This window comes from Tiliqua scincoides, chromosome 6 (assembly GCF_035046505.1).
Source record: "Tiliqua scincoides isolate rTilSci1 chromosome 6, rTilSci1.hap2, whole genome shotgun sequence".
In the NCBI taxonomy this organism is placed as follows: domain Eukaryota; kingdom Metazoa; phylum Chordata; class Lepidosauria; order Squamata; family Scincidae; genus Tiliqua; species Tiliqua scincoides.
The window spans coordinates 76,461,037-76,603,447 of NC_089826.1; the positions used below are offsets into that span (position 1 = coordinate 76,461,037).

The 142,411-nt window shown below is 43.3% G+C and overlaps 1 protein-coding gene and 1 pseudogene across 1 annotated transcript; one reads left to right on the forward strand and one right to left on the reverse strand.

The window, feature by feature from the left end:
• Positions 1-35,269: 35,269 nt before the first annotated feature.
• STIM2 (stromal interaction molecule 2) lies at positions 35,270-115,204 on the reverse strand. The gene is made up of 12 exons (XM_066631816.1): positions 115,119-115,204; positions 84,002-84,132; positions 67,442-67,556; positions 49,346-49,457; positions 48,323-48,438; positions 45,508-45,685; positions 44,546-44,723; positions 41,107-41,274; positions 39,436-39,536; positions 38,944-39,182; positions 37,368-37,602; positions 35,270-36,690 (listed from the first exon to the last, which is right to left on the reverse strand). The coding sequence occupies exons 2-12, from the start codon at positions 84,047-84,049 to the stop codon at positions 36,210-36,212; spliced, it is 1,971 nt and encodes a 656-aa protein (XP_066487913.1). The 5' UTR covers positions 84,050-84,132; positions 115,119-115,204; the 3' UTR covers positions 35,270-36,209.
• Positions 50,583-50,701, forward strand: LOC136656488 (5S ribosomal RNA; annotated as a pseudogene).
• Positions 115,205-142,411: the final 27,207 nt, after the last annotated feature.

A 142,411-nucleotide genomic window follows, 5' to 3' on the forward strand; every position in this document is an offset into this window, starting at 1 on the left:
TCAGAGCTGCACAGGACCCATCTTTGAACTGGACTATACCCCAGTGGGAACTCTGGGTGCAGTTAGTCCTGCCGGCTAGGGCAACATTGGGGGATAGGGCAGATAGCGGGCATTTGATTGCTCGTTCCAGACTCGAGCAGCCTGCGGCACCTGAGGATGTGCAGGGGGGTCAAACCCCTCGCGCTTGCTTCCAATTTAATGCCACGGACAAATGCAACAGGCCGGGATGTTCGTTTTCCCATGGCTGCCCCATGTGTGGGGCTGGGCATCCTGTGGCAAAATGTCCACGGATCAGTGGACCACGGCAAGGTTTCCGCCCCTTCCATGGGAAAAAGCCGGGTGGTGGACCCTCAACTGGTGTTGGCAAAGGGCCCGACGCCAATTGAGATTCCCTCCTTGGTTTACTGGCTGCAATTTTATACAGATCGTTCTGCAGCCAGAGTATTTGAGGGTTTTCAGCTTGGTTTCAAGATCCTACCCCCGCCTCCAGTTAGCCCCACGTTCGCTCGCAACCTCCGGTCAGTGACTGACATGGAGGAGGTGGTGCGAGGTAAAAATAGCCAAGGAGTTAGAAGCAGGTAGAGTAGCTGGACCGTTTGCAGTTCCTCCGTGGAGGAATTGCAGGTATCCCCCCTGGGTGTGGTGCCTAAAAAAGCCCAGGGCCAATTTAGACTGATTCACCACCTGTCCTTTCCGGAGGGTTCCTCCATAAATGACAGGATACCAACCCACTGGTGTTCAGTCAGATACACTTCTTTAGATGAGGCGGTTGCCTGCCTCAAGAAGTGTGGCCCTGGGGCCTTGATGGCCAAGGCAGATATTCAATCTGCCTTTTGATTGCTTCTAGTGCACCCCCAGGATTTCTGCCAAACAATAGGGCATTGCCAATGGGGTGTTCAATTTCCTGTTCGGATTTTGAGGCGTCCAGTACATTTTGGAATGACTGTGCGTTTCAGAACTGTGTTACGATCCACTGCCCACTACTTTTTATGGGACCATCTGGGTCTGGCGTCTGTGCTCAGCTCCTGGGTGACTTTACAGCACTGTGTGAGCAGCTGGAGGTCCCCCTGGCACACGAGAAGACAGAGGCCCCCCCCCCTTGGCAAGCTCACCTTTTAGGTATCGAGTTGGACTCGGTTACACAGACCAACCGCCTGCCAAGGGACAAATTAGATAATCTGATAGGGATGTTGACTAGCGCCCTAGGGTCCCGGGTTATGAATCTGGTTAGAGTCTTTGTCAAACAGTGTCTTGCTTTCACCACTGTTTTATCAGCCAGACATGAGCCTGGGCTTGAAAATAGCATAGCCGACGCTCTCTCTCGATTTCAGGGGGAACACTTTCGGCTGCTAGCCCTGCGGCCAGGCTGCATCTGGATCCCAGGCCCCCACGGCTGCTTTGGTTAGGTCACGGTTTGCCCCCACTGACAGAGTCCTTCAGTGGGGGGACTGTGTGTCACGGTCTGGGAGTTTATCCCTCCATAACATACCAGTTAGGGCGTGGGCAGTGGATTCAGTTGTAACAGGCTCCGAGCCGGTGTCTTTGTCCAGTATCTGTCAGGGAACAGTGCTGCTTAATGGCTCCTGCAGGAGTGGGCCCGCTATTCCGCCACGAGGATCGTCCCCCCCCCCTTCCCCTTACCAGTTTCAGGCCATTTTTTAAAAGAGCGCAGTCTCAATTAGGCCTGAGGCCTGAATTGTTTGGGCTGCATTCGTTTAGGATTGGGGCAGCATCCATTGCGGCCAGCATTGGTTTCTCCCCCCAGGGCATCAGGCACATCGGTAGATGGTGCTCTGGTGCCTTTAAATCCTACATGCGTAAAGGTGCCGCCAGGGCTCCGTGTGCAACGCCAGTGGGCGCAATGTGTGCACTGCCAGGTTGGCACGATGTGTCAGAGCCATGTAGGCCCTGTTGGCAGTGCTCAGTGAGCGTGTGCCATGCCAGTGTTGGCGAGATGTATCAGAGCCGAGTAGGCTCTGTTGGCAGCGCTCAGCGGGCGTGTGCCGCGCCAGTGTTGGCGAGATGTGTCAGAGCCGAGTAGGCTCTGTTGGCAGCGCTTGGAGGGCGTTTGCCGCGCCAGTGTTGGCGAGATGTGTCAGAGCCGAGTAGGCTCTGTTGGCAGCGCTTGGAGGGCGTTTGCCGCACCAGTGTCGGCGTGATGGGTAGGTGGGGTGTCCTAGTAAGGCAGACCAGGTCACTGACCGTGACTGGCCATGGGAGTGAGTATTAGAGCGGCGGAAGGATTCCTCCTTTTTCTTGGCCTGTCCAGTGAGCTTATCTCACGATGTGCTTCTTTTTCCCACAGGTCCGCGAAGGAGCTGCCCAGCCAGGGTCTTGATCTGCGGACACTCCATAGTTTTTTGGGCTCGGAAGCATGCCATGTCATCCAGTTTCGGCTCTCAGCTGGCGCTGGGTGATGTTGCGCACATTGACTGGTTGGCCAAGAGGGGTATGTGCTGGGGCCAATTTTTCCCTGCCGTTTTGGAGTACATTGCTGTCAACCCCCTGCCGCAGGTAATCGTGCTACACTTGGGCGAAAATGACCTGGGTCAGAGGACGTCCATGTCCTTGAGGCTCCAGGCCCGCAAGGATTTTAACTCGTTAGTCCGTCAGTTTCCCAGGATCACTATCCTGTGGTCTGACATGCTGCCTAGGCGAGTTTGGCGGTGGGCGAGTTGTGTTAAAAGAATAGAGGTAGCATGCAAAAGGGTCAACACTTACCTGGGCAGGGTCGTCACGGAGCTTGGTGGAGCGGCTATCCATCATCCCAGTATTGGTTTTGAGGAGCCTGCTCTTTATCGTGGCGATGGAGTTCACCTTTCTCCTATGGGTTATGGGCGCTTTCTTTCAGAGTTGCAACAAGGCTTGAACCTCTTTTTGGGTGCAGGGAAGGCCAAGCGCTAGGCTGACCTCCCCTTGTGCGGTAGAAGTGCGGGGTGGGTAGACAGAAGACCTTCTCCGGCGTCCAATCTAAGCCGCCAAGGGCAGGCGTGAACCAGAACCGCTCTTTGGATGCTTGACCGGCTCGAGGAGGCAGGCTGGCTAGCCCCTGGTCTGAACTTTGGGGCCTTGCAGGGGTGACCTGAAGGCAGAGTAGTTTGGCTGGCTTACCCTCTTTGGGCGACAGTGAAAGGTGGGCTTAATAACAATTGAGCTACGCCTGGAGTTGGGTGGACGCCCTATGAGACTGGGGGACGTAGACGGCTAGGCTGTTTCCCCCATTTAGAACCCCGCACTTAGTTTGGGTATTGTTTCCTATTTTGCCTTGTTGCGCTTGTTGTAAGTTAATAAAGTGGCCCATTTAATCCCATACCTGTTGTCGGCTGTATTTATTGGGGAATGCATGGTAATAGCTTTCTTAGAGCCCAATCCTGAACCGTATGCGCCGGCTTACCACTGGTGCGCACCGTCGCAAGCATGTCGTAACGTACGTTTGCGAGCCTTACCACCAAGCGAGTGCCCGGCCTCTGCTGCTTGGCAGTCGCGTGGACCACCGAGCCACAGCACAGTAAGCGGGGGTGGGAGGTAGGCAGGGAAGAGGCGCTCTGGGGAGGCAGGCAGAGGGCAGAGAGAGGGCGGAGTGGAGGCATGCCAGGAGGAGGGCGCAGGGAAGGAGGTGGATAGTGGAAATGTGCAAGATCCCTTGAGGAGATATAGGATGGGGTGTCAACAGTGGGCCCTTGCTCTGACAGGTCTGGGTAGCATGGGTTTAACACCAGGGCCTTAGAATACAGTGAGTGTGCTGCACAGCTGCAGCCACTTGAAGGCAACAGGGCCTTCAGGGATAAAAACAGGACCTGGAAGAAGGAGAGGGTGTGGGTGTAGAAGGAAGGACGTTGGAGAGACAGAGAGCAGAAGGAAAGCGTTTGGATGACTGACTGGAGACTGGTGTGGCTGCCATGCCCAGGAGCTGCTGAGAGCTAGGTGCTGCTGTGGCTGGAGAAGCTGCTGTCTGCAGCAGGAAGGAAAGAGGACCTCTACAGTTCAAACAGGCAAGCCACCCTGGTGGAGGGGTCCAGTGGAACTAGGGCCATTGCTGGGAAAAGAAGGGGGGCTAACTAGTCTATAGTGAATATAAGCCCTCTAGAGCAGCGATTTTCAATCTTTTTCGGCTCACTACACACTGACAAATCATTAAAATTGTTAAGTAACTGTTACCATCAGTGTTTTGACAATTGACAAGGCACACCATGCTGCTGGTAGGGGATTCACAACCCTCAATGGCCCTATTAATAAATGCTATTTAATAAATAAATAAATTTGCCAAAATCCCATGGCACACCTGTGGACCGCTCGCGGCACACTGGTTGAAAATCGCGGCTCTAGAGAATGGATTTGATGGGACAAACAGGCATTGATAACAGTTGATGATGATGATGATGATATAAGCCACACTTGCTTTGGCAAGGCTTGCTCTTCTTTTTATTTGCAGAACTAAACCGTTCCCAAGCCCTTCAACAGAGGGTGATAGGATTGTGTATGATGCCACAATTGAATTTGTCCATCTCGGAAGCAGTGAAGCCACAGCAACCTTATAACAGCCGGTGACCCTTCCTTATAGAAACTTCTGTTGATAAAGAAATCAAAGGTTTTAACTGTCACTGTAAATGCTTCTGATGAAGAAGGGTACAGCAGCAAGAGTGCAGCCGGTCGGTTTGTATTTAGCTTGCCCAAGGACTAATCTCCACATTCGGCACACTGCTGTACTTTCACTGAGTCAGCTCTATTCTTTTAAGTGACCTGATTCTGTAATCCCATGATTAATATTATGAGATTGTCTGTCTTTACTGTAGCTTCATGCTATCAATGGAAAACCAGCAACCTCCCCCACCCCCCACCAATAAAAAATGCATTGGGTCTGGTAGGTTTTCACTAAGATTAATTCTGTTTGCATTAGTGCAAATAATCACATACACATTTGAATAATTGTCTGTCACAAGTTCCCATGGAAGTTGCAGCCATAGCTATATTTCACATCTAATGCATTATGCTGTGTTCCATTTTGTTGTACCATTTCATTGTTATCAAATCATGGTAGCCTTAAGGTCACATTAAATGACTCTGTTTTGTACTCTGGCTTGATGCCAGAGTCCCAAAGATAGTATCTGAACTGTGTGTAAGATGTCTGAGCTGTTGAATTGTGAACTCAAGCAGCACAACCCACTGTGCCTCACACAGTGCACTAGAATGCCAACTTACTGCAAGGTGAAGCTTCTGCTGTACTGCAGTGGCGTAGCTAAGAGGGGCTGGAACGTGTCAGGGGTGTACCTTTTCAAGGCCTTTGAGGTTTGGAAAGGCCGGGAAGAACAAGGGAGGGACCAGCCTGGGAGGGTAGAACTGGCAGATGCCTCTTCTGCTGAATCCTATGCCCACTTCAGGTTGCAAAGCCTGACACAAGGCTTCTCAAGTCTGCGTTGGCAAAATAGCTGGCACAGACTCAGTTAGCCCCATTGCGGGACCTAGGACTTTCCTCAGGGGAAAGGGACAAAAGTCCCCTTCCCACAAGGAGATCTCTGGTGGCCTCCCTGACCCCACTAGATACAGTGGTACCCATTTTACCACTGCCGTAACCATAACCTTCCGTACAAGGGAAGATTGAATTGAGTTGCCCGTCTTATTGAACACAATGGGCTCACTTCTGAGTAAAATAAATTACAGGTGGAACTTATTTATGCATGTGAGTTCTAACTATGACCTGTCTCAATTAAGAAAAAATGTGTTATGCTAAATTCCATAGTTACGCAAATACGCTGCAGCTTTACACTTGGGGCTGGAAGGAAACTAAGGCAGCTGTTATAAATCCCTTCCCCTCCCCTCAGCTCCTTCACCTACCCCTCCTCCACTCCATACTCAGCCCTCCCCATTGCCAGCTGTCCCCCGCCTCTTTCACAGGTGGGATGCTGAGCTTTTAAGAGTCCAGTCCTGTGCATTTCTACTCAGAAGTAAGTTCCATTGTAGTCAATGGGGCTTACTCCCAGGAAAGTGTGGAGAGGATTGTAGCCTGAGAGCCCAGTCCTATGCTTGCCTACTCAGAAGTAAGTCCCATTGTAGTCAATGGGGCTTACTCCCACGAAAGTGTGGATCGGATTGTAGCCTAAATCTCATGCTTTGGCTTGCTGGGAAGACTTGCTTGCTGGGCTGTTTTGTTTGTGTCGGCTGGAGCACAGAGAGCCCGCACCATCTTGGTCTGAAGGGGGGGGGATCTGGCAAACACTCCCTGGGTTTTTTAAAGCAATCCCCTCTGTTGCTACCACACCTGCCCCGTGTGTGTGAGTGAGAGAGACAGAGAGAGAAAGCACTCCATCTTGCTGCATGTGTTCTGGCTACAGAGGTTTTTGGTCCCCCCTTCCCCTCTCCAGCCTCTTTGCTGGCTCAGGGGCTCCAGGAGCGTTACTGTTCCTTTGCAAGGGGAACCTCTTCCAGGGCTTCAGGGCTATTCCCTGCCTGTGCCAGGCAGAGCCTTTTTGCAGTGTTTTGGGCAAAGGAGGCAAAGGTGTGTTTGACTTTGAATTTCCCCCACCCAGATGCAGATAAAAAATCAGTGGATAAATAGGTTGCACCTGTACGCCGTTTTCAAACCTCTAGTTTGAACTAGAGGTTATAACTATTATATTATATTATAAACTATTATATTATAACCTCTAGTCATAATTTTTAATATAAGATTAACGTCTATATAATCACATTCATACAAAACAAATCTATCCATATCTATAAAGTTAACCCATTCAGTCTTCAACTGTAGAATTCATAATTCTGAAAACATGCCTTACCTACTATAAAAAATAGAACACTGTGAAAAGTAGACATCACCTTGGAAATTGTTGCTCCACAATTCAATAGACTTCATTGTTCCTCCAATGTATCAGGTGTAATGCTTCCAGCCCTCTTTTGTAATACGAGGGTATTGTAAGTAAATTTCGATAGGGTACCTATATTCCAGATTGTCCCATACCATCCAGAAATGGTTGACGCATATGTGCTTCCTGTTTGGCTACTGTGCGCATCCTGCCCACTACTAGGAGAGAAATCATAAACTCTAACTCTTGACCCAATATTACAGTATTTCCTTAATGTACCTTAAAAAAAACCATGGTCATACTGTGTCCTTAATTTTTCAGATCATCGTTCCAAAACCTTATCAGTCAACGGTCTCAAAACTTTATCATTAAGCAAAACCTTATCAATAAGCAATACCATGCAATAGATAAAATCCTTTCCAACTCTACAAATATCATTATATACACACTGTCTTCCCTAGCTTCATTGTAAAATGCATGCCAAATTTACAATCAGAACCAATAAAAGCAAGAAACAAACTCAACAGAAACAAAATACAATCCATCAATAACAGCACAATCCTATGTATGTTTATTCCGACCTCCAACTGTGTTCAACAAGGCTTATTCCCAGTAAGTGTGGATAGGATTACAGCCTAAGCAGCTCCAGACATCAATCAAAGAAAACACAGAGCCTGTCAAGATAAACATAATTTTTTTTAAAAAATGCAACAGAAGGCATAACAAATCAGCAACAGATAGATATGCTTTAATGATCCTTTTAGGGTTAACTGTAGCTTAGCAAAGCTTTGCCCAAGTAAAATATTGATTAAACTTGTTACACTGTTATTCTACAACCAAATTTTGTCTTTCAGAAATTCATCCCCCTGGTTCTTATTCCATTGACTCAAGTAACCTGGAGGCTTATCTACCATCTTTTGAAAAAAAAAAAAAAAAGGTACCTTGCATCTACAAAGTTAAATAAGTGATGGTTTTGAAAAAAGGCAATAGATACGTGACCCACATGATTGCTCACTTATGTATTTGCTGCTTTGCGTCCCTTTGGGGAGAAAGGCAGGGTAGAAATAACAGTAAGTAAGTAAGGCTACAATCCTATCCACACTTACCAGTGAGTAAGCCCCACTGATCATAATGGGGCTTAGTTCTGAGCAGACATGCATAGGATTGGGCTCTAAGTAAGTAAGTAAGTAAGTAAATTCACTGCAAGTTGACTTTATCATCAAAGAGCTAATGTGATTGAGGTGTTTGGAGTTCAAATCCTGAGTCAGCCAGGACACAAATATAGACCAGTCATATCCTGACTAGACCTTAGACTGTGGTCTCTTGCCTAGCCACAAATTCCATAGCAATTTAGTGTCTTTTGCTTTTCTTCTCCCATGGGATTGTGAATGTTTGCATTGAGTTCACTTTAGGGGCAGCTCTGGTCAATGTCATTTGGTCATGGAAACAGAGACTGCCCAGCTTTTTATTTTCCTTGGATGTGCTTGAAAGGACCTGCAAATTTAATTGTCAAATACAAAATAAGACTTTATGGATTATTGTGGTATACCTTTGTAAACAATAAACAAGCCCCATATATTTAGGTTTGCTACTTAGGAGGTTAACACACTGCATCATAGAAAGGACCAAAGGTTCAGAAACAGCTTTGTTGGTTCTACTGGAATGCTACTGATGACCCATCATTAAGAAGAAGAAATTCAATATTAATTCAATAAGATTATTGAAATACAACTGCAGGGTCATGAGAGAACAGCAAACAATAACTGTGGCCCAGACAACACATAGTATCATCTACAACTAACTCGACATGTGGCCAGGGCCTAGGAGAGGGGGGGGGGGTAAAGGGGGTAATTTGTACCCGGGCCCAGGGTCAGAAAGGGGGCCCAGTAGCCAAAAGAGGGGGCCCAGAAATTTCCTGGGACCACACATTTTCCAATCTCACCTAGACTAACTGCCCATGTGAGATGCTGGGGGCATTACCATGGGCACATGGCAGCGACCACTGCCAGGAGCCATACATACCAGGCCCAGGAATGCATACATTCCTTTACAGAGTCACATCCGGGAGGAAACCGACCTGCTCTTTGGCTTGTGGGTCTGCTGATCATGAAGGAGTGTATAGGAACTCAGGGACACAGCTGACTGCAGCTGCTGCAGAAGTCGGTTTTGGTATACACAAGACACTTTCCACTCTAGTGTGAGCCTGAATGCAATGATACTCATCTCCTGCAATGATTTTCTATATCTGAAAGATTTTTGAGAGGAGTGTGTTTGGTTTTCAGTATTACTGTATCTAGCTGTCAACACCGGGCAGGCAGGTAGACCTGAGCTCTGCATTGGGAAGACTGATAGACCTGGGCTCCAAAGACTATTCTGGCTGTTGTCACTTTCCCCCTGCCTGTTTTGCCCACATTCTGCCCACCCCCATTGCCACCCCCACTCTGTTTCACCCCTTCCATCTTTGGGAAGGCACCCAAAAAAAACTTTGTACCCCCTGATAAAATTCCTCTCAGAGGCCCTGCATGTGGCATCTGTTCATGCCATTCTTACCTTAGCACAACGACAATATGAGAAGAGCAGCATCAAGATTCCTGGTTATGCGGGGAGGATTCGCCAGACCACATTGCCTCTCCCCAACAACCCTGAAGCTGCCTTCTCCCCACTGACACCTGCTTTGATACCTGCAGTGTCAGGAATAGTGAGCTGATCTGGCCCCCAGTTCCACACCGTCCCATGGTTCAGCACTTTATATGACAAAACTTCTCTAATCAGGTGGGTTAATTTATTCAGATGTTGAGCAGGAGGCTTTTGCTCCTGCGCTGCTCTGTCCCAGCTTTGCACTGTAGGTCTTACTGGGAGTCATTTCAAATCCAACCTGAGCCTGAGAGTTTCTGTATCTCAATGTGATGGCATTTTGGTATGCACATTTTAAGACAAAATTATTTGCCTTGTATGAAGTGGCATCACTAAAGTTGGCAGCAGCTGGTGTGGGAGGCCAGCGATTCACCCTCATGATGGACCTCCTCCCAAGTAGGGGGCAGAGCAATGCCCCAGGCAGTGGGTGTGGTGCCATTGCCGTGCGCCCATTGGTTTTTTTGCTATAACTTTTTATATAATGCTGGTATTTCAACACAGTTCATTTCATTGCATTCTGCATGAAATTACGCATGGAATGATATATAACATGATGGTATTATTTGAAAGATTTAAAAAATTTTGGCCAGTAGTGGTGTCACACACACCCCTGAGCATGTCACCCAGTGCAGAGTGCACCCCCTAGTAATGCCACTTCTTGAATGGCCTAAACTGGATTCATCGTAGTTGCTTAATGAAAATAAAGTAGGCCAGTTATTACCAAATCATGCACCGCAAATGTCCTGGGGTGCCACAGAAAACTCACAGGAGTGCCATGGGATGTCCCCAAATGACCTCTTCTTCTCTGATCTCCTGGGCACTGCCATCTTGGGGCTGAGGTTATGCTAATCTCGCAGGATCTCAGAAGAGTGATGGTGTGGAGCCACCAAAACAAGGCACTGTGGAAGAAGGGTGCCACAGGATTAGGTAGTCCATTTTCCTATGCAGTACCTTTAATTATCTGGTCACATATAATCAAGAAACGAAGACTACAAATTGCATCGGTTCTTTAGCCCTTCACTGCATTCCATAGCCATGGGACATTCTTCAGGATGTTACACAACTGACATCCCTTGCCGGGGACAGCTTTAGAGCACTGAACTGAATTTAGCAACTTAAACATGAGTTGCCAATACTCTAGAGATTCCAGCACATTGATTTTTTTTTTTTAAATGCCATCTCAGGCTAAGCATCTCCCCTCTGTCTCTGGAGTTCTACTATCTCTCACAAGCCCCTGAAGTTTCCAGACAAACTCCCACCCACAAAGCCAGCCTGCCACATTTCAACACCAGATGCCAAGTTGCCTACCAGAGGTCTCATGGGAGAGGTAAGCAACATCAAACCTTCTGTAGTCCCTCTTCTTCCTGGCTGACAGAGAAATGAGTGAAGTCTGAAGTTCACTCTGTGTACTTAATTTCCATTTCTTAAGGCTTCATGACACAACGATGTCATACACTGATATTGAATCTATGCAGGAGACCCGGATCTACAACATCATGAATATATTATGTTCAAATATAAAATTAACTCCAAGAATGGAACTCTTGGAGTTCCAAACTTAATTAGGCTGTCCACTATGATTTTTGAATTGGGTATTCATCTCCCCACTATGGTAGCTTGACTTCCACTTTTAAGTTTTGGCTTAGACTCCATCTTAATATCCACTCGAATTCTATTCTCTTAGATCTATTAAAAGACTCTTTTTCATCAAATTGGTTTAAACTCATTGATGCCAAACTATCTTCCTTAGAACTTTCTCCTGAACTTTTAGCTGATCTGGACCTTCAAAAAGTGCATCATCTCATTAAACTCAAACTTTGGGAGCAAGAATACACAATTTTACTGTCTAGCTTAAATCTGACCTGCTCGCCCCTCTTTTTTGGTTTGTCCCCTTCTCTTGGCCGTCCTGCGAATTATTTCACCCAACTTACTAACCCTAGTAAAAGACGGGCTTTTATGTTGGCGAGACTGAATATCTTTCCATCTGCATTACATCAAGGGAGATTCTCTAAAATTCCTCGCCCAAATAGATTATGTCTATTTTGTTCAGTTGAACCAGATACTCTGGATCATATCCTTCTTTGGTGCACTGCTCATCACAACCTTAGGTCTCACTTACTTGACTCTTTTCTTTCTTCTCTTCCTGTTTCCCTTGTTGATCCTTTCCCAATTCTTCTTAGTGATTATTCCCCTCCTATTACCAACCTGGTGGCGGAATTTCTAGCGGTAGTCTCTTAGGCCAAAGTCTGAAGTTAATAATTTTAAAGCTGTTCTATTTTATTATGTTATTTATTCTCTGTTAATTCTTCATATGCCAATAAAGGTATTGAAGTGTGTATATAAAATGATGTCCAGGTACCCAGTTCATTCATAGGCCACCCACTAATTTGAGTGTGTGATTCAGCACTTGCAAATGCTTCTGTATGTACTGAAAGAACTGCACTCTCCAAACGCAACATTCCACCCCAGGCAAAGAACATTAGTTCTGTGATTTGGGATCAAGGATCAGAAGAAACCATGAGAAGTTCTATGAAAGGCCCTGATGGCTCTAAGAAAAATGGCAGCCAAAACTCCATCAAATGTCCAACAGACTATCGCTGGCACACACTTGGAGGGAAAGAAGTGAAGACCAGCTGGACAAACTTACAAGTGAACTCAACACCCAAGGGGTGACCAACCACTCTTGGTGATCCCTGAAAGAAAGGCCTGCCTTGACTCTTCTCTGTCACTTCTTTTCTTCTGTTCTGTTCTTCTGTTCTGTTGTGGAGCTCAATTGTGGTGGGGGCGGAGGGATAATAAGCCCAGCCCACTAGCCACCAACTCATGTACCTGGGTGAAAAGAGCAACCTGTTTTGGATAAAGCACCCAAGGTCCATTCCCACCTTGCTTTCAAAATCACAAGCTGTCCTGCCACATATACATCACCCTAACAACATGGGCAAGGAGATATAGGAGATTTGTGGGGGGGGGGTGTTGTGGGACCAACCCATTAGCATGATTAGCAACCATGCTAATCAATAGCATTATTCCACAGAAGCCCCTCCTTACATGGAGTCAGACTATTGGCCCATCTAGCTAAGTGTTATTCACACTGACAGCCCAATCCTATGCATGTCTACTCAGAAATATGTCCCATTAGAGTCACTGGGGCTTACTCCCAGGAAAGTGTGGATAGAATTGGGCTGTGACTCTCCAGGGTTTCAGACAAAATCTCTCTCTGTCCCAGGGCCAGTTTTAGGAGCTGAGGGGTCCAACTGGAAACATTTTTTTGCAAGGCCCCAGGTTCACAGCCAGTTTCAAAATACAAATAGTATAAACAAGCACTACTGATTTTTTTTAAGAATTCAGAAAAAAATTAAAATTGTTGGTGTTCTCCAAAATGTGTTAGGTTTAGATGTCTGTTGCAATGTTTTGTTGTGTGTATTTGACAAAACTAGAGTAGATTACCCTAGCATGGGGCCCCCTTGGTGTGGGGCTGTGATGGAGACAGCAGGGATAAAGCATGTGCACTACCGTTGAACTAAGACAAGGACTAGAAGGACTCACAGGATTTGTACTGGGGGAAAAAGCCTTCAACAATTGCACCGCACAGTTACAGAAATCTTTAAATCACAGCTACTTTAAATCTTAAACTGCCACCCTATACACATTTATCTGGGAGCAAGTCCCATTGAACTGAGTAGGACTTACTTCTGGGTAGACACATGCCTAGAACTGGGCTGCCAGGGTGGCTTTTTTCCTGAGAAGTACAACGTATGACTTTATTTTGCAACCTTCAACAAATCAAGCCAGCATTTTGTTTCCCCTTTTGTTTTAGACAAGTCATAATTTGCCTTTTCCTGTGGTGATCTCCAAACAAATTTCCATGCCAAAGAACCATTTGCAGGCAGAGCACTGGGTTTCAGCACATCACAAGACTTTATGATCTTTTCTTCCATTTTTCCCAGACTTTCCCGCACTTAGATTCCATGAAAACAATTTCACAAAATGAAATAAAATCTTCCAAGGGAACATGGCTTCAACTCTTGTGTTTAATCATTTATAATTAGCACAATTTAAAAGTAGCAAGGCACGCAGTACTGAAGGGCCAAAATGATCTCTTGCAGTTAGAACAAAAACAAAGATAAAATAAAATAGAATAAGAACAGGAAGGAAGGTCAAGTCAAAGCCAAGAATCTTGGAAGGAAAATTGTTCATTTCTCCTCAGAACCAACCTGGGATGTCAGTTACATGTTTTGTTCTGGGTCAGAACATAAGAACATAAGAACGGCCCCACTGGATCAGGCCATAGGCCCATCTAGTCCAGCTTCCTGTATCTCACAGCAGCCCACCAAATGCCCCAGGGAGCACACCAGATAACAAGAGACCTCATTCTGGTGCCCTCCCTTGCATCTGGCATTCTGACATAGCCCATTTCTAAAATCAGGAGGTTGCACATATACATCATGGCTTGTAACCCATAATGGATTTTTCCTCCAGAAACTTGTCCAATCCCCTTTTAAAGGCATCCAGGTCAGACTCCATCACCACATCCTGTGGCAAGGAGTTCCACAGACCAACCACATGCTGAGTAAAGAAATATTTTCTTTTGTCTGTTCTAACTCTCCCAACACTCAATTTCAGTGGATGTCCCCTGGTTCTGGTGTTATGCGAGAGTGTAAAGAGCATCTCCCTATCCACTCTGTCCATCCCCTGCATAATTTTGTATGTCTCAATCATGTCCCCCCTCAGGCACCTCTTTTCTAGGCTGAAGAGGCCCAAACGCTGTAGCCTTTCCTCATAAGGAAGGTGCCCCAGCCCAGTAATCATCTTAGGCGCTCTCTTTTGCACCTTTTTCCTTTCCACTATGTCCTTTTTGAGATGTGGCAACCAGAACTGGACACAATACTCCAGGTGTGGCCTTACCATAGATTTGTACAACGGTATTATAATACTAGCCGTTTTGTTCTCAATACCCTTCCTAATGATCCCAAGCATAGAATTGGCCTTCTTCACTGCCACCGCACATTGGGTCGACACTTTCATCGACCTGTCCACCACCACCCCAAGATCTCTCTCTTGATCTGTCACAGACAGCTGTTAGACTAAGTTTTGGGGTCTATTTTATTTTAGAAATTATCAGCTACCTTTCCAAAGACAATCTCAACTGTCCATGTGACTGGGGCAGGGGTCGGCAACCTGCGCTTCTAGAGCCGCATGTGGCTCTTTCAGCTGTCTGCTGCGGCTCCTCCTGGTGAAAGTGGCAAAGGGGTTAACAGGAGGCACCTGTGTTGGGAGTGCAGGCTGCTTCCCTCCGCCCCCTGAGCTCACTGCCCTCCTCTCCCTTCACCCCCATCTGCCCCACATTGGTTTCCCTTTTCAATTTTGCCTGCTCTGCAGGCTTAAGGTCCCTGTTTTTCCCTTCCCCAACCCTCCAGCAGGCTCAGCCAATCAGCACCCAGCAGGCTCCTGGCTTTTTCTGTTGGAATGGCTCAGGGCCCTTCACTGGCTGACCACCAGCCAATCCTGAGCCGCCCTCCTCCTCAGCTATTGCAAGCCCTTGCAGCCCGCCTTTCCCTGAGCAGGTCCCCACTCAGTGCAAGGAGAGGCTTTTCCTCCCCAGCAGAGGAGACATCCTGTGTGTCTATTCAGTAGTAAGCCCCATTACAGTGGATGAAGCTTGCTCCCAGGAAAGGGTGCCTGGGATTGCAGCTGTGGCGCCTGCTCCTACGCGTGTCTACTCAGTTGTAAGCCCCATTACAAAGGATGAAGCTTACTCCCAGGAAAGGGCGCCTGGGATGGCAGCCTTGAAGCCTGCTCAAGGCCAAGCACAAGGACGGGTGAGTGGGAGCCTGTCTGTTCCAGGTCTGTTCCAGAGTAAGCCCTGATGTAGTCCCTGGGCTACTCCCAGGAAGGTGTGGAGGGCTGCAGCCTCAGCCTCCTCCTATGCAGGTCTACTCAGAAGTAGGCTTCCTCCCAGGAAAGTGTGGAGAGGACTGCAGCCTGAGAGCTCAAACCAACTTGTCTGCTCAGAAGTCCCATTGTAGTCAATGGGGCTTACTCCCAGGATAGTGTGGAGAAGGTTGCAGCCTGAGTGAGGGCAGGCAGGCAGGGCAGAAGCTGGCCTGTGGTTCCCCCCCTTCCCCCCCAGGTCTGTTTGACCTTTAAGCCAATGGGGCTTACTCCCAGGATAGTGTGGAGGGGGTTGCAACCTGAGTGAGGGAGGGCAGGCAGGCAGGGCAGAAGCTGGCCTGTGGCTGCCCCCCCCTTCTTCTCTTCTCCACCTCTGGAGTCTGTGTCCTTTTTTCCTTCCAGCAGGGTGCCTCTGGAAGGTGGGGGGAGTTCTTTAGTATCCATGTAAGATAAGCAGATGTCATAACCAACATATGTATTGGAATCCTGGAAGATCTGGTGAGGAGGTAGATGTGGTGTCAGCAGTGGCCCCTTTAAGGGTAAGGCCTGGGCATCCAGCAGAGTGTGCTGCACAGCTGCAGCCACTTGAAGGCAATAGGGCCCTCAGGGATATAACCGGCACCTGAGGAAGGGGGTGTGAGTTGTAGAAGGAGTGCAGGTTGGAGAGGAGACTGACTGGGCTTATTGATTTTGACTTGGATACTCTGACTGATTTGACTGACTTTGGAATCTGATCTTGGACTATGACTTGGCTTATTGACTTTGGACTCTGCCCTGGATGCTCTGACTGACTTTGTGACTAATGGACTGCTGGAGACACTGTAGTTTGGTGTGTGGCTGCTGTGCCCAAGACCTGCTGAGGACCCAGGGTCTGCTGTAGTGGTGGGAGGCTGCTGGCAAGAGAGAGGACCTCTGCAGGTTGAACAGGCGAGCTACCCTGGAGGCGGGGTCCAGCAGGACTGCAGGGCAGAACCAGGGTCATTTGTTGGGGGAAAGAAGGGGAGTTAATTTGCTTAAAGTGGGCCTAATTCTCCAGGCAGAGAATGGCCTTGGAATCAGGCAAAACACCATAGAGGACCAGGCGTCTGAAAACACAGGACAAGAATGTATGACAAAACTAACTAAAAGCTACAAGAGGGGGCTACATTATAAAAATGGGACCTATAAGAGCATAAAGGTGAAAAAAAAAAACTATATATGCAGTATTATCTTCATTTTAGACATCAAAAGGGTTTTGTGGCTCCTGAGGTTTTTTTTCCTCTGGAAAATGGGTCCAAATGGCTCTTTGAGTGTTTAAGGTTGCCAACCCCTGGACTAGGGAATGGACAGTCACATGGACAATCAATGGACAATGTGGTTACTTGTGAAAATGCATTTTCTAGGGTGTGGTTGTTGCTGTTTTGATGCCATTTCTTGAGTTGTGGTAACCACAGATTAGAGTCACACTGGAAGGGAGCTGCATGAACATTTTTGGACTTCGTTCCAAAGTGCATCTAATTTGGAGGCACTTTTAGGGGACATCCAAGAGCCAAAAAAAGGTTTACAGGGAGGGATTTCCAGATTTTATTTAATTCAGGCATTTACACACAGCAATGAGCTTTAAAGGGGTTTCATATTTTCACCGTGGTTTTGAAAGTCAAGAGTTTGTGTGAATCAACAGAGCACAATGGTTTGCCTTTTAAGTCTTATGCACTCCAATGCTAAGCACATTTACCCAGAAGTAAATCTTACCATGTTCAGTGCAGCTTCTTCTCAAATAAATGTGTATCAAAGTGGAGTCTTGATGTGTCTTAGCACATCAGCTCACAGCAATTAGGCTAGAAGAAAGAACATGGGCAGTTCCTTTTCAAGTTAGAAGAAGAAGAGACTCTGAAGTAGCAGCAGATTAAAGAAATGATGACTAACAGGTACTAAGGAGATTGTGAATGAAAGGTGGTGAGTTCCTTCACTGAAGGCCAACAGGTTTTGTATCAAAAATCACAAAATTTCAATGCAGCAATGGTTTTTGTTTTTTTTAAATGTTGAATTGTGGTTCAATGGAGAGTGGTGGTCATTTAAGCTGGATCATGGGATAGTAGCCCTCAGCTGGCCAAGCTGGTGTTCCATAAACCCCAAAATTTAGATGGTCAATTCATCTTCTCTCAGGCCCAGATGGTGACAGCACATATGTTTCAGCTGAAGAGGGCTGACCCTATTACCTCGTCTTCATGTCCCCCTAGTTTCTAAGCGTGTATATTTAATTGTACCTTCTGTGCTCACATCTGCTACCTCATTCAACTCCATTTGCCATTGATGAGGAAATTGTATACTGCTAGTCCATAACTGGGTAGATAGTTGAAATGCTTCTCCTAGTTGCTGTGCACAGAATGAGTTTCATCATCCTCTAGATAGCCCCAACCTAGAAGCAGCTCATATGCACCAATTTGCCATTTATCTCCCAGCAGGTCAAGTTAGGGTAATCTAAAAAACATTAGCCACCTCCAACAATACTGCCTCATGAGGTAGCAAATTATCTATCATATGATCAATTATTCTTTGTTTGGAGAGGAAAATCAGCTTTGGAAGTTCTCCAGTATGCATAACTCAGAGTTTATTTTGTTTTGCTTTACAAATACATTCTAGAGCTGTGTTTTTCATTGCTGGGTCTTCGGCACTTCACATGGCTTCTGAAAAATGCATGATTTCTCATGGCACACTGACCTCTATGGTCTTCTCCTCTTGTGATGTCACTTCCAGAAGACTCTGCTGTGTTCTGTGTTTCTAGAGCAACTGACTGTAGTAATTGTCTGTCTCCAGGGCATGCTCAAGGGCAGTTCCAACCTTCAGCAAATCCAGCAAAGGGTTTTTGTACTGGCGAGTGGCAGCACAAAACAGGCAAGCAAAAATTTCTCAGCCAAGGAGCAGACCCAGCTCTATTGTGTAGCTGAGAACTTTTCATTCACAGGGACAGAAATTTCATAACATAAAGAACTGAAGGTCATCCAATGAAGACGATTGGGAGTGGGTTCAAAAGTGACAACATACATACTACTGCACACAACACATTTTTTAGAATTCATTACCACAAAATATGGGGTAGTATAAATTAATATAGAGTAGTGTTTCTCAAACAGTGGGTCGGGACCCACTAGGTGGGTCATGAGCCAATTTCAGGAGGGTCCCCATTCATTACAATATTTTATTTTTAATATATTAGACTTGATGCTACCATGGTATGTGAATGCCTTTGGGGAAATGTGACAGACCTGTACTTTCAACAAGCTACTATGTATATTCAAATGATAGTCAATGGGCCTTACTTCTGGGTAGGCGTGAGCAGGATTGCAGCCTAGGAGTGCTAAAATTTTTCCTGCTTGATGATGTCGCTTCCTCATGACATCACTTCATGTGGGTCCTGACAGATTCTCATTCTAAAAAGTGGGTCCCGTTGCTAAAAGTTTGAGAACCACTCTCTATAGTGTAGAGAAATTCTTTTTCATTCTAACACATGAAGAATGTCTAAGTACCAGAAGTTAGAGACATGCAATAGGGGAAGAGAGATCACCTTCATGTCTTGTTTGTCATTCTCCAGAGATGCCGGGCTGCTCACATTTGGAAACAGAGTGCAGTTGGCCCTCGTTATCCATGGGGATCTGTTCCTGGACACCTCCCCCCAAGCAGATACTGAAACCTATAGATAATCAAATCCGCAGGTACAGTCCTTCAGAGGACCTCTGGACATGACCAGAAATGCCTTCCAGTTGCGTCCAGAGGTGTCCTGAAATGCAGGGAGGCCGTGCATGATCTACCTGTGCCTCAGAAGGCCTGCCGGAGCCTTCTGAAACTCTCTTCTAGTTTTGGGCTAAACGGATCTTCTGAGGCATGGGGAGGTCACACCCGGCCTTCCCATGCCTCAGAAAGCCTCCCTCCCGATGCAACTGGAAGATTCACATTCGGGAGCTACAGTGAGGCCCTCATGACTCACATTGAGTCAAGTCCATGGGTCTTGAACCCATGGACAAGGAGGGCTGAATGCTTATTGCGAGGCAAGATCTGATCTAGCAAAACAGTTATTTTAATGAACACCAAGTGGAAATGTGCTGCGTACAATTTAAAATGCTGCACAAATTTGGGTCCGATCAAGGCTGTCAATCCAACGCATGTTTACTTGGGGATTAAGTCCCATCAAACATCATAAAGCATGCAAGGAATTGCATCTAAAACCTCCACCACCTTTGTTAGATCACAATCACTCACTTCATTTAAAATTCCAGCTATACTCAGCATGTTTCACAGTGTACCTGACCCCACCATCTGCACTCAGGCACCTGAGCTGTAAAGAGCTTGAACTCCTGATGAGAGTGTAAGAATAAGCATCTGCCCCTTTGGTTCTGGCAAAATGTGCTAGGCTTACACCCAGCAGCAGTTAATTTCTAATACAGGTTATATGAAAAGAGGGAGGAAAACAGCTATGTGCAAGGAAAGCTATATTCTGTGTAAAGAATTTGTATTTGAAAAGCTAACACCATCCACATGTGGCGTGGTGTGGTCTCAACATGTAGTTATTATATCCACAAGCTTTCCTTGCTGGGCAATGTCATAGGTAGAGATGGGGAAAGTTAGTTTTGTTTTTTCACAGATTTCAGTGTTTTCCTAAGTTAGGTTAGTTGGCAACCTTCAGTCTCGAAAGACTATGGTATCGCGCTCTGAAAGGTGGTTCTGGAACAGCGTCTAGTGTGGCTGAAAAGGCCGATTCGGGAGTGACAATCCCTTCCACACCAGGAGCAATTGCAGTCTGTCCCTGGCCTGTCTCCCTGGCTATGGGCCTTCCTTCTTTGCCTCTTAGCCTCAGACTGTTGGCTAAGTGTCTCTTCAAACTGGGAAAGGCCATGTTGCACAGCCTGCCTCCAAGCGGGCCGCTCAGAGGCCAGGGTTTCCCACTTGTTGAGGTCCACTCCTAAGGCCTTCAGATCCCTCTTGCAGATGTCCTTGTATCGCAGCTGTGGTCTACCTGTAGGGCGCTTTCCTTGCACGAGTTCTCCATAGAGGAGATCCTTTGGGATCCGGCCATCATCCATTCTCACGACATGACCGAGCCAACGCAGGCGTCTCTGTTTCAGTAGTGCATACATGCTAGGGATTCCAGCACGTTCCAGGACTGTGTTGTTTGAAACTTTGTCCTGCCAGGTGATGCCGAGAATACGTCGGAGGCAGCGCATGTGGAAAGCATTCAGTTTCCTCTCCTGTTGTGAGTGAAGAGTCCATGACTCGCTGCAGTACAGAAGTGTACTCAGGACGCAAGCTCTGTAGACCTGGATCTTGGTATGTTCCGTCAGCTTCTTGTTGGACCAGACTCTCTTTGTGAGTCTGGAAAACGTGGTAGCTGCTTTACCGATGCGTTTGTTTAGCTCGGTATCGAGAGAATGTGTGTCGGAGATCGTTGAGCCAAGGTACACAAAGTCATGGACAACCTCCAGTTCATGTGCAGAGATTGTAATGCAGGGAGGTAAGTCCACATCCTGAACCATGACCTGTGTTTTCTTCAGGCTGATTGTCAGTCCAAAATCTTGGCAGGCCTTGCTAAAACGATCCATGAGCTGCTGGAGATCTTTGGCAGAGTGGGTAGTGATAGCTGCATCGTCGGCAAAGAGGAAGTCACGCAGACATTTCAGCTGGACTTTGGACTTTGCTCTCAGTCTGGAGAGGTTGAAGAGCTTTCCATCTGATCTGGTCCAGAGATAGATGCCTTCTGTTGTAGTTCCAAAGGCCTGCTTCAGCAGGACAGCGAAGAAGATCCCAAACAAGGTTGGTGCAAGAACACAGCCCTGCTTCACGCCGCTTCGGATGTCAAAGGGGTGTGATGTGGAGCCATCAAAGACAACAGTGCCCTTCATGTCCTTGTGGAAGGATCTGATGATGCTGAGGAGCCTGGGTGGACATCCAATCTTGGGAAGAATCTTGAAGAGGCCATCCCTGCTGACCAGGTCGAAAGCTTTCGTGAGATCTATGAAGGCTATAAAGAGTGGCTGTCGTTGTTCCCTGCATTTCTCCTGCAGTTGTCTAAGGGAGAATACCATATCAGTGGTGGACCTGTTGGCTCGGAATCCACACTGTGATTCTGGATAAACGCTCTCTGCAAGTACCTGGAGCCTCTTTAGTGCAACTCGGGCAAACAACTTTCCTACAACGCTAAGGAGAGAGATGCCACGGTAGTTGTTGCAGTCACCCCTGTCGCCTTTGTTCTTGTACAGCGTGATGATGTTTGCATCCCTCATGTCTTGAGGTACTCCACCTTCTCTCCAGCAGAGACAAAGGATTTCATGCAGCTCAGTGATGATGATCTCTTTGCAGCACTTTAGGACTTCAGCAGGGATGCTGTCTTTTCCAGGTGCCTTGCCAAAGGCAAGGGAGTCCAGGGCCACGTGAAGTTCTTCTAGGGTTGGTTCACTTCTAGGGTTGGTTCTTCTAGGGTTGGTCAGTTTCCTAAGTTAGAAGTGCAGAAAATGGTGGTATGTTTTTAAGTGTACTAGGGAGGTGATATAGGTGGTTTAGTGTCTACAGAGGCAGCCAAATTATTACCCTGAGGAGACCTCCAGCATGGAAAATTTTCCCACAGGATGTAGTACAAGCTGGAAGTGCATATTATTATTGCTTTTGTCAACGGGTCCCAACGGAGCCACCTCCATACACAACACAGCTGCAGACCTACCCCTGGCATTTCGGCAGCATTTCAGCGCACTTTCGTGACTGCTTAAAGGTGCTCACCAGTGTTCTGCCGCAATACTGACCCACTGGATTGAGCTGTTAAGAAAATACTGAAAGCAGAAAGGTAATATATAAGAACACAAGGTTCAGCTTTATTATAAAAAATAGACTTTTAGACAACAATTGGATTTGAAGCAAATGTTCCAGTCTTCATAAGAATACCTGTCAAAGCTATTTTGAATTTTAGAATAGACCAGGAAAATTATTGTCTAAACTGAGTGCAACTAAGCAGCAGAAGAAATTGATTTCACAAATAATAGGACCGTTAATATAGCACCAAAAAAATGCTAAACAGCTTAGATGATTCTTCAGAATAAACCAGCTGAAGGTTCTGATAAAGATTTCCCATCAAAACGTACCTCCATTTTCAGAGGTAGATATGGTAGATACAGATATGCAAAGATATGGAATCTTTGCAAAAACTTGTTACTATGGAAAACATTAAATGCATAATTCAGGGGTTAAAAAGCAGTGACACAATGGGGCCAGCTGGCTTACCAGCTGAGCTTTTTTTTTTTTTAAGGTATTCTGATGGAACCCTTATATTTATTATGAAAGAATGTGTGACCAGAGACACAAAAAATGCTATTATTGTAGAGTGGGGCCTTGGTATCTGCAAAGGATCCATTCCAGATCCTCTGCAGATACTGAATTCTGCTGATAATGAAATCCCCGGGGGGTACCCCAGGGCACACGCAGTCTCTTGGCCTCCAAACTTCCCAAGGCTAAGTAAGTTAAGTAAAACCTTGCATCCGGGTGAATGCCCCCATCCAGAGGCAAACATTCTGCTGGGCTCAGAATGACCCTTAGAGTCAAAAACACATGAGATCCGGTTTTTTTGAAAAACCGGAAGTGATGTTTTAATGCCTTATAAGGAATTAGGAGACGCTGTGAAGCCCTCTGCAGCTCCCTTTGCCTCTTGAGGGGGGCAATACTGCTGGCACGAATCTGAGTTTATCTGTGCAGACAGGTAATGCCCAGGAATGGAGTTAGGATTTGACACCCCGTAGTGCACCCAATCCCCCCTCCCTAGCCAGATCTGCCCACCCCTGCCCCATCTCCTCCAGTTCCACCCCCTGCCCTGCACTGGACTTACCGGACTGGCAGGCTTCCTAAGGACCGACACATGCGCGGGAACTCTCCGGCCTTCCTGCCAGTGCCCTGTTTACTAGCACTTCCACAAAGTGCTTTATGGTGTAGATCGTATGGTCTGCCAGCACAGCATTTTGTCAGGATTGGGCCATCAGCCTTCGACAACTCCAGCATAGCCTGAGATTCCATAGATAGATAGATATACTGGCATGAAGGGGTTTGAATTTCTGTCTGCCATGCAGCTTGTTAAGGAATGTGAGATGCTGTCAGGAAAAACAACATGGCAACTCCACTTCAAACACGAGTGCATGATATTGTGTATGCACATCGATTTGCATAAAGGCACATCATTAAAAGAAAAGTTTACAAGGAGGGGTGCAAAACTTATTGGAAGGTCAGACAAGTTTGTTTCAGTCCTGATTGCTTTGTTTGGCTAATTGTTCTGTCAGCGTCTTTTCACTAGAAGGAGCACAAAAGGGCTTCTTTTCTTGCAAGCCTTGTAGAATCTGACAAATGGGCCACTGATGTTTTCATCTATGTAAATCTATAATTCAGAAAAGTGATGTGGAAATGGTAGATAATTAAGGCAACACGGTGCATTAAATTAATCCGACAGTGTCTAAACTGCTCAGGATGAGAGAAGCAAGCCAGTCTGTCAAAACAAACCATAATCATTGGAGGTAAACCAGCGCTAACGTCTCACAGGCAGATTCCTGACTCAGCGGTTGGTTGGCTGTCCCGCTGTCAGGAAAGTTTAAAAAATGCAGCAACTCTCTCACAGGCACTTGGGTACTGCGATGCCAGCCAAATCACTGAAGCTTCATGGGAAGACAACTTAATGCCGCATTTTCTGAGAACATTGACATACTAGGGCACTGGTTCCCAACCTGTGGTCCAGGGACCACAGGTGGTCCAAGAGGCCCTGAGAAGTGGTCTGCAAGGTCTCAGGAAAACATCGCTTTGGATCATTTTCAGCATCTCTCTGAGTGAGCATTTTCAGCATCTCTCTGAGTCCTCATGGACCATCAGAGAGGGTGGAGAACAGACCACCTGCAGCGGGCAGCAAAATCTTCTCCGTAAATAATAAATCTCTAACAAATCTTTTCTAATCACAGGCAGCCTGCCTTCTTTTCAGTACCCACAGATTTCTTCAACTATGGGTCCCCAAACCTGTGATGCAGACCAACCTGGAGTCTCCACAGGTGAGGAGAGCTGTGCTCCTCTTTCCTTCGGAGGCTCTTCTGAACCCTGCACAGGTCGTGCACATCTGCCCATGACCTCTGCAGGCTTCAGAAGAGCCTCTAGACCAACTGGAGTTCAGCTTCAGTTGAGTTCAGGGGAGGCAGGCCAAAAACCACAGGTTTCGAACACATGTTTTTCTTTATCTGCCGGGGTTCTGGGAATGGAACTACTGTGGATAATGAAGGTCACCTGTATTACAAATTTAAATTTTTTTGTGTGTGGGGATAGGAGATTGCAAGTGGTCCGCGACAATTCCAATTTTTGCTTCAGTGGTCCGCAGTCTCCTAAAGGTGGGGAACTACTGTTCTAAAGCGAATCACAAAAGGTCAGAATGATGACTGAATTAACTGTGCTATTCCTATCTTAACTGATATTAAACAACAGAAAAACCCTCAGCATAATCATGCCTCACTATTAGAACTGATGTTGCTTCCTTCTTTTTACCTAAGCAAACCTAAGTTTGTCAAGGGACAATGCATCCGCTATGGCTTGAATCAGCTTATAAGGTGGCGATCCTGCATCCCCAGAACTAGAGCCAATTGGGCAAAACCGATGCCAATTTTGGGTTCAGCACTCCAAATATACCCAAGGATGGGTCTAACTTTTAAGACAACAAAATGTGTGCAAGCCTATGTTATTAGTATTATGAATATTTATATATTGTTGTCAACAAAAAGTGGTTCACAGTTTACAAAGCGAAAGATATCAGTTGACATTGATCAACACAAAGTGTCATAATCCCACTGCTGTGAACAAGTCAGTCTTTCCAATAGTCCAGGGGTGTCCATACTTTTTGGCAGGAAGGCCACATCATCTCTCTGACACTGTGTTGGGGGCCGGGGGGGGGGGGCGGAAAAGAATTAACATTTCAAATTTGAATAAATTTACATAAATGAATATATCAGAGATGGAACTTATATGAATGAATGAAGGTCTTGCAAAACTCAAGGCCTATAAAGGCCTTTCCTTTGCTGCCACTGCTGCATCACAGATGTGAAACAGCAAGCAGTGGAAGGAGCCCTTGTCCCACAGCTCATGTGAGAGGTCGAACAGTTGGCCATCATGCTGAGAGCAGTTGCATCAGGACAGTGTGAGCTCAAGCCAGTCTCTGGAGGGCCAGATTGGGAGTCCGAGGGCCGCAAGTGGCCCCAGGGCCAAGCTATGGGCACTCCTGCAATAGTCCATTATGTAAAGGGAGAAAGGGGGAATACACAGCACAAAGGCGTTAGAATTCAAGGTAAGTTAGCATGGGATTGGTATGAACAAGAAGGATGAACTGCAGTCTGAATGTTAGCATCAACCAACCATCAAACAGCTCATTCTTAACTAACCTGCACCCCACTGATGCAGCCTGGGAGAGGGGAGGCTTCCTCAAGATAAGGGAATGATCAATCCCAGAGGCTTCCTCAAGATAAGGGAATGTTCAATCCCAGAGGCTTCCTCAAGATAAGGGAATGATCAATCCCAGAGGCTTCCTCAAGATAAGGGAATGTTCAATCCCAGAGGCTTCCTCAAGATAAGGGAATGTTCAATCTCTTACCTTAGGATAAGCCTCCACTTCCCTGATAGGTCTGTTCAGACCTGTGCTAGTTCTTTGGCTGGTGTACCACTGAATGGACCCAGGGAGATAGATCAAATCTGGGGAAGGATGTAGGTGGAGCTGCTGCCACTGACAACCACTCCTTTCCTGCCCCTGAAACACTCCTTTTCCCATCCCAGTCCCTGCCCTGTTTTCCCCCCTCCTTGCCCAGTTCTGCCCACCACCTTCGCCCCCCCAACTTACTGCCAGTGGGGCATCTTTGTGAGTCATTGTTGCACAGCCACTGCTGCTCACCATTTCTGACAGTGGCCTGATTCCAGAAGCTTAGAGGCCTGTTAGAGTTGGGCCCAAAGTTGATTAACATTTTTGCCCGGCCCAGAGATGCACACCTTTGGTCCCTGTTGCGTATACGCAACACCAGGCAGAAATGACTTAAGCAACCACGTTTCACCAGTAACATATACAATAACACAAAGACAAACTTATCTTCTCTTCATTTTATCCATGGGATATGACAGCAATGTTATGCTCTAATTCTGGTCTGAGGTCTTTTCCTAGCAGTGAAATGTACCGAAGATATTAATTTTTTTTAAAGTCCTAATATTGACGTTCACCCCCAGAAAATCCAATGTTCTTGGATGAAAATATTCTAATTCTATGTTCTGGGAAGGAATTGTTCTCAAATGTTATCTAATTAACACCCCTCCATGATTAACTGTCACCTTTCAAGGCAGTTCAACATTTTGCAAGTTTTCAAGAATGATGCTGACAAAAAAAAATGACTCAAACTTGCCTGGACATTTCTTGCTTTTAATAAGCTCAGTTTTTCATCAAACAAATTTTTTCTCAACTGCCTCAGAGTCGAGCTACATCGGACGGGTACAAACTGCAGGAGAGAAGATTCTGGCTGGGCATCAGGAATAAATTCTTGACTGTCAGGGTGCTTCAGCAGTAGAAAAGATTGCTGAGAGAGGTGGTGGATCTTCCTCAGTGGAGATCTTCAAGTAGAGGTTCAAGAGGCACCTGCTACTCTAGGATGATTTCCTGCTATAGGCAAGGAGTTGGACTAAATGACCTTGTTGATTCCTTCCAACTATGTTTCTATGATTCTGTGTGTGCAGGAGACCTCACTTCTAAAATTGAATCACAATGAGTTGTATGCCAAATCATTCTTCTGAAGATGAAAGCAACAGCAAAGGGTGTGCGATTTTTGCCAAGCCCCATTTTACTCTGCAGCTCATGCAAATCATCTCCTGTAGGATGGGGGACCCTCTAGAGCAAGTTCACTTGTCATCTGAGAGAGAGAGGGAGATTGGTGAGGACTGGTGAACGTCAACCCCCTTATGCAAAGGGAAATACCTTCCATCTGCGGATATCATGTTACAAAATTCTGTACATCTTTTTGCACCTCTTCGAAGTATGTATATGCAGGGGCAGGAATTAGATCTCAGACACACAATTGTGCCTGGAACACATTCACAGACTCACATTCCAACACCTTGCTTTTCAATGCAGATGCCAGGTGTGTGTGTGTGTGTGTGAGTGAGAGAGAGAGAGAGAGAGAGAGAGAGAGAAATGGACAGGAGGTCTGAGTGGTAGAGCTGCTGCCTATGAAGCCTAAAAAACTGAGGTTTGCAGGACCTTCAGGAAAAAGACATCATGAACTGCAGGGGGGGTGCTGGAAAGAGAAGGGGGTGGATCAGCAAAAATCAGCCCCTCCCCCCCACATACACACCATGTAAGAAGACTCTGGATACAGGTGCATTATTTGGACCTAGAAAAAAAAAAAAACATTCCTAATTTTGTTTGAACATCTCTCTGGTGAAGCACACACAGAACAGAGCCTCATGTCTCTAAGACAGAAGGTTTAATAACCAACAGCTTACTGCCCCTTTGTGTTTCATCTCGCCTCATTGCAGGGCTGCTTTGGATGCTGCTTGCTTCCAAAACTGCTGAAGTGCATTCTGTGCACTTCAGTTGAGGGCACATGCCCAGGAATACAGGACAAGAGCCATCGAGTTAACTCTTATTTTCCTGTATCGTTTTGCAAGAGCTAATTCAGCCAGTCAGCTCCTGCCACAATAATTACTGCCACTTTTTCTTTCTTTGCAGGTTCCCCCCCCCCAGTCTCCATCTTGCTATTTCTCCCTCTCAAGGATAAAATTTGACACTGTTGGAGAAAATAAAGCAACTCATTTAAGAAGCGCATATTCAGGGGGGGGAAAAGTACTGTAGGTATCAGATTTGGATGGTTGGCTCTAAGTCGATGGATAATGCAATGCTGCCACCTAGAGGATAAATGCATGAAGTAATCAAAACTTTTCCATCTTCTTTTTCCAAAATTCAGGCAGAACGAGAGAAAGAGACACTCGAAAATGTCAATTATAGCAAATCATGTTATACTGTATGAATATTTCAGTCACACCACACAATTATACATTAGACATGTCAGATATAGCACAGTCAGACCTTTCCGAATGCAGAAGGCGGCAGTTTAAAATCCCCAGCATGTTTTACATTTTTACAGTGCCACCTTCCATCCTAAACTGCAGCTTTACACAACTGAAAATGATGGACTTAAGGGAAGCACTTCAGATGTGTCTCTTCACACTAGTGATTTTCAACCAGTGTGCCGTGGCACATTGGTGTTCTGCGAAAGGTCCACAGGTGTTTCCTGGGAGTTTGGAGCACAGCGGTTGGAAATAACAGCAAATCTCTTCCAGCGGTACAAGAGGGACAGGCAATTTGTTACTACAGACCCACTGCACTCCAAGATTACCTGTCTGGGTGTGGCGTGGAGGTGGTGAAGCCTTACCACTCTGCACTGCAGCCTCCTCTCATTGCAGCCAGTCTTTGCAGAAACTTACACTGGGCAGCAGATTCCACCACACATCAACCCAGAAGGCTCTGTGTCCCAGTTTCTGGGGAGAGAGCGAATGCCTGGCCCATGTTTCTGCAAAGACTCGTGCAAAAATAGGAGGCCACAAGCCAGGGTTTGGCAGCTCCTGCTACAGACAGTTACCCTAGAAATAGAGCCCCAGAACCCAGAAGAGATTTTCAGCTGTTTTGAACCACCGTGCTCCAAATTTCCACAGCACAGCTGCGGACATTTTGCAACACACCCATGTGCTGTGGCTCACCAATCAAAAATTGCTGCCCTAAAGAAAGGTCACCCACATGCGTCAAGGATCATGATTCTCTCCTGTACTGGTGAAACCACTCTGGTCAGTAGCATTACTAGGTTTTGCATCACCCAGTCAAGGAGGCCAGAGTGTCACCCCATGATGGGCCTCCTCCCATGCAGTGGAGAGGGCAAAGCCCCAGGCAGTGGTCATGGTGATGCATCATCGCCCCTCCCCTGCATCATTAAAATTGTACCTTTAAACTGTGATATCATATGCACAGCCTAAATGTATGTACTTATGCATTTATTTCTGTAAAAATGAACAGGAACAAATACACAAACAGTGCTTAGAGAACAACTTATTTCTTTCAAAATGAGGACAAATAAAATTCACAAACAATGCAACACACTTGGTGAACAGTTCCAGAGGTGTCACTTGGATTTGGTCACTCAATGTGAGAGCTCATTGCGTCAACCCCATGATGGACCTCCTCCTGTACCAGACCATGCAGAATAAATTACAATATCATTTGCACACCTAAATGCAGTGGAATCCCTAGGGTTGGCAGGAGGCAGTGCTAAGTAATCTAATTAGAGTGGGCTTTTGGTGTCTGCAGCGGATCTGTTCCAGGACCTCCATGGATACTGAAATCTGTGGGTAATTACATCTGTGGGGGTGGGCAGCACAGTACCAAAAAAACTTACCGGGGGGCTCAGAAGGCCTCCCAGAAGGCACTTGTGGAAGTGGAAGGCACTTCTGATTCACACCAGCAACTTCCAGTTGCGTCCAGAAGGTGTTCTGAAGTGTGGGGAGGCCACGTACAACCATCTGGCACCTCAGAACACCTTCTAGACATGACTGGAAGCCACATCTGGGAAGTCTTCTGAGGCCTTCCTGCCTCCACTGCTTCTCGTCCTCCTTCTCTCACTTCCTAGGTTGGAAAAAGAGGAGGGGGACTGAGAGGAGGAAGAAGAAGAGTGCTGAACACTGGAGAGCAAATAGAAGAGGCTGGAACCATTGGGTAAATGGAGCAGCATTTGGCATGCCACTTCAGGCATCAGCAGGTGCTGGGCTGGCCCTGATAGAACTCCTGAGAGAGGAAGTACACAAAACCCTGCTAGGGTCTTCAATTATGCGAGTACTACATCACAGGCGTGTCAAGAGTTGTGTAGTTGCAGGGGATTCAGTGGGCCGCTGCTCTGGTTGACCACACTGGCTGCAGAATTGTTTCTGGGTCCAATTCAAGGTGTTGGTATTAACCTTTAAAGCCTCTATAGGTTGGGGGTGCCTGTGGGACCATTTGCTCCCATAGGTTCCAGCCCACACCCATGCATCACCTGGTGGGGCCCTGCTTTGAGAACTGCCTCCAGCTTAAGTCAGGGGGGCAGCAGCAAGAAGCAGGGTTTTTTTTTCCTGATTCGGTATCCACTGGGTTTTCCAGGAAGCTAGGCCAGCAGATAAAGAGTATTGACTGTATCCTGCTAGATTTTTCCCTAATATACCTGCCTGTGTACTGAGATCATAATCTGAGATTCTTCTTCTGTTATTTCCTCCTGCACCAAGTTGCTGTCCATCAGGGAAAGGCCTTCTGTAGACTGTGGGGCTTCAGCTCTAGTACATTCCTGTGGTAACAGACAAGGGCCCAATTCTATCCAACTTTCCAGCTCCAGCGTAGCCACAGTGTAGCTCTGTGGCAAGGGAACACATGTTCCCATACCTTGAGGAGGGCCCCAGTGACTGCCCTTCCACCACAGGATGCAGTGCACACCCCACTGGCACAACTGCACCAGCACTGGAAAACTGGATAGCATTGGGCCCTAAGCCACTCCTGTTGCCACAGTTCCAAACTTAGATCAGAATGTTGTTCCAGTCTAGATAAAGAGATTGTAGAATGGCATTTCTCAACATTCATCCCCTGCTGTACCCTTCACATCATCTATTCCACATTTTGGAAGTTCCATCAGAAGTAACTGGTAATGACTGCATCACCAGTTACTTCTGGATTGGGAGTCCAGATGCAATGCAACAAATGCTGGTAAGATGCTCAAGAGTAGATGGGAGGGCTTTTCTGAGCTGAGCCAAACCTCCTACCACTGCTTGTCAAATTGTGTTGCTGGTCTCACTGCCAGGCAGCAGGGGACTGGAGGGTCCTGTGAGTATCACCGGACATCAACTCAAATATCACCAGTAGTACAAGTACCACTAGTTGAGAATCACTGTTGTAGAAAAAGAGTAGTACAAGCCAAAGCTAAATCCAATGAAAAAAGCACTTTATTATCTAAATAGGGTGATCATAGACATCACATAAAGTAATATCCATGGGTACATTACCCACCCACCCCCGCATTCATACTCACACATGTACTCAACTAACTGGATAGGTTAGCTGGTAGCAAAGGGGACGATGGAGAGGCAAGATAAGGTGTAAGTGCTTTGTGTTAAGCTGGTCCTATTGATTTTGTCTTCCAATGCTATGCAGTTTGCTTCAGCAACCTAGAGATTTTCCAGGGGACAAGATTTTCCACTTCTTCCAGGTATTAGCACAGATGTTTACAATTCTGGGAAGTCCTTTCCGGGTCAGGCTGACAATGGCACCCTGCCTAGTCACCGCTACCTACTTCAAGGACTGAAGCCTGTTTAAACAAAACGCATTAACTCAAACAGTTTCATAGCCCTGGCTCTTCAGGTCATGTTTGCTAAAGTACAATTTTTTTGGGTGAAGCTTTGTTGGTTCTCAGTTGTTCACTCCTGTCTGGTCACCATACCCTATGTTTCTCTCTCTTCAGCCTTACCCTGTAGAGCTAAATACAATATAAGCAAAAGTCACTCACTCAAAAAGCACAATGACTGTGATGGCCAAAATTATAAATGCTTGCCACAGGTAAACATGCTTTACAGTCACAACATTCTTTCCCAAGCACATCTCCAGATGTTCTTTGAGCACCAAGACATTTTACCAGGGCTTCTGAAATGTCTGTTGAATGGTTTTCCATCTGTAGCTGTATCTCCTTGTTTTGCTGCTTTTGCGGTTTAAACTTTGCCGTTTTATATTTTTTCTCCATTGGTATTATTTGTTAGTCTTATCTGACTAAACAGCAGCATATTTATTTATTTAATAAATAAAAGAAACCTCATAAAACCATTTTTCAGTGCCCCATCCCACCATTTCCAAAAGCAGTGTACCATATTCCGGTGTTAAAAAACAGAAGTCCAAAACCCCCACATGCAATGAGTTGTGCTATACTTTGGCTCCTAGTCCAAAACAACATCTCAGAAATTGAACCTAAAAGTTCCATGGATGCGATGTTATTCAAATACACACATGGGGATGCAGTCAAGTCTGTGATTCAAAACTGAATCCTAGTGGTTCCCAAACCAAGGCAACTTGAGGAGCCACAAAAGTTAGCTAGGGGAGCTACGGAATCCTCACTTAAAGCACACCACCCTATACAATGTATGCGGTGTTTCTCCAACTGTGGGTCAGGACCCACTAAAATGAATCACGAGCCAATTTCAGGTGGGTCTCCACTCATTTCAATGTGCATTTCATTTTTAAGATATTAGACTTGATGCTGCCATGGCATGTGACTGCATTTAGGGGAAATGTTATAGATCTGTACTTTTAAGAGGCGATCATGTATACACTTTTAACAATGATAGTCAATGGGGCTTACTCCCGGGTAAGTGTGGATAGAATTGCAGCCTTTGGGATGTTTGGGGAATTTTTTTTAAACAGATCAGCAAATGCTTGGATTATGAGGGATCTTTATTTTAAACAAATGTTTAAACTTTCTTGTAAACTTTTAATTTACTTACTAATACATTAATCTGATTTTATTTTATGGGGCTGTTACATTTTTCTGCTTCATGTTGTCACTTCTGACCATGACATCACTTCCAGGTTACTGACATCACTTCCAGATGTCAGTAGATGTTAGATTGTCATTCTAAAAAGTGGGTCCCAGTGCTAAAAAGTTTGAGAACCACTGATGATTAGGATCGTAGCCTTAATGGGGAGCCATGGTCAAGAAAGCCACCAGTCAAAAAAGTTTGGGAACCACTGTTGTATGCCATGAGGTAGGCTGGAGAAGGAACAGTGCATGGCTAGGAAATAAGCAGCAAGAGATGGTTTTTCAAACTGGGATTGAACAGATTTAGAACTACCTGCAACCCTGCTGGCTATATTCCCTCTAAGGGCTCCACTATCCTTGTGCAAACCCCTCCTCCAGCTGTGGGGCATCGTGACTGCATTGCAACTCCATCCCTGGATGTTCAGGGATGTCACATGTCGTCGCCAAACCTGTTGTGTGCAGCTCGGCTTGGAACTACATAGCCGCACAGTTTATGGGGAATAAAGTCTGTAGGGGAACGTGGACAATCTCCTTTCTCACCCAGTACAGCATGAGTTCAGCTCATTAGCAGTTGTATGCTTCACCCTATGTCACCATTTTCAACCACTGTGCCATGGCACAGTGATGTGCCATGGATGGTCTGCAGGTGTGCCACAGGAGTTTGAGGAAGGATCATTTGTTAGTAGGGCCACTGGGGGATGTGAGCCCCTGCTGTCAGTGTGGTGTGCCTTGTCAATTGCCAAAAAACTGATAGTGTGGCCTTGACAATTTTAGTGCCTTGTCAGTATGCCATGACATGAAGAAGGTTGAGAACCGGTGTCCTTTATGATGCAGTTATGTTAGGCAACACTGCTTTTCTCACCTTGCAAGTAGTATGAATAGTACCCAGATTCATGGATTTGTGGTGGGTGGGAAGCAGGTGAGGCAGAGCCTCCCCACCAGAGTCCTTCAGAAAGTGCTGCTGCTGTGTAAGGCACCCAAGCACTCACAAGCCATACTCAGAGCGTAGGGGAGGCTCTGCCTCACCTGCCTCTCCACCCACCACACATATCTGCAGTGATTACAAATCAGGAAGTCAGATCTCAGAAGTCTGTAGAAATTCTCCCACTGTGAATAACTGGCTTCCTACACCCTTTAAAAAACAAAATATTCAATTCAATAAGTCATTCCAATTTGACCTTATATGTACTGGGACAGCATCCAGATAATTTACCAAGCTGGGTCTTATGAGAGATTTGCAACCATATCCCATTCAAAGTGGTCTTTATAAGCAAAAACAGTATCATTGGCTGTTTTTTCACAACCTCATTTGCATTTGCTAAGCAAAAACTAATTTTCTGTGATTTGCTTCCATGAAACTCCTGATCAGCTTTAAACACTCCGTGACCGATTAAGAAGTACTGTTATTTGACCAACATAAAAATGTGGATAGCTTTGAACAACCCATCACTGTTTTTCTAAGAAAGCTTCTTTTGTTACTGAATGGTAATTTAACACACCAAGATAAACACTCATTGAATGCTGAAAGCTCAACTTTCAAGTTTCATCTCAATTCCGTTTCTAAATTGACACTATGCTGTGACAATCTACATTTGTCTTAAGTTACTTTTCATTCTAATGTCAACATCTGATTCTAAAAGTACCTTAAAACAAGCACCATAAAGTCATGCAAACAGAGGAGTGGGTCATGCAGTCATGTTCATTACTTGACAGCAACATCTCATAATGTGTGAATGGGCCGTTACCATTATAACACCACAGTTTGCGCTTTTATATATATAGAACTAGGATTTATATTCATACAAAGAACCATAACAGGATGAGGACTGCATCTCATACAAGGATATAAAAAGTGAAATCTGCTGAACTCAGTGGAATGATTTATGTGTCATTTTGAACCATGGTTTGGCACCACATGCTTGCCCTCCAAACCAGACTTATAAAACCTGCCTCAAATTGTGGTTTGCAATCCTTGTTTGAAGGGCACATGCACCTCAGTTTCTGAGCTAAAGAACCACTAACTCAATTGGTAGCATACAATGAGGAGAACACACACACGGTGCAGTCATGTAGCACCAAACTGGTTCGGCATCTTTGAACTCAGACTTCCTGGAAAGTGAATATGCTTGGGGTTTGGTTGCATTTTTGCTAAAATCTCAGCACTTCCAGATGACAGGGATAAGGGAATGATTGTGAAAAGATAGCTACTAGTTATTCAAAAAGGATATTTTCAGGAACAGCCAGAATGCAATAAGTACCATAAACGATTTGAGTGATCAACACCTTGAAGACTGCCTGGAAAGGGTTGTGGCTAAAATCAGAGCAAGCCAGTGCACAATAATATCTCCAATTTATTATCTTTGCCACAGTACAAATATTCACAAATGAAACATCCTTTGTCTGTCAAAGTATGTAAACAAGTGCCCACAGTTGTCCCTATCCCAGTTGTGAATGTCTCTGAAAAGTCCTTCAAATCAAGTGTCACCTTTTATCACTTGTGTATGGAATCAGGAGCTTCTTCTCTTGAGAAAGTCTTTGTTTTTTTTAAACCATACAGGCTGTGCAATGCAGTAAAATCACAGTGAAAGCCCTGTGTAACCATGATTTTTACAACAGGACCCAATCCATTAGATTAATAAATGCATTTAAAGAAGTGTCTTGAAGAAGAAACAAGCTTCCAATCCCAGGAATCAACTGTTAGAAATGCTAATTTCTACAGAAAAATGACCTAAAAAATAATGAACCAGCCCCATCTCTTTTGTCATTTCACCAGTCCAAACCGTTTCACTTGCAAAGATACTTTCCAGTCTGGAAAACAGTAGTGCAATTTAAGTAGTTTTACTTCATTAAAAGTTACTTAAGTCCAGGATGCAAATGCCATAGCTTTTGTGGAAAGGTAAGAAGATGCTCCAGTAAACAAGAAAAAAAAAAAAAACTTTGGCAAGCCCATGCAGGCTTACTAGTCCGTTAAAGCTTGTATTAAAGTGGATTTTTTTGTTGTTTTGTTTTTAAGAAGTTTTATATATAAACTAAAAAAAAGCAGAAATAAATAGACAAATGACTGTAAACTGTCTTGAAATTTAAATTTCTCATTGACAGCTGGCACAAATGCAACTTTAAAGTCATTTAAAAACAGAAGAGAAGTTGACCTAAGAGATTTTCCTGACCATGGCATCCAGGCCTGGGAAACCTAGATAAACTACATTCTTAATTTAAAAAACAAAAACAAAAAACAAAAAACACAAAGTCTAACAATGCCATCTTTGACTGTTTTTCCTCCCTATCGGCCTCACTTAGACTTCTTCTTAAAAAGATTTATTATTTTGGAGGACTTTTTGTTTCGTTCCCCATTCTGACAGAAGTCCTGTGAGGTGCTACTTATCCGAGGGACAGCAGAGGTGTCGTGGCCTGCTTTGCTTTCGCTGCTGGTGGATGAACATGAGGTGTGGCGGGGCTTGGGGACTGGGACACCACTCGAGAGCTGGTTCATGCTGCAGGACTTCTCCAGAATGCCATTGTACACTTTGCTTGCTGGACTAAAGATCATACTTTTAGTTTCTGTCATGCCAACACAGTCAGGAGAACTCCGAGAAATATCAGCAGTTAGAGAAGAAGAGTCTCCAGTAGATGACTCCTCTAAAGAGAGTTCCTCACGTGATGATTTTTGTGGTGACAGGGGCTGATATATTTCAAGGCTTGAAGGAGGGGTCTGTTTCCTCCTAACTGAGGAATTTAAGGAGTCACATTCGGAACCTGTATCTTGTACTTCCCTAGAGCAAAGAGGAAACACAACTGTAAGTAAGAAGAACTGTTACATGTTATTTCAAGATTTAAATGAAGAAAAAAAAATCTTGCAAATGCTTTCAATAGTCAGATGAAGTTTCCAAATACATTGCTAAACTTTTCAAAGGTGGGAAAGAATCCTCCACCAACCAAAGTACTGACTTGCTTCCAGAGACTGAACTTAATCTTCCTGATTATATTCCACTGACCTAAGGAAGATGACACTAGCAAGCTGAACAGACAAAGCAGCCAAAACAGACCCAATCACAGTTGTCACGGTCAGCCATGCCTTCTCAACTTCAAGGTTAGCCTCCTGTTAATGCTTCGGCATTGAAGAGATGCCCTTGTAAACCATGCCAAGTACAGCCATCTACTTGTAGTCACAGAACAGTTTCTATCGGCACATTATACCTGCGCTGCTTCCCTATCAGGCTTGCTTTCATGTTTAAAATTCCTAAGCATAAAGGAACTCGCATAGCTAAGAGATTGCCTTATTTCTCTGTGTCCTATCACAATCTTTCAGATCAATGTGTAACAGATTAATGATTATTCCTTTGAAAGTCTGGATATGAAATGCCCACAGACATTCTACGAAAATGCTGGAGATGTGCCCATCAAACCAGCTCTACCCACAGTTCTCACTGAAATGTACCAACACTCTTACCACTGCTTGTCAGCAGTGAAGTAAATGGCCTCCTCCTCCTCTTCTGTACGGTAAGCAGCAGGACAGCTTGACACTGAAAGGATGTCAGGGTCTGGAGAGTGCAAAGTAGGCTGTGTATGTGGGGTATGTGGCGTTTGTGCCGTGTGTTGCGACTGAGGAGATGAGGGCACAACATTCCTCCTGGAGCGGCACATGCTACTGCTTCTTGCTAAGGTGCTTGTTTTGACAACGGACCCTGAAGATAACAAACAATGTTATGCAAAAGTCATTAACTGCTCTAAGTTATCAAATGAGACATTACTATAAACACACAGACAATGAAGCAGCACTATAGCTGGGGTTAAAAAGCTATCAGAATAGGCCCACAATCCTAGAGTTCTGACTAAACAAAGAGGCAAAGATAAAATTCATTTTGAAGAAACCCATACACTTCCTTCTAGAGTAGTAATCTATACTTAAAATCTATCCAGTAAGACAGGAAAGGGCAAGACAGGTGTACAACTGATCTCTACTAGATGGAATCTCACAGTAGGTTTGGTTACCATTTTAAAGTCTCAGCTGAGAAAGTCACATGGGAAATCAGACTTATAATGCTGGCAGCAACATCCGACTCAGATATTAACAGGTATTTACACATTGAACTGATTATGTTTAGTTGGAAACAAAAATTCTACATACATCAGCTGTACCAACAGCTAGGATTTTTAGTGGTTCAAATCCTTGTTTTAAAATGTAGACAATTTAAAAAAAGTAGTTCAACATCAGATAAAGTAAAGAAAAGTCACAAACTTGAACCAGAAAAATAATGGAAACAATTCTACATAACTTATAATGACCAAGACAATGCCTAAACATTTCTGAAAAACAGGAAAATAGGAACAATAAATAACATCTTCAAAAATGAAAAAAGTATCTAACTGAAGCCAGTTGTTGATCAGAGAAAAGAAGAATGGGGGGGGGAGGGGAGGAAAAAGTCCACAGACAACTTTCAGAACACAGTTCTGAAGGCAGTATGGGGATACTGTTCCTTTGTCCCTTCCTACTGCTTATGCACAAACAATGTATCTCAATTGAAGCATATTTGCTCAAAAGTTCTTTTTTTTTTTTACTTCCCTAAATACTTTTCTCTCTGGTTCAAAGCCTTGTTTAGTAAATATCTGGGGGTCCAGGGTCTGTACCAGTATTTTCTATTCTATTATCATCTTTAATTTGCTGGCTTCTTACAAGTCCCTCCGAACCTCCACTTTATTATATATTGAGTTCTGCCAACATCTCAAACAATGGTAAAGCCAGGCTGGTGTAGCGGTTTGGGAGGTGGACTCAGACCTGGAATATTCAGTTTCAAATCCCCCCTCAGCCACGAAGCTTCCTGGGTGACCTTGGGCCAGTCACTTTCTCTCAGCTTCACCTACCTCACAGGGTTGTTGTGAGGACAAAAGGAGGGGAGCAGCTGTGTATACCGCCCTGAGCTCTTTGGAGGAAGGGCGGTATAAAAATGTAATAAATAAATAAATATTCATTTGCTAAATGCCTGTGTATTCCCACTTGCCCAATGTCTTGTTAGACCAGCACATACCATGAAACTGAGAGACTATTGGAGGAGTATCTTCATCAAGGTCATCCACTCCCCCTGCGATTGGGTAAGGTGGAATAGAGACTCGGGGCATGACCACCCAACTGTGATCAGAGTAAAGTGATGAAGTCAGACTTGGTAATCCTGAGTTATGTGCTATCTGGAAGCCACAGATCTTCTCAATCTGCTGCCATCGGTAGAGACGCTCTCGCAAACATGTTGTTAATTCAGAAAGTGCTTTCCTGGGAAGCAATGTATGTTTTTTATTATTTGCTATGCAATTTATACTTGGGAAATATTTATGATCAGCCTTATTAAAACATGTAATGCAATATGCTTCATCAGCTACTTTGTCTTTCTGAACAAAAATTCATGCTATATAATCCAACATGCTTAATTAAGAATTGCAACCCATGCTGAAGCACTGAACTCTACAGTACCAAATAAATTTAGGTATTAAACATGAGATACATCGTATTATGTTAGTTCTCTTACTTTGCTTCCAGAATCTTGTGGTCCACTTCGTCAAGAGAAGAGCTGTGTGCAACATGTAGTGTTCCAAAGACAGAACTTCTCTTCTTCTTAATCTTTTCAGCCTAAAATTAAGGACAAATATGAAGTCAAAACATGTATGTTTACTATTTTTATAATTACACACTCCTTTTTTAAATACAGACAGTATGCAATGCATAGAAGACATTACTAACTCAAAATTTAGTGTCTTGGGTACATCCTTCAAAGGGATGCTATTTCCTATTGCATTCTTGTTTCAATCCTATCCAACGTTTTCCATGTTTGTACTAAGTACAGGTGTCCCCTGCTATCCAAGGGGGTACGTTTCTGCCCCTCCCCCTCAGGATACCGGAAACCACAGGTAAGGGGAACTCCATTTCCCCATGCCACCCCAACACCCATTATCTTCACATGAAGCAATAACTTGCCTTGTTTTAATCAACAGCTAAAAGCAGAATGCTTATAGCAAGGCAGGCAGGCAGGCAGGCACCCTGCCTGCAGGCTAGAGTGGTGATTAAGAGCGACTGTTAAGAAGCAGGAAGTTAACATTTGCTCTTACAGCCCAATCCTAAGCTGCCCAGTGCCCAGAGGAGCAGCAGCGCTGAAATGGCTACCGCTGCATCCTATGGGCGCTGCGGCAGCTGCTGGAGTCTCCTTGGGGAAAAGGTGGGCAGGCCCCACAATGGATCTCCTCCAGTTTGCACCAGCTATTTTGCTGGCACAGACTCATGGAACTCCAGATCGAGTTTTTCATCCTGACACTGAGCATGGGATCCAGCAGAGGCCTCCTCTGCCAGTCCCACCCTCTGCCTGGGCCCAATCCTCCCGCCTCCCAGTTCCACTCTACCCTCCACTCCAAAACACCACTTCGCCACCCAGCGGTCTCACCTTGCTCCAGGGGCCGCAAGGCACCCTCCACTCAGTAAGAGGCCCAGCGCAAAGTGGCATGGGCCCAGTATCAGCACTGCTTCCTCTGAGCTGTAACCGTGCTGTAAAGCACATTTACAGTACCCAGCACTGGAGCTCACCAGGCCTGCATAGGATTGGGCCCTTAGTCTCCCTTCTAAAGATGAACAAAGGTAATGGGCAGTGGGGAACTGTGGACAACCAAATCCGCGGATAACAGCGGACATCTATAAAAGCTAGAGCACACCCATATATATTTTCAGAACCTTTACCCACAACTGTGCAGCTTCTTTGTTCTGAAGACTTGGCAAACTGTCTCTTACAAACAGTGGAGGAATGGAGGGTATTAGTCTATGTTACATTTAATGGACATCCTGCATCTGTTATCTGTCAAATGTTACCCATTATGAGCTTTTAGTGTATGGCAAAATTATGAAGTTTAGAACATTCATTAAAGCTGAAAAGCAGACTGAATACAGCAGAGGCAAAACAGAAAGCTGCCTGTGATGCAGCTCTTGGGGGAGAGATGTATAGCAGCAGGAACAAAGTCAAATGCAATATTCTCAAACTGCAATTATGGTTTTTGCTCAAAATTTGAAACTGATGTGTGGGTGGAATAGGCTGAAGGAAACAAAAATATACAGTTACAGCTCTGTACCCCAGGATTGTCTTATTATCTCAGAACCAAATCAATAGGCTAGAGGCATTTGCTGATTTAAACTGTTCCATCAGAAGAAGTCACATTACCTCTTCCTTTGCAATTGCTAGCTGCATTTCTGCATTCTGCCTCTTAATGTTGTAATACTGCACTTCTACTTCATGCGTCAGCTGGAGCCATTTTTGCAGCGCATCAGGAACAGACCAATTGCTTCTCAGTTCAAACTCCTTCTCTGCCTTTTTTAAAGCCATACGGACCTAGGAGTCAAGTCAAACACACAAAGTTAGTAAGCCACTAAGACTGAAAGGTAAAATATATATTTTTAGAAACCTTTTGTCATCAGAACTTCTGTGATGCTTTTAAATGAATGGATGGGTCACCCGGTGGCGTAGCTTGCGGGGGGCGGAGAAGCTAGTCTCCCAGACTGGCTGCTACGCCACCGGGGTCACCAAGTACTAGTTAATTAAAATGTTAGAACATTTAACTGGCTTTTAGAGGTGCTCCCAGTTAATCAGACAGCAGATTTTAAAGTTTCTTAAGATGGTTTTCATTATTTTTAAAAACTACTATATACAGGGTGACCCAAAAAAACCAGAACCCACAAATCTTTGAATAAAACTGTTAATTTTAATTTTTCTTCTTTTTTCTTTCAGGGTGTACAAGTCGACTCTGTGCATGAAATACTGGAACAATAATCTTCCCCAATATGTCTTGTTCAACCAAGGAAAAGTTTCTTGAAATTTACTGGACCTTTGTAGGATTTCATAAAATTTTTATGGGTTCTGGTTTTTTTGGGTCACCCTGAATAAAAACTCTCTGCAGGAAGAGCCAACTTTGAAGAGGCATTTCTTCTCTCAGAGGGAATGCCTCTTTCTAAAGCTACATTTGCTGTGAAATGTGAATTGATGGACAAAAAACAAACACATGCTTTTTTCCCTTCACAACTACTATTGCATCCATATGCAAACATACGGATTTCAAAGCAACTTTTTATTGAGCTATGTAACCTACTTTGCAAACTTTTTTTTGTTTAAAAGCAGTATGTAAATATTCATCATCATCATAAACTGACTAGCAGCCCTAGCACATAAGCACCAAACCTCTTGTATTGCGATCTTATTTTTTCGACATCCATTTTTTTGTACAAAAACATGAATCTTCAAGTCCTTGCTGTTTTCCTGCTATCACAGGTCAGGCATAGTTAAAGCCATGTTATTCGGTAGATGGGCTATTTGGTCCCGGGTAGATGGGACAGCCTGGGAAGGCAGCTCATCTGAGAGAAGGAAAACTCTGATCCCAAACCTCCATTGCCTTGTGGCTACATCCAGTTATGGAAAAGGCTTCAGGAGTCAACCTCGAGGCAAAATCTGGAGCCGGAGTCCCTGAGGCAGTTCATGGCTTAACACAGTCACGTTCTGGCAACTCTTGCAACGCCACTGGAACCAACCGTATTGGCTTCTGCCTTTCCATTGGACCATTTCAGCGATATGGAGAGGGGGGATTTGCTACATGGGAAACAGTCTATCCTCCATATCTACTTTACCCAGGCTTCACGCACTGGAGAGGACACTCTGTTCCAGAACCACTATTCAGAGCGCGATACCATAGTCTTCCGAGACTGAAGGATGCCAACAATGATTTGGCACACACAGGGAAAAGGGTTACCCAAATGTGCCAGTTAACTAAGTTTTCACCATCTCCAGGATTCACCTGATACGCACTGTAGAGAAAGCCCTCTTTGTGGGCATTCACTCTTCACAGGGCCTCTCTAGGAAGAAAGGTGTTCCACTTCCTTTGTTACGAATCCCACATGTGGCAGAAAGCTGAACATCTCCATTGCCAGAGGGTCCTCATGAAGGGAGGAAGGATGGCAGAGAGGCACATCAGGTGAGGGAGGGGGCCTGGGACAGGTGGGCAGCTTTGTTAAAATCAGCAGTTTGCTTAACAAGCACATTTGGTGAACTGGCATCTCCAAAGTTCACTGGGTTTGCAGCTTTACCAAGTGCCAGCTAATGTGGCTTTTACTGTATTAGCAAAGCAACTTTACAACAAAGAAAGCATTACAGCATCAGACGACTTCTATTACAATTCTTACGTAATGTTGAAACTAGGGATTTGGTGACCTGAATTTACCTTGCTCATTAACAGACACTTGGAACAAAAAGTATATAAGGGAAAATTAACCATACATTTTGAGTTTCTCTTATGTTGATACCAAGGGCACCGGCCATGGAAAGAATTAAATATGGATGCCTGGCTGGAGCCCTTCTCCTTGAGCCACTAACTTGGTTGGAAATCATGAACTTCCTGGGGCCCAAAGAGCTTTACTGGCTATATGTGCTGCTTTACCACTGTGACCAATCACTGTCATTTTCACACCCTATTTAAGCAGCAGGCTTTGTCTACACAACAAAGCAACTACTGTGCATACTACCATATTAACAGACTCCACTCTTTCCTTTACCCTGATATGTTCTACTTTGATCCTTGACCATGCAAGTTTCTCTCTGGTTCCTCCTTTCCACCAGTCATGTTTTCCATTTCTCTCCCAGCTTCCAACTCAGCTGCCTGGACTTTCTAAGAATATTACTGTATCTTAACCCTTGGTTACATGCTGTAGCCACACTTAGTGGCAAAGTTCCACCTCTATGGAGATTCAGATCATTCTGTTTTTCCCTGAAAGGTCCTAAAAACCAGATGTTCCCAAAATGTGCATCACGACATCCTGGGGTGTTGCAAGGCACTCACTGGGACACCATGGGACACCTGCTGGAGACTGACGTAACACAACAAACAGTGGTAGGGGTTTGGTGGGCAGAGCTGCTGCATGCAGTTTTCGCACACTTGAAAAAGACCCCCCACCTACCCCTGGAGCCTCTTACCACTGCTTGTAGGGTTGCATCTGATCTCCCAACCCAGAAGTGGTGATGACATCATCATGCCATTGTGTCATCACCACTTTCTTCTGGGTGTCAGGGTGTCACCAGAGATAAGTTTGTCAAGCAATGCCCTAAACAAAAAGTTAGGACAGCTCTTTATCAAAAGAAACATATAATGTCTGTGCCAGGTTTCCTCAGCGGCACTCAAAAGGGCTGACGACTGTGTGCCGGGAATGCGTTCCGCGGCGCAACTAGCACGTTGAGTCCGAGAGTGCTGCGTCTCTCCATGTCCCCTAATCGAGATGACACAATGCTCTGGATAGTCGCATCTGTCTAGAAATCCAGGCACAATGCCCACTGGGACATTGCACCATAGACATGACTGCCCAGAGCATTGCATTATCCTGATCAGGGGACATGGAGAGATGCGGTGCTCTGGAATGAGAAACACCAGTCACAGGAGGGAAGGATTTGGCTGAACACTGGATCCAGCCTTTGGCCCTGTTCTAGAGGAATCAGAACTATACATTTTCCAAGAGCTCCAAGTTAATTTATTGAAGTATTTTAAAGTATCCACAACTGCAAACTTGTTATACAAACCCAAAAGGAAACCAAGAACCAGAGTATGCAAATAGAAATTGACAAATACCTGCACTAGCTCCTCTTCTGCATATTTGAGCCTGCTGAGTTCACATTCTGCTCCTTCCCTCAACTCCCTCAGACGACATGCTTCCCGTTTTGCGTCACTGATCTCATCCATCATCTTGCGCTCCAGGTTCTGCTTTTCTACAGCAACCGTTCGGTTCTCTTCCTGCGCTTTTTCAAGCCTTCAAAGTAGACATTTTCCCCCTCGAGTTAATACTGCATGTTTAGTTCTGTTTACAGCTCAATAGATTCGACAAGCAATCTAAGCAACTCTATGGTATCACCAAGTGGCATCATCCCATGTCAAAAGTATTGTGAAATTCGGCACGGAAGGATTATCAGTACTGGCAAATATGGAACAAGTTTTGTTCCCCTGTTAAATGTCCATAAAGCAGAGGTATTCAAAGAATTTGTGAAGAATGTCACAATTCCTCGTTCTTATAACTTTCCTGGATTACTGGTGTAGTATAGTGGCCATGAGCGTAAATGGAAAAGTGTAAACTCTTCAAACAACACTTCAGTCCTAAAGTGGAGATAGCTGGATGGTGTAGTGATTCTGAACTTAAACCTGAAAGTTCCAGATTCAAATTCCAGCTCAGCCATGAAGCTTCCTGGGTGAACTTGGGCCAGTCAATATCTCTCAACCTCACCTACCTCACAGGGTTGTTGTGAGGGAAAAAAGAAGGAAGAAATTATGTACACCACCTAGAGCAGTTTGGAGGAAGGAGGAAATAAAAATGAAAAAATGTGAAACTAGGACTGCAATCCTAACCACACTTTCCTGAGAGAAAGCCCCATTGAATACATTAGGATTTACTTCTGAGTAAACATGCATAGGATTGTGCCCTAAGTAGCATCGGCAAGACACGAGCTTCAGTTATTTACAACAGAACTGTACTGACTACCTTGCAAGAACGTTGTAAAGGTTACTGAGAAGGCCTTTGAACACTATTGTTTTCCACATACCTTTCTTGCATGTCACTTAAGCTCTGCTCTGCTGTTTGCAGGCTTTCCAAATCTTTCATCATTTTTGTGATATGCTCTTTTGAGGTCTTGTTCTGAGTATATGCAAACCAGCAGCCTCCAACACCAATCACTATAGAAATTGTAAGTACAAAATCTTTCATCCAGTTGTGAGGTGGACCTGAGAAACAAACATTATACAAAAGTTAAACGTATACATTTACAAAGCAGCCACTTTCTTGTCATCTAAACTTTACAAGAACTCATGTATGATGCAGCATCGCCAAACTACCAATTCAATTTTTATTTCAGCAAACTTCTAATTTAGAAGATGGGAAACTGTGATGCTAATGTACAACATTCATTATTTAAACAAGACAATTAAAATCATGTACTAAAAAGCTAACACTTTACAATAAACACATACACACATCCATTATACACATAACCATTTCGTCTGAATGGCTTTAGATCTATTGTACTTGACCACAGACTAACCTGTAACTGACAAGAAAAATTGCTGTAATTTATGGCTAGTTCTAAAGAACCAGGTACCCAACAGGGTTCTTTGACTACTTTATTGTGGTATGATGTTTATTGTGTTGTCTAAATCTAATGTTAATTATTGAATTTTAAATTTTTATTGCTAGCCACTTTGAAAACTTCTGCTGAAAGGCAGGAGAGAAAGGTTTTAAATCAAAATCAAATGGTAAAAGCATGCAATTAGCATTCCACACTTGGCTCTGGGAAGGAATGTTTTGGACATCACTATAAGATTTAAAACAAAAATCAAGCAAAAAATCAAGCAAAGTGGGAAGACTTACAGCGTATATAAAAAGTTTCTGGCTAGGCTTCAGGTCAGGGAACTACCTCATGTTTGGTCAGACAAACTTAGATTATACATTTTCCTTGCTCCCAAAGTTTGGGATCTTTCCTGACGTTCCCACAACTTCCTGAAGCCTTAAATATCATCCTTTGGAGGCAGGGCAGTGCAACCTCAGATGCCGCCCAAGGCTGCTGCCACCTCTGCCACAGCACACTGGGAACAACAAAAGGAAACCCCTTATGTGCTAACAGTTTTACAAATGTGGAAGCGGGGCACTTCTAGTTTTATTTAAAGGGATCGCATGAACTTAAGGCGCTTCTTCAAGCCCTGTAAATACAAACCAGAAGTGCCACACTTCTGCATTTTCAAAAGCTGCATGAGAAACATGGTGAGGAGGCAGATAATCTGCTTCCTGCAAATAATGGAAGCAGATCAATGTAGCTTGTGTCCTCAGCAGGATGGAAGGAGGTGGCGATGGACTGGGGACAAAGGGCATCCCAAATCCACCACTCTTCCCATCACTCACCCGGATGCAAGCTACATCAGGTCGCGTCCTGTTTGGGCTGCTCCATTTAAAGGTATTTGCTCATCGCTGAACTGTGATTAGTGTCCAGGGCTTGGGTTTAAAAAACAAAAACAACTGTTTTCCAGTAACAGCTGAAACCACATGTGCAACTGGGATAGAAATTCTGGGGAGAAATTTTTTTTTCCCCTGAAGAGTTTTCTGAGAAAGCTCATAAATACTAGGCTGATACCAAATCAAACTGATTCATCCATCACTACCTACGCAATGTCATCTCTGATAGGCTAGAGTGAAAGCCTGGGAAGGAAAGACCAGAGGTAAAAAAAAAATGGTACTGTAGCAGCAGTATTCAAGGAAACAATAGCTGCAAACCACTGGCATACCTGGGTGGCATCAAGGGGGCAAAAGCCTCAGGGTGCCACTCGGGAAGGGTTACGACCCCCTCTACTCCATCACCCCTCCTTTTTTTAAACAGGCCTTTACAAAGTCTTTTGAGAGCTGGGGAAGCTCATTGCAGCCTCCCTGGCCCCCAGAAGGCCCTCTGAGGACTCCAGATGACCTTCTGCAGCTTCCAAAAGAACTAATATAACCTCTGGTTATTGCCAAAAACCAGAAGTGATATTTTTAGGCCCTCCAGTGGCTTCAGAAGGCCATTTGGAGGTCTCAGAGGGCCTTCTGGGAGCCGGGGAGGCTGCAGGCAACCTCTACAGTCCTCAGAAGGACTCCAGATGCACCCAGTGGAGGTAGGGTGGCATTTTATGGTCCTGGCCTCAGGCAGCCCAGGGACCAGGACTGCAAGTGCTGAGAAAAGGTAAAACCAAGAGACTTTGGAAGAACCACTTTGTCCCCTCAAAGCACAATAATGGACCTAAACTATTTATGGATGAACCTCTGGTACAACCCTATTCCAGAATTTTACAGCCCACCTGCCATATCTTTTGATTAAGAAGTAAATATTAAAGCAAAATGAGCTCTTGCCTAAAATTTTAGAAAACAGCATTTAATGGCTAACATAATGTAGCCTATTCTGCTTAATGGCTTCAAATATTTCAAACCCCCCCCCTGCCAAAAAAAAAATTCCCTACACAGACACATGAACAAAGACCATCATATTCCTCCATCTGCGAGGAGTCTAAATTTCATTGCTACCCCAGTTAATAACTGTAGTTATACTCTGTTAGTTAATACTCTGTTAGTTATAATCTGTAGTTAATACTCTGTTCTCGTCTCAGAGGGAAGTAGGGCAATTGATATGGTTTTCAGGTTTGGCCTGCTGCCTTGTACAGAGAGATAGAGACAGAGAGTGTGCGTATTGGTCATCCAAGGACAGGGACTGAATGATATCACTGAACAATCTTCTCTCAATGAAACTAGTTAACTTAAACACAAGGTAATAAAAGTGCAGCAGAACAATGTATTCTGCCATCAGCTAAGTGGTGGAAGACAAAGTAAATGAAAATTGTACTAACGTGTGAGAGGTCCAAATAAAACAACATCCAGGGCCTTCAGCTGAAGTTTCTGCTTATGGCTCCGATCAATTATTTTCAACTGAGAGATCATAAATGCGGGTTCATTAACTGCTATCCTGCACACAATAAAGTGAAGGTTTAGGTTCATTGTTCTGAAAGTGCTCGTTAAAAACATCATTAGTGAAATGCATGTTCTGTTGGGCCTAAGAACCCAAACACATACATTGAAATGGTTACTATATTTCTTCAGCTGCCAATTATGTGTACAATATTAAGACAAAGTGGCCAGACATAGTATAATAACCTAATGTAATGAGTTAGGTTAAACAAAAGCATTCCTCTACACCAAATATATTATGAACTTTACATTTTTCTTATTTTGCTATTTCTTTGGATCTGGACCTCGAAAGGAATTTTACAAAAAGAAAGCATAGCAATGTTTTTATGATCTGTCCAATGGCAACAAACAGTATTGAGTTCAAGTGCTATTATTCAAGCATAGGAATTCCATTATTATTCAAGTGCAAGAATAATGCAGATTATCTCTAAATATAAATCAGCAAGGCTCCTATTAGAATGAATACCTTCACAATTTTTGTGAAAGTTTTCATTCTAATACTTCTTGATTACCAATATTTTTTTATTTATTATTGACTACACATACTATTTTTATAGTCTTATACCGCTTTTCTGGTTTTGTTTTTAAAAGCCAAACAGTTAACAATTAAATCAATAGTCAATACAACACTAACCAGAAGTTCATAACTACAAGAATGTCCAGAAGTTGACTTTGGAAGATGACGGCATTTTGCCATAAGAACCTTTCAAACCATTTTGCCCTTAAATTTAAAATATCTGTCTGAACATGTTCTGCATAAACTGGCAGTATTATATGCATCATTTGGCCAGAAAACAAATACTGGAAAGACCACATTGTAAATTTTGCTCCTCTCTGAAAGTAAGGCTTCATCCAGTTGCCATAACAGACATACATGTACCAAAACACTGGATTGAAAAAGTCACCTCGGCAATGTTGTTCCTTTGACATTATTTTCTCTGAAATTTTTCTCATACTGAGGAAGTTCAACAAATTCCACCAGCCACTGAAGAGTCTCCTCTTGCGTCCAGTTGTGAACTACAACACAAACAAATATTTTTTTTAAAACACAGGCTGGATTATCAAGAATTAAATCAAATGCAGAAATAAAAAGCAAAAGAAAGTTACTGGCAAGTTTACTGTTTTCACCATGTGCTCATCAAGGTCAATGTTACAGGAAGATTATAAGCAAATAATTCTTTAAAATAAAGGAATATTTTAAAGAATTATTTGCTTATAATCCTTATAAAATTCCACAGCATGATTGCAAAATAAATAGATCTCGTGACCAGCAAAGTATACTCAAAAGTGCTTGATCCAGTCATCCCCTCATCTCTTACTACAGAACTAAGCATAAAATAAAATAGTGCTGCAAGCATGTAAGGCAATAACTATGGCAACCTATTACATATAAGATAACAACTGAGATCTTTGCTCCCATTTAATGACGTTGTCTTATTGACTTTGGAATCTCTTATGTACTCAGGCCATTTTGATATGACCAGAGTGGGGTGTGAAAAGAGGGTTAGCTGGATAACACAGAAATGACAGGAGAGAAAGTGATAAATATTGAAAATGCTGCTGTCTGTAACATTTAGAAAACCGTAAACACAATATGTATCCTCTAAAGAGCCACATAAAACATGGAAGCAAGCATTGTGAACAAGTCAGAGCAGTGCTTCCTAAACTTTTAAGTACCAGGAACCACTTTTTAAAACAACAATCATGACCCACATAACTGTACTAGACAAAAAAAGATAGAAAGAAATGATTTCTTTATTAATAACAATAATTAAGGTTGCTAAAGAACTTACATATAGTAAGCGTGTATAGACATTTGCTAAACTCTCCCTAGTAATGGAGTTGGAAGGATTGTTTCCCAAACCTATTATAGGCATTCCAGGTTATCCAGAAGACCGAACTGGGGAGCAAGACGTGCAGTTAGGGACTTCCAGGTCAGCCAAAAGGCTGAAAGTGAGTTTACACATGATCTATGGCACACCAATTACTACAGAAAATGTGACATTTTAACTTGGGAGTAAAAGATTACCTCATACCACAGGTTAGCATTCCCACCACGAGATCACTCCCTCCATCCAGATTGCCCACCGCTGCAATTTTCTTCTCCAAACTGGGCAAGGGTACTTGCAAAGTCCTCCCCCTTATTTCAGAACTGTTACCCTGCACATGCCTGATCTCATCTGATCTCGGAAGCTAAGCAGGGTCAGGCCTGGTTAGTACCTGGATGGGAGACCACTTGGGAATACTGGGTGCTGTAGGCTTATACCATAGTCCAGTGTTATTCAAGCTGTGATGCGCAGCTCTTTAGGGAGCTCTTTAGGGATGCGCAGCTCTTTAGGGAGGGAACTCAAAGGGGAAGCGCGGGATGTCCTCTCGCAGCAATACAGTCACACCCCTGGGCAGAATACGAGCCCCATCTTCTGCCCGTTGTTTGCGCTTTTTTTTAAAGCAGAAGAAACAGGAGTTGCTCAGCTGTGAGAGTGGCTGCTGCCACCCCGCCATCTTCCAAGCATGCTTGGCTTGCAGTCCTTAATCCTCGCTGATCCTTGTCTGGTTGGTTCCTAGTTCCCAGCCTCTGGGAACTAGGGATCGCTTCTCATCAAAGGGATCGCTTCTCATCAAAGTGAAATCTCTCTTTTCAACCCCTCCTTCTTCCACTCCCCCCTTTCAATCTCCAAACCTTCCCGCTTTCCTCCCCCTCCCCTTAAAGTTGTTTCCATGCAGTTGGCAAAGGGGGAGGGGAGAGACAAGCACACACTTTACTTGGCCAGGAGCAGAAAAAGGGTAATGTTTTTAAAGTGATTTATTAATCTTGTTGTTTAGGAAAAGCTGTATTTTTAAAGTGATGAATCTTGCTATTTGAAGGGAATACTTATCAGCCATTGATGAAATGATTTCCAGCCCAATCCTATCCACAATTTCCTGGGAGTAAGGCCCATTTATTCTAATGGGACTTACTTCTGAGCAGACATGCATAGGCTTGAGCTGTGCATCTCCTAGTATAGGAGACAAATTAGCTTCCTAACCGAATCATTATCAGCTCTATTTCATGGTCTATTTTTGTTTTCCCCACCAGCTGCTGGAAAAATTTAATTTCATTAAATTAATAAAGGGTTCAATCCTATCCAAGGAGAATGGGAGAAATGACTAGTTGGATTGGGGTGTGTGTGTGTGTGATGTTGGTCAGACTGGTTGTTTACAAAGTTCATTTGATAAAACAATTCTATTGGTATGCTTACAAAGTTTAAAAAAATGAGTCCTCCTGGACCAGACAAAATCTGCCTACTCCAGCATCCTGTCTCCAACAGTGATCAGCAGCTCATTTATAAAGCATATATATTGCTGTGTATTAATAATATATTTTTAAGATCTGCATTTAATTAATTGTATGATTAATATAATTAATATTAATATAGTTTATATATATAATATTTATTATATTATAATAAATATATTATAATTTTATATTTAATATATTTAATATAGTTAATATTTCTGGCCACTTCCTGTTTGATGTCGCTTCCAGCCCTCAGGAACATGATGGGGAGTCATGGTCAACAGCCACGGGGGTCAAGGGAGCCACTGGCCAGAAAAGTTTGAGTACCACTGCCATAGTCTTTCGAGACTGAAGGTTGCCAACCATTTATTTCAGAAACTTTTCATAACCCACCAAAAATCATCTCATGACCACTGGTGGTTCCCAGCCCACAGTTTGGGAAACACTGAGCTAGTCAATTCATCTTCACATTTGTATGCAACGGCTATTCATGTAAAAATGAGCAGCTGGGCGAAATAAGGCTCTATATATTCCCAAGACCACACAGACAACAAGGAAGCACAATGATTGGAAACCTTAAATATAGAAGGAATTGAAACCTTGGCCTCAGTCGACAGCTTTACAAATTCCATTCTCTTTGGAATACAAAGAGCTCCTTTTGGCATGCCAAAGGACTAGCTCCTTTTCAGAGTGATTCTGACACCAGCTCAACAGTAGACTTCTGATATTGTCCTCACAATGCCCTCATTTTCAAGTCTTTTCCCAGGCAGCACTGAGTAGGGGCAAAATAATTCAAGAGATATAAGCCCAATGAATGCTTGAGCCCACAGAACTTGCTGAACAGACTGCTACAGCCTAGCCCTGAATCCTGGGCAGTGCACTTGAAAAATATTGCATCTCTTTATTGACTATAATGGAAAAACACTACAAACGTCAACATGTTTATGGATGATAGTGGTCTGACCACTATGTGGTGCTGTTCCCATTTTCTCTCAGGTTTCTCACTGAGGCACGTGATGGAAACCTGGCTGGCTGGCACTGTTATGTCACAAAAGTCTGACCCCTGGGGAGGGGGATAGGTTTGCTGGTACCAGAGTTAAGTCTTAACCTCACAATTTTCCTCCAACCCAGGATAGCTCATTTGTTGAGGCAACCTTCAGCACTGAAGCTTGTTGTCAGAGGAGACAAAGAGCCTGACCGTCCTCTGCACACATGCCAACAGATACTCCAAGTCTGTGTAGCATTTGATCCACAGAGACTATCAAAGAATGGCTCTTAGCTTCTATTTCTTACCAGACAAGCAGGAGGCTTTTTAAAATATAGTGAAGTTCATTGATGAAAAAAGAACGTTACACTAAATAGGAAAAACCAAACATTGCTAACAGATGCAATACAAAAAAGAAATCAAAACTGATCCTAATTACATCTTTCATGCTATAAACATACCTTCAGGTATAAGGTGTGGTTTGTTTCAGTTACTGGAGAGACAGTTCAACAGAAGCAGTGGAACCTGTTCCATCCAAGAATTTCCTCGCCCAGTCAAACTTCCTTTTTATGGAGTGCTGGCGAATTGGGTTTCTGTTTTTCTCATTGTCTAGTCTAGATGCAGAAAAACCTAGCCCATCCCATTTGCCTTCACCTAGACCAGGTCAGGTGGTTGAAATTTGCCAAAGGGCAGGTGTAACCAGAACCCATGAGGGTGCCACTGGTGTTGTTCTCGCCCACTGTTCTGAAGAGTTCAGGTAACAGTACAGTTATCCACTGTGTCTTTTACAGTTGAGTAACCTAAAGGGATTACCAGGGCTTCCTGATCCAAGGATCTGAGGGGTAAAGGGTTCATAATGGAGGCTTAACCCAGGCATGTCTGAACCACGCCCACCTCCATTTTGGGAACAAATGATCCCATTCTATACAATGACTACAACACAGAGACATATGAGCTACAATTAGTGTACAGAATACTTCTGAATGTCGACCTCGGTGCTTTCTGATCCACAACTTGCAGAAAGTCTTCAACTTTTAAAGAGAAGTATGCAACCTAGCCTGGGGGAAAGAACCTGCAATTAACAAATTGATAATACAATCTCTATAGGGCTCATTAAAGATGAATTTTAGATTGCAGTTACTCTTCCTTACAGCTTTTCACTTCTATACATCCAGCACCTTGCTCACATGATAAGTCCATTGGCTCACACACTTTGGAAGTTCAACATTAAAAGTAAAACTGTCAACACTTCTATCACTTCAATTTTCAGTTGAAATGTTAAGACACAGAATAACACTTTTTAGTTTAATTATCCATATCACTGAAGGCTTCTCCTTCAGGCTTCTCCTTCAGTGAAGGAATAAATGAATAAATTAAATTGTTCCATACAAAAGACTCTATAGAAGAAGAAGAAGGTTTCTAGCATAGCCTTCTTCTTGACCTGCTAGTTTTCTACACATATTGTCCAGGTTGTGGGTGGGGGGGAATAATCCTAATTATGAATCTATAATTCAATTATATGAAGCTACTCTTTCAAAACTGAGTTGGTCCAGCAAAGACAGAGGTTTACCACAGCATTGAAAACTAGGTGCTGGTCAGCAACTCAGGTTGCTGCAAGGACATTTTGAGTTAATGGTGATGGTGGGCTGGGATCTTCCCACAACATAGTAAAGTAAGAGTGCAGGCCACTCCTATGTCCCTAGTCTCCTTCACACAAATACCACTTTTAGTCTAGAACAGGGGTGTCCAAAGTTTTTGGCAGGAGGGCCACATCAGCTCTCTGACACTGTGTCAGGGGCCGGAGGAAAAAAGAATTAATTTACATTTAAAATTTGAATAAATTTACATAAGTTTACATAAATGAATATATTAAAGATGAACTTATATGAACGAATGAAGGTCTTGCAATAGCTCAATGCCTATAAAAGGCCTTGCACAAAGCAAGGCTGGCCTTTCCTTTGCTGCCGCTGCTGCATCACAGACGTGAAAAAGCAAGCAGTGGAGGGAGCTCTCATCCCACAGCTCACACGAGAGGTCAAACAGTCGCCCTCACACTGAGAGAAGTTGCGTTGGACCAGTGCGGGCTTCAACAAATCTCCGGAGGGCCAGAGGCTCATTGGAGACTGGGGGCTCCCTGAGGGCCGCATTGAGAGGCCCTGAGGGCTGCAAGTGGCCCCAGGGCCGGGGTTTGGGCACCCCTGGTCTAGAAAATTGGAACTAGATAATACCCCAGATGGAGCTGGATTTGGCTCTAGCATTTTTAGTTGCTGAACCCTGTGTTAAAAGTTAGGTTGAGATAGAGCAATTTGCCAAAACTAAACAAATGAACTACTGGCTGAACAGGGATTTAGATTTCTCACATCTAAATGTAATGTTCTGGCCACTCCATCACACTGGCTTTCTAGACATAATCCTCACTTCATACAGTCCTAGCAAATCTACCAAAAAAGTTAATAGACTATTTTATTATTGTATAGAATTAAACAGCTATATAAACCAAGAATAAGTAAACAGTGTGACTATTTTGAGAAAGCAACAGGAACACAGATCTGCTGGATGAGTTGCTTTCTGTGGACTAGGTGACTCATGAATACTTATCTGATGGTTACGTCATCAAGAATGACAGATAAGATTTCATGGCAAACTAGCATCTGACAGTTGCACCATATATAATGCAAGCACCTGTCTGTCTTTTCCATTCAGTTCACACAATACAAATATATAAAAGCCTTGGCACATTGTTTAGCTATCAACAATTAGGCCCCAGTAATTTCCAAGGTCTTAAAAAGACAACAGCCAGGCAACTGTCTTGCAAAAATCTGAAGCACATAAATTAATGCCTTCACCATGACATGACACTGTGTACTATATGGGACTAGTGTCAAGTGGTAAAGTGAATTTTCATACATCTATCATCAAAGCATTTTTGTGGAGAAAAATCACATACACGGCTATATGTCAAGAAGTGGAAAGAAACTAAGCAATTTATATACATGTGTGAACCAGCACTTTGCTGGGATTCTCATCATCACATAGCTGATTTTACTTCATACCCCTTCCCCATACTCCTTAGAATGGGTAACTGGCACCTCAATGAAAATTATTCAGCCATAAAAGTGGGATAATAACTTCCTAAAGAATAACTAGTAGTTCATACCCACCAGTTGTCACCAAAACCATGACACACTCCATTAAAATTATCTACGTTAATTCCCTTCACTCAGCACATTCCTATGGGCCACATCAAATCTAATGTGCCCCCCCCTTTACACCTTAAAATCCTCTTCACTTCCCAGTCTACTTCTCAAACTCGTGCTCTATGGGCCGTGACTCAATCTTCACTTTTCTGCTACTGCTGAATCCTTTCTAACATGTAGTCTTCCTACATTACTGCCTGCTTTTGTCTAACTTTTCTTCCAAGCATTTGAATTCTATACCTATGGGCGGGATGTGCTTTTTTAAAAAAATTTAGTTACTGTATAGCGCCTGTTTCTTGAAGCACTTATGCTGCACTGTAAGCCCATCATTTTTTTTATACTTCCCAAGTTACCCTTTCTGCGAAGAGAAAGCCACCCCCTTACCTATTTCTTAATTTAGCACTTTCAGACCACCATATCTCTGTGCGAGATTTGGCAGTGGAAAAGAGATAAAACAAAATCTTATTTTAATTACATAACAAATCTGGGATTCTCAGGTTATAGGAAACCATAACCAAGAATTTTTTAAAAGACTTGCAGGGATATATGCCATTAGCAGCCACAAGGTATTCACCCCTGACTCATAAAGACCACTAATTCAGGCTTGAACTATAAGTTACATACAAATGCGCAAAACAAAACTTGAGCCTAGGGAAGTACTGCAAAAGTGGCAGTCCATTTCTTAGGAAAAAGGATCACTGGGATTTTGTTTGAAGGCAACATGGAATTTAGTCAGACGATTGTTGCTTAACCAAATTAAAAAAAAAAAAGAAATACAAGAAGGGAATGAGATTTTTCAAAGTAATCAGCAATTTTTTAAAATGCTCATCACTTTCAAGCTTTAGGATGACTGATTCATAATTAAATATTGAATAAATTGCAAGTAACTGAAAAAATGCTCAGAAAACAAAAACATGACAGAAATCAAGCAAGGCCATTTTGTCAGTGCATCGAAACAGCACATAAATTATCTGGGCAACAGACACAAGTGCCTAAAGAACAATGTTCATGACATTACTGAGGAAAACACGCACACACCACAATCACCAGCTCACATTTATTTAAAACATTTCCCTTCCAATCTTGTGGGAGATCTTGGTGGTTCACTTAACACAAATGTTCAGTGAGCAGTGAAGCAACATGCACAGAGCTGAAACTGACTAGTCTCAAGGCATGCTGCAGAAGTCACCCATCAATTCTCATTCCTTCATGTTCAGATTTTGCCTGTGATTTTAGCAGAACTTGTTATCAATTGTTTCACTTATCTATACATAATGGGCACCAACCTCTGGAAGCCTTGACTGACACATGCACATGTATGGACTGGATGCTGTGCCACTGCCTTGGAATTTGAACTCGAGAACCTTTCCCGCTAAGCCAAAATGAAGTGGGGTATGCTGTGATCAGATTGTCCAGCTAACCCCCAAATCTTATTACTTCTACTGTGAAAATTCTAGGACAAGTAAAAGTGCATCAAGTTCACTGAAAATCCACTACAAATTAAAAAGCACAAATCATGGCTGGCAATTTAGCAAAAGTCATAAAATAAGTTGCAAAACAGGAGCTCATTATTTAAGGAAACAGTGAGGGTTCTATTCACCACAAAATTAATTTCCTGTGGAATCTGATGGGAGATTTTACAAGGATTAGCACATTGGTGTCGAGACACTAATCCTACTACAGCACATTTCCAAAAGTAGCCCACCAAAGGCACAAATGTCTATTCCCTGCCTGTAGAAAGCCCCAAAGAGGCCTTAGGAAACATGGCCGACATATGACAGTACAGGTCATTACTACTGCCTCACAACAACACTTATTGGATAAAGCTAAGTACACATAGCTCCTTCCAGTGGAAAAAGCTTGGATACTCACAGCAAACTATAAACTCTGTTCTGTTTTTAAATGGCACTTCCTTTCAAGGGATATGATTGCAGCCAATCAGGGATCCTGGGCAATAAGATTCAGAAGTGAATTGTGATCTGAACTCAGGCAGCTCACGGCAGTGCTGCAACCTCTTATTTTGCTTTACACAACAGTCAGGGCTAAGGATCCCAAGCAAGGTAAATCCTGAAGATGTTGGCTTTAGTGGCTTTGCTTTGGCCAGGTCCCCTTGTCTTCAAGTGGGCTCCCACCCACCTCTCCATCTGCCCTTCACTGCCAAAGCATTCTCTCTGCTCTGCCTAAATCTGCTTCTTCTTTACCTTGCTCCAACATTCAAAATTGAGGGTATGCTATTACTATACCACTCTCTGTCCCCCCTCTCTCCAGAAGGCAAGGAAGGAAAGAGGCACAGACACAGCAGCAGCACACCCTGATTGGTTAACACCACACAGAGAAATGAGAGGAATACAGCAGCTCATTTGGCACTGGCTAGATAGCCAGTCAACCAATACATCAATATATTATTAACTGTATTTATATACCACTTTTCAATGGAAAGTTCACAAAGCGATTTACAGAGAAAATCAAATTATTACTGGCTCCATGTCCCAAAAAGGGTTCTCAACCTGAAAGATGCAAAAGAACACCAGCAGACAGCCACTAGAGAAGACACTGCTAAGGTGAGAAGGACCAGTTACTCTCCCCCGCTACATAAAAGAGGAGCACCCACTTGAAAAAGTGCCTCTTACCCATTTAGCAATATACAGCCCACACTGTGCCGTGGCAGGCACATAATGAGTAAACACAAGTCGAGTCCACTAGTCTTGCACGCATGCTGACTGGAGAGGAAGACCAGAAGCATCATAACAGGAACAATGGCAAGGTAGCTCACATAAAAGAGAAGGGAGGGGTGGTGAGTGTATGGGCTCCTGAATATGGGATTCATATTGCAGGTTGCGGTATGAGATGCGTTCCAATTTCTGAGGGGATGAAGACCACCTGCTGAAATCAATATGATGACACAAAGCAATACCACAGAGACAATGCTTCCTACCCTCACTCCGAACGTGTGAACATTTTCACCCTGTTCATAGCTTCCCCAAAAGTCACTGAAAGTGGGTTGTTTCAGAGCTGGAAAGAGCTTCAGCAACAAGTCCTCCCTGTCTTTTTTTGTTAAACTCTACTGCAAATCAAGATGTGAAAATGGTTGCAAATTTTTCTGTAATTACTCAACACTGCTGATTACTTTTGACGTATCTGCATTTGTGACACACAGAGATAAACATATACCTTAATTTTACTTCAGTTATTTTTGAAGAGGTCTGTAGTCATAATGTGGCTGCAGCAAACGTAGCTGGTCAGCTCAGAGAAATCAGTGAAGCGGGTTTAGTTATTCAAAAGTAGAAAAGAACAATGTGCCTCTTGGTAGAGACTGTGGCACAGATAAGCTTGTGCTGTGATGGAAAAACAGCAGGGCAATCTCCAAATAAGGTATTCCAAGATGTTTGCCCAAAAAATGAAGGACGTTGCATGAAAAATTAATACCTCACTAAACAGGGACTACGTTTCACAAGAAAAAAGCCCCAAACACAGACCATCAACTGGGGCAGGGTACAGGGTACATACTAAACATTTGTAGGAAGAGGACTAGGTCTATGGAAGTCACAAGTAGTGCAGCCTCCCGGCCACACTAGCTATACTACTCACCCCAATCTACAGCCCCTCTGCCCCCAAAACTCACTTGTTCAACTCCCCTTTCATCAGTTTCGTCTTCTACTTTGGGCCCTTATTTCCTAGGCTTTCAGCAAGTTCCAAGTCCATATATATCACTGCCGTACATAAAGTTTGATTCATACATTGTGTGGCAATAGTGTGTGTTCCACTGCACCCATACACATATGTGTACCGCTGCACTCACCCACCAACCCCACTTGTTCCCCCCTTTCGCCTTGTAAACATCATTTCCCTCACTTCCTCAGTAAGCCATCTCACTCTACTCAAATATGCAGAGCATACATTTGGGCTTACTATCAGCATACAACTGGGTAGTTTTCAGGTACTTGGTCCTCCTCGCCTCAAGACAACTTTCCCCATCTCAGGGTCCTCCGGTGCTTCAAGAATCTGATTCAGGAGATTAAAGACAGAGGTAGTCTTGTTCATTGATCTCATCTCCCTGTGGTCTCTTGCATATGGCCAGAATGTGTTCTCACTTCCCTAGAGCAGGGTCTCCAAACTTTTTGGCCAGAGGGTCACATCAAATATCTGGCATGGTGTAGAGGGCCAGAAAAAAAAATTTTAATATAAAATTTAAATAAATTAATTAGAGATGGAACTTAGATGAGTGAATATATGAATGAATGGTCTCATTCATTAAACCTCTCTGGCCCTCAGAACACCCTCCAGGCACAATGAGAGCACAGTTCTGGTCATGCTCAGTTCAGTGGGAAAGAGGCTTTCAGGCGACAAAAGGTTGGCCGCGGGCCGGAAAGAGGTTTGCTGCGGGTCGCATCTGGCCCCTGGGCCAGGGTTTGGAGACCCTTGCCCTAGAGTATCAAATCTATCTTAGTAAATCACAGCTAGTCCCCAGTTTGCACCCATTTCTCTCCCCCAAAGTTTCACTGAGCATATCCTCAGGTTCTCTCTTGTCCTAGAAACTGTATTCTTGAAAACCTTTTCACCCAGGTAAACTATCTCAGTTCCATAGCACATGAGCATCTCTCCCACTCTATTTTTCATCCAAACCCCCCTTTTCTTCTCTTCATAAAATACATTTTTGAAAAACACCCCAAAGTTGTACTATTGGATGTCCTTTAGCATCGGTTTCTCTTTCAGCAGCTCAAATCACTGTGCATTTCTCCATCCGTAGGTTGCAGCAGAGGTTCACAACTCAAGGAACACTTCTGCTTGGAAGATAAATCTGAGATTAACCATGAAACACAAGATCAGAGAAAGATGGTTGCAGGACTCCAACTCAGTAGGATCAACATCTTTCTTTGAACTCAACAGTTGCATGCAGAGAAAAAAATCACCTTTGTCAGCTGTACTCTATGACAGCCCAAACCTGAACTGCCCATTATGCTGGGACTGCTGCTGCGCCAAAACTGTAAGGGAAGTAGCTCCAGAATTTGATTCTGTGGCAGCCATTGGGCTGCCGCACAGAGCCTCCATGTTGAGCCTGTGGCCCGATACAGAGGCTCTGGATGCAGCAGAGGACAGGTTTGCCGGTCCTGCCTCCTTCTTGCCCCACTCCCTCCCCCCAGCACACCTCCTCCCTGCCCTCCCGTGGAACACCTCCTTCCCAACTCCCCCCCAAGCCCCCATCCACGCCTCCGCTGCCCCACAGTCCATACAACCCCCAAACAGCTGAGCACCTGCAATCACTGGCAGTAGCCCAGCAACAGCTGGTGCTGAGCTACCTCTGGCACTGGGCTGGCATTAAGGGCTGCAAACGTGTATGGCACATTTGCAACCACTGGTGGTGCGAGCCTAGGATTGGGCTGTGAATCAGTTAGCGATTTACAACCAGCAGTAATGTAAAAGAAACTTAAAATTTGCTTTGCCAGGTTCTCCTTTCAACAGAAGGCCCCCAGGAAGTTCCATTTCAAAGAAGTTGTCCATCTGTGCTCCAATTGATGCCAAGGTTTAAGCAATGGAGACCACAGTGATAGTATACAACTTTACCATAAAACTCATGGTATTTTTAAAAAGTCACTAAATTAACATTACAAGTAAGGACTCTCTTTTCTGAGCGCTAGGAACTGAATTGGTTTTGTATGAAATGGAATTTTCTGTTACATAATGCATCCTCAGCAGTGCCTGGCTTGCATTCATTTATACAGTCTGGCTATTTAAAACACAAGGCTGCCAATAATAAAGAATGTGCAATGCACCCATAACATATCTTGGTGGCATGCAGTTTATTCCCAGTTGCTGTTAACAGTATCTGTTTTGCAATGCCAGATGTGACCTAACTAGTCTACCAGAAATGTTCTTTGAAAGATGGTCATACATTCCCCTTCATCTTGCCGCGCTTGATCTGTTTCCATACCATTAGCCCAGTCATGCTCTCTGCATAATTCCTGTTAATGGATTTTTTTCCCATAGACTTGTGATAAGGTTCATTTTTCTTAATGTTAAAAATAATGCCCAATATGAAGAGACACATGAACACATGTTTGAATGCAGAATGCCCCAGCTCTCTCACATCTCCAGTTAATACACTTCAAAGTAGCAGAACTAAAAAAGATGTCTGATGGGGCATGTAATCTTATTTGCAACATCTCTCCCATGTACCAGTGTTCCGAGACAGTACGCTGCAGCTTCATATGTACATAAAACTTTTCTGGGGTATCAAAATGAGACAAGAGGTAGCTCACAAAAGGGGGAAACTGAGAATTCTTCTTATAACAGAAAAGGAGCTTTAGCTCCAGCATAGGAAAGAATGAGCTGTGTCTTCCTAGAAAGTGCTGCATAAACCAACTTGGCATTGTTAAGGAAAAGTATCAGTACAATGACCAAGATGAAACATCTGAGATCACTCACCAAACCAAAGAGGGACGATTAATGGAGATTAGTACCAACACATCCTACTAATACCAGTACTGATTTTCACATGAAAAGGCCAGACATTGAGGGTCAATTAGGTCACAGGACATACTGCCTTGTTCTGTCTGGGCTGAGTTTACACATCTCTCTCTCATACAACAGTTCATTAAATTTTCCCAGTATGACATAAGTAGCTTAACTGGGTAAGTTACTGCACAAGATGCCAACTCCAAATTTATGCAAGTTGACTCATCAGTTATGGGAACAGCCTTGGTACCTGTAGCATCCTATAGGTTTGTATGGCTCAACTCAGTCACTCTTAGAACAAGCTCTTGGATTTTATTTACTGCATTTCTATGCTGCCTTTCTCCCCGAAGGGACCCAATTTGTTCCACTTAAGGAAATTTTAGGAGCTTGCTCCCACTACAACACAGGTATAATTGAGTACTGTGTTGCAATATGTTACATACACAGAAATACAAACTGGTAATTATGCAGCGCTTTCCACATGCACTGCCTCCGGCGCATCCTCAGTATCACCTGGCAGGACAAAGTTCCAAACAACACAGTTCTGGAACGAGCTGGAATCCCTAGCATGTATGCACTGCTGAAACAGAGACACCTGTGTTGGCTCAGTCATGACGTGAGAATGGATGATGGCCGGATCCCAAAGGATCACCTCTATGGAGAACTCGTGCAAGGAAAGCGCCCTACAGGTAGACCACAGCTGCGATACAAGGACATCTGCAAGAGGGATCTGAAGGCCTTAGGAGTGGACCTCAACAGGTGGGAAACCCTGGCCTCTGAACGGCCCGCTTGGAGGCAGGCTATGCAGCATGGCCTTTCCCAGTTTGAAGAGACACTTGGCCAACAGACTGAGGCAAAGAGGCAAAGAAGGAAGGTCCATAGCCAGGGAGACAGACCAGGGACAGACTGCACTTGCTCCCAGTGTGGAAGGGATTATCACTCCTGAATCGGCCTTTTCAGCCACACCACACGCTGTTCCAGAACCACCATTCAGAGCGCGATACTATAGTCTCTTGAGACTGAAGGTTGCCAACATGAATTATGCATTAAGAGTCCAATTCTGGACTCGGTGAACCAGCTCACCGGCGGCACACACTGTGGCAAACGTGCCATAAGGCACATCTGCAGGCCCCAATGCCAAGCGAGCACTGGTGATAGCCCAGCGCTGACAGGCGCCAGGCTACTGCCGGATGGGCACCCAACCTCCGCTGCTCAGCGGTTGTACGGACCACTGAGCAGCAAAGAGGTAAGCGGGGGCAGGGGGGAGGCGGGGAGGAAGCGTTCCAGGGAGGCAGGAAGAGGCATGCTGGGGGGAGGGAAGGAGGTGGAACCGGTGGAGCGACACTCCACTGGATCCAAAGCTTCCATGTTGGGCTCACCGACCGACACGGAGGCACTGGATTCACCACCAACTTTTTTGTTGGTGGTGAATCAAGTAACCCCATTGTGGGGCTACTCTCTTTACCCGGGGGAAGGGGATGAAAGTCCCCGTCTCCTGAGGTGCCACCCTTGGCTGCTCAAAGCATGCAGGATGTGGTAGCAGCCATTTTTGGCGCCCCAGGCAGCTCAGGATTGGGCTGTCCATCAGCAACAAGATAAACACCAACTCATTTCTACAAAACACACAATACTTATATACCGGGCTCTACGTATTTGCATAAAGACATACAAGAACAGGCAGGATCAACTCTTTCAGCAAAGACATTTTCAGTACAAACCTATGCAATCCAATGTTTACTCAGAAGTAAGTCATATTGAGTTCCATGGGAACTCATGGTTCCCCCGGATAAGTGTGTACAGGGATTGTAGTCTCAGTACCTTACCTTCTTTTTATTGTTGATTACGGAAGAACAAAAAAGAGAGTGAGGATACACATAATCATGGACAAACAGAAGCATAACAGCACTTGTGTTTTCGTGTTTGGAACATAACAAAACATGCATAAGACCTCCTGGAACAGGTCAAGGGCCCATCTAGTCCAGCTTACTGTAGTCCACAGTCACGCACCAAATGCATCAAGGAGCATTGAAGACAAAAGATACCAGCATCCTATTGCCACTCCCTTGCATCTGGCATTCAGAGATACTTTTTTTTATTTTAAAAGTGGGGAGAGGGACATTGATTAACAGAGATAAAATAGAGATAATTGAGATTTAAAAAGTTACAATCTAAATTTCTTAATCAGCTTTGAAGTTCATTGTATGAAAGACTTGCCCACTCTCTCAGTCTCGACTTAAGAATTGTACTGCTAACTGCAGCTTCTTGGAGAAAGGGTGAGATGCCAATATATTACATAAATACATTCTAATTATGGGATGATATCCGGATGACTGGCTTATTCCTCTAATAATCTCTTTTCTTCTTATTCTGCTTGGGATATTGCTATATTCTTGTAACCCAAGTTACAAGTGATCCAACACAGAACAGTTTTAATGTTTAATAGCAAAATGAAAAATCTTAAGTTACTGCTTTGACATAAGCTAATTAAATAACAGCCTCATCATGATGCAATATTTCTGGGGTAGGGCTTACTTAGTGCTTAATCAGGCATGATCAGTACTATTTATGGCCTGTGACTCTCACACAAATTCCTTTTAAGAAAGCTCAAGGAAGTTACTGCTACTGACACCATCCTTTACACTACCATTTTAAATCCATTTTATCCCTTGCCAATAACTGATTTACATGTAAGTTAACCAAATGACTGGAAAAACAAAATTCAAGTCACAATTTTAATTAGACTAAAAAAAACCCACGTTAATGTCACCATGGAGGACGAATATACATTTACAGGGCAAACATATTTCAAAATTATGTTCTCTTTTCTGCAGTCTTATTTCTGCAAGGCCCAAAGCAAAATGCTAACCTGTTTTGCAAGGGTGATATTGAATTTATGCAAATTCAGTTGTGTAATGATATCCATAACAAAAGGCTGACATGCTTTTTGTACCCCAAGGGAACTTGTTTACAGCCCCAGGTTGCAAGTTAATACCTGAAAGTTAAACTAGAGGTTAATTACGTCCATCTGGTTGCAAATGACTTTGGAATGCTCATGTAGCTCTGTGTAACAAGATCCCAAAAGCAAATTAAATTAAATTCTAAATAATAAAAACGGTTTGCTTGCAATGAGGCAATCAGAGATGCACTACGCATGATATGCATTGAAGCACAATACAAGACTTGTGCATTTATGCTATAATAATGGATATTTCGGCAACACGCCAACACTAGGCTCTGATTTTTCTTTATCCTCCTCAGAAGGATGACATTTCCACAGCACCACCATCTGACTAAAGAAGTTTGGATAACTTGGAAAAACTGGAAAGAATGTCTTTGTTCTTGCTGCCCAATACAGATGAATTACAAAAATTTCATTAGAACTGATACGGGGGGGGGGAGGGATACTTTCATATGTTGCAGAAGCATAATTGAGTAATTGCTCCTGCAACAACATGAGGGCAAGAACTTTACATCACAAAACCTTCAATTCTTCTAGCTTCTCTCTGATTTTAGAGTCCTCATTTTCTGCATTATGTGAAAGTATGCAGATGCCCCACATTATCCATGGAGGTTCCGTTCTCGGAACCCCTGCAGATGCCAAAACCCACAGATAATGAAATCCATGGGTCTGAGCCCCTGTAACCCTCCACAGGGTCTGTGTCAGGCCAATCCCACAGGTTCAGGACCTGCAGATAAGCGAATATGCAGGTAACGAGGTCCCACTGTATTTGGAAATGAACAAACAAAGTAACATGAGGAAGAGTTGAAAAGCCTGATTCAGTTCAGGGAAATCTTCTCTGCATCCAAATAGAAGTTTATATTCACAACTGCAATCTCACAACAAAATGTTACAAATAACAAATGTAACATTTGTTACAAATAACAAATGTTATTTGTCACAACAAAATAAGTTCCACTTATTACCAGGGACACTTTCAATATTGAAACTGCTGGGGTACAACTAAGCTAAGAAAATTTCTAGGAAGATTGAACACACTAGGAAGTGTGTCCACTAGAATTTCTTCCTAGGAAATTTCTAGGAAGATTGAAAGGAGTGGGGATCCCAAACTTTTTACCACCAGGATCCACTTTTTCAAAACACTCTATCAAGACCCACCTAGGTTTAATAGACTTTTAAAAAAGATCCAGAAATATTTTGTTTATTTATAAAGTAATACTAATCAGAAAAAAGATGCTCAAAGGTTTTTCTCAAATATTTACAAATGCTTGCAAACTGCAGGAGCTCAGCTCCTTGCAGGGTAATCAGCAGCTACAGTATCAGATTTCTGAATAATCTCAGGGCTTGAGGAAATTACTTTCCACCACCCTTTGGTGATCAACCAAAAATTAGGTCATGACTCACAATTTGGGAACCACTGCACTAAAACACTTATGTCCTTTAACAATATTCTTCATTAAAGAGAATAGGAAGCTGAACTTCTAACAAGGACAAATTACAAGTTGCACTGCAGACTCTTCCTCTATGCACATTTTCTCCACACATTCACACAGAAAACTGAAGTCTTGACCACTTACCCCAAGTTTAAGAGCAGCAATTGCTGGTGACAGTTTGTATATCGTGAGCTGTGAACCGCAAGCTGAAATTTTGTGTCAGCCATGAACTGATGAGAAGGCCTTAAAGTAAGCCACTCTCTCTCAGCCCTAGCCCTTCATCTGCAATATTGGGATAATACTGGTCTACCTTAAAGGGCTGTTGTAAGGATTACTGAAAAAAAGGATTACTGAAAAGTACTCTGGACAATCTGAAGTAAGCAGGTTTTTTGGAGGGGAAGGGGATTCAACAGATGAACTCAGATCCTTATTAGTGCAGTCTTGCCTTTCCAATCAGATATTGCTGCAACATCCTTCTGGCTCTACCCCAAATTGCCTACAATATTGAGCTGTTATAAACTGCCCAAAACAAGCGCCCTATCACCAGAAAATTCACTGTTTCTCATGGCTCTCAATAAATATGATTCAGTCTGGTTTGCTCTGTCCAAAAACAAACTCTCTAAAGTGATGAGACTAGGTCACTCATGAGACCAGTAAAGCATGCCATATGGAATTAATACGATTTCCAGTGGCTTACCTTCAGATGTTTTCCAGCGTTTCCACAAATCTTCAATAGTGATGTGTTTGTCTTCTCTGTGTAGGTGGCTGTGTTTATTGGAAGCATCTTTATATTTCATATCTTCTCTAATAAACTGCCAAAGGAAGAACATTAGGTCAGATAGCTCATGCAACTCACACACTAGCCATGGTGGCTTGTGAATCCCAACATTAACTACCATCCAAGTTTCATCTCAAGCTTCACCCACCCAATTCCTATTTACTCCCACTGATTTTTAATCCGCCAGTTGCTGTTACATACTTATCACAATTCAGAGCACAGATTACTACCCAAGGGTTACAGAACAGAGGTGGACCAGATGACTCATATAACATGCAGTTTGATCATCCCTTGCTTATAAAAAGTATCAGACTCAATTCATCAGAAGGCTTATGCGGGCACACACAATGCTCACAGCATAAATCCAAAATGGTGCAAAGAGAGAAGGAGCTTAAAGGAAAATGGAGTAGTAAAGACCAGAACGTGAACTGGACAGACTAGGGTTGAAGCAGTCACAGCAGGAACTCCTTTGGATAACTTCCAGTTCCTCCATCAAAAGTTGAAAATGGCATCACCCATCAGAAGGGAAACTGTCAACAGTCTTATCTGCTTGTTAATCAAGTAAATCCCATTGTGCAAGAACACCAATGTGCACTAAACTAAGCAATGGGGAGCAGCACCTCTAAAGCATGCCTTCGCTTGCCATTATTTTTTAAAAGTACATTCAGATTTGCAATTTCTATTATCTAAGAATACACATTCTTATTTATGTCTAAAAAGTATTAGAGAAAGTGGTAAGTTTTGACAAAGTAGCAGTGTGGCACTATAAATGCCCAAAGCAAAGTAGCGGCAGTTAAATGTTGGTGCCTCATGCCCCAAGATAGGAGATGGACATGGGAGAAAAAATGTATTCTTTATTTGAATCTCTGAATAAAATTGATCTTTATAATAAGACCAACATTCTTATAAAATCCAAAGTTTCCAGTAAGTTTTAGAACAAGAACAGACTTTCAAAGTTATGCAGTGATTTTTAACAGTGCAGCTCACATGTTCTAAATATTTACTTCCATTCCACACCAGATCCTGAACAACTTACAATCCAGGCTCTGACAATTATACTAACATTTCAAGGCCTGTTTCAACACTACACCTCTCAAAATGTGACTAGGGAATATGAGGTACAGAAGCAGATACAAAAATGGTCCAGACAGAGCCCATGGTACTTTGACTTTAATTAGAGCTTCCTAATGTAACAGGATTTGCAATCCTAGTTTGGAAGTTCAGCAAGATTCATTAGTGGAATTTGTTCTACAATGAAACAAAGACTGGATTTACACAAACAGCAGAATGAAGTAGTAGCAGACTCAGGGCTCAATCCTATCCAATTTTCCAGCACCAGTGCAGCTGCAATGCAGCCCCAAGGTAAGGGAACAAACATACAAGGTTCCCATACATCAAGGAGGCCTCTGTGACTGCTGCCCCACCACAAGATGTAGTGCATGCCCCAGTAGCACAGTTGCACCGCAGTTGGAAAATTGGGTAGGATTGGGGACTCAGGTGGTAGACCGAACTCGGGGAAAGCAGGGTCATTTTTGAAAATATTCACCAAAAAAACACATTGCAAGCAGAAAAATAACACAGCAGAGAGAGGACTAGGCTAGAAATTCATTTCCAACATGCAGAGAAGTGTGCGGGAACACTGGAAAATGGTGTCTTTACAAACACCTGCAAACTTCAGGATTCTGCCACCTCACTTTGCTGCCTGGGTAGATCCATCCAAGTGCCCAGGTCTTATTTGTCATCAGTGTTTTAAAGATATGAGTATAAAAGCATATTAAACTTCTTCCCAATAAGATCATAAAAGAGCTAGCAAGTCTTCATAAGTTGGAAGTGTTGCATTCTAAAAGAAGCATTTTTATATCTCACTAGTGCGACTAAAAATAGACTTTTGTCAAAACATATCATCATTTGTCCATCTTGACTCTCCCATTAGGAAAACATAGACACACTGATTAGGATGAGGAGGAGTAAAAGATAAGAGCTGCTAGTTTCTCCATTGCTAAATGTCCATTATTTAGCAAAGATCAAGTTCTGCCCCATTACACATTTCAGTGCTGGGTTCATTAAGTTTTCCTTTCTCAAAGATCATGGCACAGAAGTCCCACACATTAAACATCAGCTTCCAACTAAGTATTCGCCCACAGAAAAAAGTTTATTTTGGATAGCGTTTGCAACATATGATTGGAAGCACTTATTTTCTCATTCCCACACAACTTCTCACTGCAAAGGTCAAAGTTCTCTACCCAAGAACACTGCGTGTATGCTTCTTAATCTGTCAATTGGTTCCAAAACTCCTTTCTCAAATATATTTGACAAGAGTTCTTCAAAATGAACTGCCCAAGTCAGGAGACCAATTGCAACTTCTTCTTTCCTTAATATCAAGCAAAGAATTTCATTCATCTGTCATGTCCCTTTCTATCTTTGGTGTTCTTACAGATTTATCAACAAATTGGTGTTGCTTCTGATCAATTTAAAACCATTTTCCTTTTTTTTTTCCTACCCAAGAGCCACTTCCAGGCAAGCAAATGCATAGGACCTAGTATAGCTTCTACCATTTTTGATTTAAATTCTATCTTGACTCGTCCTCTTTGTCAGTTTGCATTTTATTGTCTTAGTGTGGCCAAGACTTCCCTTTTTAGAGGAAATCATTTTGCATTTTACAGCTATCCTGATTGTAGATAGCATAGCATCAATTCCAATTGATTTGTTTTCTTTTTAACTTATGTCATACACACACACGAGAACTTATTGTAGTGGTGATATTGTTTTAAATGACCCTCGAAAATCAGATGTGATTTGATCATAACTCTCCTTTTCATGTTCATTTTCTCACGGAAGATAAGCTTATTTGCTTTATTACGAAGCTGAAGACAAACATTTTGAGCTATTTCCTACCCATGCATGCACTATACTTAATGAGTCATGTCTTAAGTCATTTCATATAGTGGGCCAAACAGCATTCATGGTGCCAACTGAGCGCTGCAAGTGACATCATTAAGCAGAAATTCATAAAACAGAAAGAAGTCCTTTTTCTCACAAAAAAATTCATTAGATGCAAATGACAGAAGAGAAAAGGTGCAACTCTATCATATTTTCAGGATATGAGAGAGCCCAAATATCATGCGGGCTACCCTTTCAGCAGTGCCGTTTCTGCCACAGCATTACTACACAGCTCAGCAGCTGAGAGGTTGTCTGAAGTGACACTTTGGCAGAAGTTACACTGCTGAAAGGGCAGCCTGCATGGTAATTGAGTTCCCCCAGCACTTCGGAATCATCTCCCTCTCTCAACCCTCTTGGTCTGTCCCCTTACCTTCTGAGGCCTCTCCCAGAATCTCTGCAGAAGCAGTGCAGGGGCAATCAAAGTCTTTTGACACTGATTATGCTGTACAAAGGATGGAAAAGAAGCAGACGCAACTGAGTACTAAAATCGAAGACGTGCGGAAGTCTGCAGGCATTTAGTAGTTCTCACATGACTAATTTACAGTACAATCCTAACTTGCACTGGAAAAGGTAGGCCATCTGGTCTGCACTGTATACAAGGCAAGTTTCAGGCTGGCTGTGGAGCGACCCAATGCAAGGGGAAGTAATTGCCCTTACCCCAGGTAGAGCTGCAGCAGCCCCAATGGAGCTACTTGGATCTTCGCCACCTAAAGAAGGTGCATACACCTGAGCAGGTAGAGACTGCCGAACCGACAAGGACAGGATCCGGCAAAACTGCCAGATGCTGGCCCCCACCCGCCTACTCCGGCCCTGAAACACCTCCTTCCCTCCTGACCCTTGCACCAGCCAAGATCAGCTGGCTTGGGCTTACCTGTCTCTGTCAACTTGGAGGCTGGATTCAGCCTCCACGGGCCATTGCACGTCCATCCGTGCGCTGGCCTAGCAGATGTCAGAGGAGGCGCAAACATGCTTTACGGCATGTTTTCAACCCTCTCAGGCAAGGGCCTGTGCTCTCAGTCTATGATAGCAGGCAAAAACAGTCAGCACAGATTGACTAAAGACTAAAGAGCACTGTGGCTGTAGCTTCAGGGACACGACAGTTTTCCAAGTCTCTCTACGCCCACTATAAAAGTACAGCTAAGTACATTAATTAATACCAGAATTAGAGCTCTATTTAAACATACCTTTGTACAACCGATTACGTTTGCTAACAAGAAAAAGCACTGATCCTATCAACAAGCCACACCGATTACTACTGTTTTTGCATGTTATTTTTATCACTCCTCATTAAAATTCTCAAACAGAGAAGGTGATTGATGTGCATTTATTTCCCTATTTTGAGGCCTGGGTCTTCCATCCTTTAACTGGATTTCATGAAGTACCTCAGTGTCTGTGGGGCTTTTTTAGGCCTTTAAAAGCAACACAATCCTTGCAGCTGCAGCCTCTCTCACTTCCTCTGAGAATCCTCGCCTCCAAAGCAACCCAGAAAGATGAAGAGGGGGGCCCTGGAAAGGGCTACAAATGAAAAGCTGAAGCTGCTGGGATGGTGCAGTTCTTTTCTTTGTGTGTGTGGGGGGGGGGGGTTTGCACCATTTTTAAAAGAAATTGAGAAAGCCCTCTTCAGACACAGAAATTTTTCCCCTCTAATTTGTAAACCACGGAAGTAGTCAGAACTATATCAAACGAACACCATGCTTTGTTGTTACGAGAATGAGCTGTGGTGAGACTCAGGTTTCAGTGCTCACTCCCTCACAAGCGTGGGGAGAAGACGGAAAGATTAAACCTTCAGTTTTGAATTTACCACTGTTTCCCTACTGACCACTATTTGAACTGACCACTATTTCCTGGTTCCCCATTTCCCCAAACTTGGGAAATGTGGTTTGTCTGAAGCATGGTTTGTTTCAGAGAAGCATGGCCTGTCCCAGGGAAGAACGTCTGCTGCTGCTGCTGCTACCTAATACTGTATAGTAACTTTCGCCTGCTGATCTGCTGCATGGGCCAGGTTGGGCAGGAGCCCATCCTCCTTCAGTTGGCAGTGCCATTTTGATTTTGCACCACAGGATGATATACAGGAAACCAACATGGCACAGAGCACTGAAGGAGGATATATGTTGCTGTTGGTGTCCACCGTCACCTGGTGAGCTTGCTAGAGGTATGTCTGTAGAGAGGTCCAATAAGAAGGCTTTCCAGGCAAGTGATGGGCAGGAGCAGAGAGCCCCTTCAGCACCACTCTAATAGTGGTGCTTAAGGAGGAGGTATGTCCACTGCTCACTTAGCTTCCCAGGTGCTTCCACCAGTTCACTCCCAGCACTAGGAAAAAGGGACAGAGCATGTCAAAGATGGAAGAAACCAGCAGGGCAGAAGTAATCATCTCACCACTTCTTGTGAGCAACGGTGAGCACTTCATAGCAACGGTCCCAAACACACTCTATGCTCCTAGTGCTTATCGCCTTTATTTTCCCATAATGCAATGTACTCATCACTGAAAGCAACATCACTAGCAGCAATAGAGCTATTGCATTATAGGAAAATAAACATGGCTAGCACCTGGTATTTCTCTGGGAGACACAGAACGGCACTTGGCCGAAGTTGTCTACAACTTGGTATTGGGCCAGACCAGTTAGCTCACAAATCAGGAACTGAAACCACTGTTTGATCTAAATACAGTTAGAACAAACCATAGTTTTTCAAGATCATCTTAACAGAAATTTTGGTTTATTCAAAACTGAACTCCGATGGAAAGCTGAATGTGGAAAATGAACATCCTTTCCTTTTGAGAGTGGATATGGGACAGCGTACGACAAAACCTTAGGGAAACTTGTTTATGATAATCTAAATTTAGAGTAGATGATAAACTGAATCTGACCAACTGAAAGTTTTTTTATTGAGCTAGAAAGGTTTCTTAAGTTATGCTAATAGCAACTAACCTAACTACCACCAATCTAAATTTCTTTTTATTTGAAATGTTCCCATTTTCATTTGACAACAGCTCTTGTGAAAAGGGGAAAAAAAAGAATGGCATCCCCAAAAGACTTCAGAATAAAATTTTTAAAAGATCGAAATACGGAAACCTAACAATATCAGCATCAACAAATCCTCCTGCTCTAGCCAATAGAAATTATGCTACAAGGAAACCACAAGGAAAACACCTTTATAAACCATACCTCTATGCTATAAAAAGCAGATAGCCCACAAGGCATTTCAGCCACAACAGCACTGGAGAGAGAAAATTTGATGAAATAGTTTGTGCAAGAGACAAATTTGACTACTGGAAATTGGTACATCAAAACTGAAAGATACACAAATTAAATTGCCTGCAAATTAACTTTCACCTCACTTGCCTTTAAAAATATCTTCAAATGCCTGCTTCTCACTAACAAATTCAGTTCTGCCACTAAAGAACAGCTTTAAGATACTGCTATTGGCAGCCCTACTTTTCCCCTCCCACTTCGCACCACCCAACTTTCTTGGGAAATCCTTTGCATAGCACAGAGAAAACAGGTGGAACCTTTAATTTTTTATTTGTTCAAAGGAGGAAACAATCCTTTCCCTGGCAGATCCACTGGGTGCAGTGGTGCCAAAATGGCTACCACTGAATCCAGCAGCACTGCCAGGGCCACTGGAGTTCTCCTCGAGGGAAGGGGACTTAAGAGCATAAGAACAGCCCCACTGGATCAGGCCATAGGCCCATCTAGTCCAGCTTCCCATATCTCACAGCAGCCCACCAAAAGCCCCAGGGAGCACACCAGACAACAAGAGACCTGCATCCTGGTGCCCTCCCTTGCATCTGGTATTCTGACAAAGCCCATTTCTAAAATCAGGAGGTTGCACATACGCGTCATGGCTTGTACCCCATAATGGATTTTTCCTCCAGAAACTTGTCCAATCCCCTTTTAAAGGCATCAAGGCCAGATGCCGTCACCACATCCTGCAGCAAGGAGTTCCACAGACTGACCACAAGCTGAGTAAAGAAATATTTTTTTTGTCTGTTCTAACCCTCCCAAAACTCAATTTTAATGGATGTCCCCTGGTTCTGGTGTTATGTGAGAGTGTAAAGAGCATCTCTCTATCCACTTTATCCTTCCCATGCATAATTTTGTAGGTCTCAATCATGTTCCCCCTCAGGCATCTCTTTACTAGGCTGAAGAGGCCCAAATGCCATAGCCTTTCCTCATAAGGAAGATGACCCAGCCCAGTAATCATCTTAGTTGCCCTCTTTTGCACCTTTTCCATTCCCACTATATCCTTTTTGAGATGTGGCGACCAGAACTGGACACAATACTCCAGGTGTGGCCTTACCATCGATTTGTACAACGACAGTATAATATTAGCCATTTTGTTCTCAATACCTTTTCTAATAATCCCAAGCATAGAATTGGCCTTCTTCACTGCTGCCACACATTGAGTCAACACTTTCATTGACCTGTCCACCACCACCCCAAGATCTCTCTCCTGATCTGTCACAGACAGCTCAGAACCCATTAGCCTATATGTGAAGATTTGATTTTTTGCCCCAATGTGCATGACTTTACACTTAACTTACATTGAAAAGCATCTGCCATTTTGCTGCCCATTCTGCCAGCTTGGAGAGTTCCTTTTAGAGCTCCTCACAATCACTTCTGGTCTTCACCACTCGGAAAAGTTTGGTGTCGCCTGCAAACTTAGTCACCTCACTGCTCAACCCTGTCTCCAGGTCATTTATGAAGAGGTTTAAAAGCACCAGTCCCAGGACTTTTGTCTGCACTGGCTATGTGAGAGCTGAGTGCCTCCATGTCAGGTTTTGCAGCCCAACACTGAGGAAAACATACAATGAAGCCGAGCTCCGCTGGTCCCACCCACCTCTCAGGCCAGTTCCTCTCCCTGCCCTGCCCTCCCGCAGCTTGTTCCATCAACTCTACACCTCCCCCCACCCTGAAAATACTGCCAGCTGGCACTGCAGGAATGCTGGTAGCCCCTCCTCTCCAGATGCCATGGACATGCCTTACAGCACATTTGCAATATCCAGCACCGGCAGTAGGGTGGCATAGGATTCAGCCCCTAGTCTGCTCCCCTCCCTTACCCTCTGCTGTCATAATAAACGAGGTAGTCAATAGGTGAGAGGGCAACACAGTATGCCTGTGCTGAAGGGACAACCAGCTACATGTACTAGCACTGAGCATGGGGGGTATGTGTGACTAGATGAATTAACTAATGCAAAAGGCAACCTGTGCCACATGCGAGTCAAATGGTTGGCCACTACAGTACCCCTACTCTGCCTGCCACACAAACTATATACCACCCCATATCTGTTTATGGTTCTGCTATGCCTTTTCCAGTGGGCAAGTAACTCTCGGGTTTGAATCTGTCCCTTCCGGTGGTTGGGATCTACGCCAGTGTTTCTCAAACAGTGGTACGGGTACCACCTGTGGTACTTCAAGTGGTGTCTGGTGGTACCTGAGGACCCCTGGACACCTGCCACCTGGCAGCAAGAGCAGGAAGGCAACACCACAAAACAGCAGTAGGAAGCTCCAAAGCATGCTTTTCTATGCTTGAAAAAGCCCTCCCATCCACTCTGAACCTCTTACTGGTGTTGGCTGTGTCGCACCTGGCCTCCTAACCCTGAAGTAACTGGGGAAAATGTTATTGCCAATTACGGCGGTATTTGAATAAGTGGACTGTGCGAAGCGGCATTTTGGAGGATAAACATTGAGAAACACTGATCTATGCTGTTCCACTGAGCTAGCCTTCCATCACTTTGTCCCTGATGTATGTGGCTGGGTCATTTTACGGGGCACTGCAGGACGCCAAATTCCCCATGAGGTTTTCTTTCTGTGGCATGTTTCCTGCTGTGACAGAGCTGTTAGAGAGATGCTCTGTAGACCAGCCAACACAGCTTTGAAACAGCCTGCCTCTTTTGCCTTTGGTATTGCTTCTAGCTAGTAGTTCCCTTACCCTGAGGAGACTCCAGTGGTTGCCCCAGCCCTGCAGGATACACCGGTGGCCATTATGACATATGATGGGACAGTAAGTCAATTGGACCAATTGCTCCCAATTGGGCCCCGTGCTAAGGTAATCTACTTTTTGAATTCTTTTTCTAAACCAAAAATACAAGAAATATTTTTATTAAATCATTTTATAGTCACTAAAACAAGTGCTTTTGTAACAATACTTTACAAACATAATTACACATTTTTGTTTGGGTACTTGTAGGCTTACGTGCATGCAATTTTACATTAAAATATGCTTAGATCCATGTGGTCCATTAACTCACATGTACTTTTTCAGCACACATTGTGATTGCTTTTCAGTCTACCATAGAGAAATGAAGTCTATAATAAACTTTATTTACGTCTCTAAGATTCTACAGACCTCGGATGTGAACATGAGACCCCCCAAAAAAAATGTTTCCAGTTGGGCCCCACAGCTCATGAAGTCAGCCCTGGATACGGATAATATTTAAATCAGTGTAGCTAGGCTGATGCTTAACCACAGAATAGGCCTGCCCTGCCTAAGTCAGAAAATTGGTCCATCTAGCGCAAAATTATCTATCTTGACTGGCAGAATTCTCTAAGGTCTTAGGCAGAGATTTTATCCAGCCACCTTCTACACATGTATAAGGGGGGAAATGTTACACATGCATAAAAGGCAATGCCCAAATACCATTTATCATGCAATCTTAATGGTATTTCTTAACATATGCATCAGAAAAAAGCCCTTCCAAACCTCAATAACTATCATTCTAATACTTCTGACTCCCTATTATGAACTTTTAGCCATGTAATCACAGAAACCATACAGAACACACAGACCCTAAATTAGCTCCACTGCTTCAAAAACTACTTTAGCATCAAGCCTTTCCTTAGCCAGGGGAAGGAGCAGGGAGTAAAGATCACACCTGCTCAAATCTCCCCACCTTGTTATGCAAGCTGCCCTAAATCAAGAGGAGCAGAAGCAGCTGAGCAATTCACACCTTCTGCTGCCTTCCATGGAGACTGCAGCATTCGCCCAAGCCAGGGCATGCTCCAGCCCAAGGAGCAAGGGTCAAGTTCATGCCACCCACGGCCTTCCTGTGCCATGGCCTACATTCCTAAATGTACACTTTGTCTCTGGCTGTATTAAAATGACCTTCACACCATGTTTTCACTTCACCAAACCAAGTACCTGCCACTTGTACCATCTCTTCAGGATTATAGCAACATTTTCATTTACTATACAATATTATATACAAGAACTTGGATCCAGAGAAGTACATTTGGAATTCTGCATGTGCAACAGAACTTTCCCCACGCAGTACTTTCCCTGGCATCCCCCTTTGGAATCCCAACCCCACTTAAGGGTCAGAAGACCCTCCAGAACAGCATGGGATACACGTTATCAGAAGCGAACTGGACTGGGCAGGAAAGGGCTTGAAGCAATGAAGCAAGTAAGGCAATGCTAGGCAGTGGGATGTAGCTCCTCATCACTTGTGAATTTGCAAGTAAAAAAGAAAAACCTCACTGTTTTATACATGAAGTTGACAAGCGCGTACACGTTTAGTTTGGCCAAAGGAACAAACATTTAAGGAGAAGGGAAAGACACAGCAATGGGCAGTACACTACAGTTAGGAAGGTCAACAAGGAGTTTACAATTATATAAATGGGAGATTATCTGGCCTGTAATCCCCACCTCCCAGCTTCATCTTCATCTTAAAATAGGAAACTTACAGACCAATCCTATCGCTGCTGGTACAGAAAGGCCTGCTGGCTTGCACAGTATCCAACAAAGAGTAGGAGGTGGATCCTGCACAACTTGGAGTAAGGGGATTTATTTCCCCTTACCTCATGTTGCACCTCAATGGGCCTACTCAGATCTGCACCTGCCTAATTGTTGGTGCAGATCCAAGCAGCCCAGTAATGCTGGGTTGCTCAAGAGGAGGGTTAAGATCTGGGCCTAAGTGCTGAAAGCCGGCCCCATCCCCCTCCTGGGCCCATCCCTGCTTGAAATACCCCAGTTCCACCCTCCTGCCAGCCTCCCCAACCCCATGCTGGCCAGTGGTGGACCTCCCCAGCCCCCTGGCCCGGGGCAAAGGTCTGCAATGGAGCCCCCCGTGTGGAAATCCATCCCTCCCCCACTCACCCGAGGCTCATGGAGCCTCATGTGACCTGAGACTACGCCCCCTGAGGCTTCCCCGATGGTATATACTGTACTTCCAGGAAATCAGAAGCACAGTTTCCAAAAGAACATAAGAACAGCCCCACTGGATCAGGCCATAGGCCCATCTAGTCCAGCTTCATGTATCTCACAGCGGCCCACCAAATGCCCCAGGGAGCACACCAGAAAACAAGAGACCTGCATCCTGGTGCCCTCCCTTGCATCTGGCATTGTGACATAACCCATTTCTAAAATCAGGAGGTTGTACATACACATCATGGCTTGTACCCCATAATGGATTTTTCCTCCAGAAACTTGCCCAATCCCCTTTTAAAGGCATCCAGGCCAGACGCTATCACCACATCCTGTGGCAAGGAGTTCCACAGACCAACCACACGCTGAGTAAAGAAATATTTTCTTTTGTCTGTTCTAACTTTCCCAACACTCAATTTTAGTGGATGTCCCCTGGTTCTGGTGTTATGTGAGAGTGTAAAGAGCATCTCTCTATCCACTCTGTCCTTCCCGTGCATAATTTTGTATGTCTCAATCATGTCCCCCCTCAGGCTTCTCTTTTCTAGGCTGAAGTGGCCCAAATGCCATAGCCTTTCCTCATAAGGAAGGTGACCCAGCCCAGCAATCATCTTAGTTGCCCTCTTTTGCACCTTTTCCATTCCCACTATATCCTTTTTGAGATGCAGCGACAAGAACTGGGCACAATACTCCAGGTGTGGCCTTACCATAGATTTGTACAGCAGCAGTATAATATTAGCCGTTTTGTTCTCAATACCTTTTCTAATGATCCCAAGCATAGAATTGGCCTTATTCACTGCTGCCGCACATTGGGTCGACACTTTCATCGACCTGTCCACCACCACCCCAAGATCTCTCTCCTGATCTGTCATAGACAGCTCAAAACCCATTAGCCTATATCTAAAGTTTTGATTTTTTGCCCCAGTGTGCATGACTTTACACTTACTGACATTGAAGTGCATCTGCCATTTTGCTGCCCATCCTGCCAGTCTGGAGAGATCCTTCTGGAGCTCCTCACAATCACTTCTGGTCTTCACCACTCGGAAAAGTTTGGTGTCGCCTGCAAACTTTGCCACCTCATTGCTCAACCCTGTCTCCAGGTCATTTATGAAGAGGTTGAAGAGCACCGGTCCTAGGACAGATCCTTGGGGCACACCGCTTTTCACTTCTCTCCATTGTGAAAATTGCCCATTGACACCCACTCTCTGCTTCCTGGTCTTCAACCAGTTCTCAATCCACGAGAAGACCTGTCGTCTAATTCCCTGACTGTGGAGTTTTTTCAGTAGCCTTTGGTGAGGGACCGTGTCGAATGCCTTCTGAAAGTCTAGATATATAATGTCTACGGGTTCTCCCGCATCCACATGCCTGTTGACCTTTTCAAAGAATTCTATAAGGTTTGTGAGGCAAGACTTACCCTTACAGAAGCCATGCTGATTCTCCCTCAGCAAGGCCTATTCGTCTATGTGTTTTGAGATTCTATCTTTGATGAGGCATTCCACCATCTTACCCGGTATAGATGTTAGGCTGACTGGCCTATAGTTTCAGGGGTCCCCCCTCTTTCCCTTTTTAAAGATAGGTGTGACATTTGCTATCCTCCAATCTTCTGGCACCATGGCCGTTGCATATTTTAGTTAAGAGATCAGCCAGATGACCAGGGGACATCCGACCCCGTCGGATGAGAGAGTTTTCAGCAGGGTCATAAGAACATAAGAACATAAGAACAGCCCCACTGGATCAGGCCATAGGCCCATCTAGTCCAGCTTCCTGTATCTCACAGCGGCCCACCAAATGCCCCAGGGAGCACACCAGATAACAAGAGACCTCATCCTGGTGCTCTCCCCTACATCTGGCATTCTGACTTAACCCATTCCTAAAATCAGGAGGTTGCGCATACACATCATGGCTTGTACCCCATAATGGATTTTTCCTCCAGAAACCCGTCCAATCCCCTTTTAAAGGCGTCTAGGCTAGACGCCAGCACCACATCCTGTGGCAAGGAGTTCCACAGACCGACCACGCGCTGAGTAAAGAAATATTTTCTTTTGTCTGTCCTAACCCGCCCAACACTCAATTTTAGTGGATGTCCCCTGGTTCTGGTATTATGTGAGAGTGTAAAGAGCATCTCCCTATCCACTCTGTCCATCCCCTGCATAATTTTGTATGTCTCAATCATGTCCCCCCTCAAGCATCTCTTTTCTAGGCTGAAGAGGCCCAAACGCCGTAGCCTTTCCTCATAAGGAAGGTGCCCCAGCCCCGTAATCATCTTAGTCGCTCTCTTTTGCACCTTTTCCATTTCCACTATGTCTTTTTTGAGATGCGGCGACCAGAACTGGACACAATACTCCAGGTGTGGCCTTACCATCGATTTGTACAACGGCATTATAATACTAACCGTTTTGTTCTCAATACCCTTCCTAATGATCCCAAGCATAGAATTGGCCTTCTTCACTGCCGCCGCACATTGGGTCGACACTTTCATCGACCTGTCCACCACCACCCCAAGATCTCTTTCCTGATCTGTCACAGACAGCTCAGAACCCATCAGCCTATATCTAAAGTTTTGATTTTTTGCCCCAATGTGCATGACTTTACACTTACTGACATTGAAGCACATCTGCCATTTTGCTGCCCATTCTGCCAGTCTGGAGAGATCCTTCTGGAGCTCCTCACAATCACTTCTGGTCTTTACCACTCGGAAAAGTTTGGTGTCATCTGCAAACTTAGCCACTTCACTGCTCAACCCTGTCTCCAGGTCATTTATGAAGAGGTTGAAAAGCACCGGTCCCAGGACAGATCCTTGGGGCACACCGCTTTTCACCTCTCTCCATTGTGAAAATTGCCCATTGACACCCACTCTCTGCTTCCTGGCCTCCAACCAGTTCTCAATCCAGGAGAGGACCTGTCCTCTAATTCCCTGACTGTGGAGTTTTTTCAGTAGCCTTTGGTGAGGGACCGTGTCAAACGCCTTCTGAAAGTCCAGATATATAATGTCCACGGGTTCTCCCGCATCCACATGCCTGTTGACCTTTTCAAAGAATTCTATAAGTTTTGTGAGGCAAGACTTACCCTTACAGAAGCCATGCTGACTCTCCCTCAGCAAGGCCTGTTCGTCTATGTGTTTTGAGATCCTATCTTTGATGAGGCATTCCACCATCTTACCCGGTATAGATGTTAGGCTGACCGGCCTATAGTTTCCCGGGTCCCCCCTCTTTCCCTTTTTAAAAATAGGCGTGACATTTGCTATCCTCCAATCTTCTGGTACCGTGGCCATTTTGAGGGACAAGTTGCATACCTTAGTCAAGAGATCTGCAACTTCATTCTTCAATTCCTTAATAACCCTTGGGTGGATGCCATCAGGGCCCGGTGACTTATTGATCTTTAATTTATCAATGAGGTCTGAAACATCTTCTCTTTTAACCTCTATCTGACTTAACTCCTCGGTTAGGAGGGGCCGTTCGGGCAGCGGTATCTGCCCGAGGTCTTCTGCCGTGAAGACAGATGCAAAGAACTCATTTAATTTCTCTGCCATCTCTAAGTCTCCTTTTATCTCCCCTTTCCCTCCCTCACCATCCAGAGGGCCAACCGCTTCTCTGGCGGGTTTCCTGCTTCTAACATATTTGAAGAAGCTTTTATTATTCCCCTTAATGTTGCTGGCCATGCGTTCCTCATAGTCTCGCTTGGCCTCCCCTATCACCTTCTTACATTTCTTTTGCCACAGTTTATGTTCCTTTTTATTCTCTTCATTAGGGCAAGACTTCCATTTACGGAAGGAAGCTTCCTTGCCCTTCACAGCCTCTCTAACTTGGCTGGTTAGCCATGCGGGCACTCTCCTGGATTTAGTGGAACCCTTCTTTCTTTGCGGTATACACCTCTGCTGGGCCTCTATTACTGTTGTTTTAAGCAGCCTCCATGCACTCTGGAGAGACTGGACTCTTTTTACCCTCCCTTTCAACCTCCTTCTAACCAGCCTCCTCATTTGAGGGAAGTCAGCCCGTCGGAAGTCAAGGGTTTTTGTTAGAGATTTGCCTGGTATTCTTCCCCCAACGTGCACGTCAAAACGGATCGCAGCATGATCACTGTTCCCCAATGGCTCAGTAACGTTTACATCTCTAACCAGGTCCTGCGTACCGCACAAAATTAAATCCAGAGTCACCTGTCCTCTGGTGGGCTCCGTGACTAGCTGATCTAAGCCACAGTCATTTAGCACGTCAAGAAATCCGGTTTCCTTATCGTGACCAGAACACAAATTGACCCAGTCAATATGAGGATAATTGAAGTCCCCCATGATTACAACCCTGTCCTTCCTTGTCACCTCCCTGATCTGTTTCCTCATTTCAAGGTCCCCATCAGATTTCTGGTCTGGAGGACGATAGCACACCCCCAGTATTACATCGCTGCTCAAGCCTGGTAATTTAACCCACAGAGATTCTACGGTGGAGTCGGACCCACCTTCAATCTCTACTTTGCTGGATTCTATCCCTTCCTTAACATAAAGGGCCACCCCACCTCCAACACGCCCCTGCCTGTCCCTCCTGTAGAGTTTATAGCCCGGGATTGCGGTATCCCACTGATTCTCCGCATTCCACCAGGTTTCCGTTATGCCCACTATGTCAATAGTGGTCCTACAGGCTTGCCCCATCAGTTATAATGGGAGGTCCGCAACTGGTGCTGGCCTTCCTAAGCCGACACAACCTTACCTTTTGCAGGGCTGGATCCGGCACCGGGAAGCCAGTGCACATCCTTGCGCCAACCAACCAGCTCACAAGTTGTTGCAGTTGTGCCTTACAGACATTTGCTGCACTTGAGCACTTTGGATTGTGCTCTCAAATACATGGCCTAGTAGGAATTCAAACCCTGATCTATGTAATACCAGTGTAATGCTGTTCTAACCAGAAAATGAAACAGCAGCTGAACATTAATTGGGGCTGTGGGAGTTTGGGATGTTGTTGAAATAGCTGAAAAATTCTTCTGGGTTCCATGACTCTGTTTTTAAGGCAAATATAGTAACAAATTGTCTGCCCTTCTTCTGCTGCTAGCTCCTTATAGCTCCATAGCACCTTTTAAATTTCCCCTAAGGAGCCAGCACAGGGGCAGATAATTCGTTACTACAGACAGCTTCCCTAGAAACAGAGTCACAAAACCCAGAAACTCAGGTGACATCACAAGAGGCAAAGACCACAGAGAAGACCATAGAGGTCTGTATGGCATGAGAAGAAAACACTGAAAACAGCTGCTCTGTTTCATGACAAGGGGAGCTACAGAATAGCTTTTAATTGGTGTTAAGCCAGAACCACTTCCACAGCTACAAGGGGGCTGACAAAACGCTGTGTTTATGATTTTGCTCCTTTTTGTACGACTTTAGCTTTTAAAAATTCAAAGTAAAGTATTTTCTACACCCACCTCATCACTTTCGTCTACTTCAATGCCACCATCTTCGTCGTCATCCATTTGTTTATGAATTGTGCGTAGAGCTTCCAGACTATATTTATCTTCCTCTGTAAAACATGGTGGGCTCAATAAATGGCAAGGCTCTAAAGTAAAAAAAAAAGAAAAGAAAGAAAAACACTTACTACAATCTTGAATTTTAACCACAAACTGGAAGAAATGAAAAAGTTAGTCTGTGCCTTTCATATATCACTGTAAAAATCCAAATTATGTCTCCCAAACGCATTATTGCTTTGCCTGCATATTTAACATCTGCACTTACTCTAACACCACCATTTAAACACAATGACAAACTGCATTGTTTGCTTTCTCATTTATATAAATTTTTAGTTTCTACATCCTGATGCCCATTAATCAATTTAACCTGCACACTGCTGGTTTTTATTATTGATTGATCAGTTTTTTTAAGTCAAATTCAAATATATGCCTTCTTAAAAAGCATACAGGCAACAATGCCTTTTCCCCCTCTATGTTTTTCAAATAGTTCTGTACTAAGCATTACTGTCTTTTCTCTTTGAAGTACAGTTATAACATTATGCTCATAATACATTTGAGGTGCACATATGTGACAAATGCATACTTGCAAACATACACATCACACCAACACACTCACTAGAAAGCCGCATTGGCTGCAGCATTCTGTGAAGTATTTACCCTCTGTGGTAAGTCGGGGTATGTCTTTGTATAACATGTGAAGCATATAAGAACATAACAAGACCCAATTGGATCAGATCAAAGGCCCACTTAGTCCCTCATCTTGTTTCACACAGTGGCCAACCAGATGTCTCTGGGAAGCCCACAGGTAAGATAAAGTCATTTCTCCTTCCCACCTTTGTTCCCCTGACACTGGCATTCAAGGTAATACAGTTTCATTAGAAGGCAGTGGACTTCCTGAGACTGGTATACATTTTACACTCACAGAGCAGTACTATGTTAACTTCTCGTGTGGCCTGCAAAATACCTTAAATCAGTGATTCCCAAACTTACTGTGGTCACAGCTGCCTCCTTTCATGGCAGCTTCTTATTCCTGGCTCTCCTGAATGCTGCCATCTTGGATCTTGCACAATCCAAGATGGTGGTACCCTGGAGAGCCAGGAAGAAGAGGCCACTGGGGACATCCTACGGTACACCCCTGTGAGTTTGCTACAAGTGCTCTTGGGCACCGCAGCACAGAGTTTGGGAAGTACTGCCTTAAGTGTATAAACTGATAACTACATGTCATTTAAAGGTGAGGCTGAGAAGATTCTTATCCATATGTAAACTAGCAATATTTGCTGTGAACCATATTAAATTATACAAAACTATCTGCTTAGCTCCCCTACTGAAGTTTAAGGTATAAAAAAAGAAACACACTGTACATCCATCTTAAACTAGACAGTCAATTTATTTTAAACATCAGTCCAAAACTACAGCACAGAAATGGAATAGACAGACATTGACTGTTCACACATTACATCTGCTTCAACAGAACATCAAGTGGATCATTCCATAACCAAAGAAGAACAAACATTATATGAACTAACTTTGAGTAACAGTTAAAGAAAGCAACAATAAATAATCCAGTAAAGCTTGTAAAACAAAACCAAAAAATCAAAGTTTGCTGGCTTACAATATTGACAATAGTACCACCTTACTTTCTAAAAGTCACTATCCACTTACTATCCCTTGCAATTCATTTAATATAGGATGATGTACTAAAAAGCATACATATGCTACTTTTACCATGCAAAAATAAGAGTTTTTTTTTAATGTTTGGGGGGGGGGGGGAAACAGTGTCAGTTCCCTTGAGTATTAGTAAAGAGAACAGTTGATACCTCTCCCAGTAAAGTGCAGATCAAGTTCCTGAAGGCTCTCAAGAGTGAAGCACATGAATAGAGGCCAATGGCCCTGACTGAAATTAAAAAGACAAGCCTTTTTATTAAAAAACAAAAAAGTCTAATCAGAGCCTCATTCCTTTGGGGAAAGGCAGAAACAGGATTCTTAACCACAAGCCTAACTCCTCTTTCACTCAAGATCAAAAAATGTCCTTAAGACTGCAATCCTATACACACTTCCCTGGGAGTAAGCCCTACTGAACACAATGAGACTTGCTTCTGAGTAGACGCATAGGATTGCACTATATTTGAAATGCACTGCATTTGAAAGGTTTTGCTGCTGAACTTAATTTGATAACCACTGGTTCACAATACAAATCACAAGTCTTCCATGATTAACAGCGCAGTTCTAATGCACGTTTATTCATAAATAAACTTACTCCAAGTGTGAACAGCACTGAAGCCTGAGCCTACTTCCAGAGAGACAAGAGATGCTTATGTATTTATTTAACAAACATTAAAACCATAAACACAATAAAGGAGTAAAAATCAGTGTTAAAAGCCTTCATGATTATCTCAATATCTTAAGTCTGCACAATACCCCTACATCAAAAAGACGATTTGTAACAGACCCCCCCCCCCAAATTAGTTGGCAACCTTCAGTCTCAGAAGACTATGGTATCACGCTCTGAATGGTGGTTCAGGAACAGCGTCTAGTGTGGCTGAAAAGGCCAATTCGGCAGTGGCAATCCCTTCTACACTGGGAGTAAGTGTAGTCTGTCCCTGGTGTGTCTCCCTGGCTATGGGCCTTCCTTCTTTGCCTCTTTGACTCAGTCTGTTGGCAAAGTGTCTCTTCAAACTGGGAGAGGCCATGCTGCACAGCCTGCCTCCAACGGGACACTCAGAAGCCAAGGTTTCCCATCTGTTGAGGTCCATTCCTAAGGCCTTCACATCCGTCTTGCAAATATCCTTGTATGCAGCTGTGGTCTACCTGTAGGGCACTTTCCCTGCACTAGTTCTCCACAGAGGAGATCCTCTGGGATCCAACCATCGCCCATTCTCATGACATGACCAAGACAACGCAAGCATCTGTTTCAGTAGTATATACATGCTAGGGATTCCAGCTCATTCCAGGACTGTGTTGTTTGGAACTTTGTCCTGCCAGATGATACTGAGGATGCGTCAGAGGCAGCACATGTGGAAAGCGTTCAGCTTCCTCTCTTGTTGTGTGCGAAGAGTCCATGACACACTGCAGTACAGAAGTGTATTTAAGACCCAAGCTCTGTAGACTTCCTCCTCCCAAATAGATAATAAACCATACCTGACTGTGAGGATATCACAAGCAAACTCAATTTAAACTTTTTTTTCCCAGTAACCATATTATTATTGCATGCATTGCAATATTGCTACATTCATGAAACGACCAGAATGAAGTCATGGCACAAAAGAAAGCAAGATGGTTAAAAGACAGGAAGCTGCATGACTTTGGGAAGATCAGGTCATACCTAGGATGTTGTCAGGATCAGGCTTCAGAGAGGCTGATCTCTCAACCCAGAAAGCAGCTTGACACAAGTTTCATGTCTGGTCACTAGTTCTATTGTTTTAGCTTAACAGCTGCTCGTGGAGGCCATACGCACACAGAAGAGTTTGTCCTTACATGTAATCTGAGCCAGCTCCAGTGAGGACTTCCAAGACGCTGCCTAATACCTTGGATTTGTCTGGTATTCAACAGGGAAGCTAGTAAATCAGGGCAGTAATGTGTTCTCTACAGCTGCAGTTGAGGAGCTGTATTTGAATCAACTCCATGGCTAAAGTTAATCACTGTAATTTATACAGCACAAGTGACTGATTTTTGATATGGCCATTAAAGCAAAAGTTAGAGACAAACAATTGGCAGTTGAAAGTAGTTTAATAGAGCCAATGTTAGCATACACACATATTTCTTCCCTTCCACTGTCATCTTCGGTCAAATGGGGTTTGAAATGGCACCAAAACATTTCTATCACAAGTCACAGTGGGCTCCTGAATAGGATTTTATAGGATTTAGGTCCATAGTCTGGGGGTACCTATAGATCTATTTTTGTCAAAGGAAGCATCCATAGTGCACACTGCCTTCTGCCAGCTGAGTCTGGTGCACTACCTACAATCCCTCCAGGGCAGAGATGTAACAGCCACTAATCCATGCTCTCATAACCGCCTGTAAAACTAGCACAAGGCATTGCATATGGGGCTAAGGGGAACCAGCTACAAGGAACAGTCACAATTCACAGAACTTGGACATTACCCAAAGCCCTAAATAGATGACCTAAACAGTGGGCCCTTGGTATCTGCAGGAGATCCAATCCTCCCCCGAAATATATGCCCAGTGCCTACTTTTTCTCAACACCAGGCAAAACCTTTTAAAGATATTTTTATTTCACCAGGAATTCTAGCATGTTTCAAGTTATCGCTAAAATTTATAAACTTATTAACACTTGAAATGGAAGACGAACAGGTAAAAGACTGCATGATAAAATGGGCTCAGAATTTTGGTTACAATATTTTAATGGATCAATGGATGGGTTAGTGGACAAGAAGTTTGAAGTTTACTTTAAATATTAATCTTAAGGAAAAAATTCCATAAGATGATGTACTGTTGGTATTTGTCTCACATGAGACTGGCTAAAATGTACGTATAACGCAACGGGACGTTGCTGGAAATGTGAACACGAGGAGGGATCATTTTTTCATATGTAGTGGTCCTGCAAATTTGCAAAAAAAAAATGGACAAACTCATTTGCAGATTCAGAAAATTTTAAAAATTACCATACAATGGAAGCCGGAGTTTTTCATGTTGGGTTTGATGGACAAACAATTGGAAAAAGAACATGGGGTATTATTGCTGTACATGATAACAGCAGCAAGGGTACTTTATGCGCAGAAATGGAAGTGCTCCAGTATACCAACAGTAGAGGAGTGGCTGGCGAAGATGCTGGAGTTGGCGGAGATGGCAAAGTTGACAGCTTTAATTAGAGAAAAGAAAATAGACTAATTTTTGACTGAATGGAAGCCATTTGTGATTTTCCTGTAGAGCTTAGATGGTAATGAATTATATACCTATGGGTTTGGAAACTGAACAGAAGAGATGGCTATATAAGATCTAATATTATTTTTATTGTATCAAATATTATGAAGAAAGATATTATTATGTATGTTTGTAAGCCTGTAGTAGAGATAAGTGGAAGTCTTTCAAAATTTTGTGTTAGTTTAATATTGTCATGTAAATAATGTTTGGAATAAAAAAAAATTCCTAGGAACTGGAAAAAAATAAAAAATAAAAGGAATTCTAGCATGTTTCATACCTAGTGTCAGTACTGATTTTATTGCTCTGCTGGATGTTATTGATTCAGTGGCCATTGCTTTCTTTGACTTTCATTGTCTTTATTTTATCAATCAAAAAATTGATTGTATCAATTTTTATTCTAGCTGCTGTTCTGTACATAAGCCAAAAAACTAGAAGCATACGCACCACAGGAAAAAAATACTACCTTCAACACTCTGAAAGTATCTTCCGCTAAGAATTGTTTGCTATAATAAAAATTGTACAAAAGGACTTTATTTTCTGTTTTTAGCAAGAAGTGTATCTCATTTGTTTTTGCCAAGTGCACGATACGATCGCTCTACATATCAGTTCACATGTCAAATTCCTCAGTGCTAATGTATACAGTACGTTAGTACAGCAATGTGCAAGGAGAAGGTAGCATGAACCCTTGGTACATGCAGGCAGCCCTTCTGAAAAACGTTCAGAATTACTAACCAACCTGATACACCCTCTAATATGACAAGTGGCAGAGTACATAAGAACATAAGAAGAGCCCCACTGGATCAGGCCAAAGGCCCATCTAGTCCAGCTTCCTGGATTTCATAGTGGTCCACCAAATGCTTCAGGGAGCACACAAGACAATAGTAAATACAGAGTTTGCTTTACAGCATAGTGGATGAAAAGTCATCAACTGCCACTGTGGCACAGTGAGTACTAAACAGCAGGCCGGAATCACCACCAGTCTCCTCGCCTCTACTAAACACTTACCACCTAAAATCTAGACAACACTATCTTACAGAAATACTTAGAATTAATATTCTCCTCCTGCTAAGAATTAAGTGCACCAAGTTTTAATATACACAGTTTTGAAAGTGTACCAATTAACTTAATTATGTATTTCTTTGTTGCCAATTTTTCAAACACTGAAAAATTAGTCAAGAAGCTTGTCTTTGCATAATGCATTTTACAGAAAGGGAACATTATCAACATATATAATTGAAACAGCAAACCAAAAGAACACCTATACTTGCTCCTTGGGTAACCTGAAGTCATCTGATCTGCTGATTAGCATGTCCCCTTTGCAGCTTACAGAGTCCTTGGGGATAGTTACTTGGGACGGAATGGAAAAGCATTTCCTCCAGTTCAAATTAAGTCACAAAACCTATCATAAAGGTAATTTAAGCTGCAAAGGGAACAGATCCCTTAATAGTTTACTGGAACTTGAATGGAAAGAAAAAATCAGAGTTGGGGATGGTGTACTATGTGGTGCATATCCCTGATCACTCTTTCTCCAAGCTCAACCACACAGCGAGAGGAAAATATGAAACATTCCTCCACATACCTCATTGGAAAGTTCAGAAATGCCCAGAACCAGAGAACTTATAGTACAGGGGAAGGAAATTTCCTCATTGTATATCCCCTTTTTCCTATGGTTCCCCAAAAGCCTCAAATTCTGTGAAGTTCTAAGTATTCCAAATTTCAATTAAAAGACTTGCATGACAACTGGTCTCTGAAATCTGTTAGAAATGGTTGTAGTAGCAATCATAATTTCATTGCTTTTCTGATAGACTCCAGACAGTCAGCAGCTCCTACATGTTCATGCACTGGATTAAACAAAGGGGTCCTCCCTGTGAATTAGTACCTCCATTGTGGGAACATCCATGAGGTTGCTCCAATTCATGTACATTGGGACAGGACCATTTACCAGCTTCTTGTGGAATACCGATTTGTACAATTATCACCTCAATGCAATCATCTCCAGAAGTCCTGCAAAAATCCTCAAAGCTCATATCAAGCTTCAAAAATGACAATATTCCACCTTTAAAATATACAATTCAAATGCTCAAATCCTCATTATAGTTTGGTCACACTGTTCTGAAGCTTCCATTAGTATTCTGTATATTACAGAGTAGGAGGGAAACTGAAGTGTCTGACCGAACTTCCTCTGCAACAGGTCATCATAGCAACTGGAAATGGCTGTGGTGCCAAGCACAGGAAACACAAACAGGGAGACAATCTGTTCTTAGCTTCACAGTGTTTCCTCTATGCTGATGAAAGGAAGAGGGCTATGGCAGCATCTTGACTGTCAGAAAAGAAGAATTAAAATAAAGGAGGCAGGCAGAAGATTTATCAAGGCAACAGAGGTAAACTTAGCAAGGAAGGAAGAGAGATGCAGACAGATCAAGAAAGAACACAGGATTTAGGACTAGATACATACACCCTTGTATTCCATTTGATCTTTATGTAACTTTAATACATGTCCTTTTCTCCCCCATTTTCTTCTGCCTTGTATGTCCCATTTATTAGAATGTATACTATTCTGACAAGGAGCTGCCTATTTTATTCTGTATGCAGAATTCCAGTTGTCTATTCTTTGAGCAGAATTCAAGTTCGATTCTAAACCAATTTGGAGTATATTATGCCCCCTAATTCTGTAATCACAAGTCACACAGCTTAATGTTCACCAATAAAAGCACCTTGAGAGTTGGCTGTGAGAAGGGGCAATCTGCCTGAAATTCTGAGTCATTTTCATCAGAGAGGAGTAGTTTTAATAGTCCCAAAAAACATGGCATATTCAACTATAACTAATAGCCTATGCCAGTGGTTCTCACACATTTAGCACCGGAACCCACTTTTTAGAATGAGAATCTGTCAGGACCCACCGGAAGTGATGTCATGTCCAGAAGTGACATCACCCAGCAGGAAAATTTTTAACCATCCTAGGCTGCAGTCCTACCCACACTTACCCAGGAGTAAGTCCCATTGACGATCATTGTTAAAAGAATATACATAGCAGCTTGTTCAAAGTATAGGTCTGTAACATTTCCCTAAATGCAGTCACATGCCATGGTAGCATCAAGTCTAATATATTAAAAATAAAATACTGAAATTCATGGGGACCCACTGGAAATTGACTCACGACCCACCTAGTGGGTCCTGACCCACAGTTTGAGAAACACTGGCCTATGCCATTAGTTCCTTTCCTATGTATCTTTACTCAGAAGTCTCACTGAGTTCAACAGGACTTACTCCCAGGTAGGTGTGTACAGGAATGCAGCCCAAGTGCACTCTTGTTATACACATGTACAAGTAGAGCAATTTGATGAGGGCATCTCTGGCTCAGCAGTTAAGAGATACTCATCAAGGGAACCATTTTCAATTTTGGAATTTCATGAGGTTCACACTTGGGGAGTAGCATGAGCATTGTTTTGATCAATTAAATATTAAGGTGAAATAACTGGAAAAGTTTAACATAACTGGAAAACAATTCAGTGAGCAATGTCATAATGAACACAACATTTCTGGCTAAACATCACACACACAGGTCATACAGAGGATCTCTCTCTTTGTTAGGCAAAAGGAAACAGAACAAGACTATATGAGACTTAAACATGTCATTTAGTTCTTCATTTTTTGTTCCAATATCAAGAAGCCATGATTCAGACTCGGGGGGGGGGGGAGAGATAATTGCTGGATTCCCACTTACTATGTAAAAATAATAAGCATAAATGAGGGCAAGCAACTAGCGGGATCCAAAAAAACAGTAAGTGGAAGGAAAATGGTCCTTAGTACTGTTCCTCAGACTCTTATGCAAGACTCCACCCAGTGCTAAAGACTCAAGAATCCACCCAGTGCTATAACAGGCAAGTCCTACAGCAACTTTCATTATTTTGCTTGCACAAGCTCTCAATACACGCAGAATAAATCAATAGCTTCAAAGGATATCATTAAAGCTTGCATCTTACAACACCCTGAAGTTGTGGCTAGGGAGCAGGGTTTAAGATGCTCTGCCACCAGTATGGCTAAGCTTGCTGATGGGCACCCACTAGAATCAGGTTTAATAGCAGAGAGCAAAAAAGCTTTATATCCATTAAGATGCAATTGGCCCTGGACCCACGTCTCTTGCAACATAATTACATCAAAGGTTCTAAGATAACTCAAAAAATCGGAGTCATTTTCCTTGCTTCTCCATCCTGCAATAGTCCAGGAAAAGATTCCCAAAAAGGGAGAGACCAAGTCAGGAGAAGGGTTGATCAGTCATTCATTCATTCATGGGCAGTCATTCATTCATTCATGGGCAGGTTCTCAATTTCTAGGGGGGCATGAGACACATAGCTAGATGAGGCTAAGTTTGCCTCCATGGATAGCACAGAATTTCTTGAATTAATAACCTGTTCCCCAGGTGAAGTAGTTTCTGATTCAGACTGATGACCCAAAGCTTGCTCTGGAAGTACCAAAGGATGCGTTCTGACAGTCAGAGCTTCTTCATTAGGACTAAGTTCTGCTCTAACTTTATCCAGGCATTTTAATATGTTTACTTGTTCCATCCTTGGAAGGCTCTTGAAGGCATTTATAGCTCCTTCCACAGTCTCAACTTCTTCCTGAGAAGGGAGGGGTGGCAAATTTCCTCCACCTGGAGGCTCCTGGTTGATCTCGGCCTGAATGGGCAACTTCTGAAGGCAACTTCTAGAAGCATTATCTCATGCTTCTAGAGATGATGTTTGAGGGTCTCGTAGAGATGAACTCTTCAAAGACGCAGAACACTGGGTCAATATAGTGTCCGTTAATTCCTGCCAAACAATCTCAATTTTTTTGACCATCTATAATTGCTTTTGTCGAGGGAGAACTCTGTATGCCTCCAGAGCCTCCCTGGTTAGCGTGTCCTCGTCTATATCCAGCTGGAGCAGCAGGTCCATGGCCTGGGAGCTTGTATCACTGCTATGATGACTAGTATTCTGAGGAAGCGTTGTAGCTTGTGAAGAAGCATTAGGCAAACACTGAGTGATATCACCAGTGTCTGAGATCTCCTCTGAGCTGAACACGGGATTCCTCAGATGATTCCTGACACACACTGTGTCTAAGGCAGGCAACTCATCCTGTATCTCTGTGGTTGAGTTTGTAATCCTCACAGGGCACCTAGGAGTGGCAGGCATTGTCTCCATTGGGCGGTCTATTTCTGTGTGTGCACTACTTATGTCCAAAGGTGCACATGCTTTGCAAAGAAGGCAATTTTGGTCTACTGATGCAACTGGCTTCAAGGATACAGCAGTTCCAGCTGTAATCTGTCCATTCAGAAACCCATGCAGGTCATCTTGGGGTCTGAAGGTCTTCTTCCGTGATGGCAAATTTACTGGTACCTTGGGTGGAGGCTTGGGAACTGGCGACTGAGCCTGGGAGCTGCTGCTAGATGCTGGGCTCTTTCTTTTAGGTTTTCCTTTCCCAGCTTCTGAGCATTGGACATTAGGTAAGCTGTATGCATCCTTGGGTGCTTTGCCTTCTTGCACTGGAAATAAGGTTTTTAACTTCAGTAGTAGACTACGAAAGCTGTCAGTGGCCGCTTTCAGATCAGAGACTGTTGACATAACATCCAAGTGTAATGACGACCAAGGATCAGCTGTGTTTTCAGCAAGCTGATTACACTTATCACCTGACTGAGGGCTGGGCATCTGGTCAAAATTGGCCGGCCTTGGAACTGCAGAAGAAACTGATAATGGAGGCTTCAGATGGTTTCTCTGGAATAGTGGATTAGTATGCATTTCACCAAACACCCGGTTTTGGAAAATACTGTATTTTTCAAGAATGCTCTTCCTCTCATGAAGCAAGCGAGGAATCCTGTGAGTCTTGAATTTCAACAAGATGCGAGAACATTGTGGCATTTGGTGCCACCGAGGGAGCCTAATCAATTCAACTAAATCAATATTGTGTACGTCAAGACAGAGTAGCCTGGATAGTGAATCGAGTGCTCGTGGTTCATTTTCCACAGTTAAGGGGTGTGTGCCAGATCACTAACATCAGTTGGTTTCTCAGCAAGTGACTGGCACAGTTCACATGGGCTTCTGAACTCACCCCTTCTACAGACAGGAGTGGGTTTCTTGGATGTCTGTCCAAATGCTGTGCAGGATGGGAGGGTGAGAGAGGATGGCTCTGGATATCCTTATGAAGCAAGTCCAGCTTTGATAAAATAGAGTTGAACTGCCGGCAGATGTATACGATCGTATTCCCCAATGTTATGGAATAATCTCCTCTAAAACGGTTAAAAACTGATTACTAGTAGCACTCTCTTCCTGTAGCAAGAGCTTGTCCTGTAGAGAGGGGAAATGTGACTGTGAGTCGTAGATATCTCCCAGCTGGGAGGAGGGGGGGCGCTGGTCTCCCCCTTCTGACTCCACAGCAGTGTCTTGGACATAAAGGACAGCAAACTTATTAGAGGAGATAAAATTAGGCTCACTCACATGTTGCATCCAGGAGAGTTCATCCAGGCGCCTCTGTTTTGAGAACTTGCCGGGAGAGTTACCATGTTCTGAATGGTTTCTCTGTCTCCTCTTTTTCCCCATGGCCTCCACGTTTCAAGATTTGAAATAACAATCCACTGTAATCCACATGTAGTTGTAAACAAAACAGGAGCTGCCAGTGCGTTTCAGCTCAGGGACAATTTCTAAGACCTCCCGGACAAGAAGTAAACCAGAGGTCCTATCTAGGGAAGAAAAAATGTAGAATTGACTAGGAGCGGCCAGCAGAGATAACCTACTAGGCGGCTATTTTCCCCCTATTCAATGTCTATGTCTATATCCCCCCTTTACTTAACAGTTCTCAGAGATCCCAGCTCTGGAGTGACCTCTTGACTGGTATAGATGACCTCAAGAGAAACTATCCTCTAGCTAAAGTTGTTTTGCTGGGCAACCTGAATTCCAGGGTTGGAACCTCTAATCACATCTATTCTAGAGCATGGATGGTAGATGAAGATTCTTTCCTCTCATTTTGTACGTTAGACAGATGGTCAAAGGATTCTCATTACAATGCTAATGGCTTGGCACTTGCAAGATTTTCCATTATTTCTAATCTGCTCTGGCTTAATGGGTTAAAGGAGTACCCCAATGCTGGTGAATTTACATACATGTCCCCTCGTGGGTCAAGCATCATAGACTATGCTCTAGTGTCCATGTCTTTGAAGCCACATGAGAAAGAGTTTGACATCGGGGATCTTGCCATTAGTGATCACTTCCCTCTAACCCTCGTACTTGATCTACACTCGGGGAGAATGCCAGCACACCCAGGGGTTGAAGTAAACACAAAGAGTAGTGGCAAAATCATGGTGAACAACACCCTTTCTTTAAATTTCCATCAGTTGATTAGGGAGTCAACAAGTATAGATTTATTATCAGCCATTTTGAAGGAGCCAGATCCCTTTGCCCAAATCCAGTCATTTGAAAGCCTAATTGATCACATCCTTAGGACCCTGGGTTCCAACCCTAAGCGGAGTACTATACATGGTGTGTCCGATAAAAAGGACTGGTTTGATAAAGAATGCAGAGACCTCAACGCATTGATCAGAGCAACTTATTTGGCCTTCAGAAAGTCTAACGCTCCATGTGTGGCAGTTAAATATTTTTTCTACAAAAAAAAATTTAATGCCTTACTGTTAGATAAAAAGCAGAAGCATACCCATGCTCAATGGATCAAGTTGTTGCAAGCAATACAGCAAAAAAATAACAATTTTGGGCCGTGGTATCAGGCTCTCTTAGCTCTAAAATGTATGACCCAGTTGTAATCTCTTCTTCTATGTGGATTAAATATTTTTCAGAATTTTTTGATAAGAGCAAATCCCCAGATACCCGACCCGACTTTACTTCTTCTGATCTACCTGTCTGGCCCCCTGTGATGCCCATGGAGATTATACAGATAATAGATCAACTGAAATCCGGACCGGACCGGATCAAATACCACCTGAACTCTTAAAATGTGGTCCTGAGTGGTAGGCTCACTTGCTTGCACCCTTCTTCACAATGATCGATCGAACTGGTCTAGTTCCCAAAGATTGAGTCTCAGCAACAATCATCCCAGTTTTTAAAAAAGGCGACCCTAATCTCCCTGCAAATTACCGGCCTATCAATTTGCTCTCTGTAATAGGCAAAATTTATGTGAAATACCTAAGTAATAACCTTTTTACCTGGATCAACTCTAAGGATATCCTAGGTCCTGAGCAATCAGGATTTTGTTGGGCAAATCAACAATGGATAACTGTTTAATTTTATCTCACCTAGTCTATAAACAGATTAAGAAAGCCAAGGCAAGACTCTACGTGGCTTTTCTTGATCTAAGAGCTGCGTTTGATTCCATTGATAGAGATCTTCTTTGGTCTAAATTAGCCAGCACGGGGATTGATAAAAGACTATTGATGTTAATTAAGATCTAATACTCCAACACATCATGTAAAGTCAGATATACCAGAAGTGGTAGCCTCACACACCCCATTGCTATAAACAAAGGGGTTAAGCAGGGATGCATTCTGGCTCCCATGCTATTTAACCTGTTCCTGAATGATTTAGCCCCAGCCTTGAAGATAGTGGATGGTCATTGCCAGATACTTGGGTCCTGTCTAGTACCGCTATTACTGTATGCAAAAGATGCGGCTCTTATTTCTCGAACAAGAATTGGTTTAAAACGTCTACTTAATAAATCTATAGAGTATTTTACATCCAACAAGTTACAAATTAACTACTCGAAATCTAAAATCATGGTGTTTGCCAACAATTAGAAACCATTTAAATGGTCATTTATGGGCAACAAAATGGAACAGGTAAAGACATTCAGATATTTACTTAATAAATCTATAGAGTATTTTACATCCAACAAGTTACAAATTAACTACTCTAAATCTAAAATCATGGTGTTTGCCAACAATTGGAAACTATTTAAATGGTCATTTATGGGCAACAAAATGGAAAAGGTAAAGACATTCAGATATTTAGGCATTAATTTCCACTACAAGCATTTGTGGGTTTCTCATCGTAATGCAGTCCTAAATGCATCAAAAATCTCATCCCTTGCAATTTCCCGGCTTTTTTTAAGCCAAGGTAACAGATATGTCCCAGCTGCTTTAGAGGTATTCAAGGCTAAGGTACTCTCGCAAGTTCTTTATGGCTGTCCAATCTGGCATAAGGCCTTCAACTGAGAGCATACAGGCCTCCTTCCTGCGGAGGATCTTGGGTTTTCCCAGATGTGTTCCATACTCTGCTATGCATCTTGAAGTGGGTTTTATCAGACTCAAAACATTAGCTTGGTTGAGATCAGTAAAATTTTCGCTTGCAATCCTCTTCAATGCTGCCCCATATGGGCTAATGTACCAGCTTCTGGTTGATCCAGTACTGCCTGTGGAGGTTGTGGATACACTCACCAAGCTTAAATCGATAGGACTAGACACAGCAAGCCTCGGTATGATTGGTTTAAGCAAAGCCTACAGGACTATCAAGGAAAGATTGCTTGATATTGAGCATCAAGAGCTATTCTGTGCAACTAACACCGTTTGCTCCCCTCTCCATCTGCGCATCCCAGTCAGTTCTGGGAAGCCGGCTTCTTTCTTTTATCAACTGCAGTGCCCACAGGCTCGCAGAGCATTCTCCCTTGAGAGATGCAATGCATTCCCATCAGCTCTGGTAGCCGGCAGGTTTAGTGGCACTCCCTACTCAGAAAGAAGATGTACCTGTGACAGAAATTGTGTGGAGACATTACATCATATATTTTTTTATTGCCCACTGCATGACACCCTTCATAAGAACTATCTGGCTCCACTGCTGAACAAAATGCAGGGTTGGGAGGATTCATTTAAATTACAAACCCTTCTTTCTATAGAGGAAACTGACTCTCTTGACAAGGTTGCCAACTTTGTTTCTGGGATACTGGCAGGACAGAATTCTGGGTCTTCTGCTATATTATGGTGAATGGGGGGAGGGATATTGGATGATTATGATTGTTTTATTTTAGTGTGTGTGTGTGTGTGTGTGTGTGTGTGTGTGTGTGTGTTCTGGATGTTTGTTTGTTGTTTCTGTATTTCCTTTATCAATGCCAATAAAGGTCTTATGTATGTATGTATGTACGTACAAGCAGAAGAGCATCTTTGGTTTTAGTTTCACTTTTCATGTGGAACAGTCTAGCACAGTGTTTCTCAAGGTTTGACCTCTACCATAACTCTTCACATGGTCCACCTATTCAAAGTACCACCAGAAGTAACTGGCAATGACATCATTGTCAGTTACTTCTGGGTTAGTAGGCCAGATACAATGCAACAAAAAAGAGGCTCAGAGTGGATGGGAGGGTTTTTTCGAGCATGAAAAAGCATGCTTTGGGGCTCTGCCCGCTAAGCCGAGCCTCTTACTGCTGTTTCTTGTGTCAAGTTCCTGGTCTCACTGCTGGGCAACAGGTGTCCAGGGGTCTCTCGATTATCACCAGACACCACCTCAACTTCCACTGTTGGTATCCATAACACTGGTTGAGAAACACTGGTCTAGCATGAGATATTAGGATGCTTTTCCATGAGCAGAAGACACCTGCTGTTCATGGAAAGCCAAACTTTGTGCCCAACCTCACAGGCATAAAATCATATCTAGCTTGGCCTACATTGGCAGTCATACTTGTTTCTGACACGTGCAACTCTAATCAACTAAACCACTAAAGAGGGTATGATGATGATCAGTTTGAATCGTTCACACCAGAAGAATCACTGGTGCCCTCTTCTAAAACAAATTTCTTTGTTTGCAGGTTCTTCACCTGGAATCTCTCCATGTCCATTTCCATTAAAGCTGAGCCACAAGAGCAGCAGTTCCCAAAATTTCCTGGGTCACAACACCCCTGCAATCTCCTCAGCTAGGCACCACCATCTTGAATCTCACAAAATCTTGAGAGATCCAAGATGGCAGTGCCCAAATCTCCCATGATGTGGACATTGCCATCTTGGATCTCACAAAATATTGCGAGATCGAAGATGATGGTGCCTGTGAAAACAGATAAGAGGGGCCACTGAGGACATCCCATGGTACCCCTGTGAGTGTGACAGGATGCCCTAAAGGCACTGCATACTTTGGGAACCACTTCCCAAGAGGCTTCACTCATGAGCCTCATCCCAGAAGGAAGAAACACCTGATAGTTCCCTCAACTCTCAAGTAAAGGACAGAGACCTAATCTGGTGTCTTCCAACACACACTAACATCACCTTAATAGTCTAATTAGGTAGACTTTTGAGTCCTGTAGGGCAGCTACAACTGTAAAAATGTCACTGAAACAAAATTTCAAGCTCCAAGATATAAATTCAGAGATAACTTCCATATGCTAGAGACTTGTGGCTCTTTAAAGACTTTAAAATGTATCATAGAATAAGCTTCCATGAGCACTTCATCAACTAAAACAATCCAAGTTTCCAATGCAAATGTCAGTCTTTATGGTGCCACAGAATCTAGTAGGCTACAATTCTGAAACCTTCCACATACTAGAGATGCCATCATAGATACATTCCCCCCTCCCCCTTTTGGTGCATATCCTCTTCCCATTCCACAGTTTCAGTTATGAGCTTATTTTTACCACAGTAGAGAGGACTTTAAGTGGTCGGAACTTACTCTAAGTTCTTAGTAAAGACAAAAATTACTGAGCGATCATAGCAAGCGTATGAAAAATACCCTTAAACTTTGTAATCAAGACAGGAGACTGTTTAAATGGGTTTTCTACAATTTTACAGTCATGAGGATATTATTCTCATTTAAAAGTTCTGAGTAACTTTCCATCATATGTATTTGAGAAAGACCTATTGCAATTTGGAGACTGAAGTGCGAGAAACTGAAGTGCGAGTATTTCAATCAAAGTACAAGGGGGCATATCCACGGATTCACTTATCCGCAGATGGGGTCCACAGGGCCCCTACGCACATGTCCCCCCTCGAAAGCAAGGGGAGCTCTGCTCCCCTTGCCTCCAGAGGGTCCTCTGAACCCAGCAGAGGTCATGCACATCCATCCGCAGCCACTGCTGCACTCAGACTGAGCCTTGCAGTTAAAAATGTCACTTCTGGTTTTACAAAAGTGGTTTTCTGGTTTTAAAAATGTCACTTCTGGTTTTACTTTTTTTAATGCCTTATAAAGCAGAGACCCCTTGCCTCCAGAGGGTAGGGGGATTTCCCTGGTATCCGTGGTTTCAGTTAACCGCAGGGGCAGGTCCAGAACAGAACCCCCACAGATACTGGGACATGCCTGAACCTGCCTTGTCTCCATCATTTAATAAGCACAGGAAGCTTACGGCATTATTCTACATGTTGTAGTGTTATTGAAGTGACTCTGAAATGAACAGTGATACTAACACCACTGACATCTTAACACTACCATCTGACCAGAGATCTTACTCCTAAAAGTTATTTTAAGAGAAAGACAGGAGGAGGAGGAGGACAAATAATGAACTAGAGCAGGGGTGCTCACACTTTTTTGGCTGGAGAGCTACTTTGAAACCCAGCAAGGCCCGGAGATCTACCAGAGTTTTTTTATAATGTTCACGCCATCATAACATATAACATTTATGTGTACAATGTATGTTGGTGTACCTTGCATATGAGCCAATATTGCAGCACCACCTTTCAGAGCGCGATACCATAGTCTTTCGAGACTGAAGGTTGCCAACTACTATGCACAACACAACATAATTAACTATAAACATTTTTTGTAATTACTTGAGTTTACTTTGATGACTTGCACTGAAATGAATCAGCCAAGGATGCATAGTCCGGACAGTAGCTGCTGACAGCCAGCCTCAAGCACACTTCCAAATGTTCATCAGTCATGGTGGAACGGTACTTGGACTTAATGATCTTCCTGTAGGAAAAGGCTGACTCACATAAATAAGTGGAGCCCTTCCTGCCTCAGGTGTTCTTATATCCCTGAGGGCCCTATTGCCTTCAAGTGGCTGCAGCTGTGCAGCACACTCTGCTGGATGCCCAGGCCTTACCCTTAAAGGGGCCACTGCTGACACCACATCTACCTCCTCACCAGATCTTCCTTGATTCCAATACAAGTGGGGGGGGGAGCAGATCTCTATACAGACCAGTGCAAAAACAGGGGAAAGGTGTGGGGGAGGGAAGATCTCTATATAGACATCACTGCAAGACCAGTGCAAAACCCCTTGCACACAGAACCAACAGATGGAAGTTGGGGGGGGCAGATCTCCATACATACCAGTGCAAAAGCAGGGGAAAGGTAAGTCAGCCCCAGTAGAGTCAACGGGGCTCACTCCCAGGGATGCGTGGACGGGAGAGAAGCCGGCCAGCGGCTCCTCTCCAGGTCTACTCACGAGTCAGCCCCAGTAGAGTCAACAGGGCTCACTCCCAAGGATGCGTGGACAGGAGAGAAGCCTGCCAGCGGGCTCCCTCCCTAGGCTCCCTCCCTGGGCTCACAAGCCTGCCAGGGGCTCACTCCCAGGGATCCGTGGATGGGAGAGAAGCCTGCGATCGACTCATTTGGCCTTGCAATCAACTGGTAGATCGCAATCGACGTATTGAGCACCCCTGAACTAGAGCTATCCCACTAATAAATCAAAATTATTAAAAAACTCTTTAATAAACTCTAGCTGATATTTTGTGCCCAGACTCTTATGCAGTGATTGTGTCTTTAAAGATTGTGTCTTTAATACTTCCAAGTATTTAAACGGCTCACACCCTCTCCCTTCTAATTCAAAGGCCTTCCTTCTTCAGCTATCATTAACAGTTTTTTTCTTTGCACAGAGAAAAGCAATATGACTGGCATGCAGACTGAATATAAAAAGCAAAGGCAATGGGGAATTTAAAAATCTGATTAACAGGTATATCAATACAAAAGTATGGTGTAAGAAGATGAGCTATTCAGTCTTGAATACGAGTCCTTTCAGTAAACAGAAATGTTTGGCTGGTTTTCCCATAAAGAAGTATCTGCTCTGTGACTTTTTACACATTGAAAACCTGAGCATCAAATATTTTAAATCTCAGTTTTTCATTAAAATCTATAAATTCCATTTATTCTTGCAAGAATATGTAAAGGAATTATATATTCTACTGTAGGAGGTACAGTCAAGTTAAAGCAAACATAAGATCAAATTGACATTTAGGCACTACAGGTTGTACCACAATATCCACGGATTTGGTATCCACTGATTTGACTCACCACTGATGCCGGGGGGGGGGGGGGGTCCACCATTAAATGCCTTGTGGCAAGGAAAAAAAAGCAACAAAATCCCATTTCCTACCCTCGCGCTGTTAAGTAATTATAATTTCATTCCATTAGATTCCATTATTCACCCCATTTAGTGGCTAAATGTAGCATAGCTTCTATACCAATGCATTCTAGGGCGACAAAGGAGAAGCAAGAAACCTGGAAGTGGGTCTTTAAAGCTATTTTTCCACTGATTTGGTATCCACTGATTTTTTTATCCACTAAGGATTCCAGAATGGAACCCCAGTGGATAACAAGGCACAACCGATATGTGAAATTCATTTAAAAGGTTTACTATAGTATTACGCAAAAGAGCCTTTACTACGCAGATGCTGAAGCAAGCACAAGCCTTTGAAAACTTACACTATATCACAGAACTTAATCAGCAACCACACAATGCTACCTAATTTACAAATTTCTTAGTACAAGAAGTCTTTGTTTGTGTGTGTGTGTGTGTGTGTGTGTGTGTGTGTGTGTGTGTGTTTTGTTTTGTTTTGTTTTTAAATGCCGTGACTACTTTCATACACAAGCTAGATTTAAGAAAATCAAACTTCAGGCACCAGCATCTACATTCTTCTTTATAATCCAGAACACATGCCTGGATCTTTGACGCACCCCCCATCTCCCCCCTCCAAAAGTATTCATTAGCATCTTGCCAACAGATCAGAATGTGTTTGCCTTCTAAGTCAATTTCCAATATTCATCTAGGGAAAGAAAAAAAGTAAAAACATTTCTCAGGCTGTTTGGATTGGTGTAGAACTTTACAAGGCTTCATGTCTCAGAACTTTTATTCAGACAGAAAGGTAGCAACATTTCAGGGATATGAAGAGCAGACTAGGTTATAAACAGGCTCTTTGAAAGTAACATTACATTTCAGCTTTTGAAGATGCAGTGTTGGAAAATCGTGCTCTTCTACTACTTTTTATACCCACACTTCTTAAATAAAAAGTTTCTGATGTAGTCCCAAGGACATCCCTGAAACAATTATAAAAATGAGAAAAATACTGAAAAGCTAGCTTTTTCTATAATAGATTGCCTCTTCAGTCTGCATTGTTATGAATTGATATTCATAGAATATATTGCAGAAGGCAAATGACAACATTCACAGCATCCATCAATGGCTGCCACATCCATGGTAGAGATTTCAAGGATCTCATTCTCGAGGCAAGCAGACAAAACTGGGAACTTCTGGGTGAACCAGGTGGTGAATCCCAGGGAGAAAATAGTGGATTGCTTACCATTCGTTTCTGTTCTCCAGGACTTTTGGAGGGCATTCAATTTATTCTTCAGGTAGCTCTCTAGGTCAGCAGAAAGGACCAGCAACTTTGCAGAATCTCTTGCCAAAGTAAAGGGTGTCCCTGTTCCCCAGATCAAACTGGCAAGCAACAGAAACCCTCAACCTCATCAAATGACAAACAGGAATGTAAAATCAAGAACCTTCAGCATCAACAATAGACAGAGGTTACACACTGGACAGAAGGCTCCAAAATTCTGTTGTTCAGGAGCTTTTGTTGTTGTTGTTGTTTTGTTTGAGACTTCAGATGGAAATACATAGCTTTCAAATACTTTCAAGCATACATTTGCAACCATAACAGCGAAAATTTGCTTTCTTTTTTTTGTTTCACAAAAGAAACCAAAAAAGAAAGAAATCAGAAAAGTCCAAAATCACCTTTCAATGAAATATATATTTCACTTGTCACATGATTAAACAAATCAAATCTACATTCTCATATTTGTTTCAAATCTATTTTTAAAAAATAAATCTACACTAGCATACAGAATTCTTATGCAGGAAACTCATTTTTTTAAGTAGCTTTAAATGACACAGCTTTATTATTTTGCTTGTCCAACTACTATAAATAACAGATGGAAAGCCACATCAAAATGCAAATACAGTTTTGAAATTATGATCTCAGAAACCACTCTGTGGGTACAGCTTATGGAAGACTTTGTTTCTATTATTCAAATCTGCAAAACAGAAAAGGGATGCTTGTTATATTCTACAGTTCCTTTTAATCTCCTCTTTCTTCTCTGTGCAGCGAAACATTTCAGTTACAATTTTTGTTAAATGCAAAAAACCTCATTGTTTTTAATATAAAAACACCCTTGGCTTTTTAACTCATGAAATAATCTACTTCAACTGCTGTTTCACAGCAAATCTAGTCTGCATCTGTTTCCCTTCCTCCCCATAAAAAGCAGCTGCTGGACATTTCCCAATTATACTATTTTGTTTAACATAAGCAAATACAAATAAAAGAGTTGTTTATGCTTTATTGGCTTATAATATAGCATATTTAAGGGCTCAAGCAAGCACTGAAAAGCTTCAGTACAAAAAAAAAGCTGATTTCAAAACAGGTCAGTGAGAGGGGGAAATCCTCTTGGTTTGATGCAACAAAAAACTCTTTGCAAGTCTTCAGGATAGTTTGCCAGGAATAAGCATGTCTTATTAGTGGGATGGAAGTATGCTTCCCATACCAAATAATTACATTGTTGTTGGCCTTCCTGTCATTTCTACCTCTTTCCAAGAGAATTTAAAAAAAAAATCCAGCATGAAAAAATTACACCAGTTACTGACCTACAGATTCAGATTTTCAGTATTCCAAGATAAAATTCAATTTTTAATAGTATCCAAAATAGAAAGGATTCTTTACAAAGATGTATCTGAAATTTATCTAGAATATTTCGGATCAGAATATTCCAATTCCTTAAGCAAGTCTTCAAAGACCCTAAACTTGACATAAAATGCTTTGCTCAACCTAAAGAAAAACCTAGTCATAGGAAACATTTATTAAAGAGAACATTCTTGGAATATAGAATTTGACAGGCCTTTGGCATTCCAGGCCCTGAATTGTTGTAAGCCAGGATGTGGCAGGAGGGGCTTTGATGTCCAGGCCTGGTATGAAATGTAAATTAAAGGGACAGCAGCACTGCATCTGTATGCTGACTAGCAATCAGATGCACCTGTTACAGGTGGGAGTCACGTGACTTGGGGAGAGATGTGTCCAGAGTCACGTAGGCTATGGTGGAGTGGTGCAATGCACCACTGGACAGCCAATCAGAGTGGGTCACAAGACCGTTTTGTGACTATGAGGTTGCCCTACTCTGATTGGCTGACCCCGGTATATATGGGGCAAGCACAGACACCAAGTTGTGGGGTTGTTGTGGTGGAGTTTCTGCGTGCCGTGCTGCTGGTTGGTGTACTGATTTGGACTGCCTTCTCATGACTGTGACCTGCTGTATCCCTGACTTCTGGACCGTTTGACTGACTATTCTTCTGCCTGTTCCTTTTATCAATACATGCTTCTGCAACAAACAAGCCTGTGTCTGCTCCTTTGGCTCTGTTTGGGATCGCCTGCTTCTTGTGCCGTCTTCCTACGCTTCCGTGCTACTTTGCTACTGGGAAAGCAAGGGCTATCCTCCCCTGCTGACCTGACAGAATTTGTTATTGTAAAAATCCCTACAGGGATTTAGTAAGCCTGTTTATATAAATCACCTTGAATAAAGTTGGAGGAGAAATCCAATGACAGGAAAGGTGGTATATAAATACTGGTGGTATTATTATTATTATTATCTCACCTTTTAGTTAAAAATAAGATGGCATATCAAGCCATCTCACAAGTTTTAAAACAACCAACCAAATCACTAAAACAAATTAACAGAAAATATATTTATAAAAATGGAAGACAAAATAAAACCAAAACTAAACTGATTATTCAACGTACACAAGGTTCTCTAAAAGAAGTTTTTACCTGAGCGCTTATGGGCAGATGAACACACGAATAGACAGAGATGAGTAAGATCTCCCTATTAACTCAGAAATGAGCCGCCGCCGCCGCCCCCCAATAAAATCAGGAAAACTCATTTTCTGAGTGAACTCAAGGCTCAGAAAATGGGCCCTCTGCATCTTAGAATGCATATTTTGGCCATCCCCTCATCAAAACACCTGCCTGTTACATTTAGATCCAGCAACAGCAGCAGCAGTGCACAAAGAGTGGGAAAGAAGGATTTTCCTCCACCTTTTCTCCCCCCTTTGCAGTTCTCGTATACCTCAGAGCAGCACAACAATAAAGCAATGACATGCACAGAGACTTTTTTCCATTCTCCCCCTTTGTTGCCCTGGGGCACTGCAAAGCAGTGGGCCATGAAGAAAGACACAAAGGCCCTTGGCACCTGTGGTGTTCCAAGGGCTATTTCAATGGCAATACCTTATCTATCTCACATCTTGCTGTCGGGAGGCTGCCTGGGACACAGAGGACTCCCAAGCAAGCTCAGTATCCCACCTGTGAAAAGGGAAGGAGGGGAGGGGATTGGTAACAGCTGCCTTAGTTTCCTTCCATCCAGAAGTGTCAGGCTGCAGGCTGTATTTGCGTAACTCTATGGGATTTAGTACAATGAGTTTTTGTTAATCATGCAGAGTCACGGAACGGAACGAACGCGGACAAATAGGCTGTACCTGTATATAAAAAATAAAATATTGAAATAGGGACCACCTGAAATTGGCTTGCGACCCACCTAGTGGGTCCTGACCCAGTTTGAGAAACACTGAGCTAGTGTTTTCCATAAGGCAAGACCTGCCTCACAGTAAGATCTAACCAAGAACACTGTTTGAAATCCAATTTCTAATTGCAGCCTAGCTTTACTATTTCAATGACAAAAGGTATTTCAATACTTCCTGCTTTGAGTCCTTCAGTTTGCAGAGACAATACAGTTTTGCTTGTAAGTGAATCTGGCATACAGCCTGTAGTATCAGCATGGAATTTTTTTTCCTCTCTCTCTCAGATTAAAAAGACAGACATAACACCATCATCTGTATGATGCTGGTACAGCAAATGAATTGGACTTTGACTGTTACTAACTTTACTTCCTTTCTTTGTAATAAATGGTATGTTGAATAATCTAATTTAAGGATCTTTCCAAACACAGCAATCTATGGGGATTGTGGAGGGGAGCGGGAGCCCTGTACAACCTTCTGCAGGGCTCCCCACAGCTTCAGAAGTGAAAGTGGAGCAATCACACTCCACTTCTGTTTTAGCGGAGACGGGGTGCGATCGCTCCACTTTCACAGCTGCGGGGAGCCCTGCAGAAGGTCATGCAGGGCTCCCCGTGCCCCCTGGAGGCTGCAGGAGGCTCGGGTAAATGGACTCAAGCCCCTGCAGCCCCCCTGAGCAGCACGATCCAGGGGATCATGCCTAATGTAAAAGGGAACACAACAGCCTCCAAACAAGTGCTCCATTTCATTCAGAATCTGCTCCCCTGACTTCAAAGTTCTGAAGAACCCATAAAAAAAAAATCTAGTGAATTATTCTGCAGAATTCTCAGATGGCTCTCAAATCCCTAATCCAGTGGTTCCCAAACTTTTTAACAGCAGGACCCACTTTCTAAAACACCACTCTATCAGGACCCATCTAGGTTTACCAGACATTTAGAAAAGGAGATCTAAAAAAAAAAATTTATTTATAAGTAGTAATAATGAGAAAGAAAGACCCACAAACATTCATCTCCCTATACTTACACATGCTTGCAAACTGCAGGAGCTCAGCTCCTTGCAGGGCAGTTAGCAGTTACAGTATCTGATTTTTGAATAGCTTCAGGGCTTGAGGCAATTATTTATCTGATTTTTCCATCACCCTTTGGTGACCCACCAAAAATCAGGTCATGACTCAACAGTGGGTCCAGACACACAGCATGGAAATCACTGCCCTAATTCATTTCAATCAGCAGGTTTAGAACCTGCAGCATCAGGAGAAACTACCGTAGATACTCGCCTATAAGTCGATCTCGCAGATAAGTTGAGGGCATGTTTTGGGCCCCAAATAATGAAATTTTCTATTACCCTCAGATAAGTTGGGGGTTAAACTTAGGGAGGTCTGACTATAATTTTGTCTGATTTTACCGGAAGTCAGATCCTGAAAAATAACCTTCCATAATTGTTACCTAAACACTGTACAGTTTCTAATTTATTAAAAATACAATAAAAGATGATAAGATGCATTTTTGTTCATTAACTTAAAATTCTGGTCTTCACAACATTTGTGTAAACACTGTCAGAGTTAAGTGTTGTGCCTGTAAACAACATACCAGTAGAACCATCAGTCAAATCCTTCTTTAAGGTGGCTGGTGTGTTAAGCCACAGGCTCTACATGTAACATGCAATTGGGAGTGTGCAGTTTAGTTCACAGCAGGAGACAAGCAACAAGGACTGAGCTGCGCACAGTTGCAACCCTCTTTACTCAGAAGCAGACCCACTGCTTTCCATGGGTGTTACTCTTAAGTACTGGTGTATTGCAGCCTGGGACCTTGTTTCAGAGGGAAATCCCATCCTGGGGTTTTAAAAACCAAACCCCTAAACTTTGGGGGGGGGGGGGTTTGAAATTCTTTGCAAATGACTTGCCAGGAATGTTCAGAGGCAGCAGCAAAAGGAGGAGTCACTTCCCTTCTTCTCCAAACTGGAAGGGAGACAAAGGGGCTTCTGAGAATTGATGGGAGGCTTTGTGGGAGTACGTGCTGCATTCCATAGCAGCAGCCCATACAGACTACAGTTCCCAGAAGCACCTTCACTTCTCTTCCTGTCTGGAGAAGAGGCTAAAATGGCTGCCTCTGAATACTGTAATTACTAGTAAAAATTCTCCTTTTTCTCCACCTGCTTCCTGCTTCTCAGCCCATTTCCAGGGCCCCTCCTACTTCACCAGACAGCTGCTGAGCTTCCATAAGCTTCCCAGAAGCTCCCAGAGGATCCTGCCTCATTCACTGCATTGACCCGGGTATAAGTCGACCCAGGATCTCAGGCTCCATTTTTGCATAAATTTTTCGACCTATAGGCAAGTATATGCGGTATTTCCCCCCCTCCCCCAGAGCCCAAAGAACCAAATGGGATATAATAAAGAGCACTGCACTCTTGACAAAAGTACCACACCTAAGCTCCAAGATTGAAATCTCATTATACCAATGACAAAATGAGTTTGAAAAATGAGTTTTATGATGCAATCCTACACATATTTTCTTAAGCATTAGTCTCACTGAACATAATGGGCTGAGAACCGCTGTGCTCCAATCGTATCAACATTCACACAAGTTTGATTGAAGGAACACCTCTCACTCACTATCCTGCCCCAAACTCACATTAGCCAAAATCTACTTCAGGACTCAAAGAGTCATCACAAACTTTGTACCTGGAACACTGAATGCCTGCCACAGTTTCCACAATATCCCATCAAATAAGCCTGCTGTTTTAAGACATACACTTGTACCTTGACACTACAGGTCCAGCCTTGTTATACACGGATTTGACTCAACACAAATGGCCCCTGCAAATGAGAAGGAATGGGCTGATCCCTGAAGAAAGGAAAAAATACACCCCTTTCAAAAAAAAGTTTTTAAAAAGTTTAAAAAAATTTTTAAAGTTTAAAAGTTTCACAGTTTAAAAAACTGCTTTTTACTGTTGCAAAGAGACAGTCATGCAAGTGATTACAGGTGTAACCTAATTATCCACAGATTTTTCTATCTCAAAGCTGATGAGAAAGGCCTTTTAAATAGTATTTTAATAATTCCAGAGAGGGCAGCCAGCATCCATCAATCATTCTCTCTGCAGGACATTTCATGCATCATTTCATAAGAAGGAGTATTTACATGGTCTGGGAAAAATACAAATAATGCCTAGGAGAAAAAAAGCCGCTATGGATTGTTCCAGCGGAGGTTATAAAACCGACATCAACCTCTCAAGGAGAAGATTGGTTACAGTACAAAGATATTTTGGACATGGAGGGAGGGAAGGTGAACGATTAAAGAAAAAGGACGATTTAACTTTTAGGTATGACTGGTTTGGGTACAGACAGATTAAAGACCTATTTGATGCAGATAAGAGAACTGTTGGTTTTAGGGGAAAAAATTCTGAACTAGAAGAGATACTGCTGGGAGAAAAGAAAAAGCAAATTTCAAAGATTTACAAACTGATAAATGAATGGTACACTGCAGATGAACTTGTAAAAGTACAAATGGTGAAGTGGGCAGTGAATGTAAACAAAGAAATAATGATGACATCTTGGGAGCATCTCTGGAAGAAATCATTAAAGATCTCGATATGCAATAATATAAATGAAAATTGTTATAAGATGATGTACAGGTGGTATTTAACTCCAAAAAAACTAGCAAATATGAATATTAAGTTATCTAACAAATGTTGGAAATGTCGTGAACATGAGGGGTCTTTCTACCATATGTGGTGGACTTGTAAAAAAGCAAAGCATTTCTGGTCAGAGATATTTATAGAGGTCACGAAGGTATTAAGATACACAATTTATAAGAGTCCGGAATTGTTCTTGCTAGGTTTAAATTTAGAGGAAATAGCAGTCAGTGATATAACTTTATTATGGTATATGGTGACAGCAGCAAGGATGATATATGCGAAGTATTGGAAGCAAGAAAAAGTGCCTGATATAGACAAATGGCTACAAAAGATGATATATATGATGGAAATGGATAAAATTACGAGGTTTGAATGATGAAATGCTAGAGAAATTTCATTTGGAATGGTATAAATTTGAAGCCTACTTGGAGAAAAATTGGAAGGTCAAGGGTTCATTAATGTTATTAGAATGTTAATAAGAACTATACAATGAACAAAAGTTTATCTTGGTAAAAAAAATAAAATGATAAATGGTTAAAACGTTGTGGGAAGTCCGGGGTGGGGAGGGAGGGGGGAGTGGAATTGAAATTTATATTGAAGTAAAGAAAAATATGTAGAAATGTAAGGAGTGAATTGAAACTTGATGTTTTGGATCTACTAAAGATATAATGTATTGTGAAAATTTCAATAAAATTTATAAAATAAAAAAAAATCATTCTCTCTGCAGGCTTCACTCCTCCCTTCTCCCCAGCATGTGAAAGAAGGCTAAATGGCAGTGATTGTCACCTTCTCCATTCTTTCCCCTTTGCTGGGGCTCCTGGTAAAAGGAAGGATTGCTGTCTCCTAGTGAAGCCTAACCTCCTGGAGAGAGGCTGATTGACTCTGTGTGCAACAATCAGTAAGGCTGTTTTTAAAATCACCAGAACAAAGTGACTTTGTTTTTTAAATTGATTTTTTAAAATTGTTTTGCTATAATGCCGTTTTTTGCCATCCACACGAGTTCTTGGAATGGAACCCTCGCGAATAATGAGACTTAGACACTTTGCTGGACAATGATCTTAGGCACAGAATATTAAATATGTAAGGACGCCTGCGTTGGCTCGGTCATGTCGTGAGAATGGATGACGGGCGGATCCCAAAGGATCTCCTCTATGGAGAACTCGTGCAAGGAAAGCGCCCTACAGGTAGACCACAGCTGCGATACAAGGACATCTGCAAGAGGGATCTGAAGGCCTTAGGAATGGACCTCAACAAGTGGGAAACCCTGGCCTCTGAACGGCCCGCTTGGAGGCAGGCTGTGCAGCATGGCCTTTCCCAGTTTGAAGAGACACTTGGCCAACAGTCTGAGGCAAAGAAGCAAGGTCCATAGCCAGGGAGACAGACCAGGGACAGACTGCACTTGCTCCCGGTGTGGAAGGGATTGTCACTCCCGGATTGGCCTTTTCAGCCACACTAGACGCTGTGCCAGAACCACCTTTCAGAGCGCGATACCATAGTCTTTCGAGACTGAAGGTTGCCAATACTTGAAGGAACAGCTATGTTGTTTCAAATACAGCAGGCTTCCAGAAAGCTCATGCTTGAAGTTCTTTCTTTCTTGCAAGTGCAATTTCACTAAAAATCTGGGAGGTACACACAAATACAATATGGACGGATCAGGATTATCACTTGTGACTGAGGCTAACCAAGGTTCTACAATACAGAGCAGCAGAGGGTAACAGTTATTATAATATGTAATTTAGAATGAACTCAAAAGTATAAGATGTTATTCACTTGTCTGGCAATAAGAATTCCTAACAGAACCTCAAATCAGGCTATATAATAGTCCTTTTCAAAGTAGTATTTAGTTCAGAGGTTCTTAATCAGGCATGCAGGAACCTGCAGTGCACTTTCAAGACCCCATTTCCAAAATCATAATAAAGAACAAATAAAAGTGCCTAGGAACCACAGAAACTTCTACCACATGCTGAAGTAATAATTCACCCCTCACTTCAGAATTTAAGCTGAAAAGCAGCTTTTCTCTTCAGCGGTATCAGCAACTTAGAACTCCTGCCAGCGCACAGTTACACTAGATGTACTCATTGAACTTTGTGGGCTGCAGCCACAGAGGATAAAGTGGCTGTTTTAATTCAAAAGCTTTCAAATATCCTTCTGCATGGTGACCATTAAGTTTAGAAGGAGTGATAGAACAAGTAAACAAGAATTATAGTTCTTAATACCATAAATTCTAGGAATCATTTTTACTTCATCTAATGCTTGTGCACGAACATATGCATGAACATATCCTTTTCTTTCATTCAAAACACATTTGTTCAAATTAAGCTCCTCACGTGAAACTATGAGTCAGAAGTCAAGGAGCAAGACCATCTAGTCCTAATTCCTGCCAGGAGACAAGGGCATCTTCACCTGGGCCTAAGATACAATTGATGCTATCACAGCTACAGATGTCTTAAGGAAAAGCTTCACTTCCCTACATTTTCCCCCATGGTTTTCAGATTTTAAGCTCAGATTTCAATTCCCAATGCTGCTTATATATTTTGAAAGATTTAAATACTGGAACTTACCTTTTACATTTAACCTTAATAAGTTTCAATGTCAATAATTCTAGGCCATGTTGCAATCATATTTTTTTTAAAATGAGAATGTGCATATAAACATGAAATAATAAAGTTACATATAATTGAATGACTTGACAAGTTTACTATCTTTCTCATTTCTCTGATGTAAACTGATCTGAGAATTTTTTTAACAACAACAACTAGGCAGAGTCATATTTTAAAATTACCAGGATCTTTTCTTAAAAGAGAAAAAGAAAAATTTCAAAGAGAACAGAAAACGTTTTCGTGACCTCTTTGAAATAGTACCCTTGTCAACATTATTATATACAATTCAATTTTGTATTATTAATACAAAAGTATACATTTCAACAAATATGAATAAACTTTGAAGGCAATAAGAATTCTCTAAACAAGGAATCAGGATGCAACAACAATGCAACAATTAATGAAGTGATAGGTAGATATAAGGTGTTTACTTCACAGCAATGGAACTAGTCAGTTGCTGGAGTGGAACAGCAACAATCATGGAACAGTCATGAACCAACCAAGTCTAACTGCATTGTGCATATTATTACACATTGAAGAGTCAAACAAGATCAGTGCAACCACATTTGTGTCAGAAACATGCTTATCCCATTCACCTATATGGGAGAGTGGTTTACTTCTTAATATCAAAGGAGAACATGCACAGAGGAGCAAGAACCCATCCCTGCCTTGTCTGACCACTCTTCACTGCTTTTAAGCAGCTTTTCCCAAGCCCAGCTCCCATACTGGAAGCAAAAAGTTCAGGCAGAGAGAAGACCGCTTCAAGCAGCTGATCGCAGTGAGGCAATGTGGTGGCAAGGGTAGGTTTTGTTTCCCTCTCCCACATGCTCCTTGGAACTCTCCCAAGCCCATCTTTGCAGATGAATATGGCAAGAATGTATTTCACAAACACATGTAGTTTGGCCTTAAGAAACAACCACACTTCTTGCATGATAAGCAGGCCAGCTGTCTTCATTCATGGACACCGACAAACAAGTTGTCCACAAAACCTACAAATATACCTCAGTACCTCAGGTTTAGTTCTCACAAACCAAGATGAAAAGGAAAGCTCTTCTTATGTGCATATTATTTTAAATGTGACTGGCTCTGAAGCATTTAATGCTGTTCAAATTGTTCACAACTGGATTCAAATACAGATGTCCCCTGTATCTATGGGGGATACATTCCCCACCCCCCTGAGGAAACTGCAGATAAAAGGGAATCCTACAAAAAGGTTCAAAAATGCCCCTCTTTGCACAAATTACTTATCTGCCTGCGTTTCCAGCCTTCCTGGGTCTTGCTGACTCTTTACTGACTGCAAAATGGAAGCAGGAAACACTCATAGGAAGCAAGGGAAAAAAGCGATGCTGATAAAAGTGATGCTATGCTCTTCTGAATTCTATAAGTGTCACGTTCTTTTTAGCCCTCTGCCTCGCTTCCTGTGAGTGCTTCCTGCTTCCATTTTGAAGTCAGCAAAGAGCCAGTAAGACTCAGAAAGGCAGCAAACGCCAGCAGTGTTTTGTGCAATGGGGGGGGGTCACTTTTGAACCGCAGGTAACTGAAATTGCGGATACTGGATCCATGGATTCAGAAGGATGCCTGTACATATTTCTCTATTAATTTGCATGTTGTACCTTAAATAGTTTTTGGTAAAAAAAATCTGCTAAGCACACAATGCTCTCAATATCCCTTCTTTCAAATAACACAAAAAATACCCTTGCAGATAACTCACATTCTAGAATCAATCTGATGTACTGGAACTGGAGTTCCTGGTCTTTTCAAAAGGGATGCTGCCTTATCTTCAGCCCTGTGGCTGGGCAAAGAGGAGCCACAGGAGACGGAACTTCTATGAAAAACACTGCACAAGAATGAGGGATTTGTTTCCATTATGAGAAGTGTTCCCAAAAACTATTCACCAAAGATAAAAAGTTATTGTTTAATTGGAGAAAGGATGTAGTTATGGAGACAAAACCTGTTATTTCCATGTTGCCTTCAAAGAACAGTTTGCACTGAGCTGAGTAAATGAGAAAAGACATCCTGCTCTCTCATTCTTTTCTTTATCTCTTCCATTTGGATTTTTTTTAAAGAGCTAGATGACCAGAATAGCAACTAAGTTACATCATATTCAAAAGGGTAGGAAGAACTCTCTGTTTATGCCTAATAAAGGTTTTGTTGACTGTTGTTGTTGACTGGAAGAACTCTCCAAGTTTTTAACTACAAAACACCTTAATCTAGGTTTTGTCTCAAACAATCATTTACTTCAAGGTAATTATTTCATGTACTTTTTGTAAAACTAATGAAGCATGGTTGGGAATCAACTTTGCTGCAAAAAAAAGAAAGGTTTTTTTGGACTGGGCTATTGTTGAAGTCTAGTTTGTGCACCCATACATTCACACAGGAGACCATTTCTATCTATTCAAGACATGAATGCTACAAACCACCACACGTTAGTAAGTAAGCTGACACTTTTCATGAGGATTATTTTCAAATTTAAACAATATTTAGAGCGTTGGCACAACAGCCACTGAAAAATGCAGATTCCGCCTCCAAGTTCTTTCAAAAAAATTGTTCAGAGAACAAAATGGAACTTTTATACTGGAAGTATAAAACATTGAAAAAAAAATTGTTTTTCTTCATTTCTGAATTTCACCCCAAAATGTGGACATACCTGCACACTGGAAAGAGATGGTCCACCCAAGCAAGTCAAGCAAGTTTACTGAGAGTTGAAAAACTACAAAGTTTGTATCACAAACTTTGTAGAAATAATTTTTATACCATGTAACCCAATACATGAAGGATCTAGCTGCATCATTAGCTATTCCAGCGCTTCCCAAACTAACGTGGCTTGGAACACCCTCAAAACCCAGAAGGAGGTGGCGGTACAGAATGTGTCATGCGGTGACATCACTGCCACGTCTGGATTTGGAGGGTGTCACAAGCCTCAAAATTGCAGTAAGAGGGTCAGGGCAGGTAGGATGACTTTTCCCAGCATGCGGTTTTCACACACTGCAGCTCTGCCCGCCACAATGAGCCTCCTGTTGCTGATTTAAAGCTTGCGCTGCAGTCTCCCTGCCGGGCAACCCATGACGCGCCAGAAAGTAGCTTGTGATGCCCCAGGGCATCATAACCCACACTTTTGGAACTGCTGAGCTATTAAATCACTTGCAGATAAAAAAATTTATTTGATCAGTGCAATCCTATACATGTCTATTCAGAAGTAAGCCCCACTGAGTTCAACAGAATGTGCTCCCAGGTAAGTGTGTATAGGGTTGCAGCCTAAGCAACTTGTTCTCCAGCACTACCACTCACTTTACTCTGTGAATCACAGGAACATGAAAACAATGCTGAAGATCCACAAGGCTCCAGTAATCTGAATTTCTAATCCAACCTAGTTGCTCCTGTTGCCATCAGCAGTAGTTGATCCCTTCATAAAGGATGGTAACAAAAGAACACATAATATATGCAGAAACTACTATTTAAAAGGCAAAAGACCAGAGCAAATGACTGAAGAAAGAAAAGAGCAATTAAACTCTTCCTCTGGAAAGGGAAAAAATAACAAAAAAAACCATCTACCCAAATACACCTGCCTATCCAGTAACAATCAGAACCACATCATACATACAGCAAGATATGGGCACCCACGTTTCCAGTGTGGGTTGGCTATGTCTCATTTGACATATCTGCAAGGTATCTTAAAGACAAGCCACTAATCATGGCTCCCAGGAACATAACCACACAAAGTATAGACTTTACATACATTGCCTTTTTTTCTGCTCAAATTCTAGTTAACTAAGAATGACATAAGCAGGCACTAACAGGTATTCTCCATGGAATACAATCAGCTCTTACACAACAGTCTGAAACATACATTTGCGGTATTTCAATAATTTGAAGGTGTTTAAGTTTCACATGTGTGTTCATATTAATATACACCATTTACTGCCCATGGTTTACACAAAATAAGATCTACTGCAATACAAATACAAGTATATGGCTGTTATATAAGAAAATTACATTGTGGGTGTCACACAGCTTGGTTTCCATAGAAACTAACACTTCAGAATGATAACTGCATCCAAAGAGAATGAAAGACAGGTCATTACATAACTGCTGGAATCCTGTCTCAATAGCAAAAGACACTGTACAGTTCCAGCCCTAACTTTCAGCTTGCAAAAAGTTATTAGATTAGAAGATCATAACCATATCTCCTTTATGATAAGGAATACACAAAGCTCTCACTTCTGGTTCAATTATACTCTAGTTTTCTTCTTATTTCTTTAAAAAATTAGATGCCTCCTAATGTTGTTGTACTGGATGTTAATACTAATATCTTACAGCAGCTTACAGCAGCGGTTCCCAAACTTAACATGGGCACAGCACTCCTCCTTCACAGCAGTGTCTTCTTCCAGCTCTCGAATGATCCAAGACTGCGGCACCTGGAGAGCTGTGAAGAAGAGAATGCTGGGGACTATTCTATGAAAAAAGTCCGCCCAAGAACACAGAAAAAAATGCCCTAGCCCTAAACCTAAGCTAACCTATTTAATCCCCCTACCATAAACCATGTGCAAAATTTGTGTGAACTTTTTTCTGGTTACCTCCTGGTACATGCTCCCTCAGGAGCTTACCAAAGTCTAAACATCTTTCAAAAGCAGCGACCATACCTCTTTTATTGGACTTTAAAACTTAAGTTGAGAAGAGGAAGTTGCCTAGAACTGAAGTTTGCACTCGATTTATGCTGAGAAGTGCCATGAACTTTTGGAATACAAAGTATACAGATTCAGAGAAATATAGCCTGCCTCTCCCAAAATGCCAAGAATAAAGTTTTGCAGAAACCTTTGCTACAGTTGCTGACAATTTTCACTGAACAGACACTTTGCATGCTACATCCTCCTCCATGAGAATGCAAAGGATAATTTGATTCTGATTTCCATTCCCTGCCTTGGAATTGAAAAGTCCTTCACATGATACCTAAGGCAAAGTACTTTAAGCTAACATCCAATATTAAAGGCACTTTAGATGGGGGGTGGGTTCCAAGCACAATAATTTATCACAACCTACTTTGAACCCAGATGTTATGTCGCACACCCATCTGGCAAACAGGGGCACATACATAAACTACAAAATGAATTAAGGGCTAAAGACTAAAAACACAACAGATTTTATCCTGCATGAAGACAAAGGAAAATGAAAAATGCAACAGGAGAAAGTGATGAATAAGGACACACCCAAACCAGACAGGAAAGAGAACAATGACTGGAATACAAATAATCCTTCACATGCTTAGATGTTAAGACAGTAAAAGTCAAAGTATTTTTTCTATAAGACATTTCACAGAAGTACACTTTACATCAAAACTACTTTCAGCCCAAATGAGAACAAAGAGTTATGAAAGTCAATTTTAGAGTTTAAGTAAGAAAACAAAGAAAGAAAAATGATTCATGGCAAACAACCTCTTAAATCCTTAAAAAAAAAAAATGAATCAGTACATCCATTGAGGGTTTTGCATTTTAGAGAAAACATGTCTCAATGCTCTCATTCTGTAAAGATCACACAAACATAAGCAATATACCCAGAAAAAGGTTATGGTGACACTTCAGTGACATTTTAAGCTTTATTATTACTAAGAATATTTACATACCACCTTTCAACCAAGCATTCTTGAAGTGGTACAAGAAGTAAAGACTGTCAGATGAGTCAAATTCAGTTACTGAAGTGTTTAATTAAATAGGCCCAGCTTCACAGAGCCCTCTGTATTCAAAATTTAAAGTTTAACATTTTGAAGGTCAGATAAGGAAAAAGACTGCTCCTATGCTGAAAGGTAAAAAGTGAATTGTCAAACACCATTCAATTTAGTTCTCTGAACATCAGTCCAATTCACAACACTATTCCACCAGGCACAATTTGCCTCCTTATTGTCCCTACCAAACCAGAACATACCCTGGGACCTATACACTATTTGCCTTCTCTCCTCCTGTCTTTGTAACAACATCACTGTGGATCCCATGGCAAAAGCCCACAAGAACTGGGTACTTCTTCCTTGGCTCTATAATAGTTAGAGGTAAAACTGTTTGCTACTAGAAAAGTATTCTTCTGCATCTTTTTAGAGTGCGAGTCCTCTTGGGACAGGAAGCCATTTAGCTATTTAATTTTCTCCATAAATTGCTTTGTGAAAGTTTGTGTTGAAAATCAGTATAAACTTATACTTAATAACAATATGATAGACTATGGGGGGTGGGATGAAGATCCAAACAAAGTACTTTAAATATTTAAATTCATACTTGCAATATTTAAATTCATACTAGTATACTGCATTAGATCTTCACAGAGAGATCACCGTGAAAGTCTTCAAATATAAGTGATTATCCACTCATACCCTAAAGGAACTAGAAAAGCCAGAGGAACAATCACCATAGATACTCGCCTATAAGTTGACCCACAGATGTCAAGGGCGGGCTTTGATTTAAAAATCATGGGATTTTATATGACCCTCGGATAAGTCAGGGGTTAAACTTAGGGGGGGTGTCTGAGTCTGACTAATTTTGTCTGATTTTACCCAAGCCAGATCCTGAAAAATAACCTACCAGTAATTGTTACCTAAGAACTGTACAGTCACTAATTCATTAAAAACAAAGTATTAAAAACACAGTATACATACATAGTATATATCAGTGTTTCTCAAACTGTGGGTCGGGACCCACTAGGTGGGTCACGAGCCCATTTCAGGTGGGTTCCCATTCATTTCAATATTATATTTTTAATATATTAGACTGCTATGTGACTGCATTTAGGGAAATGTTACAGATCTGTACTTTTAACAGGTTACTGTGTATATACTTTTAACAATGATAGTCACTCCAGGGTAAGTGTGGGAAGGATTCCAGCCTAGGATTGTTAAAAATTTTCCTGGTTGATGATTTCACTTCTGGTCATGACATCACTTATGGTGGGTCCTGACAGATTCTCATTTTAAAAAGTGGGTCCCAACATCAAACGCTTGAGAACCACTTGTATATATACATCTATACATACATAGTATGTATACATACACATACACTATTTTTAATACTGTTTTTGCTATACTATGTATACATAGTATGTGTACGTAGTATAGCAAAAACAGTATTAAAAATAGTCTCTAATTTATTAAAAACTATGATTTATCTCATAGATCATAAGATACATTTTAAGTAGACCCTCTATGGAGGAAGGGCAGCCGTGCCTCTGGGCCTCATTTGGAGTTCCTGGCAGCTACACCTCCTGCCAGCCTGCACCCAGCTGCTCCCCTCATCGTTTCTGGAGCCGGAGGAGCCAGGGCATGCGGGGCAGTCACCCAGGCAGAGGAGGGGACTATTTGCACCTGGGTGGGGGGGACTTAGTAGGAGGATGGGCAGCTGTGCCTCCCCCCAGCCTGCACCCAAACGGTTGCGCCTGGAGCCTCGGAGGAGCCTCTGAGGGGGCAGGGCATGCAAGGCAGCCTACCGGCGATGCCCTCCGTCTGCACTACCTGCCACAGTCCCGCTGCCGAAGGGAGCACTTGGGGAATGACCTGTGCTGCCCCGCAGCTGCGGCCAGCAAGGAGGGAGGTGCCGGGGAGCACCTGGCAGAAGCAGCACAGGACGATCCCCGTGCACTCCCTGCCCTCCGTTGGTCTGGCCCCACCCCGCCCTCTCCGTCCGCTGGGTGACTGTGGAGATAAGATGAGGGGGCAATTCTCCCATGAGTTTGGGGCACAAATTTATCGCCGTATAGGTGAGTATCTATGGTACAAGCAAGTCCCATCACAGTCACTGAACTGCCACGCAGATGTTGAATGGTTTTGAAAAAAGTGCCATAGAACTAACTGTGCATACATTATTCAGATGTAAGCACACATACACAATACAGAAAGAGAAGCACAAGGTAACCCTAAACGTGCAACATAGAAAAAGTTAGGCAACTCCTTAAGAAATCTCCTAGAGAACATGGTGAAAGATCACTTCAGATGCATCTAATTACTTGTCTCAGTCCAAGACAGAAAGCATGGAAACTTATATTACACAGAGAGGCTTTGTAGTATAGTAGTGGATATATCACAGCACTCAGATGAAGGAAACTTGAGTTCCAACACCCGTTCAATCATGAAGCCTAACAGGTGGACCCAGGCAAGTCATGATCAACCTAACATACTTCACAAGTTTGTTGACAGTGTAAAATAAGTATCACCTCCACACACCACTGAGTTCCTTCGCAGATGGATGGGACACCAATGTAACAAATACAAAATAAATTACATTCCTCTACCGTTTTAAAAGCCCACTCTTTCAAAAAGAAATTTCTAGTGCAATTACTTTCCCCCCTTTAATTGCACAAACAAGATTTTTTGTATAGTTTTCTCAACACAGTACATGTAACTAACAACACAAGCCTATACCTGTCCCACTGAAAGCAGTGAAGATTACTCCCAAGTACATATGTCTAAGATTGCAACATAACAGTGCAATCCTATGCTTGGTTACTCAGAGGTAAGTCCCACTGTGTTCAACAGATTTTACTCTCAAGGAAATAGGCATAGGATTGCAGTCTTGCAGCATAAGCCTATGAATGACCACTCAGAAGTAAGTCCCATTGTGTGCAATGGGGCTTACTCCCAGGAAAGTGTGTATAGAATTGCAGCTTTAGAGCCAATCCTATGCATGTCTACTCAGAAGTAAGCCTCATTACAGTCAATTGGACTTACGCCCAGGAAAGCGCAGAAAGGATTGCAGCCTTAGACACTTAACATCCAGAGGTATATTTGTCTCCCCCACTCCCGCATGCCATCATTTATTACAGTTCATGCCATCATTTTCATTACAGTTTCTGATGCTTTTTTGAAATTTTAAAAGTGTACACAAGGCAGCCAATCCATTTTCCAAAAGGCTGCTTTGTTTCAGACAGTCATTCACTGCCACGTTTTTCACTGAAAATCCACAGGATAGACCCCAACTTTTGAGGTGAGCTAAAGCTGCAGTTCCATCATTTTCACGAACCTTCCACTAAAGCATTCCACATTCCATTTTGTCATTTGCAATGCTAGGACCATGAATCTACTTCCTGGGAATGAATTCAGCAGCCTCCCAGCAAGTCTTCCTGTTGATAATATACTATCGACCCATCACAGGGCTGTTTATATCATCCTGACTTCCTTCAGTCTGCTTAAGATTTCAGGGATAAGCTAAACAGTGTCGTTCACCCTCCATAGAGCACAAAACTCAGACAACAAGATAAATGGTTAAAACAGTTGTTCTACTCCTGAAGACAGTCCGGAATCTAGCAGACCTCCACAACCCCACCCAACTATCAAACATGCAGACAAAGGGACTATAAATATTCAACATTATCCCCCTACTAATATTTTTGAAAAGAATTCATCTCAAGTTTTTTTTTGTTTTTTTTTTTAATATAGGAGCTTCCTGGGGGTTAACTGATGAGTTGGAAGTCTGGGATTGCAAAGGGAGAGTATAACAGGAGCCTCAATTCCGCATTGCTGCTGCTCTTTTTGACTAGCAATTCAACACACAAAATACCCCCAGCTGCCCTCAGAACCCTCCAGCTCTTCTGCAGAGAGAACTGGTGGCAGGATTAGGAAAGAACAGAACCAACCAACACAACCACATTAATAGCATTCCTTCTCCCCTAAAAAAAAAAAAAAAAAAAAAAGGACATAGGAAAAACAGTGCCAGCAGACAGACAGGCACTTGCCAAAGGAGTCTTCTAAGATGAAGACAAAATCCTCAGTTCTCTATTTATGCTGCTTATTGCAGATTAGAATCCTCCTGCCTGTACGTGCAGTATTATTCATACAGCTCCATTTCCCCCATAAACGTGCATTCAAAGAGCACAACCTTTGAGTACCTACCTTTCAGCACATGTAACAAGGGTGTTCAGACAGTCAGCTAACTGACCTGCGTCAAATGGTATTCCCCATGCAGATTTTAGAGTCAATTCTCACCAGTTTCCTCAATTTCAACTTCCAACAGATTAGCCATTGTAAAAATAATTACTATGAATATCACTCATAATCTTCTAACATGCATCTCAGAAGACAGCAAAGCAAAAACCCAACTCCAGTAGAGACCACCTAAACATTAAGGCTTACCCTTGACTCATCCCCACAACCAAACCTGACTCCAGAGGGCACCATTAAAAGCCACAGACACATCTGTGGCCAGCTAGCAACACCCCCTTCCTTTATCCTAGACACTTCTTAAGGGCCCTTTCACACAAGCACACCCAGGTTTGCTGTAGAGAGAAACAGATGAGAGGACACACTCCGCAAAGAGCTGCATCCAGTCACAGCTCTCTGATGAACCTACCTGTCTCAGACAAATATTTACCACACACATTTGTGGCATACTCACTTTTACATAACAAACAACCTAGGGCAGTTTCACAGCAGGACAGCCCATCTGGTGCCGGTGGAATTGTGCCCGTGCGATACCCCACAACCCTCACACATATGTGGGGGAGAGACTCCTTTACACGTTACTCCAGCAATTTTAACCTCTTTCATCTCACTGGCGAGGCACTAAAATTGTCAAGATACACCATCAGTTCTTTGAGAATTGACAAGGCACACCATCCTTTTTTTTGGGGGGGGGAGTTGACAAGGTGCACCATGTTGTCAGCTGGGGGCTCACATCCCTCAATGGCCCTACTAATCAATGACCCTCCCCCAAATTCCCACAGCTCACCTGCAGACCATCCATGGCACAGCAGTGCACCATGTGGCACACTGGTTGAAAATGACTGCATTACTCGTTGACACATCCACCCAACAAGAAGGCAAGCATTGCCAGCACAATTCTAGGCATAGGTACTCAGAAGTAAAGCCCCACAGGCCCACTGTGTTTAATGGGATTTTACTCCCAGGGAAGGGAGTAGCATAGGATAGCATAGCCTCTGTGTATGTTCATGGTGAACTGGAAACACCCTCTATGCCAGTGTTCTTCAACCAGTATGGCACAGCACATTGGAGACCAACACATCCACCAACAGAAAAAAGGTGGTTGCTGCCAACAGGACACAATCCTAGGCATGTCTACTCAGAAGAAAAATCCCACTGTGTTCAACAGGGTTTTACTCCCAGAGAAGCATAAAATAGGATAGTACAGCCTGTGTACATGTGAAGCAAGTGGGGTGGACCAGACACCCTTTATGCCAGAGATTTTCTACCAGTGTGCCATGACACACTGGTGTGCGGTGAATGGTCCACAGGTGTGCCACAGGAACTTGGGGAAAGATCATTTATTAGTGGGGCCACTGGGGGATGTGAGCCCCCTACTGGCAACATGGTATGCCTTGTCAATTGTCAAAGAACTGATGGGGAGCCTTGACAATATTAGCGCCTTCTCCTAGTGCTGGGAAACAAAGAGTGTTGAAAATCACAACCCAATCATATGCATTAAGAATGCATTATGCGACTTAAGAATTAAGTCCCATTACAGTCAACAGGGCTTATTCCCAGGCAAGTGTGGATAGGATTCCAGCTTTGGAGCCCAATCCTAGGCATGTCTACTCAGAAGCAAGTGCCATTAAAATCAATAGGGCTTACTCCTAGGTAAGTGTGGACAGGACTGCAGCTTAAGGGTTCAATCCTATAAAAGTCTACATTATAGTCTACATGGCTTAGGCAAGTGTAGATAGGATCGTAGCCGAAGAGCCCCATCCTATGCATTTCTACTCAGAGCTAAGTCTCACAGTCAATGAGGCTTACTCCCAGAAAGTGCAGATCTGTGGCCTTAGAGCCCAATCCCAATCTATTTAGAAGAAAGCCCTTTTATACTCAATGGGGTTACTCTCAGGTAAGTGTGGACAGGATTCCAGCCTTGGAGCCTCATCCTATGAATGTCTACTCAGAAGCAAGTCCCATTATAGTCTATAGTGCTTACTCCCAGACAAGTGTGGATATCATTGCAGCTACATCTACTCAGAAGCAAGTCCCACTATAGTCAATATGGGGCTCACTCTCAGATAAATGTGGACAGGATTGAGCCTTATCCTAGGCATATCTACTCAGAAGCAAGCACCACTATAGTCAATGGGGTTTACTTTCAGGTAAGGGTGTACAGGGTTGTAGCCTCAGAGCCAAATGTTAGGCATGCCTACTAAGAAGTGAACCTCATTATACTCAATGGAACTCACTCCCAGTAAGTGTGGATGGGATTGCAGCTTCAGATCCCCATCATAGGCATGTCTGAATGTCTATTCTAGTCAATGAGGCTTACTCCCAGGTAAATGTGGAGATGGTGGCAGCTTCAGAGCCCCATCCTGTGCATGTCTACTCAGAAGCAAGCCCCATCAGAGTCAATGGGGCTTACTCCCAGGTAAGTGTATACAGGGTTGAAATCTCAAAGCCCCATCCTACGCATGCCTACTCAGAAGTAGGCCCCATTAGAGTCAATGAGGCTTACTCCCAGGTAAATGTGGAGAAGGTGGTAGTCTCAGAGCTCTAGCCTAAGCATGTCTACTCAGAAGCAAGCCCCATTACACTCAAAGGGGCTTACTCCCAGGTAAGTGTGGACAGGACTGCAGCCTCAGAGGCAGATCTACTCAGAAGCAAGCCCCATCTGAGTCAACGGGGCTACTCCCAGGTAAGGAGCGCGGCCAGGACTGCAGCCGCAGCCAACCCGGCGCGCCAGGACCGCCCTCTCTGCCCGGCACCGCGCTTCCTCCCGAGCTCCCCTTACCTGTCCCCAGGGAGGGGGTCTCGGCGGCGCCTCCGGCGGCGCTCGCCCTCCCGCCGCCCGCAGCCTCGCAGCGCACGGCGCCCGAGGCGGGGACGGCGGCGCCCACGCGGGGCAGCAGCAACGGCAGCAGCAGCAGCCAGAGCGTCCCCGCCGGCCACGGGCTCCCGCGCCGCCTGCCCGCGCCGCCGGGGGATGCGCCACAGCCGGGGCAGCTCCCGCTCATCTCCGCCGCGGCTCCTCGGCACCGGTCTCCCTCGGCGCTCCGCCTGCGCCGCTCCTGATGCTCGCGCCCCGCCCCCGCCCCACGCTCTGCCGACGGCTGAGGCGGCGCTCGCGGATGCGGCGGTTGGCCCCCCTCAGCGCGAGCAGCGCGCGCTGCGCATGCGCCGCCTCCGGCCACGTCAAAACCTGAGCAGCTCAGGAAAAAAAACCTAATCAAAGTACCGTGCTTGGGTGGCCAATAGGAACGCTTCGCTACCGAGCATGCGCGATGGCGGCGGCTGAAGCTCAGCATCTGCAAGGAAGGGGCAACCTTCCCATTTGACAGCCAAGAGGAACGCTTCGCTCTTGCGCATGCGCAGTAGAGCAAATGAAGTCGCCGCTGGTGCCCTTAGCTCAGGACTTGCCCCAGGAGCAGCCGTTTGCTCTGGGAGAGTGAACATGCGCAGTGCTTCCCTCTGTAGCCGCGCAACGTGCCCTCTTGCCAGCAGTTCCAGTTTCTCAGTTATTCCTGCCACGTGGAAGGCAAGTTGCTGAAGTGGCTGTAAATCAGAGTCATTTATTTCAGGCTGGTCAGTGAACTTGTCTATGGGGAATTCCCACTCAGGCCCTTATACTTCTCCTAATTTGATTTTTTTTGTTTCTATTTTAATGTTTTATTTTTATTTTAAGAGATATATTTCAAGACAGTGTTTCTCAAACTGTGGGATGAGATCCACTAGGTGGGTCGCGAACCTATTTCAGGTGGGTCCCCATTCATTTCAATATTTTATTTTTAATATATTAGACTTGATGCTCCCATGGTATGTGACTGCATTTGGGGACATGTTATAGACCTGTACTTTTAACAAGCTACTATGCATATTCTTTAGCAATGAGAGTTAATAGGACTTACACCTGGGTAAGTGGGTAGGATTGCAGCCTAGGATTGTTAAAAATGTTTCTGCTCAATAACATCACTTCCAGTGGGTCCTGACAAATTCTCATTCTAAAAAGTGGGTGCTAAATGTGCGAAAACCACTGTTTTAAGAGATATGATTCTGATTTTTTATTTCTCTGTGTTTATGTTTTACATCACTTTGAAATTTTTTTAGAAAAGTGGTATACAAATCTAATGAATGAATTAATGATTTTGTTGGGGTTCTGCCTCTTCCTTCCCCCCCTTCTGGATATGGGAAGTTTTATCCATCCACAGTGTTACAGGTGGGAATACACCTAGCCAAAAAATAACCCCAATGGCGTCACTAGGGTTTGTATCACCCAGAATGGGAGGTCACCGTGTCAAACCCCCCCCCCCCATGGACCTCCTCCTATGCAGTGTCCCAAGCTGTGGACACAGGGCCCAATCCTATCTGTCTTTCCAGCACCCATACCTCGGGGCTGCATTGCAGCTGCACAGGTGCTAGAAAGATGGATAAGATTGGGCCCTGTGTCCACAGCTTGGGACATTACATAGGAGGAGGTCCATGGGGGGGGGTTGACACAGTGACCTCCCATTCTGGGTGACACAAACCCTAGTGATGCCATTGGGGTTATTTTTTGGCTCGGTGTATTCCCACCTGTAACACTGTGGATGGGCTCAGAGATAGTGACTTGGCTCAAAGTCACCCACGAAGCTTCAAAGTTGAGCTGGGGTTTGAGCCTGGATCTGCCAGGTCTAAGTCCAACTCCCAAACCACTATGCTGTCCTAGCATCCTGATATTGGGGTGCAGGGTTTTGCCATGGGGCCCCCTACTCCCTGACACCAGCTCTGCTTACAGACCTACACATTTATTCAAGACAATTGTTTCTCTTTTCTATTAAAAAAAAATTACAATACTTCTTAGCATTGCAACAAGGACATTAGTATCCAGCAAGGACATTAAGGCCAATCATTCATCTGGTTGGTACTCCTTCCCTCAATTTATTTAATGTAGGATTGATTGATTGGATTTTGATTCCACTTTTTAAGCCAAAAGCCTCACAAGGTAGTGAACCATCTAAAAGAAACAATGGTAAAGCCAATTATAAAATTGTGAAAGAAAGAAAGAAAATTAAAAGCAGTATAAAATGATGTTAAATTCCAGCAAACACCAGTACAAATACAGCAGAAAGATCTACCCTTTTTTTGCATGATCTACACAGCCAGCCCAGCAGTAATAAAATAATACATAAAATTGTTAAAAGCCTAATGGAAATAGTAGGTTGTAGGCACCCCATTTAAAAGAGTGCAAGTTAAGATCCAATGGATCTCCCCAGTGCAACAAATTCCAAAGCCATGGCATTACCACAGAAAAGACTTTGCCCCCTGCTTCCTGCCAATCGAATTTGTGTTAATGCCAGGCTGGAGAGCTGAACTTGTGAGGCAGATTGGAAGGCTCCTGCAGATTCATATGAACGAATGCAATTGGGGTTGCTCAGAAATGATCACTTGGGAATGAGTCAGTTGAAAGAGATGATTTTTTTTTTGCTCTGCCTATTGGGAAAGTCCCCCTTTCAAGCACAGAACAACCTGTCCCTTGTTTCTCTTCGGGTATCCTTTCCACTTCAAGCACTCTCGGGAAGGCGAGGCTGAGAGAAGTTGACTTGCCCGGGGCCACACAGCCGGAGCAAACACGCCAGACTGCCAAGCCTTGCCCATAGCTCAGCTGGAATGCATTTTATGGCAGGGAAGTGAGCAAGGGAACAGTTAGAAAGCAGGGTGTGCTACGGCAGGGCATCAGGGTATTTCAAGGTGCCTGCAGCGCACAGCAGGAAAAGGACCACTTATTGAACCGGGTTCCCAGAATAAACAGCCGGAAGGGGGCTGCTATTTTCTTTCTTCACATTATACCATGTAATAAAATGTGAACAATTTTATGTTTATTTGAATATTTTGAATGTTTGTGCAACGATTTCAAAAATGCCCCTATTTTTTGCAAAGCATCAATTGTTTCGCCACAAAGTACACAATGCAGTTGTATAATAAAATGTGTATTACAATGCATTAGGCCAGTGTTTCTCAAACTGTGGATCAGAACGCACTAGGTGGGTCGCAAGCCCATTTCGGGTGGGTCTCCATTCATTTCAATATGCATTTTATTTTACATTTATTAGATCTGATGCTACCACGGTATGTGACTGCATTTGGGGAAGTGTAACAGAGTTCTACTTTTAACAGACTACGAGCCCAATCCTGAGCTTCTAGGATGCGTGGCTGCGGCAGCACCAAAAACAGCTGCCACTGCATCCTGTGTACCTCGGGCAGCTGCGGAAGGCACCTCGGGAGAAGAGAACCTTCATCCCCTTCTCCTGGGTAAGGGAAGTAGCCCCACAATGGGGCTACTCAATTCACCACTGACCAAAAGGGAAGAGTCTTCGTGTTGGGTGGCGAGCCCCACACAGGCTCAGAATCCGGTGGAGCAGAGTTCCACCGTTCCCACCTCCCTCCCTCCCTGCTCCTTCCCCTGGCACACCTCTTCCCCGCTCTCTCTCCCCTCCCACCTCCCCGATACGCCTCTTTCCCGCCCTCTCCTCCCCAGATCGCCTCCTCCCCGCCTCCCCCCACGCCTCTGCTTACCTTACCACAGCTCGGCAGACTGTGCAGTGAGCAGACAGACTGTGCAGAGAGCCGGCGCGCTGAGCCCAGGATTGGGCTCTACCATGTATATGCTTTTAACAATGATAGTCAATGGGGCTTAGTCCCAGGTAATTGTTGATAGGATTGCAGCCTTGGGGAATTTCTTTATGAACAGATCAGTAACTGCTTCTTTATTTTAAATAAATTTTTAAATTTATGCTTATTGTAAACTTTTAATTTACTTGGGTTGCAATCCTAACCTCACTTTCCTGGGAGTAAGTCCCATTAAACACAATAGGACTTACTTCTGAGTAGACCTGCTTAGGACTATGCCCTTACTTTCATTAATTTCATTTTGTCATATGGGGAGTACCAAAAATTTTCCTGCTTGATAAGTGTCACTTCCAGCCATGACATTACTTCATAAGAACATAAGAACAGCCCCGCTGGATCAGGCCATAGGCCCATCTAGTCCAGCTTCCTGTATCTCACAGTGGCTCACCAAATGCCCTAGGGAGCACACCAGATAACAAGAGACCTGCATCCTGGTGCCCTCCCTTGCATCTGACATAGCCCATTTCTAAAATCAGGAGTGCAGTGGTCCTGACAGATTGTCATTCTAAAGGAGGGTCCTGATACCAAAAAGTTTGAGAATCACTGCATTACGCAATAGAATAGATAAAAAAGCACAATTTAAGATAACTGAAAATGTGTTGATACAAAAAAAGAACTAAGATTACTGTTGGAATCAGCATCTCTGAAATGTAAAAGAAACATTAAAAATTTAACATAAACCATTTTGGCATTACACAGTGTTATCTTTCTTAGGGAAAGATACCTATCCTGTTTTTGCTATCCACCCCAGAGATGTTGGACTCCATGGGGCTTACTCCTGAGTAAACATGCATAGGATTGTGCTGCACAGCTCTCACCTGGGCACTTTTACTACCTGTACACTAGCCTAGAAAACACTGATCCAGGCATGAAATATGAAGAGCACCATTCCCAGTATCTTCCTGTTGAAGACCTTAGTGTTGCTCATAGTGAGATAACTTCGTCCAAACAGACTGAATTTGGACATTTCCCAAAAACTTTTCTAATGCACTAAAATTTAAATCGATTGAGATCTGACATAAACCATAAACAAAACTCTTATAAACCAAACTGCTAAAAAAAAAGGTATTGTGGCAATTTTACACACTGCATAAATATTTCAAGAGTTTTTCCAATAGCCAAAAGCAGTTAGACTGAAATATTTGATTGGGGGAAAATAATAATAAAACATGCTTAAAGGTGATTTAAATGTTATAAGAAATTCAAACAGTGTTCTACCAGCATCCTCACATTTTCACTGCTGGATAGGATTGGACTGTAAGACATAGCCCTGTTGCCAGGGGCTCAGAATTTAGACACACACATCCAAAAGACAACCCCTTAAAAAAAATGGATTGCCATTTTGAAGCTGTCCAGTTAGACTGGGATTGCATCTATTTACTACGTTACAAACTATGCCAAGAAACACAACATATTGAGAAATTTAAAAAAAAACACACACACGGAAAAATATAGTAGTGGGACATTTTCTGCCCCACTCGATTGAATGCCTACAACTGAAACAAAATCATTCTGTTCCTAGGCAAAGATGTAGGGGACCTTTTTTTTATAGATTCTAGGCACCTCTAGGTGCTAGGGTGGCTCCCTTAAAAGATTGACAGCTTCCTGCAATGAGATGAGTCACCTGCCTTCCATTCTTCTAGCCAATGAAGAAAGGCAGAGCTGGGATGATACACACAGGAAAACATGATAATGTACTTTCTTTCCCTTTCACAAAAGTGGCCAACAGAGCTTGGAAAAGACTCTTGTCATAGTACAATTATCTGAGGATGGAAACTACTGGTTCCTTTATGAAGCTATTGGGTATTTTTCTTCCCCTGGGAAGAAGGGTAGAGCTGCCCAGAGAATACAATGGAAGTCCAGAATCTTTTAGCCTTCCCACCCCCACAATCCCTGCCCCCATCACCAGAGACTAACCTTAGGCTCTAACCCAGCTTAGGGAAATAAAGGAATAAGGTATCTCATCCTTGGTGGGAACCCAAGGGGCTGATCCCCTTTAGTGCCACTCCTTTGGGTGAGGACTCACCACCATAGCTCATCCTAAGAGGAAAGCCCCCTTCACCAAAGTAGCCAACTCAAGAACCACAAGTTCACAGTCATAGCTAACTTTCTTTGGATGCACCCCTCAAGTTCTCCACCTGATTTTTTTTTTTTTAGCATTGCCATTGCTTTCAGTTCCATTCCCATTCCCTCCACTTCCCATGAAGCCACAGCCCAACCTGCTGGTCAGACATCAGAACTGTCCAAGGGCACAGTAGTGGAAATCACCCCCGACCTCAGTACAGACAGAAGTATCACCAGATGAGGTGGTGGCCATTGTACTGCGCTTGGAGAACAGAACCACTCAGTTAATGTGATTGGAATTTAACCATAGGCTGTTTGTCAATTATTCATCATGCTTGTCTGAACCTCATGTACCTAATCCCTCTGCTACACAATGCGTATTGAGATGGACATCCCCAAATTGGAGCAATCCAACTCTGAGTTAGAAACAGTACTCTACTGCCTGCAGACATGCCCCAAAGAAACACTGGCTAACAGCGCAATCCTGAGCTGCCCGGTGCGAAACGCTGCAGTGACTCCAGAAATGGCTGCTGCAACATCCTAAGTGTGCAAGTAACCGCTGGTGGCTCCTCAGGGGAAAGGGACATTCCTCTGGGTAAGGAAAGTAGCCCTGCAATGGGGCTACTTGACTCTGTTCCAGCTATTTAGCCAGTGCAGAGCAAAGACCCTTGTGTCGGACTGTACATAAGAACAGCCCCACTGGATCAGGCCATAGGCCCATCTAGTCCAGCTTCCTGTATCTCACAGCAGCCCACCAAATGCCCCAGGGAGCACAACACTAGATAACAATCTAGTTCAACAACCTCATCCTGGTGCCCTCCCTTGCATCTGGCATTCTGACATAGCCCATTTCTAAAATCAGCAGGTTGAACATACACATCATGGCTTGTAACCCATAATGGATTTTTCCTCCAGAAAGTTGTCCAATCCCCTTTTAAAGGCGTCCAGGCCAGTCGCCATCACCACATCCTGTGGCAAGGAGTTCCACAGACCAAACACAAGCTGAGTAAAGAAATATTTTCTTTGTGAGGCCTGACACGGGGTTCTGGATCCAGCAGAGCGGAGCTCCACCAGTCCCACCCCCTCCCTCCCTGTCATGCCTTCTCCCCACCTTCTTCCACACCTCCACTCACCTCTCCACCATCTGGCGCTTCACATGGAGGGCCAGGTGACGGTCCACCAGCCTCTGACTGGCACTGTCGCAACAAAGGCTCACACTGGGCCAGCAGTAATGGTTGCATTCTTGCCTTATAGCACGTTTGCGACACTGCATGCTGGTGGTGAGCTGGCATGCACACATCAGGATTGGGCCCTGAAATGACTAATTTAAAAAAAAATACGTTTTTTATTTCTTAGTTTAACAAAACATGTTGTGAAGCAAGAAGTTTATATGCTGTTTATTTTGGTAACCATAAAAATATTTGCAGATTCAAGAAATGTTAGTTACTTGTGTAATACTTTTGTGATTAGAAAAAAAAAATGAACGGTGATGTAAACTAGTTGGTGAATCCAAATATTTTCACCGTGCAACAACACACTCATTTTGTGGTTTCAGAAATATAAATTCTTTGAGGAAGCTCTGATGGAGTTTGACAAGCTCTTTTGAGAAGACAAAAAGAGAAATGGTAGCCTTGCAAGAAATATCAAGGGGTCATGTCAGGGATGTGTCAGGGCACCTTACAGTGCTGGGAAAATTGCTTCTGTGGGAACAGAAATAAATAGGGGGAAGGCTAGCTGATCTTGAATGGAGAAAGCATCCTATTGTGGGTTGGCTTTACTATCACCTGTTGGGAACCTCTATGCACTCCCCACGTAAAATGTCTGCTGCTGGGTGGTTTTGGCTCTGCAACTGCCCTGAGGCTGGTTCTAACAGCAGAACAAAAGATATGACAAGGAAAGGAAAAGACACACACAAAAAATCTTGAAGGCATGGTGGCAGGCCTAATAAATTTATTTATTACATTATTTGTATTCCACCATTCACATAGATTCCAGGCAGTTTACATAAGCAGGCTGACCATAAAACCCATTGTATCAAATAGGGTTTTTTTTACAAGTGTTATTCTGCAAGGGAAACTCATGGAAGCCCTCCATTTCTCCAGATGTTTCCCTTCATAGTGCAATCTCACAGCACAGCTTTTGTCTTCCAAGCTTCCACAGACAGCTTGTCAACCCACTTCCTCAGGCAGGTTGTCAAGATGTTATCCATTTCTTGGCAGCTGACACCTCCACAGTCCTCGCTCCTCCACGGACCTCTGTCAGAGGCTTCCAGTCGCTCATCCAAAGCAAGACCAAAGCTGATCTTCAGCTTCAGGCAACGTGGCAGCTCAACCTCCAGACCAGGGGACAGGGAAACCAGAACCAGGGGACATCCACTAAAATTGAGTGTTGGGAGAGTTAGGACAGACAAAAGAAAATATTTCTTTACTTATGTAGTTGGTCTGTGGAATTCCTTGCCACATCATGTGGTGATGGCATCTGGCCTACATGCCTTTAAAAGGAGATTGGACAAGTTTCTGGAGGAAAAATCCATTATGGGTTACAATCCATAATAGGTATTTGCAACCTCCTGATTTTAGACATGGACTACGTCAGAATGCCAGATGCACGGGAGGGCACCAGGACGCAGGTCATGTCTTGTGTGCTCCCTAAGGCATTTGGTGGGCCACTGTGAGATATAGGAAGCTGGACTAGATGGGCCTGTGGCCTGATCCAGCGGGGCTGTTCTTACATTCTTATGACCACATCACACCATGCCATAGCCATCCAGGAGAAATGGCATGGCTCCAGTAGGCTCATTGAATGACCAGCCATCCAGGAGATGGCCGGTCATTGTGAGTGCGCCTCTCTCTCTCTCTCTCTCTCTCTCTCTCACACACACACACACACACACACACACACACACACACACACACACGCGCGTCCTGGTAGCAGCTCCCTTTTTTCCCCATAGATGACTTTTTATAGAAAAGACGCGGGACTTAAGTCTTTTAGAGTCCACAAAACACTCAGCACATCCCGGAAAGTCTACCTATTAGGACTTTTTTTGATGTCAAGTTAAAGGGGGAGAAAACTCATGACTCAAGTCAAGCCACGCTGGATTTGCCCATCTCTGCTGTTAAACAGAGCTGCCATCAACTTCCTATGATAACAGGAAGTGCAAACAGAATTAAGATACTGTACAACGATTACACTCATGGGCAGACTAATCCTATCCAACTTCCCCTACTCTGATGCAGCAGTGCTAGTGCAGGATTGGCTGCATCCTATGGGGGAAGTTGCAAGGCTGGTGGATTCCTTGTGATAAGGGGACAAATGTCCCTCTTGCTGCTTCTGTACCTGCTCTCTCACAGTCCATCCCACCCCTTCCCATCTTGTTTACAAATATCCCAGGGTAAGTCCCAGCTGCCACAATGGAGCAACTCAGACCTGTGCCTGCTAAATCGCTGGCACAAGTTCGCATTACTCCATGTCAGCAGAACTGGCCTGGGAAGAGGGCTAGGATATGGCATGCACTGCTGCCGCCGACTCCACTCCCTGCCAGGCTCTGTGATATAATTGGGGAGAAAGGGTGACTAAAACTGTATAGATCGAACACCTAACACAACAATATCATAAATACACAACTGTGGAGCTTGTGCATCACATCTCTGCATCACATCTGGTTTGAACTTATTTATTTATACAGGTATTTATATACCGCCTTTCTTTGGTCGTCAGATTTCTCCTCAGACTTTAATCCAAGGCGGTTTACATAGGCAGGCTGTTCTAAACCCCCATAGGGATTTTTACAATTGAATAGTTCTCGTCTTTCATAGAACTCCTCGTTCCAGCTGGATTCCTTCCCGGTCTGGTCTCTCTCTGGCCCTTCGCCTCCCACGCTCCACTTGGCAACTCCTCTCTGCCACCGAGCGTCAGCTCATCAGTATATCAGCGTGTTGTCAGTTCTCGGTTACTTCCGGTTGTTTCGAACTGGCAGCCTCAGATCTTCAGGCACACAAGGCGGCAGCTCTACCAACTGAGCCAGACCTCCTGCCCAACTTCTAACACCAACTCGAACACTAAAACATCACTGGTTGTATAGTTTTGTTAGAACATTATTTCTCATTATTTTTTTTCACATTTTTATACCATCCTTTATCCAAGAGCTTAGGGAAATATACATGGCTCCTTCCCTCCTTCTGTCCTCACAACAGCCCTATGAGGCAGGCAAGGCTGGGAGATAGTGACTAGCTCAAGGTCAGCCAGGAAGCTTCATGGCTAAGCAGGGATTTGAACCTAGCTCTTCCAGGTCTAAGGGCGCAATCCAAACTGGCATTTAGGCCAGTGCAAGTCTCTTGTGCCGGCTCAGGAGTGTTGGGAAAGTGCCAAAAAGCACTTTCATGCCACTCTGGAGGCAGTTAGGCTGGCGTACAGGACTTGTGCCAGCCTCCCCACACCTTCATGGACCCTGGGGAAGTTTGCATTGGCTGAGTTCTGCCAACGCAGGCGTCTGGGGAGGGCAGGGAGGAAGCGTTTTTGGGTAGGGGGACAGTCTGGGATCAGAAGGCGGGGCCAGGATCCGGTGATTATGCTGGATCCTAACCCCGTTCCTGGGCAGCTTGGACCAGCTCCGGGCTGCTTGGATTTATGCCACCGATTTCAGTGGCACAGATCTGAGTAGCCCCATTGGGGCTGCAGTGGCTTTCCCCAGGGTAAAGAGAAGCGATTCCTCTTGCCCCGGGCTGAGCCACTAAGCCACTGGGTCCACTGGCCTGCCTGTTCCAGTGCAAGTTAAGATTGTGCTGGAAGTCCAACTCCCGAACCACTACACCATTCTGGCTTTCTTTAAGAATACTTTGTGGATGCCACATGCACCTGGTGGCCTGCCATTCAGCTTTTGGGATAACTGGCCCTGGAGCAAAACAAAGTTTGTTTAAAAGTTATCGTCCTATTCCATTCAGCTGGTAACCATAGTCTACCATTCCACTGATACCATACCATTCAATTGGTCATGTAGACTGTGGATGGTAGTACAGATTTATTTATTTTTTTAATCAGTTTTGGATTAGGAAATGGATCTGAAATGTCCTTTTGAATCTTTTAGGCCTGTACAGTCAAAAGGACAGTACAGAACCATTTCCTACCGAAACATTTCTTTTTTTAAATTTTGCCCTCAACAGTCTCTGCTGGGAAGTTTTTAAAAAATTTTAAGTGATGGATCCTTCATAACAAACACAAGAATACATGCAGTGCTGTGTCAGGGGATATTTGGAGATGTCCCTCCTAAAGTTTTTACGGATTCCAGGAAAGTTCTTTTAGAGGTAAAGGAATTGTTTTCATCTATCACCACTCCTCTTCTTGTTTTCAGTTTTGTCCAGGCAGGAGCTAGGAGTGGCTGTGCCCAACCCTGGTTCCAATAAAAAGCTTCATCCTCTCACTCTAGGTGGCTGTGAAATGAGAACACACAGCTTCTGATTTGGATGGGGGAATGTCTATATTCTGCATAGTCTTTGTGTGAAAAGCATCCGGTCATCAAAGGTCTCTCTTCACCAACAATATTTTTGATTGCTTAATTTTAGCTGCTCCCACTTTAAAAAATGTAACTGGGATAGACAGGCATGTGGTTTTCATTTATTTTTTTTTAATCTTAGCCAGAGATGAGTTATATATTGGCTCTTTTGTTCTGTTGTCATTATCAATAATGTATTCTTTACGCTCTAGGACAAAAAAAAAGTAACTCACAATAATAAATTTGATAGAAGTCAACAATTTCTGCATCTGAGGTGTTGTATTCAAGATATTAGTGGAGTGCCATAAGATCTTATAAATCCAAAGCTTACAACTGAAGGTAATAGACGGTATGAGATAAGCAATCTATTTCCCCACTCTATTTTGAAAAGAGGTAAGGGAAAGATTCATGGCTGTCTCTTGACTAAATAATCAAACTTATCTGATAAAAATGGGTTAATGCCACTTACTGCAGGCATAGTAAACTCTCCCCACGTCCAGCCCACAGTGTTTAAGGGTGCAATCCTAACGAACTTTCCAGCACTGAGGTAAGGGCAATGCAACCCTGAAGTAAAGCAACAAACTCTGCCTTACCCCGAGTATGGCCATAGACAAGCTAAAGGAAGCTTGCTGTTCCGTACTTTCAAAAGGAAGTACTCTCAGCTGCAGCAATGAGCCATCATAACTGTACAGCTGTAATCACACAGTATATTCCAGATGTTTAACACTTGTTCAGTTACTTTATTTCCATGGGAAATTTTTCCACACATGCTTAACTCTCCCACTGAAATCAGTGCTTTGCTTTTTTAATATGGGGACAGGCAACACTCATTGTGGGGTTGAGCAAGAACCCTCATGAGCAAGAACCCTAAATCTTGGTACATACGCCGTTCAAGACAAATCTGAACACTCAACATTTGTGCTCTTGTGGTGGGCGGTCCACTGCCCTTCCACACTTTGGAATCAGCTGGTGTCGGTGTGGATACAAGTAGCAGCCAGGAAGGTGTATCTGTGCTTACTGAATGCAAGCGTAATTTAGTTGTGAAAGTATTTTACAAATATTACTGAGCCTTGGTCGACAGTAGTTCAAATGAACTAAGCACACTCTTACAGAGCTGGCTGAATGCCATCATCATTGTCCTCAAATTGTGTAGTGACACCAGCAAACACTCAGGAAACATAACAAAGAGATCTTACAGAGATCACTTCCCCAATTCCCAGTAAGCCACAACCCCTGATGGACAAATTTATGTAACAGCCACTGGCCACAATCCAGAAAATGATCTGTTCAGGGAAGTTACTTTTACAATGGGTTGAAAAGAATTTTACATTCAGAAGTCTCTCTGTGGGCATGAATTTCCGACTTCCTGCCTAGTTTCTGACCTAAGCAGTCCATTCCTACAGCCAGCTATTCCTTCCAACATTTTGGTTTGCTTACTTTAGGGATAGGATGTGGTGGCACTTGGCACCTGGGGGCACAAAAAAAATTTTTAACACCCCCCTCCTAATTTTTAACATCACCCATATGACATCTTAGAGGCCTCCAAAAAGCACTTCCAGTTTTTAGTGAAAATCAGAAGTGCCTTTCGGAGGCTTCCAGGAAGCCTTCTGAGGCTCAGGTGGCACAGGGCATCTCCTGAGGCTCCTGGAGGTTTCAAAAAGGCATTCCCAGTTTTTGCTGAAAAACGGAAGTGCCTTTTGGAAGTCCCTAACACACCCCCTCAAGGCATGGTGCCCCAGGCAATGTACCCCCCCCCAACCCTCCTTAGCTATATCACTGATACGTTGTAGGTCAGTGGCAGAGTACCTGCTTTTCATGCAGAAGGTTCTAGATTCAATCCATGACATTTCCAAGCATGGCTAGGAAGACTTTGGAAAGCCACTGTTGGTCAGTGTAGACAATACCGGGCTAGATGGGACAGTCTCATAATTTGGTTTCAAGCAACTTCTTACGCTCACTTTCTTATAATTTTTATTTTCTGAAGATAACTCATCCGAATCCTTCTACCTGCAAGATGGTACAATGCAAAAAGCACCGTTTGTACGTGTGGAAGAGGGAATTTTAGCAGATGCAGCTTTTCCTTTCACCATATGGCATACTTTCTTCTACACTACCATTAAAGGTCCAGTACCCCCCCCCCCCCGATTTCATAATTACTTGGTCAGAAGGATTCAAATGAGTTGCCTCCAAGCAGACACAGGACTCCAAACAGATGACTGGCAGCAACTGCACCTATAAGTGGAGATAATTCTTTCACTCCCAAGCTGTGCTGGAGGATATTCAGAGTCTGTTTAAGCTGGTTTTGGGTTGCCACACACTGTTTGATAAGGAAATAAATTAGATACAACTCCATTCCAGTGGTAACACTGATGCCCAAAGAAAATGGACAAGCAGGGCAGGAGGGCAGTGTATGTGCCAGAAGACCTGGTTCACACATGCATGTTCATCACACACTTTCAGGTGTGACTGTGACTTCAAGGATTGAACTCAGACATCACTTCAAATACAGTGCTCTTCTATACAGCTGTTTCATATACTCAGCTGTAAGATATCACAATAATTCAGCAGAGAAGAGATGGGCACACAAGTGTGAACATATATATCCAGCACATCTTCCATATAAAGATAAAAGTAACATATCAATAAAATAGAAATAGGCTAACATTACGCATTTCTGCTCTGTTGTCCTATGATAGTAACACAGCTGGATTTCAAAGCAGACACCTGGAGTCAAGATGACTCAAAGCTGCAACAATGCTATTACCCCTGCTAATTGGGTAAGAGGCACTTTTTCAAGTGGGTGCTCCTCTTTTTAGCAAGGGGAGAGTAACTGGCCCTCCTCACCCCAGCAGTGTCTTTTCTAGTGGCTGTCTGCTGTTGTTCTTTGTGCATCTTTTTAGATTGTGAGCCCTTTTGGGACAGGGAGCCATTAGTTGTTCGTTCGATTTTCTCTGTGAACCGCTTTGTGAACTTTAAGCAGTATATAAATACTGTTAATCATCATCATCATCATCATCATCATCATCATCATCATCATCAATGCTGAGGATGGAGAAAAAGGTGATATCTGCTATTAAAATGCTATGTTACAAGCATCTTGTGATCAGTTGCATCCGGGACCTACCTGAATTCAGAATGGTTTAGGAATTTTTTCAGAGAAAGTTTCCAGATTCAAAGTTCTACAATTCCATATAAAGAAACTGTAGAATTATGGTAGTGAGGAATGCTTTGCAGAAATCTGCAGGGATCACAACAGATTCTGCAGCCGGCAGATAAATCATGAAAAACACCATTTTTATTTTAGGAAACAGAGGGAGGAATTCAGCTTCAATGAAGTTTCTTAACAAAAGAATGACTGTGAAAACAATAAATAAAGTACAATAAATAAAGCATTTTAAATTACCTAACATAACTTTTTAGAATTAAGACCATTTTGAAAAATGAATAAATATTCGTTTGATTGCTTCCATCTTACAGAAATAGATCTAAAAATCTAAATTTAGGCTTGAAATCATTTTTCACCTTTCCTAACAGCAGAGAATCTGAATGATGAGAATGTCAAATACATCTGTCAGGGAACAGCCGGAATCCTAACACAAGGTCCACTGGTGGGTACACCCAATTGTACAAGACCCACTGAAACAGAGTGCGTGCTACTTAAATCTTTTGTTGATTAAAGCCATAATTAAAGACTGTAAGTGCTAGCTAACAGAATGGCATTCTGGGATATATCCACACAAATTTCTTTTAGATTAAAAAACATGCCAGTTCTGTCTTTAAAGTCACTAGAAACTAACATTACAAATTGCACCTAGAGGTACAAACTGGCCACCACTAGCTTGGCACATCAATGAAATAGGATGTCTTGACATCCAGTCTTGGCTGACAGCTGCATGTGGTTAAATTAGAATAATCTGGTAATCAATTAGGCTTTTTGGGAGGCTTACTGGAATCCCTGGAGAAAAGAGAGGAATGACTCATCATCAATACCAGATCATCTGTCCTAACAGCAGCACGACTCAAGTCACACAGGAATACAAACTCGGCCTCAGCGAGGTGATACGCGAGTTCCTGTACCAGCAGGGGCTGGGAAAGTGGCAGAGGCAGCACATTCACCTCCAAAAGAGGAGATAGGAGTTCAGGGCGAGAGAACTACTGACATCACCCTCAAGCAACTGCTTTGGCTCATGTACAAAAAGGCTTTGATAGGTTTGGAAGAAAGTTGTGCCCAGGCATATCTGTTCATAACATAAGCCTGGTAGTAAAAATTCAGGAAAAAAAACATGGGAAAACAAGCAGGTATGGGTTGGAGGAGACAGATGATGAGTTTCTTTCAGAGATCTGAAGGTCACTTGTATGAAAAGAGCATTGTTACCTATCATCCCATTGCCTCTAAGATAAACAGGTTCTAGAATTTTTAAAGT

Bases quoted from the DNA above. Each gene is read 5' to 3' on its own strand.
- STIM2 (XM_066631816.1), bottom strand. From the start codon at position 84,049: ATGGATGACGACGAAGATGGTGGCATTGAAGTAGACGAAAGTGATGAG. The intron at 44,724-45,507 runs GTATGTGGAAAA...TCTACTTTGAAG, and splicing joins TTAAGTGACATGCAAGAAAG to GCTTGAAAAAGCGCAGGAAG. The intron at 39,183-39,435 runs GTAAGAGAACTA...ATTGCTTCCCAG, and splicing joins CACAAGATTCTGGAAGCAAA to GAAAGCACTTTCTGAATTAA.